General features: G+C 41.7%; 8 protein-coding genes across 13 annotated transcripts; 5 read left to right on the top strand and 3 right to left on the bottom strand.

Annotated features, from left to right (window-relative positions):
• Positions 1–36,156: 36,156 nt before the first annotated feature.
• anapc5 (anaphase promoting complex subunit 5) lies at positions 36,157–44,264 on the top strand. 2 transcript variants are annotated; one of them, XM_080048255.1, is made up of 17 exons: positions 36,157–36,641; positions 36,756–36,835; positions 37,078–37,187; positions 37,704–37,947; positions 38,510–38,585; positions 38,684–38,785; positions 38,885–39,075; positions 39,352–39,433; positions 39,556–39,648; positions 40,382–40,563; positions 41,372–41,507; positions 41,646–41,720; positions 42,490–42,611; positions 42,705–42,812; positions 43,099–43,246; positions 43,398–43,560; positions 43,664–44,264. In XM_080048255.1, exons 1-17 carry the CDS (start codon positions 36,444–36,446, stop codon positions 43,882–43,884), a joined length of 2,331 nt encoding a protein of 776 aa, XP_079904381.1. In that variant the 5' UTR covers positions 36,157–36,443; the 3' UTR covers positions 43,885–44,264. The 2 variants fall into 2 exon arrangements, with proteins under 2 accessions (XP_079904381.1, XP_079904380.1); XM_080048254.1 differs by having other exon boundaries at positions 38,684–39,075.
• A 4,387-nt stretch (positions 44,265–48,651) lies between these two features.
• Positions 48,652–53,306, bottom strand: ggt1a (gamma-glutamyltransferase 1a; the record flags this gene model as incomplete). The annotated part of the gene is made up of 12 exons (XM_080037677.1): positions 53,128–53,306; positions 52,894–53,024; positions 52,722–52,811; positions 52,381–52,573; positions 51,807–51,967; positions 51,496–51,645; positions 50,911–51,047; positions 50,490–50,677; positions 50,235–50,362; positions 49,684–49,796; positions 49,458–49,571; positions 48,652–48,798 (listed from the first exon to the last, which is right to left on the bottom strand). Exons 1-12 carry the CDS (start codon positions 53,298–53,300, stop codon positions 48,652–48,654), a joined length of 1,725 nt encoding a protein of 574 aa, XP_079893803.1. The 5' UTR covers positions 53,301–53,306.
• Positions 53,307–58,859: 5,553 nt separating this feature from the next.
• On the top strand, positions 58,860–82,432 carry lrrc75ba (leucine rich repeat containing 75Ba; the record flags this gene model as incomplete). The annotated part of the gene is made up of 4 exons (XM_080051001.1): positions 58,860–59,141; positions 62,257–62,385; positions 76,374–76,486; positions 81,835–82,432. 4 exons carry the CDS (start codon positions 58,860–58,862, stop codon positions 82,430–82,432), a joined length of 1,122 nt encoding a protein of 373 aa, XP_079907127.1.
• Positions 82,433–86,902: 4,470 nt separating this feature from the next.
• Positions 86,903–93,337, bottom strand: ggt5a (gamma-glutamyltransferase 5a; the record flags this gene model as incomplete). The annotated part of the gene is made up of 12 exons (XM_080051697.1): positions 86,903–87,052; positions 87,152–87,262; positions 87,436–87,542; positions 89,042–89,133; positions 89,418–89,602; positions 90,300–90,430; positions 90,649–90,795; positions 91,031–91,191; positions 91,297–91,483; positions 92,647–92,742; positions 92,833–92,960; positions 93,168–93,337. The coding sequence occupies 12 exons, from the start codon at positions 93,335–93,337 to the stop codon at positions 86,903–86,905; spliced, it is 1,665 nt and encodes a 554-aa protein (XP_079907823.1).
• A 2,263-nt stretch (positions 93,338–95,600) lies between these two features.
• Positions 95,601–101,246, top strand: asphd2 (aspartate beta-hydroxylase domain containing 2). The gene is made up of 4 exons (XM_080050192.1): positions 95,601–95,851; positions 97,052–98,249; positions 98,678–98,791; positions 98,986–101,246. Exons 2-4 carry the CDS (start codon positions 97,385–97,387, stop codon positions 99,114–99,116), a joined length of 1,110 nt encoding a protein of 369 aa, XP_079906318.1. The 5' UTR covers positions 95,601–95,851; positions 97,052–97,384; the 3' UTR covers positions 99,117–101,246.
• Positions 101,247–103,639: 2,393 nt separating this feature from the next.
• cabp1a (calcium binding protein 1a) lies at positions 103,640–110,938 on the top strand (the record flags this gene model as incomplete). Of its 2 annotated transcripts, XM_080046373.1 has the most annotated exons (8): positions 106,729–106,869; positions 107,804–107,989; positions 109,842–109,872; positions 110,092–110,235; positions 110,341–110,450; positions 110,556–110,630; positions 110,739–110,811; positions 110,913–110,938. In XM_080046373.1, 8 exons carry the CDS (start codon positions 106,729–106,731, stop codon positions 110,936–110,938), a joined length of 786 nt encoding a protein of 261 aa, XP_079902499.1. The 2 variants fall into 2 exon arrangements, with proteins under 2 accessions (XP_079902498.1, XP_079902499.1); XM_080046372.1 differs by lacking the exons at positions 106,729–106,869; positions 107,804–107,989 and adding an exon at positions 103,640–104,452.
• A 2,683-nt stretch (positions 110,939–113,621) lies between these two features.
• On the top strand, positions 113,622–118,029 carry mlec (malectin). Of its 2 annotated transcripts, none has more exons than XM_080039940.1 (6): positions 113,622–113,739; positions 114,405–114,625; positions 115,118–115,296; positions 115,534–115,710; positions 117,448–117,505; positions 117,728–118,029. In XM_080039940.1, exons 2-6 carry the CDS (start codon positions 114,424–114,426, stop codon positions 117,973–117,975), a joined length of 864 nt encoding a protein of 287 aa, XP_079896066.1. In that variant the 5' UTR covers positions 113,622–113,739; positions 114,405–114,423; the 3' UTR covers positions 117,976–118,029. The 2 variants fall into 2 exon arrangements, with proteins under 2 accessions (XP_079896066.1, XP_079896065.1); XM_080039939.1 differs by lacking the exon at positions 113,622–113,739 and adding an exon at positions 113,822–113,978.
• A 4,152-nt stretch (positions 118,030–122,181) lies between these two features.
• Positions 122,182–134,403, bottom strand: hps4 (HPS4 biogenesis of lysosomal organelles complex 3 subunit 2). 3 transcript variants are annotated; one of them, XR_013845162.1, is made up of 14 exons: positions 134,115–134,403; positions 133,564–133,654; positions 133,268–133,411; positions 133,080–133,187; positions 132,739–132,855; positions 130,651–130,745; positions 130,484–130,556; positions 129,622–129,746; positions 128,826–129,480; positions 128,182–128,308; positions 127,750–127,861; positions 126,842–126,998; positions 123,995–124,139; positions 122,182–122,308 (listed from the first exon to the last, which is right to left on the bottom strand). XR_013845162.1 is itself a non-coding variant. In XM_080039780.1 (12 exons), the coding sequence occupies exons 1-12, from the start codon at positions 134,147–134,149 to the stop codon at positions 126,827–126,829; spliced, it is 1,854 nt and encodes a 617-aa protein (XP_079895906.1). In that variant the 5' UTR covers positions 134,150–134,403; the 3' UTR covers positions 125,982–126,826. The 3 variants fall into 3 exon arrangements, 1 of the variants encoding a protein (XP_079895906.1); XR_013845163.1 differs by lacking the exon at positions 122,182–122,308 and having other exon boundaries at positions 123,998–124,139; positions 126,757–126,998; XM_080039780.1 differs by lacking the exons at positions 122,182–122,308; positions 123,995–124,139 and having other exon boundaries at positions 125,982–126,998.
• Between the last annotated feature and the right edge of the window lie 786 nt (positions 134,404–135,189).

The raw sequence follows: 135,189 nt of genomic DNA, 5'->3' as shown, positions 1-135,189 counted from the left end.
TCCTGGACACTAATAAATCAGAGTGTAAGGTGATGTAAGCAGCTCTGTCCTGCCCCTGTTCTGCTGATGGACTTGGGAGACTTAAACACAACACTAACCCCTGCCAAACTCATTAGCAGAGATAGCATTGTGTTGAGAGCAATCACAGGTAAATCCTCATCCAACAATCCCTTTCTGTTTTAATGCTAAAAGTGCATCCTATTCAGAAATGCAAACAATAAATCTATCTTCCCTGTCCAGCTGTAAGATGTTAGCTAAGCAGCCAAAAAGGGGTTATGTAGGGAGTAAAAAAAAACTTGATAATCAGCTGATGATGATGCTGACTTCTTGTCCGAGACATAGGCTACAACTTTAGCCCTAATCTCTATAGAGTGATGTACGCTATGTAGCCAACAAATTCATAGCTATTTCTCTTAGAAAGGCAACCATAGAATTGTATACCCCAGTCATGGAGCAAACTATTTTTCATGCTAGCATTTTTAAGCTGGGAAAATCAATAGTAACCGGCTATATATGTAATACTGTCTGAAGTCAAGGAACCATTCATTAACCATTTATGAAAAAGTTACAAAAAAAGTTGAGTAGTGAATTTTACCTCCTGAACTTTATAGAGCGGCGCAAAGATTTGGAGAACTTTTCTAATTGAAAAAAATAGTAACAATCACGTGACAACAAATACAATTGCTTTAGGATAATATTCATTTATAAAATATATATGTTTTAAATGTTTCTTGTATTTTCTTTGTTGGAGTGTTGGGTGGAATAGGAATGTACAATAGAGATGATTTTGAACACTGTTTCCATCTCCAGCCCTCCAGTTAACAGTCATCTGATTATTTAATATCATTTTAAAGCCAAAAAGAAGTCATCTTATATCATCATCCCAAATTAATGACTCATTGTGTATGACTGCACACTTAGCCTATGCCAGATTTTTTATGATGTCTCAATGACAGACATTTTGTTAATGCTCTGCCAGTTTTTTCCTCTATACAAAAGAGAAGGGGTGAAAAAAAGGGCAGCGCAGAAGATATACAGTATCTGCTTACGACAACACCTTCTGACACATGACAGATTCACGCCGCTGGACAATATACTGCTCTGTGGCCACGCACACAAAACAGTTTAACGACTCTGAAAGATTGCGTATGCTGCATTCACTTCAGGAGTCAAGAGAGGAGTGTTTGTTGAGAGAATCAGGGGCAAGGGGAAGAAGAGTGGCAAATAGCATTCAGACTTATGGTGTTCAGAAGCATTTCCATGCTAATGACTCGTGGTGCTTCAATCGATAACAACTTCTGGAGCCGGCACCGTCTCTACTACGACTTTCCCTACAAACTACAGGGGAAAATAATTATCACCCACCGCACGTTTTCAATCTCCTGTGTGACTCACATAAAACGCAAGAGAGGTACACGATATTCTTACATGCTGGCGGTCGCCTTGACTAGGAGTTTGGCTCCATGATTTCACGGGTCACAAGACAAATTTGGGATGCAGAAAAACTAATATTACTTCCAATTCCTAAAAGAAAAGATGCTGTCATCTGAAGCCTTGAGATGATTCAACCCACAGTAAGGAATTGGCTGAACAATTTTTTTTGCATGCACACTCATCACAGGGTTCACTGGGGGAAATCATTTTTTAAAAGGACTAGGTCCAAGCCTGCAAAGTTAACTCTGTGCTCCTAGTCCAGGGGGGGAATGTTATTTATATCCAAGTCTATCACAGGCTTAATTTTCAGAAAATAAAAATTGTCAAGGTATTGGCAAGAGATTTTTTTCTATTTCTTTTTTTGTTATTCCCTTGACATTTTATCTATCTGGACAACATATTGCTCTTTTTGACAATCCGTTGGCACTGTCTTGGAAAGCAGACACAAGCTATTTTCTCCCTCTTTCGGAGCTGTCAAAGTAAGCCAGACAATGTAACACTTTATATAATGTGGGCTCAAAATCCTCTCATCCCTCATTCTGTTCTATTGATTTCAGTCAGTGATCTTATTTCTGTGGGATTCGGGACACCATCGAGACGGCTCTCTACATTGTAGACTCATTAAAGGAAAATAAACTAAAGGGTGTAGGAAGTGCTATGATAGCTTTTTCATTTTTCATCTTACACTTACAACCTATGTGACTCAAACACAGTAACTCTGTACACTAGTTCAATTCATTTACCTAAAAGTCCAATAAAATCGAGCCAATATGTTTTTGCTCTCGGCAGAGTTTAACCTATGTTCCCCTCATGGACACAGAGCGGTTGGCATAAAAACAGAACAGGTTGGGGAATAGTAACCTCTTAAAAACTCTGAACAGATGTACGGCTCATCTCAGGCTCGCAGGGTTGGAAGCTTTGGAGGCTTTCATGTTCGGCTGCACTTTTGGGCAGGGGTGTGTATTTATCTGGAAACTTGCTGCTTTGTCTCACCCACATGTTCACGGAGTATTTGAAACACGATTTCGATTTGAGGTCAAGCTCAAGTCTGTCCTCGTCCTGCTCGCACGTCGGTTGCCCAGTGTCATTTTAGAGTTGTCTTGCTACTGCTGGCGGGCAAGGGCAGCTGTGAAAGCTCTTGATTTCCCCGGAGAGTTACACTGCCGCTATGCCCACACTGTGAGATTACCTGTACCATCTTGCAAGCTCGCCATGACACCGATGCTGCTGGTATACTTTTAAACTGTCTTCTTTAATCTCAAGGCAATCGACTGCTTTACTGATGCACTTCAGGGTCAAAGGTGTGAATGTGACTAATAGCGCTGTTTGACTATAGTTTTTTTGTCGCTTCAATCAGGGGAACGTGAAATGAAACATTTCTATGACTCCCACATTCATATTCAACTACATACAGTAATCCTCCATTATACAAATGAAAACATCTTAGAGTCGGCCATTATTTAGCAGCAGAAGGACACCTTCCCCTGTTTACCTAGCAATCTACATATTGGTCCCATTGTTTAGGGACTGAACAAAAAATAACTGGGTTGATGAGGGGGGCAGAGCAGTCTGTTTCACAACAAGGCCCTCCACAGTGTAAATCACATCTTGAATGAATATCCTCCCCACAACATGACATATAACAGTGCATTTAGTGTAATTAGTACAACTTGTGTAATCATGGACCCCAATTTGTAGTGTATCAGCAATTTGCACATTAATGGAACCTTGATACAGACTGAATGGTTGTCCTTTGTGGCAAAGTGCTCCTTTATCAACCAGGGCACAGGTGGAGGCTGTCTTTTTTCATCATGTATGGTACTGAGAAAAAAACTTAATGAAAGATTACCCCCTGAATAAATTGGATACAGTCCCCTACCCATTGTCATCCGGTTATGCAAAAACAAAATCCTAATAAAATAAGCACTTGAAATAAAAATAAGCAATTCACATGAGGATATTGGCATTATTGGATGACGGTTTATTATCTAAATCCGTTATGCGAAACAGGCTTTTCCTTGATTCCACAGATTTCCTGTACAGAATGGGGCTTCAACAGAACTCAATGGGGAAAAGACAAGTCGACACACTGAAATCAGGGCTAATGCAGGATGATGCTTGAGTGAGTGCTACATTTGGTAGCAGGGATGAAATGAAATACATGGCTTCCTTTGGAGATAAAGAAATGTGAGCAACCAATGAAAAATAAGGTTTAGGTTTAAAAATCTGGGTTTGCAGCCACTGCTGTTACAGCCACTGTCTCGGCTCTCGTCGCCGAGACCTAAAGGCCAGGATAATGCATTGTCAATAGCTGCTGTTTAAATAGCTTCCAGAATCCATCTCCCTCAGTGGCACATTCAGTGTTGAAAATACAAATCAATTATGGTAAATACAGCCACAGTTAAGCCGCTATTGTGCGGTATGGTTTGTATTAGATGCTGAATGCCTATCACTCTACCAGACACATGCTCGCTTCAGGATTATACTTGTAGATTGTGCTATATAATGTGAAAATTCCCCATTAAGCCCCATGCCATAAATGCAGTTAATCTAGTTTCACATTTAGCTGTAGTTTAGATGAAGGGCAAGTGAATGGGTTGCTTCAAGGAACTCTACCGAATACATTCCTGAACGGCAGTCGCCTCCATACCAGCTCACAGATACTTGTTCAAGAAAAGGTGTTAAATGACCTTGTTGAACTGGTAAATTAAGAAAAAATACATCATTTATTGCCCTGCAACCTTGTATTTATAAGCAACCATTATCTGCAGAAATCTTTCCTTTTTTCAGTTTTTGTTTTTGTGAAGACATGATGTGGGAGCAGCCTGTCACAACTGAAACAGTATTATATTTATCACAACACTGGGTTTTATTATTGACAGACGGGAGGAAGGCCTAGAGAACTCCGATAGCATTCAGTGGTAGCCTACATCTTATCTTAGCTATATATTAGCTGCTGTGGGTACCAATGGTCAAGCGGTGAAGAATCTGCACAGCCCTGGGGCTTATCAGCACTTCCACCGTAATGAGGTCCGACAAGTTTTTTTTCAAAAGTTTCGCTTGATTGTTAGTGCATCTGAAACTTGTCCCTGAACTGAATAGGTAGGATCACATCATCCAATTTAAAATGACGGGTTGTGTTCCCACTTCACACATCAATTATTTCTCAAAAAGCTACAAGAAAAGGAAAGCCATGTTCAGCACAACGACTAACTCTCATGGGTGCCGGACGAGTGAAAAGAATAACCGGAAGTCTCTTTCATAATTCAGCCCAAGCTTTTATGCTACTGGGAATGTCGTGGACACTCAACCATAGCTAGTACTGTATTTGTCTCTATGTATTTCTGTTGCTCCATTGTTTCTAAAGGTCTACATATCTAATTAGTCCCCCTTGCGGTGGTAATTATATTGGTCACCATGCCTGCTCAGTGCACAGATTGGTATTTGTACTGAGGAAAAAAGGTTGCTAGGCAATCCATTGAGATCTAAGGAAAAAGGTCTGCATGACATGTGAAGACAGAGCGCCATAGCAGTTGCTGGGTAAATTGCACATAGACAATCGAAGTCATATCACACGGAGCTGGGGGAGAGGAGAATGAGAGCTGAATGAAGCTGTTTATCTTCTGTCCTCGTACGCATGCAACAAGTGGTTGACATCAACAGGCGCCGCGTGAACAATTACATGCACTCCATAAAATAGTCAGTGATTGATTCTTTTATTTTTTATTTTGGGGGCTTGGGCATGACAGTCATCACACTCTATTCAGGATATTACACACTTATATCTGTGACTGACGCGGTTACAAAAATGAGGAGACGTGGCTTTGAGAGAACTGCTTTGATTTGGAGTGGGACAAGTCAAGGAGGTGGCATAATTGGGTTTTGCACTCTGTGGAGACCGAGTAGTGACTCCCAGCTCCCCCCACCTCTCTCCCTGGAAGGCTTGGGAGAAAAGAAAAAAAACACCCAGAATAAATAATGGGCTGTTGATGAAACAGCACAAATGTCTCACGCCCGACCAAGTTCGCCCCACTGACATGGGCACGACGGGGCAGATTGGATTTAACTGTCGTTCAACTTAATACACAGGTGTGGCTGTGTGTGCCCTGCATAGTGTGCGTGTGCGTGTGTGTGTGTGTGGGGGGGGGGGGGGGGGGAGGGGGGGGAGCAGGGTTATGGCTAGGAAGACTCTAGCTGTCATGTCCCTCCTGCAGCAGCAGCACCACTGCTCAGCATCTCTGCCAAGGCGCAGTTTACTCTGCCAGCGCTGCCCTTGCATCCCAATGAGCTGCATGCAGGAAATGCTACAGCCCTTCTTCTCCTGGTCGTGTATCCGGGGATAGAAGCTCAATTAACTCAACGTAAGCACTGTCAATGGGGATCGAAAAACAAATACGGGGCCCTCGTGTTCAGGTTGTGTCCATAATTACAGTTTATGTAAAAAAACTAAAGCGTTACAAAAAAGCAGTAGGCTATGGGATCAGAGTGATTAATAGCTTGGATGTTGAATTTCTCTGTGTCACACCTCTCGTTTTTTGGCCTGTCATCCATCTTTGGAGTGCCTGCATGTACCGGGCTGGGGCATCTGGGGGCGGGGGGTGATCTCGAGAGCCAGGAATAAAACCAGAGGATGCTCCATCAATTTTAGCTTGCTACAGTGATTTACATCTCGCCAGCAGAAGGCAATTCATGACTTGCGGAAATCCAGACGTTTTTTCCCCCTATTTTTCCACGTGGCTGGGGAATCTATCACGGCTGATCTAATCCAGAACGTCAAGGGACTACTGGAAGAATATCTCCTGATCAAACTTAATCAGTCAGCTTGTATGTTTTAGTCAGAAAATGAAATAGAACACGTAACCTGGTTAAGTAACTGGGTGATGTGTTGCTACCCAGGGGCGTCACTAGGTTTTAAGGACAGGGGGGGCTTAGCCCCAAGGAGATGCACAGAATGTGAGCGAACGTTTAATTTCACCAGAGCCGGCCCAAGCCTTCAGGGGTCCCGAAGCGAAATATGATTAGGGGGCCCCTCTCCAATTGTAGCGCTGCTGAAACTATAGATCTTTGTTAAATATCATTCACACACCCAGTGTTTTCCGCCAGTGCCTCCACTGTGCAGCTGTGTGAAAATAATAGCCAGCTGAGATCCTTACCCTCCTAGGGGGGTCCGGGGGTTTGCCCTCCCGGGAGATTTTTTTACCTTTTTTGAGTGAAATGCATGAATCTGGTGCACTTTGAGAGGAAAATTAAGAGGCTAAATCTGAGGAATTTTGTGTGAACAAATCATTTGGAGACACTGGGTCAGATGAATTAGAAGCTATTGAAGAAGGACACATAGATTTTCCATAAAATATTAATATAAAATAAAATATTATGCAGGGTCCTCTGGGTTGGGCTTGGAGCTCTTTTTCTTTTACGGAACATATTTCTCTGTAATATAATGAATGCATTTCATTTTCCTTTATTTATTCTCGAAAGATCAATTGAGGGTTACCCTCTTTTACAATGACGTCGAGACAATTACAGATACACAATATACAATGAGAATACACAACAAGCTTACAAAGAGACAACAACAATTAAAACATTCAGATCAATTGAATAAAACAGAACAATAGCCTAAATAAAACAGTTACAATTGGAGTGGGGCTGATTAAAAATAATAACTTTAAATTGGTTAACAGTTATGAGTGTATTTATTTTAATTTGATGTTGTAGGCTGTTCCAGGAGTCAGGGGCACTGTGGCTAAAAGCAGTTTTACCAAGGTCAGACCGGGCGTATGGAACATATAACATGAGCATTTCAGTTGAGCGGGTATGATAAAGCCCATCTGAAATATGCAGCATTGTTGTCAAATAGAGTGGTAGCTTTCTGGTCAGGGCTTTATATATAAAAATATGCCAATGTGCATCACGTCTCTCTTTAAGAGAAGACCACCCAACCTTTTCATATAAAAGACAATGGTGAGTGTCATAAGCATCTCCTGTAATGAACCTTAAGGCAGAGTGAAAAACGGAGTCTAGGAGTTTAAGACATGAATGAGATGCATGCCTATAAACCACATCGCCGTAATCAAGGACAGACATAAAAACTGCCTCAATAATCCTTTTCCTACAGAACAACGGGAAGGTGGCTTTGTTCCTATAAAAATATCCAATCTTTTGTCGCAGACGACAGACAAGATTTTTTATGTGAAATTTAAAAGATACTTTTTCATCTATCCAGATGCCGAGATACTTATATTCAGTGACTCTTTCAATTTGAGATCCATTATTTGTATGAATATTTAGATCATTAAAATGTATAGTGTTTGCTCTGGAGAAACACATATATTTTGTTTTGTCTGTATTAAGAACAAGCCTGAGGTCCACTAGACAGTCCTGCAGGGTGTTAAAAGAGCTCTGAAGGTTCTGAACAGATTGATGGACCGAATCAGAAATGCAATACAGTACAGTGTCGTCGGCATACAAATGGGCTTGACAGTTTTGTAGCGATGAAACAATGTTATTGATGTAAATTGTGAATAGGACTGGACCTAAAATTGAGCCTTGCGGAACACCATTTGTAACTGTTAAAAACTCAGTTTGGTGGCTTCCCAGTTTTACTGACTGCTGTCTATCAGAGAGATAGTCCCTAAACCAGCTACATGTAGAATAATCAAAACCAATTTCATGCAGCCTCTGTAAAAGCAAATTATGATCTAAAGTATCAAAGGCTTTTGACAGATCAACAAAAAGTGCTGCACAGTGCTTTTTTTTGTCGATAGCTGTAACAATATTGTCTAAGACCAAAGTGACAGCAGATACAGTACTGTGACCTGTCCTAAAACCAGATTGAAATGGGCTCAGAATGGAAGCACTGGATAAAAAGGTTTTCAACTGATTATTAATAACTGATTCTAGGATTTTTGCCAGGCATGGGAGTTTTGAAATTGGCCTGTAATTATTGAGATCACTTTTGTCACCCCCTTTATGCAATGGGATGACATGAGCTTTTTTCCAAACTTTAGGAACAATACCAGAGGTGATGGACAGATTAAAAATATGGGTTATTTGTTTTGATATTATATGTGTATACATTTAAATGCAGTGAGAGGAACGAAGCATAAGAACTCTTGTCCAGCTATCTTTTTTCCACAGACGAGGCTGAAGGCTATAGACTATACACAGTGCATGGGCAACTGAGGCAGTCCCATTTCCAATTGTTTTTAAATAAACTCAATACACACTGTGCATGGATGTGAACGTGACATGATCAGATAATTTCGGATTACCTCCCAGATGAACTGATTACATTTTTAGGCTATTAAATATCTAGACCAAAACATTTTATCCCTTATTTTGTATGATAACTTACATTTGCATAATATGATGTTAATATCAAACACACAAACTAAAAAAAAAAATATATATATATATATATATTTTTTTTGGAGGGGGCCCCCCTGGCAGCATTAACAACAACAACAAAAGAAAAAAATCCACAGCTCCGCTCCCGGTACACACACTGCAGGTACCCAGGTACCGAGTGCAACCTAGGTTGCAGGGAAAACGTGGACTGGATTTCAGTGTAGGCGTGCTCTATATGAACAAGTGGAATGGACTGGATAACGACGCACTGACTCTGACTCTCTACCGCTTCCACTATGAAGTGAAGAGAAACTAAGATTCATGATCACATTTAAGTTAATAATAGCTGGTTTATTTATTTAAACTCATAGTCTGGACACATTATATTGAATTTTTTATGTGTTATTATTATTTTTTTAATAAATAAACATTAAATTATTTAGGGGGGCTTAAGAATATTTTAGGGGGGCTTTAGCCCCCCTAAAATAGGCCTAATGACGCCACTGTTGCTACCAAAGCGGTTATGGATGAGGGTTAGGACAGCTTCAGCATGAAGGGCTCGTTGTAATAGAATGGCAGCCTTTCACTCATGCCTTATCATTTCAGGTTACACACACAAACACCTGGCAGGCGGGAAATCCATTAAGAGAGATCTTGGCTGTGTGCACATAGGCTATCTGTGATCAGTATTGTATTTAGCCGGTCCACATAATGCTTTTGTCCCTTTGAAAACAGATCCATTTTTAAGCTCTTTGTGTATTCATAACAGGTCCATGGACACAGTTCATAACTCATCGCGGAGTGAATAATGGATTTACAACTATTAGAGTAGTTTTGGTTGCAAATGTATTTTATTGGCACACGTTCACATTATCTAACTGGCTGCATAACAACGATCAGAATAAAGGCATCTGGAAATAAAGGAATTTTAAAATTGAAATGAAAATAAAATGTATGCATGTTCTATTCTATTTACATTGCAATTCTTGTAAGACAAATGTGTAATAAGTAGTTATTACCAATGTTCAATTGTAAATGTAACATCAGCCCTGCAATGAATATGTTAAAATATGTATGGCCAGAATCCCAATTATTTTCTATTGATTATTTAATTTGAGGATAAAGGGATGTGTTTTCCCGTATTCTCCTGTTCTTATTACATCTCCACACTAAATTAATCTAAAGCTAATCTCCTGCTTTTTTTTATTATGTTGACAAGAGTCGCACACTTAATTTAAAAGCATTTAAAAATGATATAAAAGGGATTGTTTGGGAGCAAATGCGGCTGGAAATTATCATTTTAATTGCTGTTAAGTCATGCCATTAAAGCTATTGCTGCATATTTTTTTCAGGATTGTCCCAGGAATACAAATGTTGTGATGTGCTGTGGAAATTAGCATCCCCTAATAGTAGTTTTCTCATCTGTCTTTGGGAGTCTTCAGATGCTGCTGGGGCATGCAGTTTGTTTGTGTGTAATGCTGAGGGCCATCGTGTGTACTGCAATGAACTGATTTATTAAATTGTTTGCCTCACAGCGGCCACAAATATCCTCCATATTACAGGGGAGCTGGAGACTGTTGACTGGTGCATCGTTGCCGCAAAATGATAAATTACATCAAGAGCTGCCAAGTGACATCCCTCACACACGTACACAGTTGTCCGACACAGGAACACAGACACTTAACGCCATCCACACATACAGGACTTTTTAAGCTCTGATATTATAGCAAACACACGGGCCGGTTACTGGATTAATGAGTACTTTTACTAAGGAAGTCCATTTAGCTTATCATTCTTACACACTTCTGAGTGACATTTTAAATGCAGGGCTTTATGAGGCTGCCTCCATCACTGCATAAAATAATAAATGGCAACAACAACAAAAACAGATAGGTACAGAAGATTTTAGCTGGTGACTTGATTAAAATGTGTCAGAGCCATATGTTGGTCCTAGTGAAAAATGAGACAACACATCTGTTGTACATAATCCCTCTTTCAGATGCTGTGCGGCTGAATGTAAAATGCATGAATATGGATGCTGCCGGTGTGTCCCAATTTCATTCTACATATAATTGTATACTGTAAACATCATTCTATGTTAGTGAGAGAAGAACCATCATAATCAGTGACTTTTGCTAATGAATGTTTTTCTACGTTTATGCAGGTAGTAAATAACTAATGTCGCAAGTTACCCTTGCTTTTGTGTACAGTATGTTATCATAAATCACTGTGGTGAGTGGACTCGTGGCCCCTTGAAGAACTGAGCAGTGGCATCCAGTCACCATGGCTGATCAGAGAACTAAAGAGCGGCATCTGCAGAAAGTCAACCTCGACGAGGGGATCTGTGGATGTGTGCGGCGCAGAACCACCACAGGAATCAGCATCAAAGATGTTGCTGAAACTCAAGGATTACCGCTGTGTGTCCGTACCAAACCCAATAACTGTGAAATGCTTTGATGTTTGCTCAGGTGGCTGTGGAAACAATGTGTTCCTCTTCTCCCTCCCATCGCTTGGTTTTCTCTGGGACCGAGTTGCTGAAAATTTAATTACACTACACTTCAGAAACGTTTTTCAAAAAGTATGAATACAAAACCCAACATTATATGATATTATATTATACACGCTTTATGCATGAGAGGATATACGGAGAAAACTGCTGCTTTTTATACAAACTGATATTAATAATGCAAGGTATGTTAACACAACAAACGCAAAATGTTCCCGTTTAGTCACATGCAGCAGTACACCAGTGGCTTGCAAGGATGACACACAGAGCACTAAGAAAAACATAATAGACTTTCACAGCTGTTAAGTTCATCGCCAAACCGCAAAGAGGCTTGAATGAAAAAAAAAAGGCATTCTTCCCTATCGGATGAAGAAAATTTAAATTGTTACATCTCTTAGTCTTGTATCTATTAAAAATGCTCCTCCATATGCTGCACAGAACCTGTAAACACCTGTCAGCTCCAGAGATCACCCACACAATCTATGCGATTGTCTGTGTGCCCTGAGTAACAGCTCATCAGCTATGGGGCTCTGTGGACAACTAGTACAGTTCTCTCACACACATCACACAGACACACACACAGACACACAGACACACAGACACAGACACACACACACACACACACGCACACACACAGATTCACCGCCTCCACTCATATGCATATCCGTCATAATTATGCACAGCAGGAATTCAAATTGCTCTTCGTACTTGAGAGCAAAGGAACATTGCACCAATTTCCCCTCCACATTATACAGCACAAACAAAACAAGGAACATAAAAAAAAATCTATTTTGGTTATTTTTTTGTTTCCTGACTATGACATCGCAGTACTTCAGTCAATTTCAGCAGCAATCTGAAAGAAAAATAAATCTACATATGCTTCCTGTTCCTTTATCCGCCCTTTTAGGCATCAAATGAAAAAGTTGCTGCACATAAAAACATTGGAATACCCAAAGGCTAAATTTGAGTTACTATGCAAACCCATCTTCATAACATAACCTGTGTGGGATATACACCTATTTTCTGTGACATTTTTCACTCGTCTAAAGAACAGCTCCCCAGCCAGCGTCCTTTCCACTTTCTCTATTGCATCTGCGACTGAGTTGACCTATGGGCAGCACACATAAATCTCCCCAGATGCCAGGCGGGCTCGTGTGGCCTCTCACAGGGTGTATGTTATAGGGGTAATAGGTAAAGACAAAGGACAGACAGGGGGGGGGGGGGGGGATAGAGCCGAAGAGGAGGAAATGGGGGGGGGGGATCAGCAGCAGCATTGCAGAGCAGGAAAAAAAGAGACTGTGCTGCTCTCTGTGCTGAAGCAAGTCTGTTTTTGTCGAACAATTTAATTTCTTTTATAATCCATTTACTTAATTATATCCCCTTGAAGTAATATCATTTGGAATGAGAATGAACAAATTATTCGATTTACAGGCTTCACAGACCACCATCGCCAGTTATTTAAGGACCTCTCCGGGTTTGTAGGTGGTTGTGTGTGTGTGTGTGTGTGTCCTCCATGTCTATGTGTGTTAAACATGGCCTTGAATATACAGCAGTGTTTAGTGCAAGAGATAACGGGATCACTTTAGTGTGTAGACTAAAACGCAGCTCCGTAAAATCAGATCAGCTTGAATTGTGCTGTTCATCTGTTTTGACAACCACAGTTTTGTCTTCAAGTCTTAGGGTGATGTATACAGTGAGGGCATCACATGAAGCACCCCAGTGGAGGAAAAAATATAGGATTATTTTAGAAAATGGGATTATATTTGATCTAACCACTGCTGCACGAGAGGCAATATTTGATCATCAAGAAGCTGTTTGTTGAGTGAAATGACCCTAGTGCCCAATCTTAATAATTGTATGTGATGAAGTGTCTTTATAAAGCATGTATGACAAGGACAATGGGAATAATGCGCGTGAAAAGTTATTTTTTATGACAATCGTGTTTTTTCATATACCTTTTATTATAATTATATTATATATTTTTTCGCAACATCTATATTTTCTTTTTTCAATTCATTTACTTTGCACTGTTATTTTTTTATGTTAACTTAACACAGGCCCCTGAAATTAAATAAAATGAAATAATTTACACCGATAAATTACTACCTCTATGAATCTATTTTGATTCTGATATGACAAACATTTTAATTGTGAAAAAAAGGTGATTGTTTCCATTAAGCCAGGTCTTTTGCTTCTACATTGCAGTTAGTCTATATGTGACAAAGGAAAGTATATTTTGGGACATGGAAGGAAAAAGAAGTAAGAAAAGATGAGAATCGTAAAAAAAAAAAAAAAAAAGAAAAGGCCACAAATCTTGGAGCTTCTTGAAGGTGGAAGGCTGGATGAAACTCGGGGGGGATTAAGTAAGATTAAAAATGCTTAATACCTGGCAGCTCATCATTGGGCAGCTTTCCACGAAGCAGTGACACCAGAGGTGACTTTGACACAAAGAGTAGAGCTGTGGATGACACTCTGTCATGTCAGAGCAGGATTTTTCTTTTTCCCCCTCCAATTTCAGTGCAACAACAGCTAATAACAAGATGCAACAGCTGTGGTCATTGGGCTGTTCCTATACAAAAACCTGGATCCCAAAATGATGAATTATTTCATTTATGAAAACTGCTGTGTACACAATCTTTGATGTAATTTCTCTGATTTGAAGGATGCTGTGCCCGGCTGGCGGCTGCTGTTATTAACGCCACAGGAAGTTTCACACAAAACATTGTATTCATTAAAGCAGCAATCATACTGTGTGAACCAAGTCGTAATGTCTTTTTTCCTCCTTTATAAATGAACAATAAAACATATAATAGCAGCTATAAGTTAAAGGTGTCACTGACCACGGTGGTTTGGAGAGCAATGCGAAACACAGCAAATGTTGGCTTTCTATCTTTGAAGTTTCATTGACTCGGGCACAGGCAGTCCATGTTCAATTTCCCCCCGCACAGTAATGTTCCCCCTGAATTAAATGGGTTTCTGAAATTGAGAATATAGGAAACCATTTTGGAAAGATAAAATTATTTTGGTACAGTCAGAGCAAAGTGTATATCCTCTCCTAAGTGATTTCAGGGGGCTGCAAAAAAAAAATCAATAGCTCTGTAGTTGCATTTCTGCCAAGTTGATGGAGGTGGGTGAGCACAGGTGCAAAGATACATCAAGTTGAAAATCAATCAAATCCAAAACATTCCAGTTGAAAGGCGAGAAATGTAGGGCACTGAAGTGAGCAGGAGTCAATTTGGGAACTCTAAAGGTTCAGTCATGCTTGGAAAAAGTGTATGCCACATTGTCTAGCACAGGGGTTCTCAACCTTCTGCAAGCTGGGCCCCCCCCCCCAAAGCTGGGTCATTGCAGTTGGGCCCCCCCACCGCCCCTGGCAACACCCCCCCGCCCCCCACCACCACCCTTCACAGATAGCTAGCTAGATAGATAGATAGATAGATAGATAGATAGATAGATAGATAGATAGATAGATAGATAGATAGATAGATAGATAGATAGATAGATAGATAGATAGATAGATAGATAGATAGATAGATAGATAGATAGATAGATAGATAGATAGATAGATAGATAGATAGATAGATAGATAGATAGATAGATAGATAGATAGATAGATAGATAGATGGATGGATGGATGGATGGATGGATGGATGGACGGACGGACGGACGGACGGACGGACGGACGGACAGACAGACAGACAGACAGACAGACAGACAGACAGACAGACAGACAGACAGACAGACAGACAGACAGATAGATAGATAGATAGATAGATAGATAGATAGATAGATAGATAGATAGATAGATAGATAGATAGATAGATAGATAGATAGATAGATAGATAGATAGATAGATAGATAGATAATCTATTATTGTTATTATCACAAGGGCTAGGCCAGTGGCGCACCTTTGAGTTGAACATTGGGTTTAGGGTTGGGGTCTGGAAATTTCTTATATTTTAACGTTAAATGCATCATTCTGGTGCACTTTAAAAGCTAATTATGAGATTGTATCAATGAGACACTGAGGAAATGTTTTTTTTAAATCTCCTTAGAAGAGAAGAAAATAGTAGCCTAAATAGAAACATTTTGAATAGATACAAATGTGTAATTAATTGCGACTTAACTATGACATTTATGTGATTAATCGCGATTAAATATTTTAATCGTTTGACAGCACTACTATTTATTTATTAATTTATCTGAGGAGCCGTCCCACTTCAACCCCTGGAATAGTAATCATCTGCATTTTGGACAGAAACTTGCAGGTAGGCAATTTTAATGTGAGATCTGAGCCTGCTTTGCCTTGCAAAGATCCTCAATTCTTGGCGCAATGTTTGATAAACATAGCCTCAAATCATCCTCGATTTGTGCACGATTGCGGTATTTTGTTTTGAGTGCAGTCATTTTTGAGAATCCTGCCTCACACAGATATGTCGACGCGAAAGGGAGGAGAATCTTCAAGGCTATGTCACCAAATAGAGGGTATTCCTGCATCAATGCTGCCCAGAATGACGAGAGAGGGCAGGAGGTAAAAAGTTCCTTCAGCCTACTGTCACTCTTCAGCTCAATAAGTTGCTCCTGCATATCAATCGACAGAGCTGTCGATTGATATGATACAAAAGGGATCTCGAACCCACACAAAAGAGCGATAATCCTCTTTGAAATAAACTGCAAATTGTTTTCTCATTTCTGACAAGTGCTCAGATGCTGATTGAAATAAAGAGGAGAAATCATGTGACGTGCCTGCATCAGCGATAAAGTCTGCAAGGCAGGGGAACATGTCGCAGTTCCCTCGACTGATGCGGCCATGCCAGAGGTCAAGTTTTTGTGTGAAACCGTCCACTCTGTCTGCGAGAAGCAAAATATGAGTTTCGCGGCCTTGCAAAAACAGGTTGAGGCCATTCAAGCGGTCAAATATATCCACCAATTAGGACAGAGACGCAAGCCACATAGTGTCATCCAGATGCTTCGCCAGGTCTGATTTGATTTCTTTTAAAAACAACTTCACCTCCTCTCGCAGCTCATACAACCGCAGTAACACGCGCCCCCTGGAGAGCCAGCGAACTTCAGAGTGGAGAAGCAGCAGTTCGTGACCTGACCCCATCTCCTGGCAAAGGACCCCAAACAAGCGAGAGTTTAGCGGCCTTGATTTATCATTTTCACTGATTGGTTCAGCACGGAGTCAAAGAGAACCGGCATTTTTTTACAAGCTAGTGCTTCGCGATGGACCATGCAATGTGTCCATTTTATAAGTGGAGCTACTTGCTGGACGCGAGCAGCTAGGCCACGCTCACGGCCCGTCATTGCCCGTGCACCATCTGTACATAGGCCAACGCATCGGTCCCAACTCCCAAGACAAACCATTTTCGTTGATAAAAGTATCAAGGACATTGAAGATGGCTTCTCCTGTAGTGTGCCACTTTTGTGGGAGTGAGTGAAGAAACAGGGTGGGAACAGCAGCGGCCATGTGCATGCGCAATTCATTTGCAGCCTGGACGCGGAGTAGGCTAGTGTGTATTTCCTCTCTGTTCTGAGACTGCTGCGGGAGGCTACTGAGAGACTAACCGCCTGTAAGTGCTCTTGGGGCTCACGGCAGCACCCGCTGCTCGTTGAGCACAGTACAGTGATGCGTGCTTTCAAGTCAGAGTCTCCAAACACCACAGAAGTTTACAATAACACCATTTAAAGTCTGTAGATCTGTCGCTAGTCGCTTTTGACAAAAAAAAAGTCGCCCGGAGGATTTGGAAAGTGGCCAGATTTAGCTCAAAATGCTACCTGCAATTAATGTGCTGTGCAGCCTGGACGCGGAGTTGTGTGTGTCTCCTCTCTGCTCTGACTGCAGGCTGAGACTGCTGCGGGAGGCTACTGAGAGACTAACCGCCTGTGAGTGCTCGTGAACGGGCAGCGGCTCACGGCAGCAGCCGCTGACAATTCTTTATTTAATTTTTTATTTAAGATTATTATTTATTTATTTTTTCATCCCGTAGCGTAGCCTCCTCGCGCCCCCCCCCCCCCCCCGGTAGAGTGTCCGCGCCACCCGGGGGCGCGCCCCACCGGTTGAGAACCACTGGTCTAGCAGGATATAGTGAGGCTCTAGTTCTAAAGTGTCACTGGTTAAATGACTTCAAACTTCAATTGTGTAACTCAGTTGCCTCCTATAGAACACAACAACATTGTGTTTTTTTCTAATCTTTGGATGACTTGCCACTAGCAGAAAACATGAAATTAAAACATTTCTACAACAATAAATATATCTTCCTTAATCTCTACTTAACTGGTGGGGTTTGTATAACAGCGTTAGGAGAGTATGTGATTTAACAACCTCTGCACTTAGACTGTCTCAAGAAGAAAAGGGAAGAGTCTTAAGTCTTTTTGTTATCACCGCCTGAAGTGACAAGACAAATTAGATTTTTATCCCTGTTTTGATGCATTCCAGCCGAGAATAATGGTTTACACTTTGCTGACTTCCTCTGTGGTTGGACGTGACCTTTTGGGGGCTTGGTTGAGAGAAAGATCAACCCCTTACCTGTGAAATGTCACAATACCAGCCTGGGTGTCTTTGTAATTGTGTTTTTTTGGACGCGGGAGAAAACCAACAAATAGTGTGGCGAGCACAGAGGTGGTAGCTGGCAGGGTTGCGGGAAGTCATCTGCTCTCATCTCTGAGTTTTCATGTGCAAACATTGACTTACAGCTCCCTCTCTGTACCAGACACTGGCTGTCATTGTTGAGACATATACTGTATATGTGAACACAGAGGAGAAGAGGCAAGATTTTAAACAATCTTCTTAAATTGGTTCTTTTGTAACATAAATGTCGCACAACGACTTATTAGATACCACATTTAAAGGGATACTGCCATGATTGCAGAGTGAAAAATCCAATGTGTAATAATTATAAATGTATAAAGGTTTGCTAAAGGGTAAAAACAAGAAGTTAATATACAGCTAAAAGTTTAGTTTACAACGTGTATTTAAATACATTTAAGTATGCATCATTTGCACAAAATTACTTTAAATACTGGAGGAAGTCTGGCAGGGTTGTGTGACTATACGCCTCCAGGTCTGTGCCAGATGTCAGGCTCCACCACTTAGCTTCCGTAGGTCAGAGAAATTGAGCAGTTATGTACATGACTGGTACGAATTGCTGTTTGTGTGAGTAGCCATAATTGCGCCGATAGGAACCATTACCTGTCCTTCCCAGGTGAGATTATCAAGTCAATGGTCTTGAACTAATGACCAGAACATTGAGCCCAGACCTCGGCGAGCTGCTCAGTGCCTGAGTGGCAGAGGATGGAGATCCGTCTGAGGTGAAGCACCTATCAGCCTCCTCTGCGGCTTCTGGTGGGAGAAGAAGGGTTGAAAGAGAAGAAATGTGACTCACACAAGAATAATGACTCACATTTCCAATATGAATCATCTCATTAAATAGTAATATTATCTTCTTAGATTTTCACTGACATTTTTGTGCTCTCTCAAGTGTAGGCATGAGGGATGTTACAAGCATCCCAAACAGTAAATTATGTTAACCATAGATTAAAAACATATATACTGTATGTGAAACGGCTCACTTTAAGTTATAAACCCACAGAGAATTATCACCCACTTTGCAGTTTCTCCTCAGCTCTATGATACATGTTATTGCCGTTCAGCTTATTTTTTTCGGTTATATAACATTACTATTTTTGTTCAGTCTCACAGCTCTCAGTTAACTGCGCCCTCCATTAGTTAAAATTCAAGATAACATATATAGGCCTACCCTCTTACATTTTAGGTATTACTATATGTTTTATATTAAAAGGTTAAAAAAAGGATTGTTTATATTGTTTATACATTTTTGTTGTACAGAATTTGTATTCAAATCCTGTCCAAATCTCCAATTTTTGGAAACACGGCAAAACAATGCAAAGATACACAACCTGGTGGTGGTACTGTTAGAGATAAAATATAAATGGGATTCAAGGATTTTCCACATTCACCAGTAACTATTTGATTTTTTTTTATCTATATGATAGTTTTAAGCACAAAGTTGAAATGGGGAGAGAGAGGGGGCTGCCCGGGCCAGAGTCGAACCCGGTTGCACTGCAGGACTTTTGCCTTATTGGTGAGCCACCAGAGTGCCCCGAGTAAACTCACTTTAAAGCACATTTGTAGCTTTTTGCAGAAACACAGTCTGCTTAGTGTTAAGGCTTCTTATAGGCCATTAGTCAAACTAGTATTTTACTGAATTGACATCATATTGAAATTTGAGTGATTCCCCTCCTTCAGGAGCAGTCTTCAAGACGCCTCTTGAGAATGTCCCTATACGCCATCTGACCCGTGAGTAGTAACTTATTAAGATCGGTCTCAACGTCCTCCCAGCTGCCTGATTTAATGTTGGAGTCCTTGACTAGATTAGTTGGATGATAAGAATGATACAAAAGAGCGGCTTTTGTATCCAGTAAGGTTTTAATAGCACCACATCTGCTCACCTCAAATAAGAGCCAACCATAATCTCACACCTGCTGTTGGCTTTCTCGCTCAGCTGCACCGGCAGATAAATCTCATCGACTTGCACGTGAATGCATGTGAATGCACGGGTACGCACACACACACACACACAAACACACAAACTGTCAATGTGAATCCAAACATCTGGAACTAATGTTCAAGGAGAGTGTCTCTGATTTTATTGAATTATTCTCCTCTATTTGAAGAACTATATTTGGACACTTCAGTAAGGGGGGAAATCTACAAATCTGTAGTGCATCTCCCTGAAGCAGCCATACATGAAATGTAGCTGTCCTGATTTGGAGGACTCAAATTAATAGTGTGTTTCCAAGGCAATCCTGTCAGCAGTCAGCACTGTATAATCCGACTCAGTTTGGCAGACTTGTAGACTGGTCTCAGAGCAGTTTGAGGATTACCCAGCTAGAGTCTAATACACAGCAGACTTGCTGGTTGCTATGCATTGGCCATGGCCACGGATTGCATTCAGGACAAAATATGTAAATCTCCATGACAAAGCAAAACAACTGTGGTCAATGACATTCTCAAATTGAAATCTCTTGGGTTCTCACCACACACAACGAGGGCTGATATGTTGGAAGAATGAAGAAGAATAAACAGCGACTGAGGACTCAATACAGCACACGCAGCATGTGTCATCCAATCGTTTGTTAACACTCTGGGGCCCTCGCAGTCTCACATGGCTTCCAAAGGCTGACAGTGCTTGATATTTACCAGCATATCTACATCTGTTCCTCTTGTCTGTGCGGGTATTAGAAGTTTTGGTGCAGCAGTTGGAGTTGCACTTTTCATTTACTCTGCTTTGCCAGCATGTTTCTTTCTGTGTAGTCCCTTCACTAGCCCAGAGGGGGAACAGCAGGTCTCTCAAGACAACACTGTATTTCATGTCCGAGAGGCTTAGCTCAACACAAAATGAAATAAAAAGTTGGTCTTCCGGCACTGTCTAACATTGCGACTTTAGGTTAGGACATTATAGGTAAAAACGGAGCGGATAAATTACTTTTTCTCTCGTCCACTTACACAGCATTCATTGGAGTGTGGAATACATTAAAACTAATTGAGCATCTTTGTCATTTGGGCTGTATTAATTGAAAAGCCATCACTGCCAGCCATGCACCAAATGACCACATTAACTGTCAACATTATGTTTGACATCCTACCAGATGAAGTAGTGCTTGGGGAGCTCTCGGTGAGCTCTTAGAAACACTAGACGAGCGAGAGAGAGGAGCCGAGCTCAGTGTAGTGTGTAGGTGGTCAGGCCTAAAGTCAAAGAACAAATTGCCTTCTCTTTGCGTCACTGGTGCTAATCACCGATGGATAGATTTGCCCTGTCATCCAGGATTTGTGTCTCCCCCATGAAACAGAACAAACTATCACGGTTGGTTTGTAGGTTCAAACGGAAAGAGAAAATAGGAAAAAGGAGCCCTGCAGTCTATTTGGAGACAATCCACTTTGCTCTATTTGCACCTATCATGTCATATCTCCTGCCTGCGAGACATTTTCACCCTGGTTGCTCCGTAGGTCGAAACCCTGTTTGAATGTCTGGTGCTTGTGTTTCAGAGTGGGAACAGCCTAGGGAATAAAATGCAGATTCCTGTCTCCTTTGGTATACACTCACTACACTGCACTCAGTCCTGTGCAGCGCTGTGCACTGTGTTGCTTGTAACATGACAGCAGTGCTTCATTTTAACATAAAAAGGTAAATGACTGATTGCTCTGGATATTGTCTGACTTGTGTATTTGACCGAGTGGCGTAGTGCTATGTAGACTGAACTGCAGGCAAGAAAAAAATAGCTGCAACATTCAAATTGCTCAGCCTTTTTTTTTAATACAGTACAGTATATTCAATAAACAAATCAAGATGAATAAGCCTCCCAAATAAGACTTAACTGGCATAGACAGACGAGCAAATAAAGCTTTCAGGATGAAATCAGTGAAACTACACACAATAGTTACATACAGGATTATAAACATACTGTATAACCCAACATTTATTATTATTTTAATATACTATTGTGCAGTTTCAGCATTTGGCCGCATTTCCATTTCTGTGGTGTGTTACTTTTTATGTTGGTTTCTGTAAGAATATAGAGTTGCTTGCTACAACAGTGTGATGCATTTGAATATAATATATCGAATGATGGATTGTTGTGAGTTAGTGTTATATTCATACCACAGTATTGGAATGTGTCTCTGGGGGAGAATTTTTTATTTTTTTCTTAATCCCACCTTGAGGACATTCCTGAAGCTGCCAAATGTCTCAGGGGATACCTTCATCTGAATATGCCTCCGAGACATGTTCCTGCTTCACTGCTAATGGTGAATAGGCTGAATAGCAATGAGTGGAGAGAGAGAGAGAGTGCTGATCTGGTGAATCAAGGCGCGGGCGTATAGTGGACTGTGTGTGCACTGGTAGGAACATTTTTGGATGGAGGCCAGGACACACATGGAAACAGGCTGAGATTATTAGAAGAATTAATTATCAGAAATTATCAGTGGGTAAGTGAGGGGCCGGGAAAAGAAAATATGGGCCCATCCTCTCATCCCCTTTTCAAAGCTGCGCGTATCCCACCAGAGGAATCTCTCAAGAGGACACTCGGTTGAATGCCTAAAAACAGAATTTTATCTGGAAAGATTATAAGTCCTACATTCACCATGTCTCCATTTGTAGTTTTTAATTACACTATACTGCCATACATTTAAAAATACGCCTAAGGGGGTGAATTCTTTTGTAGGTTTTCAACATTTGTATATCAACATAGGATCAAATTGACTAATGGGAAGGGGGTTGCAAATGAGAAGTATCACCCAGCCCTCTAATTCATTGCAGTAGTCTCGATCATTTAGTGTTGTTTTTACTTTTGGCTTCATGGCCTGCAACTTTACCATAGTGGTTTGATATAATTAGCCTGGTAGATAAACAATGCAGCACCAAGCTGCAGTCACATAAAGTTAGCAACTAGTTGGTAAACAATAGCCTTTGGCAGCAAAGAGCCTAAAACTGTAGACGTTTATGCAATGCCTTGACTTCAAATGAACATTATATATAGGGGAGAGTGGCCTAAGTTGTGCCGGTGGGGAAGTTGTGCCACCCCTTGTTTCTAGAAAACCGTGGAAGAAATTGAAAATGCGACCACATATTTAAGAAGAGCCATCCATTTGACTCATCCTGTTAAGAAGGGAGACACAAGGAATAAGATTAAAGCACATTTAAGCTAAAAAAAAACTTTTTTGCCTTTCAAAGTAAAATTTCGATGATCAAGATTTTTTGATTATTGTGTCCGAACAATTATAGACAAGTTTGAAAACATTTGACACATGTTTTAGTGCTTTAGTATGCTACACTTTGAGTCTATACAGTTAGCACGATGTCAGCCCTAAACTGCTGCATCATGCCTATTATCCAAAATTCTGGGGTTGGGGTGAATTGTGCCAAAGGGCCTAGGTGAGTTATAAGTAAGTAAGTAAGTAAAATGTATTTATAAAAGCATATTTATGATAGTTTGCACTGTCCAAAGTGCTGTACATAGTGCATTCAGTAGGTAAACAATGAAGGTAAAATAACAATAACAAAAATTAAAGACATAAAGCCCATACATCCACAAATATAAACAAAGATAGTAGTGCAGCGGTAAGATAGTTAATGGGGAGGAAAAACCAGGGTGTACATATGGGTTTTGAGCCTTGATTTAAAGGCAGAAATGGAGAGGGAATCACATTTGTCAGGTGGCAGACACAAGCACGGAGCAACTAGTGCAAAGTACATTTCTGAGAGTTGTGCCAGTGGCATGGCTGTATACGCTGGTCACCAAAAATAAAGTGATTGTCTACAGTAGCTCAGAAGAGACATCTCCATTCCACTTAACGACACCACTGATGAGAGTTCAGATGGCCAGAAAGATGATAATGGTGACTTTGTCATTGTGAGCTTTGCAGGCAAAACCACCTAGATCTGCTGGGCCTTGTTTAAGAAAATTGACCTTCAATCTTTGCCAAATATTTACTTTATTTACTTTAAATAAACCTTAAATAAGTAATTGTCTTATGGATTTGTCTTGCATTACAGTTTATGAGATATATATCAATGGCACAATTTACCCCATGGTATTCTCTCTTGTGGCACAATTTACACCACACCGGGGGCAAGTTGTGCCACAAGGCAACTTTTTTTTCCGAAGGCTATATTTCTTAAACAGTTTATTCCAGATCCAAAGTTTGTATTGCCAGGGATGCACAACATCCTGAAATATATGTACATATTTGAGTTGGAGACATAACTGTCAAGGCCTCACTTTAAAATCACTTTGAGTAAAAAGTGGCACAATTTAGGCCACTCTCCCCTATTGGATCATCTGACCTTCAAAGTAAATTGCACTTATCCTCAAAAAAGTTATCTTCCTTTACACAATACCTTAAATGCCAGATGAAGCCGTGAAATTAAAAACACGATGACACCATCATGGGATAATAGACCGGCTCAAACCTTGAGAAACACAGAGGTCCACAGACAATTTTCCAACAGAAAACCAGATTGTAATCCTATTATATCAGGCACTCTGATCAGACAAATGAAATCATCTGCTGCCACTGGAAAGAAGCCAAGTTGACATAAATAAATTAAGAAACAGATTCACTTCCACCCCCTTCAGTGATTGCACCTGGATTCCCTAAATAGAAAAACAGCATAATTTAACTGATAAGGGCCTCTAAATAAATTGCACTCAGATTTTATTTGATTCAGATGGGTTTTTCTGGGCTCTTTATCATTTGTAATGTTAGGGTCATCGTATGCAGACTTTTTAATTCCTTCAAAGTAAATACAGGGAAAGTGGAACCAATCCTGTTCAAGCCTAATCTACTGTAAATCTTTATATTGAGTGCAAATTACTCCCATTGAGGGACTAGAACGAGGCCCTTCACATAGTTTAAAACAGTGATTCCACAGCAGGGGTGCTTGTGCCTGAGGGGGTTCCCCTGTACTTGCCAGGGGGCACATGGAGGGATGTTGGAGAAGCTCAACTAAATTGGAAGAACAGAAACATTCCACCTGAGTCAGCTGTAACACCTGGACACTGAGTGATGCCATTATGCAAACATGATAACTAGTTAGCAAGCAGGCAGGGAAGTCTATACAGTTGGCATAAGCTACAAGTAATGAACAAATAAAAAGCTAAAAGTGGATAAACAGTCCAAATAGCTAAAAGGAAGGCAATTGAAATAGATAGCTAAGGATAAGGATAAGTGGTTGACATTTTAAGCTTAAAGCAGGGAATAAATGGTAAGCGTTAGCTAAGTAATTGATATTGGTTGAGCTAAAATTAATTGATAAATGGCTGACAGAGAACTCCACTCCAAATGGTAGGAAGTGCAAAGGTTAACTTAACTGACTTGAGTTTGACAGTTCAACTGTTTTGATAAACAGTCAAATACTGTATAGTATTTTCACAATATCCACTTTTACCAAATAAAAGCATCACGTTTAAAAAACTATTCAAAAGAACAAGATTGGTGGCATCAATAAAGGTGTCCTTGAAGTCAGCTGACAGGGCTATAATTGGACAAAAAAAACATGGTGATAGCAAGGTAATAATACGTGCACACACCTACACACGCACACTTGCAAGGTATCAAAGAGGGTAGTACATAACTATGTCTGAAAGAGTTAATGAGCTTGAGCTTCAAGGTAGCGGGCGGTTACAGCAGGGAGCTGCAGGAGCTGTGACTCTTAAAGCGTGGATGGATGGGGCTGTTTGATCGCTTGTTATCCAGGTGAACTGCTCCAAGGTTGCTGTGTTATTGCATCTCGCCCAATTATATAAAGTCAATACCAAAGTGTTTTCACATCTGAATTCATTATGCCTGGCAAGGACCCTTCCCCGCTGCCACAATCTCTAATGCTACCCGGGAAATATGGTAAATCTAGGGACTTTATTACAACCAGGATCCCTGTACTCTGGCTGAGCTTTGTATAAAAGAAGACCTTGTAAGTCAGTGAGTGTCCCATAATGGCAGAGTATCGGGGCACTTTTGTTGTTTCTTTTTGTTGAGACTGAACTTTTTTTTTCAAGTAGAAAACCAGACTGAGGCCATATTACATTAATTTGTCTGTGTCTGTGTGTACGTGTGCAGGGGGGTAAGTAGGTGTGTAATGATGGCCTCTGTCTCCTAACATAGTCGGTTTCGGTTTAATTTCCTAGAATCAGCTAAGACAGATGAATGCAATATTAATTTCATATCCATATAAGGGGGGGGGGGTATAGAACCAAACATTTCATTATCTCGGGGCCTCGTGAAAATATATGATGAATTAAAAACAGGAATTGGAATGAGGACTTCACTGACACAGGGAGAATTCCCATTAGTGGCCCAAGAAAATGAAAGATCTTTCATCAAAGCCTAAGATGACAGCACTATATCATGCCCTTCCAGCAGCCTGGATGGGCCCTTTTTTCCGGCACAAACCTCAAATGAATACTTATCTGCAATTCCACAACGTAATACTTGAGTTCTCCTCCTCTATTTAATCTGATTATTTCGTGAACCCGTAGAGAACAATTTTCAACTATGAAGAAAAAAAACACACCTCCCTCAGAGTCACTTATTCCACTGAGAGATAGTTGAAATCATTTGAAAAGTGGATCTCAGCACAAGACTTAAGCACTTGTTATTCATTCGTTGTCCTGCAACACACAACTTTATCAAATGTGAAGTAATGGTCTCAAGTGTATTACATTTTAATGGTGTTATTACAGCATACGATTACAATTAGTCCATCAGCCGAAAGAGGGGATCATTTCCAGTGGCTCGGCTCCATTTAATGGCAGTCCCAAGGATGCTGGCACAGCAGAAACAGAGCCCTGAACCAGACGACTGCAACGCTGGATGACATTTAGAACCATAAACAGCTTCTCATAAGTTGTGATGGTCTAGGCAATTTACCTTAAGAGCGACTGTTCTCACTTGAAATGAGCGTGAGAAAACACTTACATAAAAGGCCATGAGTGGCTTTATTATTTAAAGAAAAATGTTAATATGCCACGCAAAAAGAATCACTCTTGGATATAATGCATATTTAACGGCATAATGTACGATCGCAGGCTTGGTTCAGATGCCGCTGCTTTATCATATCCTGTAATGCACTATCATAAAAAAGGTAAGTTGGTAGAGATGATGTATAGCTCCAGTAACACCCGTCCCATGACATCAATTATTGGTTGACAGTTTCACGGTTGTCGGGCCCCCCATAATGATATCCGATGGGTCAACTTGAAATTGGACAGGTGCGACGGTATGTCACCCTGACATAAGGACAATGGGAGCAGCGTGAGCAATGGTGGCTAGAAAATCTGATTTAATGGCATTTTTGACAACATTTCTAGCAGGCGTGAAGATCATCCCTACATAATTCAGCCGAAGGGTTATTAAGGGAACATGATGGATTTGTATACAACAAGCTCAGGGAGATTGTATCGTCTGTTTTTTGTTTTTTTGGCATCTCAGATACTTTTTACAACTATTGGAGAAAGGTGTTGGTTTGGTAAAGTGTTTGTATAGCAGAAGAATAATCATGTTTAAATATAAAACGGTACAAAAGATAATAATAATAATAATAATAATAATAATAATAATAATAATAATAATAATAATAATAATAATAATAATAATAATAATAATAATAATAATAATAATAATAATAATAATAATGATAATAATACATTTAATTTATATAGCGCTTTTCTTGCCCTCAAAGCACTTTACAAAGGAAAAGATATGATATGAATGTGCTACTGTCAGTTCAGTCCAAGATAGAGACGGAGCAAACATCTAACTGTGAGGAGCTTGACAAAGCCTCAGCCGCACATGTTCCTGAAATGGATTACCGTCAGTGCCTGAGTTGCCATGGCTGCATAGCGAGAATCACTGATGTTTGTTTCCCCCACTGCTTTTAAGAAACGCCAAGACAGGAGGACACTAATCAGATACCATTATGTTCTTTGGTTACCTCAAAGAATCATGTAGCCTTCGCCACTGCATGCTCTTGTCACTCCTTAAAACTGATAAATGATTTTGCATTGTATTAAATAAATTACCCTGAGCATCGCAGTACAAGGAGGCTGCAGACCTGTGGGTGGGCACTGATAAACGTGTCCTTGAGAAATGTTCATGCAAGAGAAAGTCGCAGCAGCTCGAGAAACGTTTGCAAATAGCTTGGTTTTTTTTCCGGAGCTGAAAAGGCTTCTTGTGATTTTCCTGCAGTTAACTCAGTTCCAGTTACTTTCGCAGATACAGCGCTGTATCTAACGCTTCCCCACAATCTACTGCAAACACACAGTTAGTGTTCATCTAGCCTACCTAGATTGGGTAACACTTTACATTAAGGTACACAAAAAAGAGTAGTTACCCTTTTAAAAAGAGTAGTTAACCTTCCAAAAAAGAGTAGTTACCCTTTTTACTCTTTTTAAAAGGTTAACTAATCTTTTTGGAAGAGTAACTACTCTTTTTTGGAAGGTTAACTACTCTTTTTTGGAAGAGTAACTACTCTTTTTTGTGTACCTTATTGTAAAGTGTTACCCTAGATGGGATTGTAAGCAAAAGAGGATTCCATTGTTACAGTTTAAATAGGCAAATATCCTTCACCCACTTGTAACTCTTTCTCAGGCATTTCTTTCATGGCTTTAAAAGTTCCTAACAATGTCTTGATGGAAACATCACGGGTTGGGTTATTGTACAACGGAGATTTCTGTATTTAAAAAAAAAAAAAATCTTCTGTGAACCTCGCTGGTTTGGGGCTCACTCGGGAAAGGGTGATGTAAGGTATAGCCTCCATGTGTGCATCAACTGTCAGTCAAACCTGATCTACCCACACCCACAGATTCACTGACTTTTTGTAGCTCATTTAGTCATGGATCTTAATGCTACAAAGTAACATTTTAAGCTAAGGTTTCAGGGCCTTTCAGCATGTGACTACAAAAACACTACTACAGTTCTATTTTCCCTATATAAAAGTTCTGGAAATGTAGTGTAGTTGTACTTCTCGTCATGTCATGTGCTGATAAAACTTAAACTTAACTTATGCATTTTAAGACATTATGTAATACGGCGTACCAAACTGACCGGGCAAACTTTTTCCTCTGCTTGCCAGATAGCTATAATCTCAACAGGGAGTGTTGAAAACTTTCTTAAGTATATTGTAAGTAGGCTTTTTGGTGTATGGCTCCACCAGGAACGGCAGCAACAGTTTCAGGATGTCTTTGTTGTATAAAAATGCCCACTCACTCACACACACACATACGTACGTAGCACGCCCACGCACACATGCACAGATCCACAAACAAGCACAAATAAAACCGGCTCAACAAACCAAACACATCTCCCAGAGAAGAAAATCTGCAAGCACACACAAACAACTGACATGTTCCTCTCTCTCTCTGTGGATCCGTCTGATGTGATGAAACAGACTTCACTCCTCCGCTTTTCATGCCTGTGCTATACCATTTAAATTGTGTTTTAAGACCCATTCAAAAGGGACTGAATTCTCTGCAATGAGGCTGAAATAACCGGCACTGGATAAAGGGAGAGGTACGTATGTGCCACTAACGGTCCAACGAGCTGTGTGTCTTCTCTCGCCAAAGGTCAATAAGCCTCTGGTCAATTCTGTGTCTCTTCCCAAATCCATTAAGTCCTCAAGATGGTCCCTGTTTTCTTTTTCTTATACCTAACAGGTTTTGTTTTTTTTGGTTGAGTGGGCACAGTCCAACATGATGCAAAACCTGCCAAGAATTTCAATGTTCCCAAGAGCAATGAAAAAAGAAGTTCATAAAGGTAGGATTTGTCTTAATTTTCTCTACCCCACATTTGCTGTCAATTGCAGTTATAAAGCATAATATCCACTCTGGAGTTTGTGGAATATATTTCCGTTCACCATCCTCCATGTGTTATTAATGTACGAATGAAATGGCCCAGTGGAATCACAGAGGGCATGACCATATTTTAGATGAGAGACGGGAAGGGAGAGAAAGTAGCAATAAAAAAACTAAGTAAATCCCTTTGATACTGTTTGGCAGACGATTTCTTGATATACCTCAGGCTGGATATTAAAAAATCTCCGATGGGCTGTCCAACTGACAACTTAATCCATTTAGAGACAGTGGGTAAGCAGCATGAAGCTGATCTGAGGTCAGTGTACACAGAGGTCTGTCAATTCTCACACGAGGCACAATAAATGTATTGCTAATCTATTCCACCAGCTGAAGAGTCACACACAAACAGCAGAGAGGCATGCAGGAGGGGGGGGGGGGGGGGGGGCTACTATCTTGTTGCGGTATCAGGATGATTAAAAGGTGTTGAAACATGACAGCCCACTCAGGGGCTGTTTATACGACAACACGAAACGGTGCATATGCGAAAATATTTTCGCGGATGCACTATATCATTTACATGAAAACAGCAAACGCAGGCATGAAACCGCAAGTTTTTGAGATCAACTCCCAGGGAGGATTTTTTTGAAAACACAACAGTTTTTGGTTTCTTGTAAACACCGAAACCATTTTCCCTGGTAACGCTGACGTCACGGCTCCACTTCACGTATGCGTAGTCTATAACATTTTCTGTCAAAATACCCACACGCAAGTTATAAAGTTAGAAGACAACATAACATGCAAGGTGTCTCCGCGGCACCATCACTGTGATCAGCGGAGAGTGTCGTGCAGGGCTCAAATATAACACTCGCCAATTTAGTCTAAGCGATTAGTAAGTTATTGAGACCACCCGCCACTTTGTCTGGGGAAAGATTTGTGCTCTGCCGGTTTTTCTAGCAAAATGAACGTGTGTAACTTCTATATGCCAGGGACACGGCTCTCTCTACATTAAAAAACACTATCCATAGTTCAGCGCGCAGCGGTTAAGTTACTGTTCAACTGACTGAGCTGACACAAGTACTCCAAAAAAGAAGAAAGTGCATAGTAAATGTTCTGCCATTTTCTAACAAAAAAAATACAAAGAAGAACAAGAACAGGCTGTAAGGACGTCACTGACTTGATTTGAGAAAATGTAATGCAAAATCCTTTGATTGTCAAGGGTGGGCACATAAAATGACCTTTTGAAAACACAGCAGTTCAATATGTTAATTAATAAGGCTGTGTTCCAAGGTGAGGCGTGATTGTCTGGGGGTGACTTTCCTATTAACAATCCCAGGAGAATAGAGGAAGAAATGGGATACAGTGCGGAGGCTGCCTTTTCTCTCTCTCTCTCTCTCTCTCTCTCTCTCTCTCTCTCTCTCTCTCTCTCTCTCTCTCTCTCTCTCTCTCTCTCTCTCTCTCTCTCTCTCTCTCTCTCTCTCTCTCTCTCTCTCTATATATATATATATATATATATATATATATATATATATATATATATATATATATAACATAAAGACATCAAGAGTCAAATCTATTGCTGACAGAAACCAAAAGGAAGAATTAATGAAGAGAAGAAACGCTGGGCAGAGGGCTGGGGACAGGCACGCTTATGTAACATCCAAGAAATTACTGAGTTTCACAAGAAAAGTTGCAGCCATTAGAGCAAATATAAAAAGTACCTGTATCCTCACAATTTCTCTGTAGAAAATCTATAGAGACATATAATCTGAGGTCAGCAGGGTTGCCTGTTGATGAATCTGGAGAACATGGCGTAGGCAGCAATTGGTATCTTGGAATCCACCTAAAATGTTTAAGGTGATACTGTAGGATACTAATGAGCTTTTCTGTAAAACTGATAGTTATGTATTTACACTGTAAATATGAATGCCTTCCTGTTATATGAGCTTCAATAAACATTCTTGACACTCCTGCACATACAACCTCTAGTGAATGCACTTTCTTGCAGAGAGTCAGATGAGAAAATAGATACCAGTCTTGCGTGTCTGTACACTGGCTTAACGCTGTACTAAGTAACTTGTCCTTCAGATCCTTTCAAAACTTAACTCCCCTGTAAAGCAACAGGGAATAGGAACAGGTCTCCCTTGAAAAATAGTCTCTGATCTCAATGGGATTTACCTGTATAAATAAAGGTTAAAAATAAATTAATAACAAAAAACAGCCCCAAAATAAATCCACCATGGCTTGAGCTGTGAGAATATTTTTAAAATTTATCCAAACAGGTTTTTATTTGGTCATACAGTTCAGATTTCACGTCACTTCCTGAGTGAATAGGGGGCAGACCGTAGCTACTAATAAAGAGTATTTATAGAATAAGTCACAAAACAAATGTGATGTTATTGTGGACAATAATCAAGTGAAAAAATATATATAAAAAACTACTTTTTCTATTGAAAATTACAAAGTAGGCCAACAGCTTTCAATATGTTACTAGAGCCAGTAGCTGGTTAGCTTAGCTTTGTTTAGTTTAGCCTTGCCTTTGACCAAAGGTAAACCAATGAGATAAAGGGTCTTAGTGAGCTTAAGCTTTATGTTGGTAGACAGATTTGATTTACCCTTGTTTGTTTAACCTAGTCTTTATGCTAAGCTAGGCTAACAACTGGCTGTTGGTGGTCGCATCATGTTTATCGTACAGACATGAGAACGCTTGTCAATCTTTTCATCTGACTCTCTGAAGGAAAAAAGCTCTCTTTCTCAAAATGTCAGACTGTAAAGACAATCCTCAGAACCCACTCATGCAAAGTATTTGTGACTGATGGTGTGTCAGCTGCTAATCAAAGCAATTACTACCTTACCTATTTTTTTCTAAATGATTTTTGTCACATTGTCCCAATTTTTTTTAAAAGAGCTGATACAAACTATATCCTCCATTTAGGAACTGACACCTACTGAAATGATAGCGGTTGATGAAAAAAAAAATTTGGGGGGGGGTTGGGGCTTCAAACCATTGCACTGTGGGTAAAATGGATTTTTTTTTTCCTGTGATGGTTAGTAAAATTTCCATATGACATATTCAGCCATAGCTTCTTGTTGTTGAGAGAAAAATGACTGTGCATAATGTTGCAAACTAGATTTTGGTTGCCATTTTCTTTAATATTCAAACCATGCGAGTAGTTCAAGGGTTTAGTTGCATCAGATGCCTTGAAACATTGGAAAGAATCAAAACCAAAAACCAAAGCAAACTGGGATGAGACAGACAGACAGACAGACAGACAGACAGACAGATAGACAGACAGACAGACAGACAGACAGACAGACAGACAGATAGACAGATAGACAGATAGACAGATAGACAGATAGACAGATAGACAGATAGACAGATAGATAGATAGATAGATAGATAGATAGATAGATAGATAGATAGATAGATAGATAGATAGATAGATAGATAGATAGATAGATAGATAGATAGATAGATAGATAGATAGATAGAGAAGATAGTGGATGGATAGTGTCAAAGAAGAACTCTTGAAGTTTTTCATCGTTTCTCAGGTGGATGAGAAAGTTTGTTTGTGCTGATCCTTTGAATATCATAATCTTTGTGGATAGATATCAATATCCACGAACTGTGCACGCATACAGCTGGTAATGTTAGCCTACAGTGACTCATCTATTGACAGAGGCATTTGCAGTCAAACCCTTCAAGCTTTTTTTTTTCTTCTTTTTTTAAACATCCACTCTGTCAGGTGTCATTGTGCACCTCAACAGGAGTGACAGACAGAGGGGGGGGGGGGGTGATGGAGGAGGTGGAGGGGGCCACATTGTTTGTACTGTCCCTTGTCCATCTCAGGCCGGTTACTGATGAGATCAAATGTTTGCATCTCACGGCATGAGCTGCTGATTCAATACTGCCATCTTCTGGATAAAGTTGCCCAATTATAGTTGCGTTTTTTACATTTCATCTTTATTCTTGCATCACGTTCAAATTGACTTTCCCCACACAACCTGTTCAACATTCCCAGATCTACCAATAAGGATGTTTACTTCCCCATGCCTTAAACACAACACACACACACACACACACACACACACACACACACACACACACACACACACACACACACACACACATTATTGATACAGACAATTAAAATGTACAAAAAGGATTCTGCAAAAGTTTGGTGAGTGGGGAATTTAAATGTATGGTGAAAAGTGGTCTGAATATCTAACTTCTGGGATAACCTGCCATTGCAAAACGGTACAGTTGAACTGATTTAAAACAGTTGAATACATTTTTTGTGCTACATTGTGTTTTACTTTTTCTTTGTACAGAGGGTTGTGGAACACCCTACATAAATAATTCATATTAGCAGCTGCAAAAAGCTTTGTAAATGAAAAGATTTATGGAGGATTTGGAATAAGTAAGGAGAACCAGAAAATGCTGTGACACATACTAGTGCATAATGAACGGTTTCCACTTCAAATTAGGAGCTGCAAAACGTTTTGTGAATGACTTTTTAATAATTAACTTCGACATATTTTATCTGTAAAAGGGAAGGGAGAACTTAAAAAGTCTTGATTCATATTTGCAGACATGAAGATTACACTTGAGTTTAGCAACTGCAACTCATAGTGAGTCAAAGTAATATTAATATTGGTGTTTTGAATAGTTATAAAAGATCATGTTTAAATTCCAGTGTAATACACTGTTCGCACAAGACATTGTTTACCATAGATGTCTTGAAATCTGTCTACAGATCACGTCACACATTTGAAGAATATTCCTGTTTCACATAAATGATCTTGGAATGATCACACTCTTTTGGTGCTGTAAGCTTATTAGTAGTCTGTGATAAGTGTCTGTGTCTGCTTCCTGTCTGATTTTTTTCTGGGCATCTGAGGGCATTGACTTTTTGTGTGTGGGCCTGCAGCAAAAGTTGAAGTACTTACTTTTTCCAAACAATAAAACCAACTGATAGACATGATCATAACATGAACTAAAAATGTCTTAACGTAGACCTGCTATTATTCTCTTTCGTAGTAAATAAGCCAAAAGAGTTTTTGATACAACATGGCCTTGATGTTATTGATACAGAACAACTATGACACATTATGGTGACATGCACTGCAGATACACAAAGCAGTAGTTGTGGTGTTTACAGTGGAGGCAGCAGCAGCATGCACAGAGCTGAACATTCCCCTTTGAATTATTAGGCTATAGTAGTGCGAATAGTCTCCTGAAATCCCATTAATTCCCAGCTAATGCTAAAAACATGAACACTGGAAGCAAACTCTGGGATTTAAGCCTGTACATTTGGCCCTTTAACATTATTGGTGCATCTTTAACCCAGTAAAAGCTGATCTGTGAAAGGAAAGAGATTTACATTTTAAGTACTAAAAATATTTAAAGACAAACCAAAAAAGTCAATCTTTGCTGATTTAGCAAGAAATTAGAATAGAAGAAATAAAGCAAAAACTGTTTAGCATACATTGCACTGATAGACGGTCACAAGCCTGCTGAATTTTGATTATTTGTTCAAATGTAAAATTATTGTTATATTCAATTAATCTGACATTTTAAACGTATTGTTTTGAAATTGTATACCGGAAGTTAAGCGTACCGTTGCGTCTGCCTTGATGCTTGGTCTAGCTGTGTGATTGCCTTGAGAGCGCATAGATCTTTATCGTACACTGCTGCCCTCCTATGGCTACAGTGTGTAACTACACTTCTGGTTATTTTTAAATAGTCATACATTTCTAACTTTTTTCGTCTACCTTGAGGCCGTCTGAGTTGGCAGTTGGTATGTTTGCATATTTTCTTTAAATAATACGCTAATAAATACATAAAAACTTCCCTTTCGACTCAATATCATAGTTTTAGTTTTATACAATACGAAAGTGTAGTTACTTATTTTGTCCACCGGAGGGCTCTATGTATACCCATGTTTAAAAAGTAATGCCCTTCTGGGCAACCATTGAAAACATTATGTGGACAAACAGCAACTATGAAGTGTCAAAGCACACACCGAAACTTTCAAACTAGGTTAGTGGATTCCAGTAAGCGCTTTCGTTGAACATAGTAGAAAAAAAAGTGTTCTCATGATAACCATCAACACTTGTCTCCCACAGCCTACAGCTCGTAGTATCAACCCCATATCAACCAACCATACACACACTTAAAAAAAAAGATTAAAAAAAAAACTAGCATACAAGTACAACCACTTCCGGCGAGGACCGTCAAACTAAAGGTCTACAGACTGTGACCAGAGGATTAATATGCATAAATCAGACTAGTCCACTCACATTGGGTCTCACATTTGTGCCAACTGAACGCAGAAAATCGTCACCTTAAAACGTGTTTTGTCCTTTTTTATATAAATGTGTTGTTTTCCTCGAAGCTTTGTTCGAAAGTTACGGTAAAGTTTGAATAAAGAAAAAAAACACTGTATGACGTCTCTCTATGACGTATTTATAGGGGGACAGAAGGAGGGCGGTTTGAAAACAAAGAGGCAACTTCTGACAACCTGTTTAAAATAAACCAAATTAGCTTAAAGGACCTTCGTTAGTGTTCACAGTCAGTCAAATACCTCAGTAGCAGGTTGGTTGAGACCGTTGTGTTGTGTTGTTGTCTTCCTCACAGAAATGAGCGCGCGGGCTAGCTGCTGCTGCTAGTGGTGCCCATTGCATGTACTGACTGTCTTTAAGTTAATTTCCGCCAAATGTTGACCCAGTGAACAACAAAGTCGGACTCTTTCTTCACCGTAGTCTTGACACGACCTGTTAAAAAATGGCGAGCGTGCACGAGAGCCTGTATTTCAACCCTATGATGACGAACGGAGTGGTACATGCTAACGTGTTCGGCATCAAAGACTGGGTTACTCCCTATAAGATCTCCGTACTGGCGCTGCTCTACGATATGACTGCGTCCAAAATCAATCTGCCTGAGAGACGGCGACTCAACAAACTCATCCTTCCCCTGCAGCAGGTTGGTGTTGTTGTCTCTGTATTACCAGCGTGGCTAATATTCTGCACGTCACCGTGTTAAGGAGCAGGATGTTTCATTCATGGTTGTGTCTTTGATTTCATGTGGGACTACCAGGGGCCAGACCTGTCTCTTGACCAGTTCTTGAAGACTGTGGAGGACTGCTGCCCTCAGACTGCGTATGCTGTCAAACTCAGGTGTGCTGCTTCAGTTTGACACTCAGTGACTTTAATTTCATTGCTCAGTCAGTAGCGTGTTAAGTGACAGCTAGAAAAGAAATCAATAAGGCTAGCCTACTGCTGGCGGCGGAAATTGTACCACATAATCATAATGTAGTATTTTCACTGATTGGCAGTTCCCCCAGACCATACGCAGACAACACTAATGATCTCAAGACATTGACTGGGGCCATTGTTTTTTTTTTTTGTCTACTTCAAAGGCTGCATGAAATGGTAGATGGAGAGCTGAAAGACATGGAGTACTTCTTCTCCACCCTTCCCACACCGTTCACTGCTTTTGATACAGAGGCTTATAAAACCAGCGTTGTGGGTGAGTCGTACACATGATTTGGGTAGTCTGTAGAAAAATGTAATCTAATTGGTATTTCTTCTCCTCTGCCTGCTCATCTACTTTTTGTTATTAAGTTATTACTATTATTAGTATGGCTATTTTCCCCTCTCCCTTTTCTCCTTTTGTTCATCCTTGTTTACTTTTAGTTATTTGTTATTGTGCTTAAAACCCAATCCCTCAATTACTTGTCAGCACACACACACACACACACACACACACACACACACACACACACACACACACACACACACACACACACACACACACACACACACACTCGCAAACTAAAAGACCCTCACAACAAACTGCAACACACCTTCCCTAATACGCCAACCCATATCATAAGTCCAGACTGTCTGCTGTTACCGTTTCCTGTCATATCACAAAACGCATTATGTTCAGTCTTGTCCCACCTGTCTTGTCTATTTTCACTTAATAAATAAATAATTTTAAAAAAGACATGTCTCACCTGCCTGTCTTTGTGTGTTTTTTTAGGTCTTTTTATGAGACACATGCTTCTGGCCTACAACAAGCTGTCTTTCAGTCAGGTGTACAAGCTGTACAAGTCCCTGCAGCAGTACTACTACATCCACTACGTGAAGCTCAGAGACGGAGAGGTGAGTGTGCCAGCGCTGGCCGCTGACGACTCGGACATGGACCTGACCAGCACTGAGGACACTGTGGGGGACCGGATGGACAAAGAGGAGATGGACACCCCACTGCTTGAGGCCGAGCTCATGTTAGTGAAGCTCTTTTCATCTACAACTTTGTGGACTTCATTTGGCCAAAGTCCTTTAACCCACTACAGCTTAGTCAATTCAAAGAGTTTTGTTTCAAAGGTATCACAACCAGGACCATTGTTAATGACAGATTATCCTGTGTCGTTTTCATCTCTGATCTAGAAATGACAATGCTCCCAGCTAGGGATGGCCATTTAGAATTTTTTCTTTAACCGGTTACATACAAGAATTAACGGTTATTACCCGGTTAACCGTTAAGATTTAATGTAGCCTATTTATAGTGAAATACATGAAGCACCATAGCAGGGCTCCCAACCTTTTTTGTTCCAAAGACCGGCATATTCATTTATAAACAATTCAGGGACCAGTAACCACTATTATAAAGTTGAGCGTAGCCTACACTACTCGTTTCATTCTTTTCCGACAGTTCGCATTCTTACATCCAGTTTAGCAATATATAAATAAGAGTCTGGATTGAAGAGAAATTAAGATGATTTAATTTATTTTTTTAAACTGTTTAACCTTTAGTAGCCGGTTAAAGATCTTCTTAACGGTTAACAGGTTAACCACGGACCTCCCTACTCCCAGCAGAGGTCCCCTGTCACAGAAACAAGCTGAGTACTTTCTTGCGAGACAGGTGAGTGTTTAAATCGAGGCTGAAATTAACTTAGCTTTACCGCCGCCATCTTTGTTCAGATTTGTTTTAAAGCGACAACGACAACAACCTCTCTGTAGGCATACCTTCTGAAGAACGACGAGAACAAAGCCTTGAAGCCCGCCGCGCTTCAGGAAGAGCTCAACAATATGTTGAAGTTTAACCCGGATTTTGCTGAAGCGGTGAGGTCCATCATCCACCTCACACTGTATGAACAAGTACACCAGCAAGGGAAAATGTTTTTCATCAGCTCTGTGATTGATCTTTTACTCTGTCCTCAGCATTACCTGAACTACCTGAACAGCATGCGAGTGCAGGACATCTTCCTCTCCGCCCACAGCCTGCTACATTACTTCGACCGTCTCATCTTGTCTGGAAACGAGGGAAAGAGCAACGGGGACGAGGGCTACGGTCGAAGTCTCCGCTACGCGGCCCTCAACCTGGCGAGCCTGCACTGCCGCTTCGGCCACTAGTGAGTACAGCGCTTTACACCTGACGCGTTTGGTTAGATTCAAATGTTGGTTTGTTTCCCACATTTGCTGCGGTTTGCGCAACTGAGAATGTTGACAGACCGCCCTTGTTAAAGAGGTGCTCTGGAACCTGGTGAAAAACGAAACAACGGATCATTCTAGCATCTGTTGCGAACCAAGGAAGTGATCTAGAAGTGAACAATCAGGTGTGAAACCACTCTGAGTATCTTTGTACAGCATGGCTTATACAACTGATTCCCCTTTCTCTCCCACCTCAGTCAGCAGGCTGATCTGGCTCTACAGGAGGCCATCCGCATTGCCCAGGAGTCCAACGATCACGTGTGCTTGCAGCACTGTCTGGTAAAACATATTTTTTATTTAGTTCGCCTTTATGTCACTGTTTTACCATGGTTAATGGTCCATTACGTCTGAAATTTAATATGAGCTATGTTTTTTTTGTCCCTGTCTCTTTGCCACATCAGAGTTGGCTCTACACGCTGGAACAGATGAGGGGATCAGACAGCACCGTGTTAACTGAGGATTCAGTAAAAATGGCTGCCCATTTCTGCCTGCCAGTGAGTGCAGCATGAGTTTTTAATTAAGAATGCCGCCTGTATTAAAGTGGCTGTGGCTGTTTGCTAGGTATTTTTCAATGGCTTTGGCCCACTTCAGGATTTCAGTTTTGTAAAACTCCATAAAATCTGTTATGCTAATTTTGCCCATAAATATCACAGCAAAACAAAGTGACAACAGCTGTATCAAATAGGTCGTAAGTTAACCAGAGCATCACAACATTTTATGTCCATTGTTTAATTATACTATATTATTTCAAATATAATTGCATTTACCGTTTCTGTTTGTGTTTATTCAAAGCACCGAATCTTAAAATTGTAATTCATGCTAGGTTTAATGAACCATACAGGGTGTTTGTTATGCTATTATAAAGGAAGCACACTTGTGACATGTTAGCTGTTAGCAGTACTTTAGAACCACTTAATAGAAGTTATGGCTTTTATTTAATAGTTGTGTGTACTGACCTGAATTGTTTTCTTTAGGTCAGAATTCCTTCATAGAATAACACAGAAAGCTTAAAATATGAAGGAAGATGGCACGGCAAAACATGGCTTGCCAGACAAGCTTAAAAACAGCAGAGAATGCACCGGTCATTATATATATACAGTATACTGTATATGGCTAAACCTGATCTTTGCATGTCTTATCTGTTTTCTCAAAGCGTTGGATAATTACCTGTAATAATGTTTCAATAAACCAATCAATTAAATGTATTTTTTCTAATCCCTGCTCTAGTACTTGGCGTCTCTTGGCATTCAGTCTTTGGTCCAGCAGGGCACGACACAGGGTAAGATGGCCCACAAACTGATGGACGCACTAAAAGACACGGACATCCTGCACTGGAAGCACAGTCTGTCGGAGCTGATCGAGATCAGCCTGGCGCAGACTACGTCCATATGGAGGATGTACGGCAAGAGGTCAGGCTTCATCACTTTGCCCCCCGACCACACACTGCTGTCTTCTCTGCTCACTGTTTCTGACAGTTTGGGCCGCATGATAGCACACACACAACCTCCTCCACACACTTGCATGAGATCAGCTCTGTGAAAGACAGTTAAAATGTCTTGTTTGTATGGTTTGATTAACATTTTAGTTTAGACATTCAATGTACAAGACGAAACTCACCGTGAGCAAACAAAGTTATATGTTGGATCAAGACAGTCTGAATCTTTATTTCATTTTTACAACATATTAGTGTCCAAAGTTTTTACAGAACAGAGTTTTAAATTTTATAAATCAGGAAAATGACAGGTCTTAAAAATGCAGTTTTCTACATGTTTTCTAAGAACAAAAAGCCTCATTAATCAGACAGTGAACAATATATGAACAAATCATTCTGTATTAACCTTCAGAATAGTGCCAAGAATGATTGTGTAAAGTTTAGTTGATGTAAGTGCTTTGCAGCATTGAAAAAAACTAATGTTGAGATATTGTCCATTAAAGATGGTTTTATAGGAGAATTATACGGACAAGGTGGAGTAAAATAAACACCTTAATGTACATTTTTTTATTTTTTTATTAACACTAGTATGAAAGAAAACATATTGTGGAAGCAGAATAAACCAAAATCTCAAAATGTAACAGTGCTTGATAAAACAATGTTTTTTCGCATGCTGTGTCTGGCCTTAAAAAAAGCACAAGTTTAGGTGTAAAAAATACATGACTGAAAGAAGTGTGTATGCATGAGCGTCCCTTTACATCCACGCTCCTGTGTGTGTATTGCAGCACCATGGCTCTGCAGCAGGCCCAGCTGCTCCTCAACATGAGCAGTCTGGAGCCAGTCAACTTCGGGGTGCAGCAGAACAACACGGAGGCGTTCGCCGTGGCTCTGTGCCACCTAGCTGAGCTGCACGCTGAGCAGGTAACGCCTTACAATTGATCTCACACGCATTTGTACAGCCATTAGCCAGTTAGCCTAAGTATTAGCCGGGTGTAGATAAATAGTGTATTAACCACTGAACTCTTTGTCCCATGTACTTTTTTTCTTCTCCTGCTGCAGGGCCTGTACAGTGCGGTCTCCGATATTCTCCTGCATCTGAAAGAACAGTTTCCTCCTCACACACAGCACGCCAAGGTGCGTTCTCCCCACCAGGCTGTATTCATTCAGTGCTGCCCCCCACCAGGCTGTATTCATTCAGTGCTGCCCCCCACCAGGCTGTATTCATTCAGTGCTGCCCTTTAATGGCAGAGAGCAAGAACTGCAGAAAGGGTGAAGTTGAGAGTTTAGTTTTTCAGGCTTTTTCAGCAAAGGGGGAAAATGCAAGATTTCTCATTCAATTTGGTTATAGTCCATAGGGATTAAATGTATTTATTTTTGCTAGGTGTCTGTCAGTCTACAATCAATATTTATATTAAAATCGCTGTGGTGAATCAATTGTAAAACTCAGTACATCTAAATATATTCTTTAAAGGCAGCCAAACCACACTTATATCGTATAAGTCCTACTCAAGTGGTGCAATACACAGGTATATTTATGTCAAATTATAAACTGTAATTTTATCAAAATGGGTTTTTTTCCATAACCGATAGGAGCTAGGGAAATGTGATGTCTAACCTTAGCTTTAGCTGGGTCTTCCTGTGTCTAGTGCCCCATTTTATTTTTCTCTTGATGTAGCTCCTTTGCTTTAGCCACTTCTTTGCTGTCTCTGGAGAGGAGTTACTGCAGCCTGGGCAGTAGTTTTTCTTAATTCCACATGCTTGTGCATGTATTTGAGATAATGTAATATTTGACATTTTCATTTTGGCTTTGTAGCACAGAGTGGGAAATGTACTTTATTCTGTGTTGCATAATTCATGAGAGGAAATGTACAAAATAATGTTTATTGTCTTTTGTTTACCTCAGCTCTGGATGCTGTGTGATCTAAAAATCCAGTTTGATAGACACATGAACGAAGGGAAATACCATTTGGCGGAACCGCTAGTCACGGCGATATCTGCCTTAAATAGAACTCAAGGCCTCTGCAGGTAAGGAATAGGCACAGTTCTGCTAATCTTAACAGTGGCCGTCTTGTATGTGTGTAATGTGTGCTGAAGCTGTAACAATGTGTTCGCTGGCAGGAAAGCTCAAGTTCTGAAGGCTCTCAACCGGAGCACAGAGGCGTACAGCGTCTTACAGCGGCTGCAGGTGCACTGTGAGAAGACGAAATGTACAGAGGTGGTCATCAGGTACATAGACACATTTACATTTTCTGTTTTCTTAGAGTGTATGGGTGGGTTAACTTGGTCTAACTTTAGATTTGAAATTTTAGAGTTGAATTAACCCACCTTTTTAGGGCCATAAACATGTTGACATTATGCATCACCTTTTGGAAGCACATACTGCTTTTAAAAATGACAAGGAAACAAACCTGAATGCTTTTCCAAAGACATATTTCTAAGCATGCAAGCTTTTCTTCGCGTGTCTCTAAGCCACATTTTCCCTGGTCTACATGACTGAATCTGTCTCGTACAGAGTGATGCTCTCCACCGCTGAGCTCCACTGGGAGTCGTCTGGCTTCTCCACGGCTCTCCCTCTCCTGCTGCAGGCCTTGGCTCTGGCTAGACAGCACCACCTACAGTCACTGGCCTCAGAGGCCATCCTGCACTTGGCCTTCACTCAGGTCAGACACAAGCAAACACTGTCACAGCTACCTTTTTATATGCAAATCACCAAAGCAACCTTTATATGCTTAGTTTCCATAAAATGCAAATCAGCGCAGCGCAGCACGCATGGTGTATTTATTGTCCTTGTTTGTTCTCCCTTTCTTGCAGCTGATGCTGGGGGTTCCTGAGCAGGCTCTGAGCGTTCTGCATGAAGCCATTGAGCCCGTTCTGGCCCACGGAGGAGTCATGGACAAAGGTCGAGCCCTGCTGCTGACGGCCCGCTGTCAGATGGCTGTTGCTGGGTTCAGGCCAAACGGACAAGGGCAAGCAGGTAACAGGCAGGACCCCCCCCCCCCCCATGCTCTGTACTGATCCCTTATCTCATCCAGTCTTTAGTCACACACTGCTGCTTGTTGTCTCCCCCCCCCCTGCAGATTTGCATTTGGCGGTCTTGGCTGTCGACACCCTAAATGAGTCCGCAGCCTATTTCTCCAAGCTGAGCTGTAAGGAGCGGCTGCGGGATGTCCACTACCTGCAGGCTCAGCTCCACCGCTCCCTGGGACAGACCTCGCAGTGCAACAAAAGTGCCATGCTCTTCAGACTGCTGGACCAGGAGCTGCAAACACCAGCACCCCCCGTCTCCATGTGGCTGTAACTTGACCCCATCAAACAGCAAAGTAAGCCAGGTGAAAAGGACACAACACCTCCTCTTAACTGCTGAGCTGAGTCACTGCTACTCACCACTAGATGGTGGTGACGATCTGTCCTGCTCTTCCAGCACTAAAGCATTTAATGTTTGAAGACTTTGAACTAGAGGCAATTGTGGAGCCCTTTGCAAAATGTCAGAATGATACTTTGAGAGGACAATGTCAGCAGCAGTCATAAATAAGGCTGCGTTTCCCTGAGTCAAGACGAGGTCATTTGTCTCTTCACTCGTGGTCAGACGTGGATTTGAATGCTGGCCTGAAGATATACAGTATCTCACAAAAGTGAGTACACCCCTCACATTTCTTCACATTTTTCTTTATATCTTTTCATGGGACAACACTGAATAAATGACACTTTGATACAATGTAAAGTAGTCAGTGTACAGCTTGTATAACAGTGTAAATTTACTGTCCCCTCAAAATAACTCGACACACAGCCATTAATGTCTAAACTGCTGGCAACAAAAGTGAGTACACCCCTTAGAAAAAATTTACAAATTGGGCCCAAAGTGTAAATATTTTGTGTGGCCACCATTATTTTCCAGCACTGCCTTAACCCTCTTGTGCATGTAGTTCACTAGAGCTTCACAGGTTGCAACTGGAACCCTCTTCCACCCATTTATGACAGCATCACAGAGCTGGTGGATATTAAAGACCTTGCGCTCCTCCACCTTCCGTTTGAGGATGCCCCAAAGATGCTCAATAGGGTTTAGGTCTGGAGACAGGCTTGGCCAGGCCATAACCTTTACCCTCAGCTTTTTTAGCAAGCCACTGGTCGTCTTGGAGGTGTGTTTGGGGTCGTTATCATGTTGCAATACCACCCTGCGGCCCAGTTTACGAAGGTTGAGTGCACGTGGTCAGCGTCGTACACAGAGGTTGGCTTTGGAAAATAGACGTATGAGTGCTGCCAGCATTGCTGAAGGGCTTGAAGGGGTGGGGGGTCAACCTGTCAGTGCTCAGACCATACGCCGCACTCTGCATTATACTGGTCTGCATGGCTGTCATCCCAGAAGGAAGCCTATTCTAAAGATGATGCACAAGAAACCCCACAAAAAGTTTGCTGAAGACAAACAGACTACGGACATGGATTACTGCAACCATGTCCTGTGGTCTGATGAGACCAAAATACATTTATTTGGTTCAGATGGCGTTAAGAGTGTGGAGCGGCAACCAGGTGAGGAGTACAAAGACAAGTGTGTCTTGCCTAGAGTCAAGCATGGTGGTTGGAGTGTCATGGTCTGGGGCTGCATGAGTGCTGCCAGCACTGGGGATCTACAGTTCATTGAATTCTAACATGTACTGTGACATACTGAAGCAGAGCATGATCCCCTCCCTTCATAAACTGGGCCGCAGGGCAGTACTGCAACATGATAACGACCCCAAACACCCCTCCGAACGACTACTGGCTTGCTAAAGAAGCTGAGGGTAAAGGTTATGGACTGGCCAAGCATGTCTCCAGTCTTAAACCCTATTGAGCATCTTTGGGGCATCCTCAAACGGGAGATGGAGGAGCGCAAGGACTCTAATATCCACCAGCTCCTTGATGTCGTCATGAATGGGTAGAAGAGGGTTCCAGTTGCAACCTGTGAAGCTCTAGTGAACTACATGCCCAAGAGGGTTAAGGCAGTGCTGGGAAATAATGATGACAACACAAAATATTGACTTTGGGCCCAATTTGGAAATTTTTTCTTAGGGGTGTACTCACTTTTGTTGCCAACAGTTTAGACATTAATGGCTGTGTGTCGAGTTATTTTGAGGGGACAGTAAATTTACACTGTTATACAAGCTGTACACTGACTACTTGACATTGTATCAAAGTGTCATTTATTCAGTGTTGTCGCATGGAAAGATATAATGAAATATTTGAAGAAATGTTAGGGGTGTACTCACTTTTGTGAGATACTGTATGTGTGGTTTCACAACAGTCCAGCCCTGTCAGGTAGATATAAACACGGCAGCCGTCGGCGCGGTATAAAAACATGGACAGTTTATCAGGAGCTGACACGGCCGCGCTGATTTACCCACCACCTTTTTGATGAATGAGGGTAATATTACACTTAGCTACAAGATGAATGTGTTTCAGTGGCCTGGGTGATTCTCATTTCGCCAGAAGAATACAGATGAAGCTGAAATCCAGAGGTGGAAATCGTGATCACATTTACAATGTAATAGACCCGCGATAACATGACACCAGATACTGTATCTGTATTCCACTTGTGTGCAACATGACTTGTGGGATATCGTTTGGATGATAACGTTACATTTAGGTCTCCTAAAGTCCATTACTTAAGGCACTTCTTCCAACAAAATAAACAACATGTTTTGCCTAATTTAGTCAGTTATTTTTTTCAGTTAATTTGACGCAAGAAAATGATTAATTGTAAGGGGAATATATATCTCCATTCTCCAGTGGGAACATTGCAGTGGTACAGTTTAGTTATACTTTCATATATCTGTAACTAAGCTTCCTATCATTTAAGAAGATGAATAGAAACACCTGAAGTGGTGAATGGGATTTAATCCCCCAGAGCCTGTTGAGAGGATGTGTGTCTCTCTCTCTCTCTCCTTTACTATCCGTGCCAGTCACCTAATGGTTTCTGTTGACTTAGATAAAGGAACCTGTTTGGTTTCACTGCATAGTAAAAGCAGGCCTGTTTTCTATGGAAATATTTACACAAGTCGTGTAATTCTTCCTGTGCAGTCAAACTGTTTGGCACTGAGCCATTTAGTGCTTGTTTATACATGTTTGTCATCATTACGACCAGCCTTGAGTAAGGTTCACAGGGTCAGTTTAGGATAGGCTTATGCGCTTCAGAAAACACAGAGGTGTGTGTGTGTGTGTGTGTGTGTGTGTGTGTGTGTGTGTGTGTGTGTGTGTGTGTGTGTGTGTGTGTGTGTGTGTGTGTGTGTGTGTGTGTGTGTGTGTGTGTGTGTGTGTGTGTGTGTGTGTGTGTGTGTGTGTGTGTGTGTGTGTGTGTGTGTGTGTGTGTGTGTGTGTGTGTGTGTGTGTGTGTGTGTGTGTGTGTGTGTATAAACATAGGGTATAGTTGAGCGTCTGGCGATGCTTTTAAACAAAGTGTCTTTATGTTGAAGGTTTGATTGGCTGCAGTTACATTCAATAAAATAAGAACCCGAACCATTTATGGCCGAAAGCTCCCTCTTTCAATGTGACACAGCTGGTGCTATTAATGCCGCAGATTAATTTACATGAGTTGAGGAATATTCTATCATCTAAGCCAGATAAAACTCTTTTAATTACTGAGCAGAAAAAGGATATTTTAAAATATATGAACAACAAAACATTGACTCTTTTACCCAAAAGCAACAAAGTACTCATTGTTCTGGGTAGTTGGTTTTTCATTTGCTCTAACAACACACAAGTGCTGATTGAAAATCACTGGACAGTGGAAGTTAAACAGTGTCAGCCCACTCATGGGTCCTGAGCCCTGCGCTGGTTTTGTTTACCTCCCTTGACTGCTATTGAGATTTATGACAGTTTTTAAATTATCAATGTAATAAACTAAACCAATAATTAATCAAATAAAGTGTTGATTGTAGCTCGAGTAAACATATTAACTGTACCGTGCTAAAGCTTTGGATTACTCTGATACTGTATATACCCTGGATTCAACTCATCTACCACAATACATGAGGTGCAGTAAGAACATTGAAGTCTGAATGGCCACACACTCAAAGCATACACCTGTGGCTAATATTCCAGTAGAGAAACGGCATAGAAATACCCAGAGGGTCCATATGGTAAAATATATCATCTTTGTTCAAAATGTTTAATAACAAGCATGGCAACAAACATGGCATAAGAACAATGCATGTTTAGAAAAATATATCTGCGAATGTATTTTTCATAATACACTACACATTCACCTAACCTCTACTCGATATTAAACATTTACAATTTAAAAGTAATAGTTTCAATATAGAGTCACGGTAGAAAAAAACATGGTCAGTTTCCTCTTAAGTAATGTTTGCGTCAGGAATGGATCAACTTAAAGATGTAGGCTGACATTTAGGCAAAACAGGCAAACAACCTGAGGTGTGCTTATATTAATTGATATAACTGCTTGCAGTTCTAGATTTGTATTGTTTTATTTTTTTATACCAGTTTAACATGAAAACGAACCGCCCCTTTGGAGACAAATTGTCAATAGTTTTTCTTCCTTACATGATAAAAGAAATAGTAAAAAAAAAACTACATAGACAACCTACAACCACTCAGATTCTTACCTATAACATTGATGAAACCTTAGAACATTTCCTATCATTTGCCTAATTGTTGGTACTTATTTGAATGATTTTATTATATTAAATAATGTGCATAAAATAGGTTTATTATGTAAAGCAGATTTGTTTTAGGCTTCCCCAAAACGTCACCCTTCTAACAAGTGTCCAGTGGGGATGAGACAGGAGTCAAACCTCTCATTTTACTTCAGAACTCAAAAAGGATGCCAAAACAATAAGTAAAAGCTGATTAATTGAGTTTTAGTAAAAATGTAAAAAATGGGTTTTGGAAACAAAGTCATTTTCCACGTTTGAGTAAAAGACATTTGTCTCATAGAAGGGAGCGGTGGCTGTGTCTCCGTAGCTTAAACACTGCTGTAGGCGTCAGTGCAGACACCTTTTTGTATTGTGGCTTTTCTGAAAGTGTCTGTGGAGACTGTCCAGACTGAGCCGCAGAGAGGGAGCTGACGTCAAGCTCAGTATCCTGCTGGGTAGCCTCCTTTCCTGGGGTCAGACTCGGCACACAGACGATCTCCCTGCCGCACCACAGCTTGAACCACTGAGTCTGGAGTCCCAAGCAGCTGTGTGACGTGGTTCTTCTGCACCAGACCCTCCAGGACACTCTGCCATTGGTATTATCATCACACACACACAGACACCAAAATAAAGGCATGTTAGAGTTGTCAGGGGCAATAAGGTAAAAGACAATTAAAGGAACATATTTCTGTTATTGTAGCCATTAGCCCATATGCATTGGGCTAATAGTTTTCTAATTGTATTCCACAAGTCTGTGACAATCATCTTGCATGAATCTTAATTTTGGTTTAAAATGGGTAATATTTCAATTATTTTAGCCATTCAAGCAGCATAACTAATATGATACATATGTGCCCAGAAGACAAGTCCTAGCTCCACCGTAAAATAGACCTTTTGTTTTCCTCAGCATGTGCATAGAAACTGTAAAAGGGGGGTTGGGTTTGGTTTTAAAAGTTTTTTATTATCATTAATCATTTATACATGCGATCTCAGAGATTAAAGGCAAATAAGTAGCCTACCTACTGAATGTGTTGTTATGCCAAGTTTTACTTCCTAGCAAGTTGATTTTCATATTGACACACGTTGAAATGAATGGTTGCCTGTGGGCTACGATAAGGAATTCTGTAGTCAAATGAGTATGTAATGATTAATGCCTCTTCAATCCGCAACATGTGAAGCTGTTCAGCAATATATTTCATATATTCCAGCTGTTGTTTTGCCTCATAAGTCTCCGTGTGCGACTCACCTTTTCAAAGCCCTGCTCCACGACTGTCATATTTGGATTTAGCTGATTGTGAACCCGTGGCTCTGTTACGGCTTTCTTTAGATCATAATTGAAGAACAAGGAGTTCAGGATGACCTGTGTTAGACATACAAATAGGAAAGGTGTCATGTTTCAAATCGCTCACTGTGTGTCTGCAGGAACAACACATGGATGGAGATGCATGATGCATGCAATGAATCAGACTTACTAAGGCAGTGGCTGTGGTGATTTTTGTTCCCCCAGACGCGCCGACAACCATTTTTACTCTGTTTTCTTTGTCAAAGATGATAGTAGGACACATGGAAGAAAGTGGTCTCTTTCCTGTAAGAGATAAGCAGTATGTAGCTATGACTGCTGAATGGATACATGTTTATATTTTACCTGTAAGGGCCCTTGTGCAGCATTTTAAAAGCTAAAAAAACATCTGCATTCATTTGACACCTTTTTAAAATGACTGTAAACAAACCAATTATATCAGCACGGAGAGACCGTGTGTGGTTGAAAATGAACTTATTGGTTTAAAATGGAGGCAGAGGATGCTGTTTGTGAACTATATCAGTTCCTGACAATGGCAAATGCAGGAACAACTGAAAGGCTGCTGAAACCATAACCTCTGCATTACCTTTTGTAGAGAAACGTGGTAGTGATTTTGGAAACAATGGGTTTAATTTAGCAAAACCCTACTATCCATCAACAAAGACAGGGTCCCAAAGTCTTAAACTAGCAGCAATACAGGTTTGACAAGTCATCCAGCCCCACCTGGTTGAATGAAATTGTTTGGTGAAGGAGGGATTCCAAACCCGTTGGTCATGTGAGGGGAGCTGAAGTCATCCATTTCATCGTTGAAAATGATTCCAGTAGATCGAGACATAACTTTGGAACCAAAGCTGGGGGAAATAAAACGGCTCGTTAACAAGCGATTAACACAGAGTCACAGATAATAACCAGCAAAACAGGCAGGTTGAGGAAATGCTTATGTTTTATTCTGATGGAAAGACTTGTGACTTCTCTTACTATAAATTAATGGTGCTGGTGGCCGCCACAGCACTCCCGTCCTCGGCTATGACCGACAGGTGAGCCGTTCCGTGGTTGTCGGGGACAAAATAGTCCGGTTCGTAGTAGTTGTCTGGATGGGTGGTGTCATCTGTAATTTTACTCCTTATGCCATCAGCAAAGTAGTCTGAGGTCATGTTTTGAATGAGCTAAGGAGAGCAAAACAAGTCGGTCACAGAGCAGACGTTCCGTACAGTTTGTCCTGACAGAAAATCATAAATGGTAAACAACAGCAGCAGAGCACGATGTCATTATACAGAAAAATGACAGCGTGTTAGATGAACACGCTGCCCTTGAGTAGGCATCATTTTAAACCCAAAATGCCTCTATAGACCTGCAAAGAAGCAAGCTGATAGATATTATACATATCATGAAGGCTTACATCAGTAATATTGAGATAACGTGGGTCCCCGAGTCTGCTCCTCTTGGCATAAGCAAAACGAAAAGCCTCTACGATGCGATGGTACGTCAGAGTCTTTTTCTCTGCTGTAGAGACACTTGTGTCTGTGAAGTTGTACCCTGCAAAAAATAGCCACAGAAAAATGCATATCTGGAGTAAATGAACAATCACATTTCCTTGGCCTAATTAGTCTTCTCCATCACTGTGCTAAACGCCCAGTTCAACCAGCGGCAGCTCATTAAACAATAAAATCTCAATTCAAATAACATTAACCCTTCCAGGAGTATAAAACCAGGGCAGTCTTCCTCCAGATTCATAAAAACACATTAAATCATATCTTATTTGAAATTAACGATGCCACTTCTTATTTGATGCAGGACCAAACATTCACTGCCTGAACAGATTGTGTGCCGATGGTGAATTCAACTTGGCAAGCAGGACTGGGTCTCAGCTCTGTTTTCTGCTTCCAAAACAGGCAGGCGTAGAAAAAATTCCGGGGACGACCTGGGGAAAACCTGACATCCTTTTGTATGCATTGTTGCACAAGCACTTGGCCCAGTCACTCACCTTCCACTATGTTGAGTATGAGTGCCAGCACAGGGCCACTGGAGGGGGCGTCTGGGACATGCATAGTGTATTCCCCAACCTCCAGCCTCAAAGGGCTCTCATTCAGCACAGCCTGGTACTCCAATAAATCATCCAGGTTGATAATGCCGCCTGGAACAAGCACAGAAGTGTCGCAGTGAATTTAAAATGAGGAATTATAACTCAAATTAATGATTGCAATTAATTGGTCTGTACTGTGTGGTCTGGTTCGAAGCGTATTCACAATCGACTAATTCTAATATCACTAAAGAAAGGAGAAAATAACACAAGACCTGCCGCCTGGATGTCCTCGACAATGCTCTGTGCCATTGATCCGTTATAGAACACATCAGGACCCTCTTCTGCTATTCTCTGGTACGTTTCGGCCAGCCTTGGAAATCTAATAATGTCATTTTCCTTCAGAATGTTTCTTTGAGAGTCACAAAACACTTCACTGGAAGAGAAAGACAAGAAAGAAAAAGGATTACATCAGTTACACTGTAAAAGTGTTTTAAATGTAGAAAAAATGTAATCCACTACGGAACAATTAGAAAATCTATGGCGTTGGCGCCCCCAGTGGTTGTGTTTGTGTATGTGATACTGTTTCCAGTGTTGTGTCTAAGCTAAGCTAACCATTTCCTGATTGGAGCTCCATATGTATATAATTTATTGACATAAGAATGGTATCAATCTTCTCATCCAAGCCTCGGCTACAAAAAATTACATTTCACAAATCAGCAGACAATTCCTTTTTAAGTTGTCAGCACGGATTATTAGACGGATGATTGCACCATATACAAGTCCTCAACTTAGAAAGAAAGATCCCGTTGCTGCCTCTCAACTTAGTCTTTGATTCTTAATCCTCACCACATGTTGGGGTCTCTTTGAATGGAATCTCTGCTCTTGAAGATGGCATGAGCCAAAGCTTTTCCTATTGGAAAACCATCTCGAGCCAAGGCAATGCTGGGCTCAAACAGGTCTTTCCATGGCAGCCAGCCATGCCTCTTGTGTGCCATCTCGTAACCGCGGATCTCCCCGGGAATGGCTATGGACAATCCACCTGTCATGTAGAAACAGCAGTACAACTATATTCATTTTGACAAGCTTTTTCTTTCTCTCCACTGTTAGACCATACAGTCAGGTCTGCATTGATTGAATCTCTATCCACCCTGTGCCTGGGAAATACTCCAACAGCTCGTGGCTAGTACCTGTACGAGAGAGCTTAGTGTTGTTGCCAAACATGTCTTCAGAGGCGTTCATTGGTGCAGTCTCCCTCGCATCAATAGTTTCCACCCTCCCTGTCAAGCAGAAAATGAGGAAAGATAGATGATGGCATTTTGCTCGGATCTTGAGAAGTTGTAAATAATCAAACGCCCTCACCTGTGGAGGCATTATAGATGACGAAGAAGAGGCCTCCTCCGATGCCCATGCTGTGAGCGTTCAAAAGACCGACACATAGCAAAGCAGCGATGGAAGCATCCACGGCTGAACCGTTTTTCTTCAGAATGTCCCTTAAAACACAGGAATAAAAGTTGGCACATACAGGAACAGAGCACGCCACACCACTGTGTAAGATGCATTTGAAAAACCAAATGATCAGTATCTTCTACTTACCGCCCCACTTCTGAGCATGTTCCAGCATCAGCAGCCACAGCAGCCTTAGAGTAGAAGTAGTCCGTTGGGGCAGGTGTATTTTTCTTCCCCAAGCCCATAAACAGCCCCAGGAACAGGCTCACTGTGGCCACCAGAAGGACCACCAGACCAGCAATCAGGGACTTCCCAACCATTTTCCTGCCCGGGACAATCAATACACCTCACAGTTAGAGAGGTACTTTACATCAGGAACAAGGGTCTTGTCCTCTGCACATCAACTTTTACTTTCAGAGTGGTAGCCAAACCTTTTCATGAATAACAATACAATGTGTGTCAGCAGCAGTAATGACAAGGTGTTATTACTGCTGCTGTATAACCAGCTTCAGTCATTTGTGGTGGACGATGATGCCTGTCTTTGGTTTGTAGGTGTGACCGAGCAGCGGTTCCAGGATAATAAGCATGTGCTACATTTTTACTTGTTAAAGTGTGTAACTTTTTCATGTAAATTAATTTAGCTAACATTCAAGCCATCGCCAAACAAGTTGACACAAAGTTGATTTAGCATCCTATCAGCTCCCCAAAATGCTCTCTTTATTTCTCAGTATGGCAGCGTTTACAAACTGTTTTCTACCCCAGACACTGGTGCAGGAAATCAGAAAAATCCCTAGAAGCACCCACAAAATGTTTCAGTTGTTGATTGTACTGCGAAGAATACACCTGAATGTACAGAAAAATCTATAAAATCCATGTGTGCTCACCGAAGGTTTACCTCATGTAGATTTGCCGAAAGTGTTGTTGTAATTAGTTAGAATTCCTCATGGGGGCAACAGAAGTTACTCACTATAGCTTTAATGAAAGGTGCAGGAGAGAAATAGACACATAAATAGAGAGGTACATAGAGGAAGACTGTGGAGGGAGGGCAAAGGTCATCAAAGCTTTCCTCTGTAATTCCTGTATATTTGAGTAATAAAGTTATTATTATTATTATTATTATTATTATTATTATAGTAATGTGGTCTGACATTCTGAAAAAATAAACATTAATTAATTAACAGAAATCCAAATTTGTTATGGTTTCAATCCATCATTTTTCAAGGTCACATTTTCAAGCAATGGCTGAACTTTCCTTACTTTCAGAGTGTGTATGTTTTAAAGCCCTGTATAACATTGCATTTCACTCTGATATTATTCTTACATGCTTGTGTCAGTGTGAAGGAGAGAGTGAACTGTTTACAGATGCAGACAGCACCCGGCCCCTGACTCCGGGCTCTGCTTGATTGGCTGAGCCGGCAGCGTTGCCATGCTCAGTAGCCGTGTCACAGTCTATTTGGCTTATTCTGCAGGCATCCCCAGACCGATTGAGATGCCTGAGCCTTACACAGCTGCACTGGTCCGAGCTGCAGGATCAGTGACAGGGACTTCTCAACAGAAAATACCCTTCTTTGGTACCTTAGCTAATCCAGCATGCATTTGTTTTTCTGGGCCACACTGATAAAGCACTGTCAAAGCAGCCTGTAGGCTGCTCCTGCTATGATTGTGTATAAATCTAATCACTGCTATCCTGTTTTGGATCTCCCAGGTTCAGAGTCGCCCCAAGGAGGGGAGTTTATTTAATGGACAGAGCTGATTTACAGGGGAAGAGCAAGATTACATATTTGTTTGTTGCCGATCACAAAAGCTGTCTTTCACCCTGTAGCCCACTTTGCTGTCACTGTCACTGGAAGGGGGTTGTTTTATGAAATATCAGCTGGATCTTATTCATATTTAATCCCATAGCTAGAGGCTTATAGGTTTCATTTTGACTTTTCTTGGAGGGATACACTTTTGTCCACCAGGTTTCCGTCCAATTGCTTTCACACAATGAAGGGGAAGGCTTGTCTCTGCCTATATACTCAGCAGCAAATCAAATCACACACTGCTGTTGAACCTCAGTGACGGGTGAAACGCAGCCTGCAGAAATACTTACAGCAGAGATGACCACAATGAAAAAGCAAGTGATGTCATGTGTTTTTTTTAGAACTGGCTGCAGTCCTTTGATGATAGGTTTCTGCAGATAGACTGATGTGTGTGATGCAACTAAAAGTTGTAAACTCAGCCTATTTCTTGTGACAGACAATTGTGTTTTATTAGGTAGGCGAAGCTTCCCTGTGATGGTGAATCACTGCAGGCGATCAGGACTACACAGATATTTTCAATTAAAGCTCCCATATTATACACTTTTCGGTTCTATTATACACCATATTATATGGTCTTAGTTTTTCTTTAATTGTTTGCTGAAAAAAACTTTCAGATAATTTATTGTACTATGCTGATGTTCAGCTAATCTCACAATGGCCTATTTTTTAAAAAGAGCTGCAGCTCCCCTCGTAAATATACAATCTTTGAGCTCCCCCCGCCCCCTGTCCGGAAGCAAAGCCAGATACGCCTCGCCCTCTGTCTGTCAGGGCCATGGACCAATAAGAAATAGGGGTGTGGGCTGCACAGTGGAAGCTTCTGGCTTTCCAGTTTTTGAGGTCAGAAACGAGGAGAATTCTGACTGGAGTATATTGGAGGGGAGGGGTGGGGGTTTCAGAAAGGGGGAGAGTGAGAAAAGGAGATATTGTTATTTTTTAAAATATTTTGGCAGTCTCTAGGCACACCGTGGACCCATGGATATGTTAGAACACATTTAAAAAGTGCATTCAGCATAATATGTGACCTTTAAAATACTTTTATTTCTACCACCTACGCAGCATTCTTTCTGCCCAACTGTCTGATGAATGAGTGGTTTAAAAATGAACATGACAAGCAATCATTAATAACTGAATAACAAAAAAAATCCACCTCCACTGACAGATAAAATTGTTACCGGTGGCGCCCCTATCTGCCTAGCTACATGTTATGCATGCAACAAGCAAACCTACGATGTGACTGTTCCACACTAATGTCATAGTAGGATTACAAACCAACACAGACCAAAATTAACTACAATGCCACAGAGTTACACTGAAAACAAACGACTCACAGTGATACAGTGAGCTGTTGATATGTAGCCATTCAGTGAGCAAAACATGATATGAGCTCCATTAGTTTAGCTACCACGAACTGAGCTAAAAGATTAAAACTAGCCACTATATGGCCAAGTTTCAGTGGACACCCTTGCTATATGGCAAAGATTCAGGACACCATACTAATTATTGAATCAGATGTTTTAGCGAGACCCATTTCTAACAGGTACATAAGAGGAATAAATATTTTTTGCCACAAGTCAGTTTGTGAGATTTCTGCCAAAGTACATCCGCTCCAGTCAACTGTAAGTGCTATTACTGTGAAGCGGAAGTGCTTGGGGGCAAACACAGCTCAGCTACAAAGTTGCATCTCACTCACTTGCACTTCACACAAGATGACATTTGGAATAGAGGTTTATAAATCTGTAATGTACAAAAGACATTACAGACATAAACATATACACCACTAGAGAGATCCTTTATTTCAGCTGGGAATCTTGACCTCAGCAAATCTCAATTTGCTGGGGGAGATGTTGATGACCTTTCCTACCAGCAACTGTAGACTTAGGGTCCATGATCAAGACAACCTCTCCCTTGCCTGTACAGCTTATGTCAGGTCTGAAGACTGTAAAGGTAGAACTGGAGGTTTTACCAAAAATGGTCAGTAAGGAGATGACTATGACCCCAGCAATATCTGTCCTGAGGCTACAGTTTAGGATACGACACATGTGGGACAGATGCATCGAAATTTGTACAAATAGCAATGAGTTTGTGGTAATAGGATCAGCTTCACTGATATTAGACTTTGTGTAGCCTCAAGGTTTGGAGATGAAGATCCCTTTGATGTTGAGTGTTAGATCAGTGTTGAGCAGTTTTGCTGCCCAAGCTCAGGTCAAACCAGCGCAAAGCTTCAGATATCTGATGGATTGTTGCATCTTTGGAGCCACTCTTGACCGTGCAGTGAAGAGTGCCACTCCAACCTCATCCTTTGGAATCTCTATTCTTGTATGCATGCTCTGAGGCATCACAAATAGATGGACTTTATGTCAGCTGGTGGAAGATTCAGATTCAGGGTTGGTATAGAACTTTAGAAGAGTTATGCTTTGCAAGTGAGACAGCTTGTCCTCCCACTCCTTCCAAGCATGCAACTGCATCAGGCGCCAGTTTGCCAATGTAGCCAGTTTATTCTAACCTATAACTTCACAAGGAAGGCTTTGTCTAGCTCTGGGGCTTGGATGGCCGTTTTTGGTGTATGTAGTTGAGCAAATTTCTAAAAACAGAGAAGAGGATTGTGATAGTGGTAGATGCCATCTCCACCTGCCTGGTCTTTGCATCAAGCAGATTATGTTCTCTTGTACTTTGCTATAGGATACTGTATTTAAAACTGTATGGTTCCCAACCTGCCCTGGCTCCAGTGGAGTCATTAGGTAAGAACCAAGAGGTTTGAAGATGTTTGCCTCTGAATCTCAGAAAAGTAGGACAAGCTATCTATGAGGCTTTGGGGTTCCAGCTGCTTGGCCACTGAATGGAGAAGCAAGGTATGAACCGTCATCCAGACCAATATTCACATGTTTATGAGTTTGGCCTCTGTTCCCAAGCACCAATTTGCTAATATTTCTTGAGGATGCAGTGTCCCTGGGGAGGTTCTATACATTCTACTGATGTATAAAACCTCTTCTGAGGGGGTGTGATTGACTGGGCCTGATACTGCTTGCATAAGCTTATGGTTATACCATTAACAGCTTTTCCTGAGGTTTTCACAACATTAGTGTGTAAAGCAAGGAGGTGTTGATTATCACAAGTTTTGCAGCATATTTTCAGGTCACACACTATTTTCACGCATTTTCTAAGGTGCAGTAATGTAGGGAGCTGTGAGCTGTCCTTTGTGCAGCATGATGCAACCCTGGGTCCCTGGACCAAGACACTGATTAATATGACTGAATGACAACTGGGACATGGGATTTATTTAGTGAATGACAATGATTCAGTGCTGTGACATTATGCAAACACAGTTTGACAGCTCATGCAATTGCCAAGTAACAACATTACCATAAGACAAATTCATTTTTGAATGGGGCCAAAGGCAAAACATTTCAGTAGGCTACATGTGAAGGATGTATTTGTTAATACCATTCAAGACACTCCCACCCCAAACAAACTGATTTCCTAAATGTCATTGGGAGGACTTCCACATCATTTATCAGACTGTGCATTGGTCACATGGTTGCCTAAATATAAAAAAAAAAAAAAAAAAAAAAAAACAGTGACACCCTCTATTCTTTTATTCTCCCTTGTGGCTGCACACATTTGGAGCCTGGGAGGAGAGATGCGTAGCGTGCAGCAGAGAAGCTGGGATTGGTCGGACGCTCCACGTTGCACAAATCTAAACAGCAGCGTAAAGGATAGACTGACGAGGGATGAAGCTGTCTGAGCATCCTCATCTTCATCAGAGCAAGGCGCACTTAGCCCGCGGTGGGGAGGAAAACAACACAGCAATGTGTGACGACTGCACGAGAGAATGGTGATAAATTAGACTGTGGAGGGATATTTGTGAGATTCTACACCGGATCTCCAGTCTGCTGACAGCAGACAGCCAGGCAGCAACGCAGCGGCAGACTGTACGGCGCTGTTTCTACAATCCACTGAGGAGCATATCTGATGACAGAAAAACGAGCGCTCATAATGGGTTTGTCCTCTTAGTAACATTGCCTGAGCTTGGGACAAAAACGCCGCCTGCATCTTTAGAAAAAAACAAAAAATATCATCATGGGTTCCAGACTGAGCAGACAGAGCAGCCTGGACAATGAGAATTTCTCCAAAAAGCGACGCAAGCTTCTAGATAACGGTGGAGAGAACGACAGGGGCAGCCGGAGCGGCGGGGACTTTCTCTATGCACTGATGCTGAAATCAGACAAACTGCCCGGGATGCTGCGCAGGTCCAACCACAGCCCGTACATGAGGCGAGTGGCCTGGATCAAAGAGATACAGAAGCTGCTCCGAGACCGCAGGATCGAGCAGGCGACCGACGTGCTCAAATTACTGAGGAAGGTATGGAGAAACTGCATAGGGCAAAGTCAGACCTGTTTACACTATTTGCATTGCTGCGCTGCATGCAGCCATACATCCTCCCAGTATAACAAAGCAACAGATGTAGAACATGCACGAGCTTTTTCTCTGTGTGTGTGTGTGTGTGTGTGTGTGTGTGTGTGTGTGTGTGTGTGTGTGTGTGTGTGTGTGTGTGTGTGTGTGTGTGTGTGTGTGTGTGTGTGTGTGTGTGTGTGTGTGTGTGTGTGTGTGTGTGTGTGTGTGTGTGTGCGTGCGTGCGTGTGTACTGCATATGTTCTGCAGGGCCACAGGGGAATGAAAGCCCCTGACCCTGGCCTTTGACCCCAAAGCATGCCCCTCTGTTTCCATGCCTTGAGGTGACTCTGCATGCATGGCCTTTCTTCTCCAGAAGCGTTTGTTTTTGTAGTAAGTAGGCCACTCAGCAGAGCTTTGTAACAGTGACACATAGCTTCTCTGGCAGAAAGGACTTGTGACTCACCACAGTGCGCTCGTGTTCAGTGTTCACACTTGATTTTAAAGGATATCCTCAGCTCTAAACGAGGAAATGGGCAAACTGCGTACTGTGTGTCATTGTATTTCCACAAATGTTATTGTATTAGGCCTGCTGCACACAGGGCTCACATAGAGCCACATCGCCACTTCGCTGTCCCCTCTACATCTGTCTTTGTTTCCTCCACTATAGCCAGAGTGTCATCTCACCTCCCCTTGCTTTATTCTGTTCTAAGACTCCAATTAGCAACCAGCCCCCTCCATGCCCATCCACTTCCAATGTCTCTATCTATCTATCTATCTATCTATCTATCTATCTATCTATCTATCTATCTATCTATCTATCTATCTATCTATCTATCTATCTATCTATCTATCTATCTGTCTATCTGTCTATCTGTCTGTCTGTCTGTCTGTCTCTGGATAGGTGACTTTAAATGGGCTTTATTTGCATGAAAGTTTAAAAAAAAAACAATATTGCCAAAGCAAAGCATCAATATCATCTCTCTCTCTCTCTCTCTCTCTCTCTCTCTCTCTCTCTCTCTCTCTCTCTCGCTCTCTCGCTCTCTCTGTAATCTTGGCAGCAACAGTGACATTGCCAGCAGCAATAATGTAAGCCCTGGAGTCCTGTGTACCACAACACAAAATATTATTTTTCTCCAAAAGGTTTTATTAAGTCTACCGTCTCGATATCAGGTCACAGAAATGAAAATCCAGACTGCTGTCATCATATTATGTTGCGCACATTGCGGTATTCTTTTGAATTTTCAATTTTTGCTGCCTTAATAGAGGAATTACTTATATTTCAATGAGTTTGGATTATATATTTTCTTTTACCTTTTTTGCTGATGAAAATCCACTGGATCATATTAAAAATGCAATGTAATAAGGCCAAAAGCACTGCTGTTTTCACTGCTTTTTTGAAAAAGATTTTGCTTCAGTATATTTGATGAAGTATTCACTTGACAATGACAAAGTGACAAGCAGGTATTGTTGTCCTGACCTAGAATATGTTACACAGGTCTGGCTCCACAAAACTCTTGTAAATGATGTTGGATCTGAATGCTGTGTTTGCATTCAAAGCCTTTTGTCACCTAGTCAACCTAAGATATGTCACATTAAAACACGTGCAATAAAATATGTTAGTGCATTGAAGATGTGACAGCCGCCTTGGTGATCTCATTTGTTTGCTTGCCCTCAGGCCCTCTGTCTTTTCGCTGGTGGCCAATCCAGCATTAATTACTCTGAAGTCCTGACACAGGATGGAGTGGGAGCTCCTTAATCAAGCTGAAGAGATAAACTGGCGAGCCTTGGCTCCATGACAGCCACATCACCGGGGACATGGGGGCGCGCTTCCTCTAAATGAGCTCCACTTTCAAGAAATAAGCCTTACTCTGTCTTTAATGGCAGCATTGCAAGCAGCCAGCCATCTGAGAGATCCAATTATCTCTGTTGGTGGCAGAGTTAATTGGTGTGCAACAGGGAGCCCTGCTCCAGATATGAAAAAGATCTGCGCTTTTGCCGCAGATATATGGGAAGGATTCGTGACTTTCGTGTCGCGAAACTCAGATGGGAGTTATTTTTATACCTTGTTCCAAAGGCACATGCAGCCTCTCCCCCGCCCTGGGTTCAGTCTGTGTTTACTGTTATAACGGGATCCAGTAATGTGGAGCTGTCAACCTCCCACTCAAACTGTCTATGACAATCAATGACGGTTGTGTTGGCTAGAAAAATGTGTGTGCGTGCAGGTGTGCGCATACTGTACAGTATGTGCATGTCTCATAGCCTTGCTTCTTTCATTAAAGTTTCACAGGCTTGCAGCCGTAGTTTGCCTCTTTAGGACATTGAGGATGGATGTGTTGAAGATTGTACAGTTCAGTACACACAGCTGTGCTGCTGCTGTTGCGTGTCTCACCACACTCAAAAGGTTGTCTGAAATGTCCTGTTTTTAGTTGGTTTGATTTGCTCTTTTGGGCTTTGTCACATTTAAGAGTAAGCTCACATCGAATCTGTTAGTTCTGGCCTATTTGCAGTTGTATTTATGTGTTGCACAAACTTTAAAACTAGGTTTACTCAAGTGTTTACTCGAGTGTTGTGAAAGATTAAGGGTTATATAGAGAATATTTTCTTCTCATATAGTGCATGCATAGTCCTTGCAGTATGGGAAAATCCCCTTAACATACTACCCAAAGTGCAATCTTCACGTTTTTCACATCAGGTCAGATGGGAACCAGCAGTTGCCTCATTCGTGTGGACAGTATGCAGCGGGGCATGTTGGGATATGCACCGTGACTCTGTGCTATGGAAGTGTGATATAAAACACAGCGTTCCCTGCGACTCCCCCAAGATTTCACTTTCCTTCTGTAGATGAAAAACGCTCTCCTTTAATGAATATTTAAAACAAAACATTTCTTTTATCTTTTTTTTCCATCTGGAGTCACGTTGCCCCATGACACAGAAGCGCCTCCCTTACCATCACTAATGCATATTTATTTCCTCCCTAGGTCCGAAGTCACACTGTTAGGCACTTGATTGCAATTATTGCAGTATGTTTGTTACAATCCCGTTTTGCTCATGATGCCCCTGATCTTCTGTTTTTTTTTGGCAGGATCTTGGTTTGGAAGGCACCTCGCTCAACGACATCTTGTACAAAAACGCTGCCTTCCTCAACCTGGTGGACCCCATCTCGCACGAGCTTCTGCTCAGCCTGGCCCGAGAGATGCAGTGTCCCAAGAAGGTCGGTTTATTTTTATACTCCCTTCTGTAACACTCGCAGAGCATCCACAAAGATCAAGTTTGATGGTGTACTCAGTGGCGAACTTAGCCATTTTGGGGCTCCAGGCGAACAGTAATTTGGGGGCCCTTGCATCTAATGCCTCATTTCCACCGAGTAGAGCGGGTCGGATCGGAGCGGCTCAGAGCGGGACAGCTCACTTTTAAGAATCTCTGTGTTGTTTCCACCGCGGACCCTACCTTTACTGGTAGGGCGGGGTTTATGACCCTACCCTTACTGGTAGGGCGGGGTTTAGGCTGGACTGCGATATCCGCCGCCAGAATATGGGTCAAACTATAGGGTTGTGGAACAACTGTGGTCAAGCCAGCGGTCTTTCGTTTTTGCTTGGTCAAACCAGCCGCTTCTTTATTTATTCCCCCCGTGTTGTTGTGAGCACAGAGACTGCTCGGTGCAACTGATAGACAGTGAGCGAACAGCGCTGGCTACGTGACATCGTAGCAGTGGGACACAGTGTAGCCAACTGATTATTTTAATGACGAGGAAAAACACCATACAATAAACAGTGCCGCGCTCACATTTTCGCCAAAACAAGACTCTCTTCACTCTAGCCGAGGTGACTACACACGGCGGAAATGATTCTTTCGACCAACTGTGGTCAAGCCAGCGGTCTCTCGTTTTTGCTTGGTCAAACCAGCCGCTTTCTTTATTTATTCCCCCCGTGTTGTGAGCGTGTATTTAGCCTAAAACTATCTAGGCTATGGCGTAAACACAGAGACGGCTCGGTGCAACTCAGTGAGCAAACAGTGCTGGCTGCGGCAGCTACGTAGCAGTGGGACATGTAACTAAACCAACTGATTATTAATGACGAGGAAAAACACCAAACAATAAACAGTGCTGTGCTCACATTTTCACCAAAACACAGACTCTCTTCACTCTTGCCTAGATGAATACACATGGCGGAAATGATTCTTTCGACCAACCAATGAAATGACGGCAGCGTGTAGCTCCGCATTTTCGGTCCGCTTTCAGGCGGCTAGTACCCCTACGGAGGAGTACTGAGATCTGGAGCGGCTCAGAGCGGTTAGGTGCGCTTAAACCGTACCCTACCCAACTTTTTACAAATGAAAAGCCAAACTACCCGGACCGAACCGCTCCGATCCGACCCGCTCTACTCCATACAAGGGATGAACAAAAGTCACTAGCTTTTTTTCATTTTGGATGAGACTACTCAGGTACGTGTCAGAGGCTTTCTTAGCTTGGATTGGTCTAAGAGGATCCCACATCCAGTGGCGGACTCAGGGGGGGGGGGGGGGGCAGGGGGGGCGACCGCCCCCCCTCGTGGCTCAATGGTTGAAAAAGCGCACTAAAGTGCCCTCAAGAGTGGTGAAAACGAGAGGAAATGCCTTATTGGCTGCCCTTTTCACGTGCAAAACATGATTGGGTGCCCTCTAGGATGCCCTTTCATACAATAAATGATGATGATGTGCCCTCTAGAACAAGAAAATTCGATGACGTGCCTTAATGAGTGCCCTTATAGTCCCCTTCTGCCCGTCTGGTGCCCTTCTAGTGCCCTGATAGTGCCCTTCTGCCCGTCTGGTCCTTCTAGTGCCCTGATAGTGCCCTTCTGGTCCTTCTAGTGCCCTTCTGGTGCCCTTCTGCCCGTCTGGTCCTTCTAGTGTCCTTCTCCCCATCTGGTGCCCCCATGGTTGAAAAAGTGTGCTAAAGTGCCCTCCATGGTGGTGAAAATGAGAGAAAGTGCCTTATTGGCTGCCCTTTACATGTGAACAAAAATTATTGAGTGCCCTAGGTTGCGCCTCGATACAATAGGCCTAAATGATGATGATGAGCCCTCTGGAGCAAGAATACGGCAAACCGAAAAGATATGTTGCGGTACTCTAATGAGGTGCAGACGTTCCTCTCTTTGGTAGCCGACGAACGGGGAATGCGAAAGAGGCGTTGCTTTCATGTAGCGTCGCTATGACAAACAGCTACATCGAGTGGTATTTAAATCTCTACTGGATAACAAAGCAAAAAGCGGATTAAGAGTATGTCCGTCCGTACCCATAGTGGAAAAGCGCAATTAGATGCCAAGTTAGAAAAACTTAATATTTTCAGTTTGCATAATCCATTTAAAATGTATATACATTTTTTGAATGTCAAGATCCGGTCCTCATTCAAGTGTAGGTCATTTCATGCAAGAGAGACGATAATAGTCAGCTATCACCTCAACATGAAGGAAAACTTCCTTCAATATTTCCGTAGCTGGCTGTCAGCGGTCAAAGACTGTATGGTAGTGGCACATTGATTTTTCTCCTGTCTAATTTACTTAAATGTTAGTAAAGATGAAAGCAGCAAGGCATCCTCCCTTCTTAGGCTAAAATGTGAAAGTGCACAATGATGTGAACAACTCATTTTAGTGTTTATAAAGTCGCTATAATTAGGGGAAACAGTGTCTTTGAAGCACATTTTTTTCTGGGGGGGACCTCCAGACCCCCCCGTTTAATTGTATGAGCCCAACAGTTTTTTTTTAACATCTACAAACACAGTGTTTGGTGTTTCGTTACATTACATTCTATTTAGCTGACGCTTTTATCCAAAGCAACTTCCTTTAAGTGCATTGAACAATGAGGGTACAAACTCAGAACAACAAGAATCACGTCAGTACTATAGCTGCAAATAAACCAAACTACAATGCGCCACTGTGTGTCCACATGGTGCCCTTTTTATTTTTTCGCCCCTGCCCTTCAAACAGTCTGAGTCCGCCACTGCCCACATCACAGGGTCAAACTGAGCCATTAACTGAACCTGACCCATGACATGTCCATTGCATAGTCCTAGTTCATTAAGTGTGTCAGGTCAGAGGGGCCACGCAGAGGAAGCTTTCTCTCTGACAGGAAGTTGATGATTGCCACTAACATGGATAAAATTCTAGAGACCAATATGACTTTGCTTTCAATTAAATGTGTTGTTTTATTTTTTAAATACACAGTGAATTACAAAATAGCCTGTGTCTGTCCACAGAGTCTAGGCCTATTTGAAATGAAATCTTCAAATATAAAAAAAAAAATTAGGTTATAACCCTGCCTTCTTTAAGCATGGATAGTAGTGACTGAGTGTGCAGGGGAGAGAGAAATATACACAGATAGAGGGAGGAAGAGATAGCTTTATTTTGCTTTTTTACTTAAATTGATCATTGATGGCTTTAGACTGACTCCTGCTGTCTCAAGCCTATCAGCTGTTGTTCTGAACAGCTGTTACACACGGAGGTGAATACGAAATTGAAACTTAACTATCGCCTGGCTGGGCTGACTTAAAGTGGAGCAGCCAAATATAGCCTAAACTAATAGGCCTAAATATTGTTACAAAAATACAGGCAATGTGTTGTGTGATTTTTGTCAGTAGCCTACAGTAGACCTAGAGGCTGGCCCCGATCGCCACTAACTGTTCTGTAATACACGATCGCCGATCACGTGAACACACAGGCCTGCGTCTTTTTTTTGGCATATGCATCCAATCCGCGGTTCACGTGGGTCCCAAACCGTGAGGGTTGGTCCGAATGGACCACGGATCAACCGTGATCCGTTGCACCATTAATTATCTCCATCAGTTTGTTGACACACATTCACGTCATTAGCATAGCTGCTGGCTGAGCCAGAGCCACTGGATTGACAGTAGGAGCTGGAACGTTACCGGTTAATGATGTAGACAGCTGTTCTTCCGTCTAAGGTCCCGCTGCCACCGCGCTGGGTGCTGTAAAAAAGCTTAATAGCTTCGGCAGCTTTGAAGTCCTGACTTTGGTCCTTCTTCTGTTTGTTTTGTGACCCTCTCTCGTATGTTCGCTTCATTTTGGTATAGGTAGGTTAGGTTTATCTCGTCTCTCTCTTCTCCCGCTATTTAGCCTACTTTTTTGGATTTACGTGTGAACGTGCAGCGTCATCCAATAGTATCCAGCTGCAGCCCCGGAGACAAACACCCTGGCGTGACGGAAGTAACTGGTGTGACGGACGTTACCTGTAGATTTTATTTTTGCAACGTCATAAACTTCTAAGTTGTAAACAACGTCAAACGATAACAAGACCGCAGACCGATACTAATAGACTAGCAGGAGGGGCCCTCAGATTTCCAGGTACCCCTACCCGAGGTAGAACAAACCTCAACAATGATTTTTTTTATCTTTAGAATGTCCTGTTCATGAAATTGATTCTTGAGCACTTTTATCTTTGGGCGAAATATGTTTTTTTGGTTATTCTTTAGAACTACCCCAGTCCCTCAAAAAGAGCCAAATTAGGCCATTCCGAATAGGGGATATGTGACAAAAAAGCCCATAACTTGGGAATGCTCACTCTTTTCTTCATCAGATTTGCTGAGGTACTAACCAGGTGTCTGTCCCACATCACCAACAAGTTAGAATGTAATTTACCAAAACATTTATTGAAATAGAGTCCTGTATACAGAGCTTTAGTTTAGGCGGAAATGGTACTTTTGTGGTGATAGGAAAAGAGGGTTCCTTTACTTTTCTCTCAAATATCACCAAAACATAAATCCCTGCCAAATATACCATTTATGTATTGTCTAGGATGCTATTGAACAATAACCAGTGGTTGTATGAAGATATATATTACAGTTCAATTTCTAATGAGATTTTTCTAGAAGTACTCCTCCACTGAAATAGCCATATTAGGACATTCCGAATAGCCTATAGTCCAGCAGATATGTGAATGCATTGTGCTTTTTATGATACAAACATGAGCTTTAGCACACTGTTAGAGCATGCCCTAAGGAAGATTTCTGGCTATAGGGCCATCGCCAATTTTTCCTATGGCCCCCACGGCGGCCATTTAAAAAAATGTACTTATAGTACCAGTAGCTTGGGTTGTAGAGCACCTAGGATCTTGATTAGGGTGTCTAATCCTACATTTTCAAGGATGGACAAGGCAATGGTGCTATTTAAAACATGCTAGAAAGTACCCAACTTCATATATCTGGCATTCAAGGAACACAATTGTGGTAAAACCTTCAAATATTAGCGGAGTTATGCATATTTTCATGAATTACATAATCAGTTCATGAGTTGTATGCTGACCTTATATTGTAAGCATACAACATACAACTAAAGTAAATATATTTTTCAAAGCCTGAACAATACATCAGTTTAGCCTGTTTGATAGGTTGCTATTTTATCCGTGTAACCCTCTCTGAGTAAGTCAACATTGCTCTAGGTTCCAAAGGAGCTAAGTGATATAAACAGTTACCACAATGAAAGTGCCAGGCAAGGTAAGTTGCAAGCAGTAACTTTTACTCACATAAAGTTGTAGGTCACACCCAAAACACATATGCATATACTGTTCATTATTTGAAAATAAAAACATGGGCCATTTAAAATAAACAAGTGTTGTCAATAGTCCTTTTAGTCTGTATGTTTTGTGATCACTTCCGGTTAATCAATCACTGTCAGTGGTTCTCTGTTAAACTGTCTGTAACTGGTCCTGTGACAGTTCTTAGAAAGGATGTGTGCAGCAGTCCAATGGATGTGTGAATCCTGGCGACTGGTGTGGCCCTACCACATGTGGAGTATTTCATGGGTCGGTTCCTCGTCCTGGAAGGATCACACTGGGAGGCTCGCCATGAATGGAGAGGGATCTTCACAGTGGATCTCACTCTGTGTAAATGTTATACAATAATCATAGTGAAGCGTAACAACATTGTTAACACCAAGAATTACACAATGTAGCGTATACTTCCCTTTTTCTATGACCAAGCCAAAACCGTTCGCCATGATTCACCATTCTATGAATGTGGTGAAGAAGGCAGTGGAGATTCTGAATCCTGCTCAGGTACCAATCATCACTCTGGATCAACCTCTGTATGCAGTGGCAAAACAAATCCAGTGGACTTGGCCTTCAGCTCATGGTGAAGATAACTTTATTGTGATGTTTGGTGGGTTCCACATTGAGATGGCAGCAGTCAAGGTACTTGGCGTCATCTTGGAAGGTAGCGTGTGGACAGGAGCACTTGTGCAAGCTGGAGTTGCTACAACAGGGACAGCAGATTACTTTCTGAAATCCTGTCAATCCTGCCAATCAAAGAACACATCAAAAGGAACAGCCTCCCTTTATTCAGCCGGCCTCCAGTCCGAGAGAAGTCCAGGACCTTACAACAGCTCTCATCCCTGAAGAGTGACTGCTCCCTGTTCTCTAGGCTTTATATTGTATCCCAGATATGTGATGGAAGTCTGGATGAGTTTCTTTTAGCTCGAAAAACCAGGCATGTCCACTGGCATTGTCACAAATGGGCAAGCTAAGAACTGGAACCAAGTCAGACTTGGTGGGCTGTTTGGCAAACCTGATTTCATCACAAGAGAACAAATCCAACCCCATTGTACAGGTCAACATACTTGATGGGGCTCGTAAACATGCTACGACTTGGTGCTGCTGAGACCTTTTCTAAATATTCACAGAAGGTGTTCTCACCATACATCCTGTCTAAGCTGGAGCATATCAGCAGAGTAGATGTTGTATGGGATCAATATTTTCCTGACAGTTTAAAGGCGGAAACAAGCAGCAAGATAGATGCCAGGAAGGAGAACAGTTCAGCCTTATTGTTGTCAATGCGCAAAAACTCTGGCCATTTTCGAGGAATGGCACTTGACGGCTCAACTCTTCTACGAACTCCCTGAAGGGCCTGACAGACCTCAACACTGAAAAACAAGTTATTAGCAACCATTATGCTGAAGTCCTCTGCACTCAGCCTCGAGATGTAGAAGTTCTTGCACTATGCACACATGAGAAGGCAGATACCCACATACTACTGCACCTTGGAGATGCTGTGAAGGAAGGGTATAACAGTGTATCAATATGCACAGTTGACACAGATGTGTTAGTACTGGTAGTGACTGCAGCCCACTCTCTCAACATCAATGAGCTGTGGGTTGCCTTTGGAGCTGGAAAGAGTTTTCGGCATGTAGCAGCACACAAGATGGCAACGGCACTAGGTCCAGAACGATGTATCGCCTTACCGGGGTTCCATGCCTTTACTGGATGTGACACAGTGTCATCTTTTGGTGGCAGGGGTAAGAAAAATGTGTGGGATACATGGAGGAGCTTTGAAGAAGCCTTCTGTGCATTTGCTGCCACACCTGACTCCATAGACAACTGGATGGAGCCTCTGGAGTGATTTGTTGTATTGCTATATGGCCACACCAGCAGCCAGTAATCTGTCTATCAGGCAAGAAAGCAGCTCTTCACCCAGAAAGGGATATCAATTGAGGGACTTCCAACACAAGCAGCACTGATGCAACACAAAAAGAGGGCTGCCTACTAAGCTGTTCACTGTTGGGGACATATGATGGTTTCAGCCCCTCAACTCCCATCACCAATGGGGGTGGAAGTGGAAGGCCACAGGCAGATGGGAATTTCACTGGGCCGCACTACCAGGATCGATACAGGCCTGTTGTAAACTCCTCCGCTGTGGATGCAAAAAGGGGTGCAGTGGACATTGCAAATGTGTCAAGGCAGCACTTCCGTGCACTTTGCCCCTGTGGTGGACTGTGTTTTCAGAAATAATTATAAATGTGTTGATGGTTTTATTGTTATTTAATTCCCTGAATGCCAGATGTGTGCGTATGTAGTTTAGCATGTTGTAAATAGTACCACTGCATTCCTCATTCTTGTACAAGTAGAATTAGGCCAATTTTGTATGTTCAAATGATTTATATGCATATGTGTTTTGGGTGTGACCTACAACTTTATGTGAGTAAAAGTTACTGCTTGCAACTTACCTTGCCTGGCACTTTCATTGTGGTAACTGTTTATATCACTTAGCTCCTTCGGAACCTAGAGCAATGTTGACTTACTCAGAGAGGGTTACACGGATAAAATAGCAACCTATCAAACAGGCTAAACTGATGTATTGTTCAGGCTTTGAAAAAGATATTTACTTTAGTTGTATGTTGTATGCTTACAATATAAGGTCAGCATACAACTCATGAACTGATTATGTAATTCATGAAAATATGCATAACTCCGCTAATATTTGAAGGTTTTACCACAATTGTGTTCCCTGAATGCCAGATATATGAAGTTGGGTACTTTCTAGCATGTTTTAAATAGCACCACTGCCTTGTCCATCCTTGAAAATGTGGGATTAGACACCATAATCAAGATCCTAGGTGCTCTACAACCCAAGCTACTGGTACTATAAGTACATTTTTTTAAATGGCCGCCGTGGGGGCCATAGGAAAAATTGGCGATGGCCCTATAGCCAGAAATCTTCCTTAGGGCATGCTCTAACAGTGTGCTAAAGCTCATGTTTGTATCATAAAAAGCACAATGCATTCACATATCTGCTGGACTATAGGCTATTCGGAATGTCCTAATATGGCTATTTCAGTGGAGGAGTACTTCTAGAAAAATCTCATTAGAAATTGAACTGTAATATATATCTTCATACAACCACTGGTTATTGTTCAATAGCATCCTAGACAATACATAAATGGTATATTTGGCAGGGATTTATGTTTTGGTGATATTTGAGAGAAAAGTAAAGGAACCCTCTTTTCCTATCACCACAAAAGTACCATTTCCGCCTAAACTAAAGCTCTGTATACAGGACTCTATTTCAATAAATGTTTTGGTAAATTACATTCTAACTTGTTGGTGATGTGGGACAGACACCTGGTTAGTACCTCAGCAAATCTGATGAAGAAGAGAGTGAGCATTCCCAAGTTATGGGCTTTTTTGTCACATATCCCCTATTCGGAATGGCCTAATTTGGCTCTTTTTGAGGGACTGGGGTAGTTCTAAAGAATAACCAAAAAAACATATTTCGCCCAAAGATAAAAGTGCTCAAGAATCAATTTCATGAACAGGACATTCTAAAGATAAAAAAAATCATTGTTGAGGTTTGTTCTACCTCGGGTAGGGGTATCTCGAAAACTAAAGCCTTTTTTGAGCACTTGCTGCTAGACTATAAGTTTGTGTTATTTATATTGTTTTGGCGATTAGGTTCAGGCATCACAGCTGGGTGATTAGGGCAAGGGGACAGGGAGATGCTCGGCAAAAGAGGCTTTCCCCTCAGGATGGAAGACATCCAGCACCTCGCATTCCAGTTTGCCCAAAAGAAAATGATAAAGGGCTTCTCTGAAACCAAGAAAAAAGCTGGCTACTGCTGGTTTCAAGGCTTCTTGAAGAGAAATCCTACCCTAAGTATAAGAAAGCCCGAAGGTATTTCTGCCGCAAGAGCAGCTGGCTTCAACCGGCCAGTAGTAATGAAGTGGTTCAGCGAGTTGGAGGACATTATCAAGTCCCTCGGCCTCGAAAACGCACCAGACCACATCTGGAATTGTGACGAGACTGGCCTGCAGGATCACTTTCTCTCCACCAGGGTGGTTGCTGAGGTCAGGGGATCATGCTTCGAGGTAACGGCAGGTGAAAAGGGAGTGACAACCACCTGCCTTGCCAGTTTAAATGCTGCCGGTGGGTACGGCACCACCATGATAATATTTAAAGGGAAACGGCTGAGGGCAGAGTGGCTCCTGGGCTGTCCACCAAACACCGTGGTAAGGATGTCGGATAACGGTTGGATAAACAGCCAGCTGTTTTTTGAGTGGGGGAGGCAATTCGTGTTACAATGCCTCCAAAGAGACGATCCACGTCCACATGTTCTGCTCCCCAGATGGACACAGCTCCCACGTCTACAACATGGACTTCCTCAACCTCATGAAGGAAAACAATGTGCATGTTGTTGGATTGCCTGCCCACACAACCCACTACCTGCAGCCGGCAGACAGGGCTTTTTTTAAAAGCCTTAAAGGCCTACTTCACCGGTTTGAATATGAAGGTGTATTGAATTCTGAGATCCTATGTAGTATAAATGTGCAAAAAAAATTGAAATTGGTTCATCCTAGCCTGAGAAAAGGCAGAAAGAGTGGTTTTTTTAACCCTATATTAATCTTACTGTGACATCACAGTAAGATAAACATAGGGTTAAAAAAAAACCTTACTTTGTAAATATTACTGTGATTTCTCCTACTGTGACATCACAGTAATATTTACAAAGTAATTTTTTTTTTAACCCTACATTTATCTTACTGTGATGTCACAGTAAGATTAATATAGGGTTAAAAAAAACACTCTTTCTGCCTTTTCTCAGGCTAGGATGAACCGATTTTTTTTTTTTTTGCACATTTATACTACATAGGATCTCAGAATTCAATACACCTTCATATTCCCACCGGTGAAGTAGGCCTTTAAGCACCACTGGAGGCTGGAAGGGAGGGCTGTCACCAGGGAGAGTGGGGGGAAGAGGCTTGACAGAACATTGTTTTTGCCTGTGTTTTCCAAGGCCTGGAGCAAGGCAGCGACCCCTTCAAATGCCATATGGCTTCCGGGGCAGTGGGATCTATCCATTAAATCCAGCCCACATTGATGAGGCCCTCTTTGTGCCAAGTGAAACAACAGAGAGACATCTACCACACCTCCATCCTGAGGCCCATCTCCATCCTCACCTCCATCCTGAGGCCCATCCTCTGCATGGTCCTGTGATAGAAGCCACTCTCCCTCAATACCTCCACCCTGAGGCCCATCCTCTGCATGGTCCTGTGATAGAAGCCACTCTCCCTCAATACCTCCACCCTGAGGCCCATCTCCATCCTCACCTCCATTCTGAGGCCCATCTCCCTCCATACCTCCACCCTGAGGCCTATCTCCTGCAGGACCCTCTTATGCCCAATGATGCTATACCTGTGGCACATGAGGTTGAGGTCGAGATTGTGCAGGCGGCAGTGTCCTTCAAGGACCTTGTAAATGTTCCCTTCAGAGAGAGGCCAACAGCAGTCCGGAAGAGATCAAAACCACCTTCCATTAACCTGACAAGTGAGCAGCATTTCGAATACGTCCAGGGGAAGGGAAAGGCGAAACAGCAACAGCCAAAGCCAAAACCGAAGCCAAAGCCAAAGCCAACACAAACGACAAATGATAAGGAGCCATGTGTAAAATGCAACCATGCATATGGGGACAGAGGTGACCCAAAAGCAACAGAAGGGTGGCTGTCCTGTGCTGTCTGCAGCCAATGGTACCATGAGACATGTGCGGAGGAAAATGGTGTGCTCGATGACGATGGTTCTTTTATTTGCAAGGACTGCTTCTTCCTTATTTAAAGTTTGAAGTTAGAAAGCTTCCTGAAAAGTTACTGTTTCACTGTTGTTGTTTACAGCAGCAGGGCCCACGTTTCTGTTTACAAATGCATTTTAGACTTTTGTTTAGTTCCAGGTTCCTTACAATTATTTTGGTTTGGTTTATGATATAACAATTCTTAGAATTACATAGACAGTAAATATGTTTTGTAAATTTACTGCAGGCTCTGTGAATGTTAACAAATCCCCTCCTCTGAAACTGCATAGTGCACATTTAAAGGAATGATGAATGTTAGGGATTTAAATTGGATTAGTTATAGTAAATTAATAAGGCTTATTGTTTCTAGCTTTTTCTTGAATATTAATTAATTTTTTTCAAATGTGTTTCCTACAATGTTTTATATTTTACACCGTAAAACACAACACATGAATTTAGATAACATACATTTTAGTGATTTATGGTCGATTTAAAGTGGATTAGATAACACCTTGTAAAAAGTAATATTTATTGTTCTATGAATACACATTTTCATAATGAGCTACTTGTCTTTGTCATTTTTTCACAATGCTTTTAAACAAATTGGTGATATTAAGCCTGACACACATAAAGTAAGGTGATTGAGGCTCTTTTTTTTAGGATAATATAAGTGTCCCAGATTACCAAGTGACCTGTCCCACATTATCAAATTCAAGCCGAAAATTTATTTTGGCACACATTACACTAAAACGTGTGGCATTTCTCTGCTGGGCACTATATCTACATTATTTATTCTGTTCTTGTGAGAAAACATCTTGGGGTTTTCAGAAATGTATAATATGTTGAGATTATGTGTTAGATAGATGTCGCAAAAGGTCGCTGAAGTCAAAATTGCGAAAAGTGTCCCACATTACCCAAATTCACCCTAGAACATTGACGGAACACCGCGGCGGCCATCTTGAGTACGTGACGTCACATGGAACAATAAAAAAGACCGCAGACCGATAGGCTACTAAGTTTGTGTTATTTATATTGTTTTGAGGATTAGGTTCAGGCATCATAGCTGGGTGGTTAGGGTTAGGGCAAATGAGTGACGTAGCAGACATGTCATGGAAGCTAAATAGTCAAAAATCACGTCCGTCACACCACAGTTGCTTCCGTCACGCCTGGGTGTTGTTGTCACGCCAGGGTGTTTGTCTCCGGGGCTGCAGCTGGACTCTACTCGCGTCATGAGCGTAATGTGTAATGGAATAGCCCATGTAGTGCAGACTGAAGGGGGGTGCACGGTTGGCAGAAAGGCCGTCAAAACGCGAGTAATTAGACATCCCGATGATACTATTGTGAAGAGATTTTTTATAAAAAACAATAGATATGGGGCAAAATATAAAGAGGGCATTTTGGGGGCCCCAAAGGGGCCGGGGCTCCAGGCAATTGCCTGGTTTGCCTCAATGGACGGCCCGCCCCTGGGTGTACTCAGCGTAAGATAGTATTCTCCTAAAGACAGTCAAACTAAAAAAAAACCTGCAGGCTTCCTTTTCTTAAAGGTCCCATATTATGCTAAATGCACTTTTTAAATTTGTTCCAACATATCCATGCGTCCACGGTGTGCCTAGAGACTGCCAAAATATCCAAAAAATAACAATCTCTCCTTTTCTCACTCTCCCCTTTTCTGAAACCCCCACCCCTCCCCCTCAATATACTCCAGTCAGAATTCTCCCAGTTTCTGACCTCACAAACGGGAAAGCCAGAAGCTTCCACTGTGCAGCCCACACCCCTATTTCTTATTGGTCCACGGCCCTGACAGACAGAGGGCGAGGCGTATCTGGCTTCGCTTCCGGACAGGGGGCGGGGGCAGCTCAAAGATTGTATATTTACGAGGGGAGCTGCAGCTCTTTTTAAAAAATAGGCCATTGTGAGATTAGCTGAACATCAGCATAGTACAATAAATTATCTGAAAGTTTTTTTCAGCAAACAATTAAAGAAAAACCAAGACCATATAATATGGTGTATAATAGAACCGAAAAGTGTATAATATGGGAGCTTTAACTTATGAGTTCTCCAGATCAATGGCAATCCCATCTGAGTGTGATATCGACCTACATTTCTACAGACGGATGGTTGAAATACATTCTGCAGGCACGTTACTTATAAGCAGCTGAAAATACAGTAGTCATTGCTGTTTAGTCCCGGATATTTATAGTTTTTAATTTTCTTTCTAACATTTTTTTCAATGCCGTTTGCAAAATTCATGGAACCATGCTTTTCTCAATCTTGAGATCTCACGCCTGAAGAACTCCTTAAACTGGAGTGACATGTGCACATTTGTACAATTACAGGCGACAACCCTCAAGGAACAAAGCAGCCTAGCACATTAAAATAGAACAGAAAGAAAATCCCACATCACTTTCAATTGTGTATATTGAAATATTTTTGATGTAGGCAATGGCCACCAGCAAAAACAACGTGGTTAATGAACTGAAATGACCAATGTTGGTGGCTGTGTTGACTCTCCCCCACTCCTCTGTACTTCCTGTGTTTTCCCCACCGACGCTGCACACTGCATGCGATTAGATTTTCTTGCTCCAGCACGGCGGCTAAATTGTGTTCTGCTCAGGAGTGTAGCTCAAGGCGTCATGAATAATAACTAACAAAGCTTTCTTTTCTGTTGATGCGGAAGAACTTATGGTCGCAGGTTGATAAAGTTTAGAAAATGGAGGAAACTTTGCAGCATTGATTTGTTAAGATATTTGCAAACAAAGACAGAACAAGACTAAGTCATCAGAAAAGCAGAACATCTCCCATTGAAAGCTGCTGCTTCACCCCTATTAGTCTCTCTGGTCTGTGTGTCATAACAAACACTCTTTTTGCTCTTTTTTTCCACAGGATGCTGACACCATAAAGTCTTCGGATAAAATCTGCAGACAGCTGATCTACCACCTGACCCCGCACTCCAAGTGGCTGAGGCAGAGCATGTCCAGACGGAAATCCCAGGCCTGGTAAGCTCTCCTGTCCAGACAGCCAGCCTGTAATAAATCTGCTGCTCCGCACAGCAAAGAACAGGGCTCGGCTCTATGTCACACACACTCTGTACACATTTCCATCTTTGTAGCTGACATTGAAATGGGACAGAGCTGGCCATGGGCTGACCTGACAGGATCGTCATGGTCACCACAGCTGTCAATCATCTTTCTTTTTCAAGTGCTCAGGCCAGTGGATGTGTGTTGCCACTGGCCCCTCTCTCTTAAAAATGAACACAGCAACACATGTTCCCCTCCTTTAGCTCAAGGAAAGCTGTGAGGGTGTCATGTTAAAATGTAATTACATGTGTCCTTAAGGAACATTAAATTGCTTTGAATGTGAAAGTTTTTGCATACGATTTTGCACTATACACACATGGACACAAGGTAAGGCCAGTGCAGCGTCTTCCAAGGCCCTATTTTTCGCTGCACTGTGTAGGCTACTTAGATCTCTCTTTGTCAAGGCTACTAAGATATCTCTTTGTCAAATAAAAATATAGAAAAATTCATCCATACACCTTAGTTAATTAAGGTTTTGCCAACTGATAGAAATGTGTGAATGTTAGTTGTTTGTCCGATGATTAGGGAATTATCCTATTCGTGTGCCTAGGTGTTGCTCAGTAAACCTATTCATGACCACAAACAGGCTATCATAATTCTCTCTGGTGTAATTGCTTATTCCGCACCGGGCTGCAAATGATGCATTCATTTTCTGTGGGTGAAAATAAATTCAGGATAGAGAGGGACACAATGTGAACACAGGAACATGAGACGGATTCATTCAGAGTCATTATGAGGTGTCAACACGCAGAATAAGAGGTAATTGGGAGCCGTATTCTCAGGGAGTCAGACACAGGCAGGTCTTTGTTTTGCGCGTGTGGCTTTTTGAATCAACCCAGGAGGAAAAAGACACAAGGTTTAACCAACGCCGACAGTGTGCAGATACATACGATTGCTGAATTCTTAGCTGAAGGGGCTTTTTTTTTCACTTAGTCATGTTGTTGGCTTCATCATCCCACAGGGAGAGAGACGGGTCTGACACTGCCTGAGACAGCAGGAGCAACATGAATCATTAAAACAAAAATCCACCCTAAATCAGAATAATAATACAGTGGAGGCTGCGAGCACTGACAGCTTCGCCTGCCGTTTGTGTTCATGAACAAATACCTGTCAAAGCTACAAAGAGACAAGACGGGGGCCCCTCTGCTGCGCGCTATGAATAGAAAATTCATCTCACAAACTCAATTTCTGGAGAAATTCTTTTCTGGGTCAGCGCTTCTATAAAAGCAGTTATGTTAATATTTCAATTCTGACACAAATATTCCATGGGTAAACATATTAATCAATTGTTTTCGAAGAAAGACCGTGTTGGACCTGGCTAAATGTGAAGCTGCAGCCAGCAGATGGTATACTCAGCTTTGCATGAAGGCTTTAAATAAGGAAACAGCTTGCTTCTTGACAGAAAGTAACAAAACCGCCCACCACCACCTGTAAAGCTCCACATGTAACGCATTATATATCTTTGTTTTAAATCTCGTTTTGTGCTAGATGGTTGCTTGGCCTGTTAAACCACAACTTGATGTTGTTACACCTAAGGAATAAACAAAAGATATGTAACATGTACAAAGCTTTAGAGGAGTTGGGAGGCAGACTTTCTACTTTTAGACAGAGCTAGGCTAGCTGCTTCCCCCTGATTCCAGTCATTATGCTATGCTAAGATAACCATCTAGCTTCATACTCCACAGACATAAAAGGGGTGTTAAAGTCATTTCCCCCCAAAATATTAGACTATACCTTCCATCATCATATAAGGACATGACTCTCCACAGTAACAGAAAAATCCTGTCATTTATATAATGTTATGGTGGATTTTACCTTCCTACAACTACCATCTTTGTTAAGCTGTTGGCAAACTTCCCTCATCATTGCAAAAATGCCACAATCCGTCCTATGTGAGGGTTTCTCTGCACTCAGAAACAGCTCAGTCCATTTTAATGCCACCGGATTGTTCATCCCTTCATTATCCAGCATTAGCACTGCACACCAGCCGCTCTAAATACTGTACACGCATTTTTGCACAAAATGCTATCCTGAATTAATGCCTGCATCTCGCTAATCCTGTTAATCTAACTAGTTTATTTGGTTTTAGCTAGAAATGTGTTGTTGTATTTTTTTCTCATGTAATGAAAGAGCTTGACAATAAGCGCGACAGAAGCAGTGATCCAGAAATGTTGCCGAGGCGATTCCACCTTTAAGGGTAATTGCGTTTGGGAACAGAAAAATCTCTAACACTTTTGTGACCTTTTATCTATTCATCTTTCACAGCACTATCAGTCGTATTTGACCTCATATATACCTTGTTCTTTTGTCCCCCAAACACTCAGTGACAAAATAATAAAACCTACCATTTAGTGGCCGCTGCCATTTTAGTTTCCACCTAACTTATCTTACAGTAATTAGCATTGTCAAGTCCTGTTTTTAATGGCATTGCAGCAGCACGTGCAAATGAAAGCTCCCCCTGGAACCCATCAGTCATTTCTACTGATTGTCTCTTGCTTAAGTCTTCCTCTTATGCCAGGACAAAACCGAATCAGTACACTGCTCACAGTTAGGACACAGTGTTCAGACCAACTCCTCAGGTCGTGTTTTCCCATCTGAACGTCCATTCAAGCAAAAATAAAAATGGAGGTGATATTTGTGTGCAGGAACTGTCTTTATTGATATGGACTGTGAGGTTGCATCGCTGCACCATGAAGGGCTATGCAGTGGTGTGTGTGGGTGTGGGTGTGTGCGTGTGTGCGTTTGTGTGTCATTTCTATCTATGTATTATGTATATACTACAGCCAAAAATTGAAATGAGAACAGCTGTGATTAGACGGCTTATCTCGTGTCTCTCTTGCGCTGTCTGGCTCCTCTGGCCATCAGAGGGCTGAAAGGAATGAAAGAGCGAAGCTTGGCCCCTAAATGACTCTGCAAAAAAAACTAAACCGTGTGGGCAATGCAATAATATCCCAGGGGAGAGCAAGGGGCAAATGAGCTCCTGCAAAATACAAATCTAATGTTGAAATAAAACAGATTCTTAAGACAGCTGTTACTTTTCACCCACGCAGGTTATTTCCAGAAGCATGCATTTTTACTCATTTTTGAGAATAGCATTTCATCACAATTTGCATCAGCCAGACATGAATATATCAATACATCATAAGATTTGATGGATGCTGACTGAATTCAAATGCTGCCTCATTATATGAAATCAATGGCACACTGAAGGATGAGCCTTACGTTGAGACAAGAGACACACACTGCTTACTCACTGTGGGAATACTTAATAGGACAGGTTCATTATGTAATGTAAATTCAATTGATTACTTAATTATGAAATGGTTATTTATTAGATTACTTGTTGCATGTTGATTGGTGAGCATCCACTATTGCTAAAATGTTGATAGCATTTGAGTGATTGCTGGCTTTAGTTCAGCAGTTAAGGTGGTGCACTGGGGGATTATTTTCTCCCTTGCCTATTGCTTAGGACAGCTATTTAGCAACATACTATTAAATGGGATTTGGTTCGTAGTCAAGAACACCACACCTCTGAGTAATTTCTTTTTAATCCCCTTTCACTAGTCGACCTGTACACTATGTTTTAATCTGACACCTGTTGTCAGTGTCTTTATGGATGCCTGGCTGCGCTAAATTATCAGTGACACCTGTGTTTTCTGGTATCGGATTAACCTGGAGGAAGGATGAGACATGCCTCAGAAATCCATTTGTCGTGCTTCACAAAGTAGATAGAATGAGACTGCCAGAAATAGACAGACAATGAAGGAGTTGTGTGATCAAAACCCCATTCACACCTGCAGGAAAGCCTCTGCCGGGTTACGGCCATTAGGACCTTTGTGCCTCTGGAGAAGATGAGGTTTCTGCTGTGTGAAAAGCTTTGGCTACCAGACAATGTAAGGGGGAACAGCAGCCTGGCTTCATTAGTGGCTTTTATACTCCTTTTATTTGTATTTTGCAATTAATACAAATGCTCTAAGGCGTACAATTTCTGCTCATCAACCTATCATCTGCTTCTGTAATAAAACATTCAGTGCTGCGCAGGACACGACACATCCTTTTTCGATGCAACTCTTTAAAGTGACTGGTACGGCAGTGAATGTCATAGTAAGTCAGCGAGTGCTGGAGGATGTTATAATTCACTATGACACAGAGTTAGCGTTACAGTCAGGTTTAGATGAGCAAGTATGAGGGGGAGTGTGTAATGACATACTGTATATTCTCAGTAACGGCTAATTCTTCAGAAAATTATCACTCATGTTCAGACTCCGCTTCAAATCCAGCTGTTTATGTGACACAATACCCTGAGGGGATTTAAGGTTTTCAAAGGCTGTGAGTCCATGTACCAAAACAGACAGGATACTCCGTATGTACGCGTTAAATAAAGTTATGAGGTCAAACAAAGACATCATAAACATGCAGCACTTTTTTTCAATAAAGTCAGTGCAGTAGTTGATAATGAAAATAGTGAACATTTTCAAAATCACTGGATCATTTCCACATGAAAACTACTCAATCTTCCTTTGTCCAACATTTGATCCAATATCACCTATTATTGTTATCTGGTTTAGAAGACATCTTGCTAACTTGAAAAGAAAATATGACAGAAAGCATCAATTCCTTGATTCTGGAGATAATAAAATCAAAAAACCAGAGCATTAAAAACACATTCCACTCTTTCCTTTCCCTGTCATATAAATCTTTTCCTAAAACCCATCGTAGTTTCCTTTGAAACTCTTTTGGCCCTCAGCTATAAGGAGCTCTTTGCTCCCGGCTGTCAGAGCTTTTAGCTCAAGCTGCTGGCTCGTTCGGATGTTTTGGCTCCTCTGTTTACACTGGTAAATCCCAATGCTGGAGTCTCTGTGTCAGCCTTCCGCTCCATGCCTGGCCCAGATACCCCCTCCTTATACAACACATGAAACACAACAGAAAACCAGGGCCTTGTTTCCAAGTCACAGAGTACCTTGGGCCAAAAAAGGGACTTATAAAAACTCTTATAAGAACCCACTGCAATATGCACTTTAATGAGGCCAAATATACACTTCTCTTTCAATGCAGCATTCTATGTGCATCTTGTGATCTTTTTATGTTGTTTGAGCCACAAACTGAACGGCAATTGTCTGTCGCTATGTGATAGACAATAAAGTTTTTTGAATTTTGAAATAATTCAAACATCACTTCACCCTCCAGCGAAAACCTATACTGTTATGTGTCTTTTCTTAAGAAAGAGTCATCTAACTCTCTTTCTCTTCATCCCCCCCCCCCAACAGTCTGAAGACAACCCTACAGAAGAAGCTATCCAGTGAATCTGTCGACCTTTCTGGCATACCCCTGTCCAGCCGCGACGTCCGTCAGGTGGCCTTCTACCTCCAGAACAACAGAGACAGTGTGATGTCTGTGGACGTCAGCTTCACCGATCTCCAGGACGAGAGCCTGAAGCTCCTCCTGCCCCTCCTGGCCTCCATGCCCAAGCTCAGCACCCTGGCTCTCAACGGCAACCGCCTGACCCTGGCCATACTCAAAGACCTGGCCGAGATGCTCAAAGACCCCAAGATGTTCTCCAACCTGTCCTGGATCGACCTGGGCAACAACGTGGACATTTTCACCATGCCTCAGCCGCTGCTGGTCGCGTTGCGTCGGCGCTGTAGCCTGAAGAGCAGTCTACCGACGATATACGAGTACACGGAGGGTCAACCCTACAGCTACCACCTGGAGACCTCCATCGAGGAGCCCAGCCACTACGAGGAGGAAGAGGAGGAGGAAGAGGAGGTGGAGGATGACATGGGGAACAAATTCCAGGTAGAGCCGTGGGCTTTGGGGGAGAAACAGCTCTCCAAAGACTTCACCCTTCACTACTGTGAGAGGTGATGGGGCTTTCCCTCTATGAGGCTCCTTCAACTGTGGTTGACGCGTCGTCCCACAGCACCCTGTTAACTTCCTTCGCCCTTTCGCCCTCACAACATGAGCCACCCCTCAAAGGCACAGGGAAGACCAATGCCCACATTGTGAGCTTCTTGTCGTCTTTACACGGCTACCAAAGCCATTCCTAACCATCTCTCTCTCTCTGAGTTAACCCACACAAGATGACGGTGAAGCGACGAAACGGCAGACTTACTGTGTTGGTGGATGGTGCTCTTGGGAACAAGGTGCGGTTTCATTGGCTGGAAGAGTTAACGAACCGGTGGTCTCTCTTTCTCTCTCTCTATCTCCCTCTCTTTCTATCTTTCTCTCTCTCTCCGATAGTGGCAGCTCAAGAGCCAATCCCAAGGAGATTCGGATCAGTTTGTTGGATGGAGGAGCAGCATCCCGGCAGTGGCTGAAGTGGAACCACGAGCTAGTTTGGAAAACAGAGAGGGTCCCACTGGGTTCTCTACCAGGACTGAGACTATCCCTGGCAGGCAGGGCCTAGCTCCACATTGTGTGTACTCTGTTAATCTCTCAACAAAAGCTATGACACAAGTTCAACAGACTATACAGCCGACGACCTGTCACGTGACGCCCGGCAAAACTGCTAGGTCAAGACTTTTCGCGTTTTTCCCCCCCTTTCCAAATGTCCAATTGTGAATACCTGCGCATCCCTTGTGTAGAAATGAGGACACAAAAACACAGCTCTGTTGTGTTTTCCATGGGCTATTTTTGTGCACTTTTGGTGGAACAAAGCAATCTTAGAAGGCAACAGGTAGGACTCAACAATGGTCATCTGTCACTGATTGTTTTTGTACTACTACTGCAGCCTAAATGCTGATATTATTTGTAATTATTGAGCTGCTGTTACATCACCACAGTGTTTCAGTGTATTTATTTGTATTTACTCTACAGTCAACTGTTAATATGAGCCACTGAATCTGAGTAGTGCCCAACCTGCCCGTCCTACTGCCGTTTGTCCATACAAATATGTTGTCTATTCCATTTATTAATGTACTTCAGTAGGGCTGTGTTTGTGTTTAGACACAGCCAGGACTGTTATCTACTAGTTTTAGTCTGTCTACAGTAGCACATAATGATTAAGTTAGATGGACTGAAACACTGCTGTGCACTTTAAGGCGACTCTTTTTTTATTTTATTATTTTTATTTTTTATTTTCTCTATATCATATACTCTGTGTGCATTGTTTATAACTATTACAAAGCTGAAGTTGAACGCAAACCGTATTAAGGTAAAGTGAAGACCAAAAAAGTCATGATTGTTTGAAGGATAATAAAAATAAAAAAATAAACCTGCATCGCCACATATATAATAATTGTTTAAGTGTGTGATATATGTAACAGTAAAATGTCTGATTACTGCTGTAATGATTTTTGTTATTGTTTTGGTGTCGCGTCCTATGTCCAACTCAGTTATTATAATAATGACTATGAAACTGAGCGATGTGACCTCCTCCTGAATGGTAAACAAAAGGGGACGTGGATGATGGATTACACAATAAAGCAGAAAATAGCTGAGTAAATGTAAATTACAGTCAGAGTGGACATCTTTCACGTTGAATGTTTAATCTGAATGCTGGAGACAACGGCCAATCTGTTCCTAGTTTCTATTTTGTGTCTCAATGTCTAGCTCTTCCTTATAGCCTGTGTGTACTTGTCTCTCTGTCAACACTGACTGCCAATAAAAGAACCCAGCCCAACCTAGAAGTGATGTCTGCTTTTTATTTTATATTGAAGATCTCCATAACAAAGAGTGCCTTGACTGGCTTAAACATTTGGGTCACTAGCCGAATCCGCAAACAAAAAGAGGATTGATTTATGCAGATTAGTCTGCAAATAGGGTAATAAAAGCAATCAGCTCGGACCATGCTTTTTGGGATTGGTTGCTGGAGTGCTGCACTTGTTTCTGAGCCAGCTGATCTTCTGCACCCAGGGAAGCGCCTAAGCTGCCATTGTTTGCGTGGGCAAGGCAGGGTGCTCATCGAATGGGGTCCAACCTGTGATCCTCCACTGGCAACTTGTTTTTGTCTTCCAGCTGCCAGACATGGTAATGTGGCATTTGCAACAGGTGGCTCCTATAAGGTCAGTGCACAGTGTGAGTGTCACACCCCCCGAGGTCCAAATACCATATGACAGGGCAACAGAGCCCACCTCGGACATCACCACCATCTTATCTGACCTTTTCCCTTCAGGATTGATTCATTTCCCCTCAATTTTTGAGTGGAATGACAAAACAAAACTCTGTTCATTCGACGTACTTGTGTGAATTGAAAACATTTCCCATGCAGGCCTTTGAGCAGTGACATAAAGTGTGTTATATTTCCCCAGATATTTTCTCTCAGGAAGCTGCTCTCCTGTCTGTATGTGTCACTATTTGATTTGATTGTCTAGCTACAGCTGCTGCATGCTCTGGCTCAAAAATGAAAGATTATTCATGAAAAATGGCCCAGAGAAGTCACACAGACTTCACAGTTTACAGAATACATTATGGCACAGAGGGGTGGATTTACAGATCCTAGTCAAGCTTAACTTTGGTGCATTTGGCTTAGATTGCGACCAGGATTATTTATTTTTGTCCTTTTTATTCTATTTTTGTCCCCTAAGATTCGTTAAAGCTATGTATGTATGTAACTCTTTATTTGTTTTGCAGCTTCTCTATGTGACTAAACAAACGTACTGTCCATTTTAAGGACGTTTCTCAGACAGCATATTGATGTCGCTGGGCAAATTAAAAAGATAGATCGGTATTTCCATTTTTTAACACAATATTCACTTCAGTGTAAAAAGAGAACGTGTTTTATTTGAATATTACAAACAATTTCTATATTTCATTCACTGTATATTCAATAAATGGAGACAGTTTATGTACCAAAGGTAAAAAGAACACCAGATAACACCAGATAAGAACAAGTTATTAATTGACACATATTTAACTTATTAGTTTAATGAGACCGACTAACATAGCCCGCTAAGAATTATATGTCTTCCATTTTAATATGAATGTAGCCTAATATCAAGTCACTTGTATGAAACGAAAATGGGTTTTACAATTTAAAAAAAAGCAAAAAATGCTGAAAATGTGCTTGACGGAAGAGTCACAGGAGGTCAGATAGAGTTGTTTCTTCTCGCACAGTACAATCCGTTGATTTTTAAATTTGCAGATGACACCGTAATTGTGAGCCTTCTTAATAAGAATATGGACTCTCTTTCGTACCATAACGAGATTGACATTTTTATTAAGTGGTGTGACGAAAATTGTTTGTTTTTAAATCTGACAAAAACACAAGAAATGGTTTTCGACCCGAGGCAAGTGAAGACACACGAACCAGTCATCATTAAAACACAAAAGATCAATCAAGTCACAACATACAAATACCTTGGCGTCCATATTGATAATATACTCTGCTGGAAGTCACACATTGATAAACTGTGCACTAAATTGCAACAAAGATTGTACTTTTTAAGACGCCTGAGACTGTATGGGGTTAGTAGTGAGATCATGTTAATCTTCTATAGAGCTATATTGGAGAGCCTAATCAGATATGGAATCACAGCCTGGTATGGCAACCTAACAGTGCAACTGAAAAACAGACTTAGGAGCATGCACAAAACAGCCATGAAGATCATAGGAATAAAACAATATGAGTCCATAGAGGAACTGTATAACCAGTCAGTTATTACTCAAGCAATAAAAATCTCCTCAGACTCCACTCATCCACTATCCTCTGAATATGAGCTTCTTCCATCAGGAAGAAGGTTTCGTATGTCAAGATGGAAAACGAACCGTTTTAAATTATCGTTTGTACCAGCGTCTATTAAGCTTCTGAACAATCATAAAAACTAGTGCAATAGCCCATAGGGCAATGGACACAAGCACTCAGCACTTTACTGTACAGCATTTTAAATGCATTAATGTCCATAGGCCTGGTTAACTAGTGCAATAGACCACGTGCAATAGAGCAGTGTGCAATAAACTCAGGCACTTTTTCTCGCACTTTCCTCGCACTTTAAATTGTCCGAATGTTTTTATGTCCTAGAATTACCGTGTGATGTTCTTGTTGTTTTAGCTTTGTCCAATGTGTAGGTTTTACTGTGTTTTTACTGTGTCATATTGTTGTTGTCTACTGGTTAAGCAAAATGTAGCACAATGCCCAAGACAAATTTCCTTAACAGGACAATAAAGTTTACCCTGACCCCCCCTATGTCACTGTCCGTTCTGTACAGAGGTCACATGTTCCACTGCTACATGTTTTTCTGTGATTGTTCTGCTGAAGAGGCCTATATCTTTCACTGCCTCCTTCAGCAATTTGTCCAGTAGGAAAAACACCATCTGCTGCCACTTTTGTGGGTTTTGTAGCAGCAGGAAGGTCCCTGTAACCTTCAGGCCCTCTTCCTTTCATAACCAAAGTCTCTCTCAGTAACCGGCTGCTTTGCCCTGTTTCCTAGCATCTGACACAGCAGTGATACAGCCTTCCTCCTTCTCCACAGCATTGACCACGTTGTAGAAATTTCTGCCTGCCGCTCCATATGTGTGTCCCATTGCCTTCAGGGCCTCCATTACATCCTGAAAAGGTAAAAAGCTGAGTGTAGGCTCACATGGAACAAATACGTGTATGTGTTACTTTAGCTAATGAATGTATTAGGAATTTAGGATTCATAATACCTTATCAAATTTGGATTCAAATATAACTGAATTTTCAGAGTCCACAAAAAGAACCGGAGTAGCGATGGCTTCCTTCAGGCTCTTTCCGAACCAAAGGTAGTTCATGAGTGCCTGCAAGATAGACAGAACAACACGTTGTAATCTGCCTGATGGGAAAGTGATGATTACAGAATGGATTACGGACACACTCGTGAAGACGGCACTTGCTATGACAACAGTGAGAGGGCATTAGTCGGCAGCAATTTATCTCGATGGCACTCAGCGTGATTGCCCTGGATACGTACCGAGGCCATCCCTGTGGTGATCATGCTCCCGCCAGTCCCTCCAATCACAAGAGTCTTGGACGGAGACTTCAGCACAGCTGGGGACATGGAGGAGGGAGGCTGCTCACCTGCGAAACACAACAAAAGCCTTGACTGACAGGCCAGATGGCTACAGTTCAGACTCGTCAATGGGAGAAGAACATTCTTAAAAATGCAATCAGTGGAGTGCCTCTGAAAGACACAAATCCCAGGCGTTTCAGAGACTGAAGGGCATTTATTTAAGCCTGCAGAGCAGTGGCAGTGCACTTTAAACAACATGGGTGTGTCATCCTCCTCATAAAAATCACCAGTTACTTTTAAAAATAGTAAATCAAATTTCTTAAAACAAGGTCCCAATAAAAAATTATAATGTAGACTACATCTCTTGTAAAAATTGGGCTTCCAAAGTTAAGCATAATTAATGCCGAATTTTGGAAAGATTCTGTTCTCAACATCAAAGAATTTACCTCAAAGCCATGTTGGATCTGTGCACCTGCACTTTGTTACAGCAATGCTTCGAGCTAATTGCTTAGGCCAGCATGCTGACATGCTCACAATGACAAATGACAACATGCTGATGTTTTGCAAGTATACCGTTAATTTACCTAGTTTTGCATTTTTGCATGCTAACATTTGCTCATCAGCACCAAACCCCAAGTACAGCTGAGGCTGGTTAGAATGGCATTAGCTTTGCAGATATTTGGTCATAAACCAATGTACTGGGCTAATTGAAATGCTGACCTAATGATAGCAATTTATCCTTAGATAGACATGAATTCTATGGCAATCCTTCCAGCATTTCTAAAAACACATAATAGAAAAAACAAAAATATCCTCTTTAAGATGGCACTGGAGGAAAACTGACAACAAAGTCATTAGGATTCACCCTTAGGATATCTGTACCAAATATGATGGGATTCTAACAGTCTGGATCTAGGTGGTGAACCATTCTAGGCAGTGCCACTAGCATGGCTTAAAAGAGATTGGAAGCCTTAAGCCATAAAAAGTTACGATAATATACAACAATATTTCGTGGCTATTGAACACCACCAAAAATCAAAAATTTCAGATCTGAGGTAGCAACAGTAAACAGTATATTTCAGGTACTCTCTCCACTTCTGCAGTACATACATACTATTAAAGTAACTTTGTACATGGTATTTATCTGTGTGAAAGACATGTACACTGTGTGCAACCCTCCCTTACTGCAGTGACTCTTTTCTGGCCAATAATGCATATTTAAATGAATGTGAATCCATGTGAATGTGAATGGAGTCAGCGATTCTGGAGAATGCTTGTTGTCAAAATCACATTTTGTCGAGATCAATGATATATCTCTTCCCAATCCACTACCTGTCTTTACTGCCTGTGCGCTATGAGAAATCACGTGGTAATACACAGCCTAGCCTCTGTAAACTGGTATGTAAAAAAGGGGTATGTCAACAAAGGGGGCCACCGTCGCTAGCAACAATGCCTATTTACAGAGCAGTGATAATAAAAAAAAATGCACCTGTACCTGTTTCACTTGTACTTCACAAGTATTAAATGAAAATGGGAAAAATACTGTGTGCGACGCTGATCTAATTACCAGGAAAGATTTGCTCGACTCTTCCACAGAAGTCAGACAGCTGGTTGTTAAGGATGACACCGGTGCTCGGAGAGAAGACCTTTGAGCCATATCTGTGAGAGAAAAAAATGCATCGAAATAGTTTGTTCTGTTCTGGTGTGCTTTTAAAGGAGCAATAAAACATAATGATGTATACTCCAAACTAATAGTGTTGTTGTAGAAAGCCTTTGGACTGTGATCACTGGAGTCTTGAGATTTCCTTTTAAATTCCTTTTCCCCAAACATTTGCTCCATAATCTCATTAGCCATTTAAATCCTCTATACTTTAAGACAAACAATAATAACAATGTTTAATGGACGATTGCCCCCCCTCCCCCCAAACCCTTCAGATACTGACATGTGGTTGATGGTGCTGGTGACAGACACGGCAGATCCATCCTCAGCCAGCACGGACACATGCGTTGTGCCCATGGTGTCCAGGTGCGGGGTGATGTTGTAATACTGGGAATCGTGACTCCCGTCGTTGCTGATCAAGCTCCGTATGCGCTCTGCAAAGCTGTCCTCTGTGAGTTTCTTGGCCATCTGTGAGCCGTACAGAGAATTTTTTGATTTTTTTTATAAAGCAAAAGCAAACATACATTTTAAAGCTAAAGTTATGATTGTTTCTCAGGCTCGGAGCCACTTTGCAGAAAGAACAAGCAAAAACTGAAATTGGAACTCAATTTGAAGCCCATTTTGAAATCTTAAGCCTTGCACTGCTTATGTGTATCTGCCTCTGAAACTCTCTTGTTTCAAACAGTGCACCCACTGTATGCTTTTTCCAGGAAAATAAGGCTAAATATTTTTTGACTGATTATACATGTCGCATTACGGTTTGCCTAATATCATCTATTAAAGAGAATATCATGAACACATATAATATCATGTATTTATTATAGATTATAAAACCTCCTATATAAAGTAGGGGAAATGAGCTCCAGCTTGATCATCTTAAGCGTTTCTATATCATAAGAACTGATTCTGAAGTAATTTAGTTTTTATAGAACTTTTTAATGTGATATTACTTTTTTAGTTTGACTAGTAACATACCATTGTAACGTGCTGTATGACTGTGTAACGGTTACACTGTGGCACTGCTTTTATCATATCATGAGCACATTTCAATGAATGAATTGTTCATTCTTTGAACCTCTGATTCATTAAGTGTCTCCTATTGAAACACTATAAACAGCGATACTGGTTGACACAACTTTTCACTGAATCATTATTGAAAACTTACGTCTCCTGAGCTGAACCTTGGATCACGGATGTGTTTCTTGAGTCCATTGGCAAATTTGAAAGCTTCAACATAGTGGTGATAGGCCAGTGTCTTTTGTTCCCCTATCAGAGCGGCTGAATTCAAGTCATATCCTGTCATTTAAAAAAATATTGTTTAGATTTTACATTTTACAAGCTTAGCATCAACACAGACATTTGTATTCACGCCATAAATTAGGTAAACAGCTCATTTAAAGACACCAATAAAAGCCTATACTTGGTATAGCTCTGTGCTGGACATGAACACAGCTAACAAGCTTTATTATGTGATCTGAGTGTGGACTGCTCTGCAGTCTTTGTACAGCGTGAACCTTTCATGATGTTCAGGATGAGGCTGAGGGAGATGCCTCCTGCAGGGGGTGGGGGTATGTACATCTGGTACTCTCCCAAAGGAACAGCCCACGCATCAGTCACTGTAACTTCATACGCAGCCAAGTCCTGCGCCGTGAGTGTTCCTCCTGTTCAAAAGCAATGAAAGAAATGGCTCTGCTAAGCAAAACTGAACCCAATGCATCTCAGCTCCACATAATGAGGATTTGTAATGGATCCAGGCAGCTCAGACTGGAGACTGTGAGGGCTCACTGCAGTGCTCTACAGACACAATTGATTTGTTCATTTGTAATTAGATCATCGTGCCAGGCAGAGATAGAAAATGGTTGAAAAGACAGCATGATGAAACACGTCTGACAATACCTGCCTCCTTTATGTCACGGATTAAATCCTCTGCTATTCTTCCAGTGTAAAAAGCTTCCGCCCCGTGATTTGCAATCCATTCCAAAGTGTCTGCCAGTTTCTCAAACTTGATAAGATCACCAGTCTTCAGCAAGTTCCCATTGTTATCTGAGAATAAGTTTCTACAGGAAAAATGTGAAAGAAACAACAACATACCACTTTAATGTTTTCATACATGTTATTGCTTATCATAATGTGTTGGTCAACTATGGGTGTATCATTCATACCGCAGTTGCTGGGTCTCGTTGGAATCAAGGTATGGGATGTATCGACCTTGGATTGGAGGGATAGGAAAACCTTCTCTTGCCAGTTGGATGGTAGGCTGAAAGAGGGCAGCCCATGGCAATTTCCCATAAAGCTTGTGTGCCTGTTCATAACCCCGAATTTCTCCTGGTACCCCAATCCAGGGGGCACCTGCATGGATGCATGAATAGTTAGGGAGGTAGGTAGGACAAAGTACAATTATGAGGAACAAATACTTAAACTATTTTAAATTTCATGTAACTACGTTCATTTGAACCCTGAAGTTACTAGTTACATTACAGATCATCCCATATTTTACAAAAAAAATATTATTATTTTTGTAACGAGTAGAGGACCTGGACGCTAAACTAAAACATTTGAAAAGTTTAGTTAAAAAATACTTGTGGCTCCACCCTCAACTAGCTACAACAATACAATTATTTATGAAAAATGAATGCATCAGAATTAACAAACAAACAAAGTCATATAATATAGCAGTCGCCCAGGACCCTTTCATATGTTTTCTCTACTATTACTTTTTAAATGCAGGTAATGAACTGTACTGATATATATATTATTTACTGAAGTAAAGAACTCATTTGTATTCTTCTTCTAGCCCAAAGGACATGAAGGTATAGTAGGTAGATGAAAAGATAATATCATTACCATTTTTTAAATTTAAAACACAAACTTAATTGTGGACTTTTTTCCATACCGATATCTTTTTATCCATCTTTCACAACAGAATTTTGTAAAACTTTAATCTTCTTTTATTAGTCTGATATTGCACGCTAAACCAATGATGTTATCCCTGGCTCAGTTAAAGATCCTATACCTTGCTTTATTATTACATAATATTATTCTTAGGAGTACAACAAGATTAATAGCTGGTTTAGGATTCCTGTTCCACTTGGTGTGTGGTCTTGGCTGAGGGCTGAGCTTGTAGCCAGTCCCTATATTAGGACTGTTGGGCCCCCAGAGTATACAATCAGTCCCTATAAATCAGACTCCACTGCATGAGCATAAGAAGAGGAAAACAAGGCATTTGCATTTCCACGAAAAGGAGTGGCAATATCGTCAGCCAGCCTTAGACCTGACATATGCCCTTATGTGGTAAATAATGTTGTGCAGATGTGAACTAATGGCCTACTGAATTCCTCAAAAGGAATGAGTCTGATAAAAGGCTAAATATTTAGGCTTAACCCTTCCTGCTCCAGCATGATAGTATAGCCTAATAATACACTACTGCCTACCTAACACAGTAGAGCAAGAAGAAATCACTCCCTACAAAAGAATCAGGGAAAGATTAAAGATGTCATATGCCATTGCAGTACCTGGCATCATCTTGAAGGTTTTGGGACATGACATCAGCAGGTCAGATTTAATCTTTGAGGGTGCCGTCTCTCTGGAGTTGATGATTTTTGCTTTACCTTTGAAAAGACGAGCTAGTATCAATTGACTTTGTCTCCACAGCATGACACTGTTGTATTAGAGGACCGAGGAACTGATTTTTCTGTTACCAGAGCTGTCCATCACTGTGAATATGGACCCCCCTCCGAGGCCCATGCTCTGAGGGTTCATGACGGAGGTGCACAGCAGCGCAGCAATGGCGCCATCTACCGCTGAGCCCCCTCTCTGCAGGATATCCCTGAAAGATTTCACACTCATCGCTATTCATATCAAGGTGATAACCCCTTATTAAGTTAAGATAATAAGGGGTCAACATAACTTAAGGTTAGCTGTAGTTAATTCCGAAGTTATATCCTAAAAAATGGGGTAGTAGACTATGCGTAATATGAATAGCCTATGCGTAAATCTTTGAGTAGCCACAACAACAGTGTAAAATGCCACTCACCGTCCAATCTCTGAACATGTCGCAGAGTCAGCGGCCACTGCAGCACTTGGGAAAGTGTCCTCTAGACACTTGCGCCTCACACCAAGCAAAGAAATACACACAATTATAGCAACCACGCAGAGCAGCATACAGGCGCAACAAGCATACACCCTCGCCTTTGACCTCGCCATGGCTGATATTATCCAATTACTCCGCGGGGATCATTAAAGTGCCATCTGACCCTTACAGGTGATCTCTTCTGAAATATTCCAACTTCACTGACTGACCTGGAGCTCAGTTGCCTAATCATAAGGGGCGTGCGCCGGACAGTATGGCTCCACCCTCCGCCTGGAGCGCAAGAGGGGGGGGGGGGGGTTGTGGTCGAACTGTTGAGTCATGCCTGAGGGGGATTCCCTTCTGTACAAACTCTATAGGCCGACATGCACACATAACCTGACCTGAACTCAAAGGACACAATGAGACAAAAGAGTATCCCATCACCGTTACTTAGTGGTAGAGATTTGAATCTATGGACAACCTTACAAACAAGAAGTCATTCGTATGTCCATGGGTTCAGAAATGTTCTGAATAGTCAATGTAACCTAAACCTGGTTTAGAGAAATAGTATTTTCACATTAAGATTTGAGGGTAGCCTATAATCTGCAATTTAATCCTCATTTTTCTGGGTGGCTCCGCGGACACAGCTTGATGGAAAGCTAAATGATGTAAGCCTAAACTACATTAAACTTGTGTGGGTGGGGGGGGGGGGGTGTGCTGTTTGAATAACTGCAAAACAGATAACCACCTAAGGCTTGTCAGACTGATAATCACCATGAAACCACAGATATCACTGCTATTGTTCATTTAGGCCTAATGTTGCTGTAGGATGTGTTCTATGGGTATTTAAGGACTGAAAGAATGGAGGAGTGTAAAGTTGGACCCGTCTAGGAAAAGTTGTTGACCCTGCTGAGGTATTTTGTCCCCTACTACTGTCACAATCAAACTGCTGTTGTGTGGCTGCCTGCTGTGAGCGCAATCTATGCAAGTTGAAGTGCATCTTGGGAAATGCTGTCTGCAGTCATGTCAAACCAAACAGTAGTGGTCGATGGGCGAGCCACGAGACATACGGAAGAGGGAGGCTCTCATCTGAGACAAGTTCACCAGAGCAATACCGGAAATAATGCAAGTATGCCTTCAAAGTAAAAAAAATAAGTGGCCATGGTAAACTTGGAAAACAAGCAGGGCTTTACGTAGGCTAGTGCTGCAACTAACGAATGTTTTCATTGTCAGTTAATCCATCCTTTTTTCTTATTTATCGTTTTGTTGGTTTGTCTATGAATTTTTAGATTATAGGGGCAAGACCCAGTTTATGCCTACCAGTAATTACTGCATGAATGATCAACTATTAAATTAGTTGCAGATTTATTCGCTGTTAAAGCTGGGGTATATGATTTCTGATTGGTCAAAATTAACATGAGCTGTACACTTTGACCAATCAGAGCGAGGCTCCGATTATCTGTTCTTATTGGCTGTTGGGACTGTCCATTCACTTTGGCACGACTTTGTTAGTGTTTAGAGTGTGTCAGGGAGGGACCATAGGGGAGGGACCAAAGAGAACAAGTGGAGCGGTTGAGGTATTTGAATTCGAATCTCTATCCCAACTACCATTTTCTCCCCAAATCCTCCACCCCAGCTTTAATTGATTGATCAAGCAAGCTCAAATTGGGGAAGCTATTGAGGGGAAGTTTAGTTTAAAAAAAAATTATTCTGGAATCAGTAGGCTATAGGTCATTATAGGCAGCAAGACCATTAATGCTAAATGCCTATCTCAAGCTGTAAGTCACTTTGGATAAAAGTGTCTGCTAAATGACATATCGGGACTAATAACATGTAAAAGCATTAACATCAACACTTTGATGTGTTATTAAACTGTTCTGCTGATGCATCCCATGTTTAACAGGGATATTGGTTATAACGTATAGGCCTATGCCTAAAGAACTTCACCAATTGTACACATGAAGGTCAGTTTGCTGGAGATAACAGTTGTGTAAGTTTAATGTCCTCTGTGGCTCTACAGTAAGTCTAACAAATAATTTTGAGTTATGATGAGAACTAAAATAAAAATACCTGTAGGCTACTTGACACTAAACATGTGTTATAGGCTACACTACAAAGATGCTAGGCTACTGTGTTTCCATGTGGGAATTTAGGGATTCTGCATTTTTGTAGATTGAGCCATATTTAGCCGACTAGGTCTACCAGCTAACTACTCTTTTATAATCTGCCTCCAGTGCCTTGCATGGATTTGGGAGAAGTGTTCCGGTTCCAGGGCTGATTTCAACACGCTGCGACCTTTATTTTGAAAGATGAGACCGGAGATGTTGTTGCCCTTGGTTACTTGACATTGGGTGTCTTCCCTAGTGGAGCTTCAGTATTTACAACAACATTATCAGAAGCCTGTCCGGCGCTGCTGTCCATCAAGAGAGGCAGGGAGTCAACCCGGCGGTGGCTCAGCCGTATTGTGTTTTTATCCATTATTCGATGTCTGTCGGTATCAGTTAGGACTTCTTTTGAGCATTTTGGAGATATTTCCTATAATGTTGGCGAGTGACATCCGTCTACCTTGTGCACTGCAGTGGTGCGCAGCTTCGCCTGGAGAAACACCTGTGCGCCTCTCCTCTCCACCGGTCATGAACGTTGAGTAGGTATGGATGCAACAATGTGCACGAACCCACGCATCGATCATCCACGTAGCTTCTAGACTTAGGAGACATGAACTCGGTTACTGGGATCTGCTTGTTTACCGTGGCTTATTGAGCGGTAGGCTACACAATGTGTTGGCCATCAGTTTGTATGGCAGCTTGGCCCTGGTGCCAGCAGCAGTTGTTAGGGGCGAGATTACATGGACAGAGTGGGGTATTTGGACGAACGAGGCGGGCTTTTAGGGGGTTTCATGGTTGGGTTTAATGGCCAGTCGGTTCTACAGGCAGCGGGAGTGTGGGGGATGTGGAGGCGTCTGGATGCTGTCAGACAGGATGTAGGGGGGGATCTATTGGAGCACGATTACCCGACCATTTTTGGTGAGGGAGCAACCATGGAGTTAGGCTACTGATCACCGTTGACGCATTGCACTCTTCGCGTTTTGGCTTCTGGTCCCCTTTCATTATATAATCATACCCATGCAATCCAGCCTTCTTTTTTCTTTTTTACTTAAGCAGTATGCAATTTCAAAGACCACAGCTCGCCCCCTCCCTCCCTCCCCCCGAGGTTCCATCTATGCAGCTCCTGCTGAGCAACCTATGAATGCCAATTATACATGTGGGTGGATTAACAACACTGTTTAAGTTTATATAATTCACTGCTTAGAGCGCGGGTGCGAGTGTGTGTGCGTGGTGCGCAAAACACATATAATCGAGACAGATTTGTGTTAAATGCAGCAATGTACCCATGACTCATGGCTTTGTACAGTGCACTACAGGGATGTGTGTGTGTGTGTGTGTGTGTGTGTGTGTGTGTGTGTGTGTGTGTGTGTGTGTGTGTGTGTGTGTGTGTGTGTGTGTGTGTGTGTGCGTGCGTGCGTGCGTGCGTGCGTGCGTGCGTGCGTGCGTGCGTGCGTGCGTGCGTGCGTGCGTGCGTGCGTGCGTGCGTGTGTGTGTGTGCATGGGTCCACAGTGTGTGTGGGTGAGTTTCAGTAGGTGTGTTTTTTTTACATGAGGTGCATACAGGATGGGAAATTTCTGTCAGACTCTGAAGAGAAAGATATTTTTTGCTGACACAAAACAAACACTTAACAGCAAATGGAGTTTAGAGCTTGAACATCGATCGCAGGAATCCCCCCTTATGTCCGTTAGAGTATCCTCCTCTCTCCTCATCCCTCTCTCTCTGCTTCTGTCTTTGTTTTACAGATAACAGGCCACCCTACGGCACAGTGTCTGTCTGCATTCGTCTGAAAGCACAAGCGAGGGAGCAGCGCAAACACCGCACAGCCAGACATCATGCAAAGAGAAAGCTTTCCTAGTTGCAGAGTGCTGAAATGTTAAGACTGAAGAGCAAGTGTGTCAGATCAAATCAGCAGACTGTTTGCGTTAGGGGGGGCGATAAGAGCTGCTTGACACTAGACTCACTAGCGCCCTGCGTGTGCTTTAAGGTCCTTTCCATCAAGAAAAGACGTATTAACTGATCTTTCATCAGCACTTTTTTCCCCCAATCAGAATCAGCAATCCGGGAAAGGAGCCGAGATGGAGTGGTCACTGGAGAATGTGAGGGAGATGGTGGCTGGAGGCATGCAGTCTATAAGGGAGTGTGAGATCTGTGCTTTGGCCATAGCCATGTGTGTGCTGCTGCTCTTTATGTGGTACTGTTACAGGGTGGGCAGGGAGCACGGCCCCACCCCTCTGCGTGGGCGCTATTTGTCGGGGCCTGGCAGGATTGGAGGGGTGGTGGGGGGCTTCATGAGCTCAGAGTGCCGTGCCCGGGGGAAAGGGAAGCAGGGATCCATGCTGGAGGAGCAGAACGGCTTTGCTTTCTGCCAGTCACCAGAGTGCTTCCGTTGTACCAGCGCAGGAGAGAGCCTGAACCAGAGGCTCTACCACAGCCTGCAGGACTACGCCAAGCGCTACACCTGGTCTGGTATGGGCAGGGTGCACAAAGGAGTCCGTGACCAAGGCCGATATCTGAACAGCCGACCCACCATCCAGCGGCCGGAGGTCTTCTTCCTGCCAGACCTCCCGTCGGCCCCGTTCTTCTCCAGAGAGATACAGAGACACGATGTGGAGCTGCTGGAGCAGAGCTTCCCCGCCCTTCTGGCTGAGTTCGAGAGCATCTACCACCAGCCTCCAGCCCGCAGCGGCTCAGCCCTGCCACCAGGGTGGAAGGTCAACAGCACCCCTCGAGGGCAGTGGTGGACCTACTACCTGGTCAACCAAGGCACCCCTCTGGTTCTCAATGTCAGGAGGTGCCCGCGCGCCTGGAGGGTGCTGGGCCAGCTGCGCACCTTCATCGCCAACAACGTGTTTGGAAATGCCTGCTTCTCTGTGCTGACTCCCGGAGCGCTGATCAGTGAGCACTACGGTCCCACAAATGTCAGGCTGCGCTGCCACCTGGGTAAGAGAGAGCACTGTTCTGTGAGCTGGAAGTGATCCAGCTATGTAATGTCTGAGGCTCAGTGTGTGTTCAACAGCATATGATTTCAATAAAAAAAAGCATATTTAACCAGCGAGCCTAGTGAATCAGCTGGGGTAGTGTTTAGACTGTGAATCTACATCCTCTTGGGTCATGACGGCACATGGCTTAAATTATTGTCTACAATTATGTATTGTTCTCACTCTAACTGAGCTTTGATTCAATTTCCAGCTGCACTCAGTGATGTGGCTATAAATAGTCATGTGTATTGTCATGTAGGCAGGCTCTTTTGTAAGATGCTTTCAAACAACATACAGTGATAATAAGGCATATGTCACCTGGGAGGTTGCCTAGCAACAGAAACACTCCCATAATGACACAGTAATGGACATGTTATTTTTCTCTGGCAGGTCTCAGAGTGCCCCCTTCCTGTGAGCTAGTGGTCGGTGGGGAGCCACAGTGCTGGTCTGAGGGCAGCTGTCTGCTTTTTGATGATTCCTTCCTCCACAGAGCCTTCCACGAGGGTAAGCGGATATTGGATTGTAGTCTTTTATTGCACTCTGTCCCTTTTTATTTATGCCTTGAAGGAACACTGACATAAACATGGTGGAATCCAATATTGCTGAAGTAGACTGCCTTTTTAATTATGAATCTAGTAAGGGTTTCAGGTCAATATATTGACACAATGGGGCTCTTGTGTTTCTCTGTGTGTGTGCAGGCGGTGCAGAGGACGGCCCCAGGGTGGTTTTCATGGTGGACCTCTGGCACCCCAATGTGGCCGCTGCTGAGAGACAAGCCTTGGACTACATTTTTACTCCAGGCCGCTTAGAGGACAAGGAAGGGAAATAGGTGTGAGTGAGAAAAACCAAGTACAACCACGAGACAGGGGAAGTCCATAGTACCCTGGAGCACATCTTTTTCTGCCTCCAGACCTGCTCTCACACTCACTGTGTACATATTCTCCATGTCATACAGTATTTCTCATAACTATCATTAGCAGATGACCAAACATTGGGCCTCTTTTATCAATCGTGTTCATGTTTTAAAAGTAAAGCACAGCCACACTTGAAAGTCCTTGCTTACATTTTGTAAAGCTTAGTAGCTGCTTGATTGTTTGCGCAGCCATTTTGTTCATGTGTGTTAATACCATTGCAAGGACATTTGTCATTGTTATATCGTTTTAAATTATTGACAATCAATTCATTTGCATTCAGATGTAGGAAGTGACTGGACAGTAAACATTGTTCCACAAATTATAGCTTTTCCCAAATTCATATCCCCGAGACGTTAGGCCAATACTGGAGCATGATCATTTCTATGTAGGATTCTGTGTACATATCAGTTTTGCTTTGGTTGGTGCTCGAAGCAGTTCAATAATAATGTGTCACTTTCTTGCTGCATGCTTTATGCTGCACACATAGTATGTGGGTCTATAGGAAAAACGTATTTAATAAGACACATTGAATTGGAGTCGTTGAGTGAATATTTATAGGCGCCAAACTGTTCCCTGGAACTCCCTAGAGACACAACATCACAACTTTTTGCATAAAGTCTTGGTAGAACATTTTACATGTGACACTACTGGTACTACTTTTACGTCACTACTTATTCTAGCACCCTCATATATTTCCGCAAAGGGCTAAGAAATGTTATCATTCAACTTTTCATGTTACTCAACATATCCAGTCAGACATTTGTCCGATTTGCACTTGTCAGTGGGTTTGCACATTTTTCATTTCCAAGACACCCACTTTTTAGATATGGGACAGACGTTTCGACTGTTTAAAGAGTGGGAAAGCTCTTGCTTGGTTACATATGTTCTGTGTCATGCTTATTTACATCAAGTAACTGCTACAGTAAAGTTAAAGCTTAGGGATCATTGCTACAGTGGTGGTCGGCATACAGTTCAGAAAAATGTAATGGTTTAGGATTTAATTACAGCAAGCCAGATAATAACAGAATTGCGTATGTGCATACAGTGGTGCATTAGTACTCACTTATTTAGGGTTGATAAGTAAAAGCAAGGGCATTCTGTACATCTAATTATAGTTAACAATTACTTTTTGAATAAATTACTTAATACATTTACATAACAATTTGATAGTATCCACTAGTATACAGAAATTGTTCATTAATCCACCATTATCCAAGCACCTAATGCACAGATTCATCCGGACATGTGTTGATAAACGAGGTCCAATGTTGATCGTGACATGAATGTTTACAGACTCAGCCAATGTCTCCGTTATGACTCCTGCTGGTGTGGTAGTATATTGTGCTCCCCTTTTTGAAAAAATCAATCCTGCTTTCACAAGACATTGTTAGAAAAGCACATTTCTAGGTCAAATTGTGCTGTAACGCTGGAGATGATGCGTTTTTGGTAAATTTACTAAGCTCTTGTAATTTGGTTGTATTTGATATCAGGTTTGTATTTCTGTAAATAGGGTAAAGGTAGAACAAGAAAGAAAACGGTCTGGGACATTTTTAAATGATTGTCCTCAATGCTATAACTATTGTGTTGTCTTGATTTGCTGCTGAATCGACTGCATTTCATGAAGAAGAAAAAAACCCAACCGTGAAATCATTTCTGATAGATTACAGTTGTAGATTCTGTAAAATGTTTATGAAGTACTATCTCTGTTGTTCTGTGATGTATTTCTTTCTGATCTCTCTGGAATTCTGCCGCGCCCCCCCATGGTGTCCATTATTAAAGCCATGCTCTATCAATTCTTCAACAGCACTTCATGGATAAATCTTCAGCAGCTTTACCGGTCCATCGCAAGCTAAGATACTCATCTATTCCGTTTGAATGTTTACAAAAGACTGATTATTTACAAGCTGTTTACAACACTGACACTCACATTGAGCTGTCCATGATTAGGTTCAAAATCAAGAGTGCTGTTAATTCACTTTAATGTATGAAAAACTTGTCAGTTCCAAAGCATTTGCTTCACATACACAGTGTATGAGGGAGCAACCATTTTGTTTACATTTGATGAAGGATTAGTCCTTTAATGCGTTCTTGTGTGGATTTTGAACAGTATTTCTGTACATTTAATAAATGGTGGAGAATCTTATGTAACCAGCTGTTGTCAGATGTGTAACTTTCGCACCGATGTCACGGAAACACTGACACAAGAGGCGGTCCTCACACTGCTTGTGTGTTCTTCAGTCCATTCTGCTGAATAAGCGCTTATAATTAATTAAACGGCTGCGTCTCACACAGCTGACCTCAGCGACTCTAACCCTCAAACACTGATTAAACAAGCATTCTGCAGGAGGACAAAACAGTCCACCACAATATAATGCCACTCTGGTATCGATAATACACTCTATAACATAAAGCAAAGGGGACTAAACTGATTGTGCTGCCTCTTTGCAGCCAGATGCAGTTTTACATTGGTGTCACAGGGAGGCGTAGGCATGCACTGATGTTCTCTCTGCAGTTATTTCTCTCTCAGATCTGCACTGCCTCTGAAGGATAAGTAGCACTAAAATGCTGGGGTAAGATAAGTGTTCATGGGGTCATAAAGAAGATACATTCAGTATATATACACTTCAGTTAAATATTTGGCCCTAAATCTGTGTCGACAGAAAAGGATTCAAACTCAGAACAGCATCCTTCACTGGGAAAAGCTTTGCATATTCTAATCACATTTGAGTTTCTCTGAAGGTGCAGTTGTGTCTGTCTACATCTGGAGGCATCTTGGTGAATGGCTGATACCAATTATCACCAATAATAACACATAACTACTACGGTATAGTTCATTTACTAATACCCTAGTGATTAATTTTATGAGCTATAAGTTTAATGGGCACAAATGTGGTTTTTTTTCATTGTCACAGCCCTTGTATGATTGTAATAAATGTTAGCATACTGCTAAGTACACTAATGACAGTAGGCATGAGAGCTCTATGTGTGTTTGAGGGAGAGCATAATACTGTAACATGGTGGAAGCGAGAAAAGGTTTAAAGCTCATACAAGCATATATGTGTGTGCACCAGGACTAGCCCATCTTTTGAGCAATAATGCATTGACGTCACTAGCCCATGTAATCGGACATAATAAAAGGTAATAAAAGCTCTCATAAGCCAGTGGGGTGATGAGCTGCAGTGGGCTACTGTAGGGCCCGACAAAGAGAATAATTGTTTCATTCCATTATTTTATCAAGATGCAAACGAGCAGTACAGCCAGAGAATGGGCAGAGACAACAGCATGAACACCTGTGAAATGTCATCAAATACTACAGCGATGCAACAAATGTTAAAGTATAATCCTCAGCTAACATGGAGTTGATTAATGAACACATTTGTGTTTCTTTTTTGTTCAATTGACTTGTAGCTGTTTGTTATTATGGTGAAATTTAACAGTGAAAAAGTAGCAACTGCCCTGGGGTTGCAGACCATTAATGTGGTAATAAGGGTATACTTTGTGAGATCATTTGATCACTTTGCTGATTACTGTGTGCAGGCCCAACCAAAAATAACTGAAATGTTATGGTCTTCAGGTGGTTCTTGCATTTGTGAGGCCCTATCTTATAGTGTTCCAAAGTCTAAATTCCCCTACGTTCATATTTCTTTCGATATATTCTTGCATGGTGCATAGCCAAATCTGTATGATCAAATAATCACAATCTGACTCACATACAGCAAACTTGGTGCATGAGTGCAGCATTTCAATGTAGAATTATCGGCTGGTTTGTGGGACTCAGGGCAAAAAAGGGAACAGGTGTGTGTGTGTGTTTTGGGGGGGGGGGCTCAATGGGTCATTCTTGCCCTGTGGACGAATAGCAGGTCAATCTGGCCCTGGATAAAGTAATATGCATAGAGCATAATGTAGTGTCTGAAGACTTTTTTCCTAGCCTATATTCCACTATTTTTATGGATGTTTTGTCTAAACCTAGAAGGGGTTTATTTTCTGTCTGTTACATATTTCGCATATTGGACCACCATCTCTGTTCTGTAGCCAAATGATTGTAACAGTTGCTTATGGGGGAATTTTTCATTTAGGCCTATAAGGGGGTCCGTGATGCCTTAGGCTATCTATTTGATCTGTCTATGTCATGGAAAAGTTTGCCGACTGGTATCCTTACTACCTTCCTCACCCACGTCATTGCCAGATGAGACAAGCTTTCACATCAATGAAAAGGTGACGCGCTCTGCAGCGACGTGTGTGCAACTCTGTTCCGTTGTCTGCGCGCGTTGCCGCACCAACATCAGTCATATGGGGGAAATGTAGCCGAACTTAACGCGGACTGGACAGACGGGCTCTGATTTATGCTAATATGGGTTTACAATGGAGAGTAAACCTTGTGCGATGTGGATGATCAACCCACCACCACCGACACAAACTAGACTATAGATCCGCAGCAATGAGCTCCTCCTTGCCAAAATCTGAATCCACGACCTCCTTACTGAAATCATCCTCTTCGGCGGCTGCGAGGAGACCAACGGTGCACCCGGAACGCACGGCAGAGAGCCGAAGAAGTCAGCATCAGCATCAGCATCAGCACCAGCACCAGCATCAGCATCACCACCGTCCCGCCGCGCTCCACAACAACAGCCAAGCCGATGAGTCTTTCTGGTCGGCCGAGTGCGACATCAGTGCGCGGAGACCCCTGTGCCATCCGTCCCTCGTCGGCAGCCCGGACAGCAGTAGTAGAAACAATGCAGCCATCTCTCGGGACAAGTGTAAGTCACATGCGCCTCACAGCAGCCAAGTTCCCAACCCGCCGGAGACAACAAACGGCGAGGCGGGCCGAGGTGTGAGGGAGCGCTGCAGGTCATCCAAACAACCCACACACCGGCACCACCACCGCAGGAAACACGCCCGCGATGACCGTCCACCGCCGGGAGCAGCAGCGGCAGCATCAGGACCACCACTGCCTGAACCTGAGCACCCCCCCCGCCGCTGCCACGCCACGCACGCCCGCCCGGTCCCCAGGGTGCCCTCCCTGTCGGACAGCAACGACGACAGGGCTCCTCTCTGTGAGCCGAGGGAACACAAAGGGGCCCGTTTGGCTTTAAAGAAAAGCGGCGCTCAGGTCAGCAGCAGTCCATCCCCATCCTCATGCTCACATGTCCCGCTGTCCAGCAGGTCCTCTCGCCGCTCCCGGAGGTCCAGCGCTGCCTCCTCCGCATCCGATATCAATTTACGCACTATTATTAATTCACTGTTTGGGCAGGTAAGGCCTTCTGACATAATGGAAATTATTGTATCAAGTGTGTTGCTGTTGTTGTCTGAATTAAATCACTTCCACAGTTCAATTAGTTATGTGCATATGATGAGTGTGTGAGGTGCATGCTTCTGGAAATATTGGACCACTGACAAGCTGTGACACCCCAAACCTAAATCCCATTTTATGTCTTAAAATACACCTGTGCTGTGGGTTGTTGGACTAATAGAAGGCTTGCCAAAATATTTTTGATTTTACAAACCAATTTGAATGGGTGACACCGCATTATATCTCTGCAGGCTTCAAATATATGAAATACCTTAAATTGACTTATAGGCTTTTCTTTGCAGAAAATATTGTTTAGTTGTTGGGAATGTTCTACAAATTTGTACACATACTGTGTATGATGCAGTTAACTGTGGCCACTAGCTCCACGGAAGTCCTGTTTACAATCAATATACTATAATGTGCTCTGCGATGCAGTCTGGCAACACTGTCGTTTCTGTGCAGGCTATATAGAAATAATAACTTCCTCTCCATTCATGTCTTATGTAATTTGTAAAAATCCATTTCTACCTCCTACAGACCTTCTCAATAGTGCAGTCCTTTCTTCTTGAAGTGGATGTGCCAGGCCGGATGAAATGTTCCGCCACAGAGAGGTGGAGATCTCTGATGTGCTAATGTATTTTTAGTCAAAGACAACTATAAATATATATTCATGTTCCTGCATCGTGTTTCATTTGAAGGAAATCCCTGTTATGATGGTGGGTGATGGAAGGTCTAGTTTGAGCTACTTGCACACAAAAAAAAACTCAGCTAAATGTGCTTGGGTTCTTACCAGGGATGTGATCTTGCATAACTTTAGCTCGATGAGCTAAAGTCTGTGTAAACGACCAGTTTCCGTTTTACATTGCAAATCCCCAGCTCCACGTTGCTCGCTCAACTCCTGATAATTTTTTATTTACTGGGGGCATTTTACTAGTCTCTTCCTCAGAAGTGTAGCGTATACTTCAGAGTTTAGTTTTTTCCATGTAGGGTGCTTGGGTTGTTTGCTGATCATTAATCGGGGGATGATTTACATATGCGATGGTGATCATCCATTGTGTCTTCAAGAGAAAACTAAATATTCTGGTACTTATAGTATGAAATCCTGTTCTACAAATAACCCATGAGTCAGTCTGCGAGCAGCTCTGCAAAAACATTAGTGTGACCTGTAAAGGGTCTTTGATGAGAAAGCTAGATGGAGAGGAGTTTGATTGCAGGCAGAAATGTAACACATGGCTGGAGAGATACAAGCACTGCCTTTGGCATTTTGTCTGAAAAATGTAATCAGATTGATATGGATTTTTTACAGCTCTAGCTGAAAGAAATGTTTCTAAATACACGTGAACAGATGGTGATCAGGTCCCTGGGGATGAGAATTGCTTGAGTCCTGTCATGAAGGGAACTGTAAACTAATTGTTTAGGCAGAAAAAAAGATTATCTTAGGAGAAACATGAAATTATATTTTTTAATATTCTTCTTTCAGCAGATATACAGCGTCATGCACATATAAAATGTCACCGTAACAGATGGGCTATACAGCAAGTGCATTCTTTACACAGTCATTGTCTTTAAGTGGTTCCTTATCTTTGTTGCCATGTGGCGGCTCTTGGTCAGAGTGACCTTGTCTTTTCCTGCAGAGGGCAGAGGATGACGTGTGGGGGTGTGAGGCAAGAAGAACAATGGCGTGTGCAGAAATGTCACGTGCATAACGCAAATTCAAATGCAATCTCAGTGTTGCCAATTGGCAAATAAGTCTTGCACTTGAGAGATTGCAGGTGAGGAGGACAGCAAAGACTGGAAATAGGTCGTCACACAGTGTTCTAGAAAATAGCAAACACTTTGCAATATGTGTGTGGGACCCTGAAGCAGAGGTTATTCGTCAAGTGCAGTAATACTGTGTTTTCCTGCAGGAAAGCTGGCAATCCCTCTACCATTACTCTTGTCGATCCCTGTGTTTAGTGCATTTGCATATGTTTGTTTTGTTCACAGAATAGATATAACAGTCTGGTCAGTGTGACAGTTGGGTAAAATATCTCACAGACAGTGGACCCTCCCCTCTTTTCCTTTAATAGGCATGATACCTTCCTTGGCCCACTTCCCTCTCTGATTTAGTTTCTCTTACACACTCTCATCTCTCAGTCAGTGGCACTCTCTTACTGTTGCTACATTCATTTACTCCAGATAGAGCAGTATAGTGCAGTTTACTTCTTTTCTACCAGCTGTAGGTTAGCACCTTCTTCATGGGTCTTGCTGAAACCAGAGTTTGCGCACCTCTCAAAATCGAGACCGCAAACTTACCGGAGAGAAAGTCCCCATGGTCCTTTTTAGTGCCTCTGTTCTCCTTTGGTATGGGAAACTGCGTAGACTGGCCCCTGAAAACGGTAGGGTTTTTTACAGTGTTATGCAATATTACTCCCAGTCTATCTTGATTTTGTTTGCAGTGCATTTGAAATTTAAAATTTTTATCGGAATCTCGCCTAGTTTTTTTGCACTTGGGCTTCATCTTTTTAATGGAACTCCTGCATGGATCTTGACGAAGCCTCTGATGATATCATCGCCACAAGTTTTAGAAGTGTTTTTTACCTTTTTTTTCATGATTATCCATAAACAGTGTTTCTTGTGTGACATGCCTTTATAGAAACATTCAAAATCTCTATGTGACACGATTATAGCAGACTAGGTTTTACTCACATACACACTGTTTAATGTTGATGGCTTTCACAATGGAAATTCCTTAATGAATTGAAACTGATTCTGTGCTGCTTGTAGTTGGCTCTATGATGCGCTTTGTTTATCATGTCACAGTACTGGCTTCAGTATTTGGCAGAACCTTGCTGTGTAACAGGATTTTTTTTTTCTTAAAGGTGCTAAATGCCTCAGAAGAAATCATGTCCTAGTGGTTTCAAGAGCATAAGGTCTTTTTGTGATCACAACACATATGGCTTTTCGCTGGTGCTTTAGTTCAGGTTTTTTTCGCTGCTTCAGAGTATGTTTACTGTCCCTGTGACAGTGTATAGGAGTTAGGTGCCAATCCCTAAAACGCGGCAAGTAAACTGTTATGAGCCATGAGTGGAAAGTTGGCAGCAGGCTGTTTCATCAATGCAATTACATTTCTGTCTTGTTTTGATGTTTCTGACATTGTTCCTCGCCCATACACAGTTGCGAAACACACAACACTTTTACAGAGAAGTGCAGTTCTTTCTAAGCATTTAATGGATACCCTATTTTCATAATTCTCTCAACTTGTATCTTTATTCCATTGTACACCAAAGCTGCTACAGATCTCTAACTTTGTCTCTGCACCCCTCTGGAAAGACGCTCCAGGATGCTGACAGGAGATTCAGAGGGGTGCTGTCCTGTGAGGAGATTGGCCAGGCAGGGTATCTCTGGCCTTATCAGGAGTCCATTGTTTCCGTGTCAGAAAACTGCATTCTCGTGAGCAACATACAGGGGCAAACCTGTGTCTTCCTGAGTAAAGGCATGGCCACATGCAGGCAGGCTGTACGTAAGTCTTGTCAAACATCCATTGTTTATATAAATATATACATATGTCTGTATTTATATCATTATCATTACCAAACAATCTGCTGCAACAACTATCACTGCTATGTTGTTGAGACAGTCTCAATTATTTCCTTCATAATATTTTACCATTTCCTCTCCTGCTGCTTTTGACTGGTAACTTGCCAGCTGTCATAGGGAACACACAGGTTTGGTAAATGGCTGAGCCTGGAAGCTCACCATTCACTTAAAGAGTTTTTAGGTGCATCGATAATAGTAATAGCTAAATACACTTCTCATCTACATTAGTTGAGCATTCTTCAACTTTTTAGTTGTAAACAGTTGCGCCCATGCAGATGCACCTTTGTTTTGTCCCCACCGGCTGCCTCTCATAGATTGGTTAATCTGTATGTTGTATAGTGAAAGAACAACAATCTTAAAAAAATATTTTTGACATTTTGGGATAGACTCTTATGTTTGTTCTTGCCATGAGTTCGATGAGACAATTGATATCAGTTATGCTTTACGTACGTTTGTCGGTTAAATATATAGCTGCAGCCAACAACTGGTTTGGTAAGGTAAACTTAGCTTAGTTTAGCTTTGCATCAAAACTAGAAACAGGGAAAATCAGCTATGCTGTGCATGTCCAAAGTCACAAAGTCTGCCTACCATCACCTTCTAAGCTTCCTAGTTAACAGGTGACATTTTGTTTGTTTATTCCATACAAAAACCAAAGTGCTAAAACATGTTGTGGTTTAGAGGATGTTAATTGCTGGACTATTTTGTTTGCCAGGCCTTGTTAATACTGTTCCTCCTTTTTGTCCACTCTTTGTGCTAAGCTAAACTAACTGGGCATATAGGCTGTAATTTCATATTCACCTTGCAGACATGATATTGGTATCCATGTTCTGATGTAACTCTGGGTAAGAAAGTGAATAAGCATGCTTTCCTGAATGTCAAGGTATTTATTTGAGAACCGCTGCCTATTCCTCTGTTATAGCCACACCAGTACAATCCACCGCTCATATGTCTCCTTGTCTACACCATTGTATGATTTCTGAACAATCAAGCGCAGTGATTGCAAGTGGATTGCATAAGAAAGTGAGCAGCCTTATATTGTCTCACTTTAGCGATGGGGGGTTTGGCAGAGTGATATGAGTAAATTGATCAGGCCTGGGGCATCAGTGTAAGTGATGATAGTTGATGCACTGACAGTTATGGATTGACAGACTCACAGGCAAATGCAGATGCTGCATGAATATGGATGGTTTGGCGGGCTTTGCTTCCCGTGGGCTCATGTGCCTCCTGTGTTTTATGATGTCAGTGGTTCCGGTTAGACAGCTCTGTGGGCCTGACGTCAACACTCGCTGTTGTGTTTAGACTTCTCACTGCTCCTGCTGTTAACCCCTGATGGTTCTGGGATATGTCTGCCTCTCTCTCTGCCCTTTAAAGGTTGCATTGTATTCTAAGCAAGCGCTGGAAAAAAAATAGGAACATTCACATTCTTCCCCGAACTTGAGGTTTATGGTTCCCGGTCATGCTTCATAGCGATCATCAGCCTATTAATATGTGGAGCCTTCGTCATCAAGATGTGGAATAGCTTCGGTGTTAACATATTTTAGCGTGAGGTGTCCTTAAGTTGAGGATCACAACAAGGCTGAGGATTGTAATGGAGAAGATGGTCGATTAAGGTTTGGGAATCATTCGAGTCACAGCGCTGTCAGCGGTATGTTTACATGTAGCTCATACACAGAAGAACGTGTTTGTTATGATGTGTGAACCTGACTGCTTTGTTCATGTGTTGTGAATTGGGTGATGTACTGACCTATGAATGAACTGTATTTATTTGTAGGACAGAGAGCTGCGGCCAGAGGAAATGGATGGTATGTTTCTCCTTCTTTGCTGTATAATTTTTTTTTTCATAATGATCAAACACCACAGTGTTGTCATGGTAGGCTATACTTTAAAGAACAACCATATAATGATAAGATGAAAAGAACAACGTTTTTAGTGCTGCCAAAATGTATATATTTTTTTAAAGACATGGATGTGAAACTAAATTAAATTAAGTTACCAATTATACTTCTTTTCTTGCACAACAGAGTTGCGGGATGCTTTCAAAGAGTTTGATAAGGACAAGGACGGTTTCATCAGCTGTAAGGACCTTGGAAACTGTATGCGAACCATGGGATACATGCCAACTGAAATGGAGCTGATTGAGCTGAGCCAACAGATTAACATGAACTGTAAGTACTCAACTGTCTTATGTATTTATATGTTGAGCAAAAAACAATAATAATAAAAATGCATATTGTGGTTTTAAACTGTGCAAAAATCTCTTTTTTCCAAAGTAGGAGGTCATGTTGATTTTGAGGATTTTGTAGAGTTGATGGGCCCAAAACTGCTCGCCGAAACTGCAGACATGATTGGGATAAAAGAGTTAAAAGACGCCTTTAGAGAGGTAAGAGTCTCTGGATCGAATCATTGGGTTCTGTAGCTCTGGTCATGTTGTGAGATTTACAATTTAATTGTGCAGTTTTAATGTTGTTCTGCTTTCTGTTTGCAGTTTGACACTAATGGAGATGGTGCCATAAGCGTATCCGAGCTCAGAGATGCAATGAGGAAGTTGCTGGGACATCAAGTGAGTTTTTTTTTTTTATCTCATAGCCTATATAACAGAGAATATCTCAACTATTCTTGAATGAATGTATAGTAGTCCATTTACTATCAGGCAAATTTTTTTTTCCAGGTGGGTCTAAAGGAGGTAGAAGATATTCTGAGGGAAGTTGACTTGAACGGTGACGGGCTAGTTGACTTTGAAGGTAAAGTAACCCTTTGACAAACTTCTGATTTCAGGTAGGCCTCTACTGTGGAGTTTAGAGCAACTTCTGCATTGAGTCATTCTCCTCCTCTCTTTTCGCAGAGTTTGTACGAATGATGTCTCGCTAAGATCATAAAATGATCGGTCCTGAATGTGAAGCTGTGTCCATACTTGACCGAGTATGACGAGGACATGCTACGATCTCTGAGACACCCCAATCTGAATGACACTGGAATTAAAACTCCGTGAATGTTATAGAGCGAGGAGGAGTGACCTCACACTTTCAGTCAATAAGTGTTCTTCCTGAAAAGTCTCCAGTTCAACCGAGGCAGAATTTTCTGTAGCCATAGCTGATGAATGTCCAACTTTTATTGTTTGCACTTTAACTCTCACACTAAAATAACTCCCGGAGTGTGTGGATAGATTGCTGGTGTTTTGTCTCAACCTCAATGTGGTAAAACGTTAAGTGTCCTGCATGTTGTCGCCTTTGATGTACAACTAAGTCAGGATGAGAGAGTGAACATCCGTAGAGAAGATGTGAAAGATCAGTGCACTGTTGAACATTTCGGTACGTTTTCACACAGTATATGAGTTATCTTAGAAATTGTGCGTCCTTTGTGTGACATTGGTGCTCCACCCAGGAACCCATGTGGCAATATAACACCTGTATTGTAACTGTGTGACCATCTGTGATATTTCACTGTGCCAGTCCAGTCTTATAAGGGCATCACTGTCCAACAAATATGTGCAACAAAGAAGCAGATCTCTGATATTTATGAGAAACAGAACTCTGAAATACATTGTATGTGTTATCTGCTATTGTCTTAGATTCCGGGCAGTGGAAACACTATTTGTGTAATGTATGTGTGTAGTGTAAATGGTGACAAATTGGAGTTCCAAGTGTGTTCCGAGTGTTCAACCTAGAACTGGGAACATGTCATGTGTGTTTGTTTGTTTGTTTGTTTGTTTGTTTGTTTGTTTGTTTGTTTGTTTTAATTGCCCTGTCTGAGATCACACAGTAGGAATGACATAGGCTATGTCAAGTGTATTAACAGTAGATGTGATTATGTTGTACCTGTACTGTGTGTCATGTCAATATGATTGTAGTTGTGGTAATGTTCCACACATCAATGTTGTCGAAGCGATTTTTATGCATGCCAAAGAGAGAAATGTAATCAATTCAGTATGCACATTTGCATTTTTGTCCAAGAGAGTAAACAAAATATTTCGCCAAGATAACTGTAGAAAATTAAAGGTGTTTACATTTGAAACTTCTGTGGTGATGTTGCTAGATGTAAATTCATGCATTGGCTTTTACTTATCCCTGCAGGGTCACAGGGGGCTTAAGCCACACTGGGAAAAAGGCGGGCAACACTGCACACAGAGACAGGCAACCATTTACGCTCACATTCACATCATTTTTTGAGGTCACCAATAAACCCATGCATGCAGGCACAGGGAGAACATGCGAAATCGACACAAAAGGGCCCAGGTTTGAACACAGATATTTCTCGCTGTTAGACCACAATAAATGTTGCCCACAATATTGAAGAAAATGGTTTCAAAGCCCTCGAAAGAAGAGGAGATTGTTGCAGGCTAAACAACACCCACATGAAAGTGCAATGTTTTACTACTGCCTCTGGGCCACTTGGAGAAACATTGTTGAAAGCAGCAGCAACAAGCTGACAGCAACAAATGTTTGCACATATGATTGAACAGAGTAGGCTGCTTTAGCCTATAGATTGTAGCCTACAAAACAGTAGGCCTATGAATTTGTAGGATTTTGTAACCCTATTTGAAGGACTAAATGTGGCCTATTGCAAATCTACAGCTCAAGCTGTATTTATAAAAGGCTGTTTGTTTGCTTTAATGATCAAGTAGCCTATAGCCTAGTTCAGTGTTAGGTAAAATAATAGCCTATATAAAATAAAAAAGCAAACACCTGTCATACGTATTGCTGTTGCCATAGCAACTATCTTCATTCATTCCTTTCTGTCCCACTCTCGAGCGCACCGAGAGCGCGCTGCGTTGGACTCCCCTGATTGGATAAGACTCGGACCATACCATCGTGAAAGGAAGGGGTGGTAACGATTTCTTAAAGAACACGTGTAATAGGCCTAATGCTATTAATAGTCTATAGATCAGTTTTTATTTAAAAAAAAAGTATAATAATTCAAGTCCCTTGAGTAGGCAAATAACTTATGAAATATAATAGGATGTAATAGGCTACCTTTAGTTTGTAGTGTGAGTAGAAGAGGCAACTGACAGGACCCTAGTTAGGCCTATTACAAATTGAAATGATCATACCGGTTTTGTGATTTATGATTATAGCCTGCTGGAAAGGCTACTTTATCAAAACATAGGGCAACCATAAGTAATGGAAGTTAATTGTACATCAATTAACACTGTTAAGTCCTGCCCGTTTTTTTTTTTATACATGGGTAGTTTTCTTGAAGTTCAGAAAGTTATTCAGACATGTTAACCTTTGTGCTTAACTTGAAACTGAACAAACTCCACAATTTAATTAGTAACCCTAATTTTAGATGACTTGCCCAAGGTCTAGCATGCTGTCTAAGTGAGGGGGTCTATTCACAAACCTTATAATAGGTCCATGATGGCACACACCCGGACCGCTGCCTGTGAGGCTGAACTCGGGGCATACCACACTCAAGAACATCACTTGACGTGGAATAAAGATACAGGTTTTCAGACTGTCCCTTTCTGTCAGTCAAGGTCAGAATATGTTTATAAACTGCCCTTATTAGTAGGCCTAATAACTTAAGGTGGGCTTATGCTATTCTAGTCATTTTTCGATGTTGTAAAAAAAAAGTAAGAGCAGGAAAAGTGAAATGAAATGCTGTTCAGGAAACCGCAGCAGAAGGATGTGATTTGACCGAGTGTCTGTCAGTCATTGGACGGGAAATCTAAGGTTAGGCAGCACTGTTCCGCCCCCTGCACACTGGCAGCGGATGGAGCTCAGAGCAAATGTTAGAGTGGGTGCACACATTGAATGAAAGTCAGTGCAGCAGGCTGTGGCCACCAGCGAGGGAGAATATCTGCATCAGTAAAGTTATCTTACAGTGTTTAGGCACTTGGTGACACTGTATCCGCGGAGATAAGATTACAAATTGGCAGAGGAGGGGTTGGAGATATTTGTGGAAGGGAGAGGTAAGAAATATTTTGCCTCAACGTTAGCTCTATCAGACCAAGTATTTCTGGTTAGACAGGTAGGTTAGCTAGCTAGCCCAACTGACCAACATTACTCGCTGCTTATTTCACGTATTTAAGTGTCATATTTTAGTGTTTGCCTTGTCATGGATGTATTAACGCTGAACTATGGCACTTGTTTATAATTTCACTGTCATTTTTTTAGTATGTGCTTTTGTGCAAATTGCTACTGCCGGTGTATTGGTGCTGTTAGCATACTGGCTAGCTTACAGATATCATGTTGCATGTCACCAAGCTGGCTAGCTCCTTGCGCTAGCTAACCTTATGTGGTTAATGTTACATGTGAAAGGGTTGCTTCTGTACATCAGCCGAGACTGTGCTTCAAGAAGGCGGGTGTTGACTCTGTCTGTCTGTCTGTGTGTCCAGGACCGGGCTGTGTGTGGCAATGCAGCGGGTCACGGCGCGGCTCGTAGTCGGGCTGGTCGCAGCGGTGCTGTCGCTGCTGGCAGAGCAGTGTTGGTCGGATGGCGGGGGCCCGAGCCTCGCCGAACGGGTTATCTGGGCTGTAAACGCCGGGGGTGAATCGCATGTGGACGTGCACGGTATTCACTTCAAAAAGGACCCATTGGAAGGGAAGCTAGGCAAAGGTGAGTCGATGTCACAAACAGATTTTAACTGCACCTGTGAGTCTTGTTGAGCTTCACCTGTAAGGTGTTGCAGATAGTGACTCTGAAGGTAGAAGCATAGTAACACACATTTCCAGCAAAACCTCTGCAAGCTCTGGCTTCCGCAAGTAACCACAGACTAATGACTAGTCAGCATAGAGGACCAGAGCTCCGCCCCCCTCACATGTAGAGGAAGCAGGTATGATATGATCAGATTGACTCGCTGTACACAGCCATTCTTGGCTCCAGCTAAGAGGCAGAGTTACTGCAATTGCAAATTGGAGGGAGCACAGTGTGGTAACTTACCATTTCAGACAGAAGGGCAGTGTATTTCATTGAGTGCAGTAAAAGGTCAGGTATGGCGCAATGTGGAGCTTTGCTTGATTCAAACATGATCATTTTTGCAGTAATGAAACTCTTAATATGGTCTCGTGAGCAAAGTGCACACTGACTGAACCTCTTTCTGTTTTGTAGCATCTGATTATGGGTTGCGTCTGCCTATACTGCGCTCCAATCCAGACGACCAGGTTCTGTATCAGACAGAGCGCTACAATGAGGACACTTTTGGATATGAAGTTCCCATTCGGGAAGAAGGAGACTATATACTAGTTATGAAGTATGCAGAAGTTTACTTCGCCCAGTCACAGCAAAAGGTATGGCAATTAGTTAAACCGTTAGTGTGTGTGTGTGTGTGTGTGTGTGTGTGTGTGTGTGTGTGTGTGTGTGTGTGTGTGTGTGTGTGTGTGTGTGTGTGTGTGTGTGTGTGTGTGTGTGTGTGTGTGTGTGTGTGTGTGTGTGTGTGTGTGTGTGTGTGTGTGTGTGTGTGTGTGTGTGTGTGTGTGTGTGTGTGCGCTATTAATTATTACTCATTCGAGAACATGTTTTTCTAGGTGTTTGACGTCCGTCTAAACGGCCATGTGGTGGTGAAGGACCTGGACATCTTTGATCGAGTGGGTCACAGCACTGCTCATGACGAGATAGTCGCCTTCTCTATTAGACGTGGCAAGCTGAGCGTGCAAACAGAGGTGTCTACTTTCAACGGCAAGCTCACTGTGGAGTTTGTAAAGGTGAGCTTTTATATTGGAATTACCCGAGTCATTTTGTCAGAGGGGAGTGCGAACGTTTTTACCAGGACACTTTTAAATGTGTTCACTGCACTGTCAGTGTCTTCCCTGATTGGTTGATCCTGTTCAACAGGAAATACTATAGTATTGCAATAGAATTTACAGGGGGATTGTCCTTTGGTGGATTTTCGGGTTATGTCAGCCTACAGGTACCCCGTGAGTCGCAATTAAAGATGCACTGTATTTCAAAAGAGAGGAATGGGTGCAATTTTGAGTTGTATTTTTTTGTTTTTGTGTTATCAAAAAAAAAAAATTATATATGGAGGTCAATTTGTTGTAAATAATAACATTTTCCCAAAATTATGAGAGAGGTTCCTTTGAAATATGACGGCATTTCTTTCAGGCTTGAGCTGTGGTAAATCACCATCATTTGTATAGCGAAGACACTCAAACACAAGGCGGAAATGTAATATTAACAGCACATTTACATAATGGACTCACTGCCAGTTGGGAGTGTGTGGGCCAAATAAACTACAGACAACAGTCCCACATCTGCTTGGCCTTTATCATATTTACTTGCTTTGTAGTGCAGCTATTCACATTTACCTCACAACTTGTCACCAAGCTTCTACTTTCTGGGAATTTGATTTCAATGTATCCCATATTAACCCCATCTTCCATTTCTAATAGATATGATTGAAAGAACAAAGATATTATCAGAATATGTTGTTGTTGACACACTAGTTGGTTGTTAAGGTTGAATAACTATGTGGAGTCAGTATCTCTAAATAAGCTCTAAGGGGCTATGAATCTGTCACTTAAAACCAATGGCCTCTTATCTGTTGCTATTTTTGTGATGAGGTTATTCTCTTCCTTCACATTATCCGACATCAACGTTCTGCTTTTTAAACACTCCCTATAACCTTATGTGTATTACATTTCCTCCTTTGTCCTCCCTGAAATCAATACGGCACCATTTGATACTGTACTTCTGTTATTATTGGACAGACTTTTTATGGACTGATGGGCAAATAAGGGGATGCATGTCAGAAATGGTGGATGACTTTGTAACAGTTTATGTTTAATTGAATCTCCTGTTTCCAAACTTGACAAAAATGCTTATGACTATATTAGGAGTCCTTGATAAAAACTAAGATGTGTTGTAATTGCCATTATAAATACTTTCAGTAACAATTATTTTGATAACATTTGTTTGACAAATACTTATTTGCATAATTGCACCATCCCATGTGCTTGAGGCCATAGGAGTTGACTGTTACGTGTTCACCTTATTTTCCGGGTTCTAACAAAGGAGAGATTTTGCCAGTGGGTTTGTAGAACGTGGCTGTAGGTTGAATTTGTAGGGTGGCAAACTTACCTTAATATGTTTCTCTGCAGTGACCTCTTTTTTTTTTCTTTTTCTCTCTTTAGGAAGATCCAAGTGGGACGTACTGTTCCTTCTATTTGCAAATGTTAAAACTATTCTAACAATGTAATGAGCTAATCTTCTAAGCACAAGTGTTTTTGCACTCTCTACTTGTCCCGTTGAAATCCATCATCTTTTTTCACTGTGTGATAAATATAGAATCAAAACAAAAAAGGAAGGTATTTTTAATGACTGAGCATCACACTAAGATACTGTAAAGGGAATTTACTTAAAAACAAGGTTTATACATTTTCCTTTGCTTACCTTTTAGAAAATGTGTCTGTGCTCTTTAACTGATTTGTTCTGTGTTTCAGGGTTATTACGACAACCCAAAGGTCTGCGCTCTCTATGTAATGAAGGGGACATTAGAAGGTGAGTCCTGAGACAGCAAACATATCCTTTAGTAGTTGGCATAAAACGTTTTACTAGCATTTTGCTCAACCATGTGTAGGCAATACCATACATCAGCTGCAGATTTAGTCAAAATAGTGTTACAAAACAACTTTAATACATCAAAGTATCCTTGAACCAATTTCATTCCGTGTGATCTGGACTGACCTCGGCCATCCTCCCTTACGCCTTTTCACTTGACAGACGTGCCAAAGCTCCAGCCTCATCCCGGCTTGGAGAAGCTGGAGGAAGAGCCGGAGGAAGAGGAGGAGGACAGCGAGGGAGGCGAGGAAGGTGGGAAGAAAAAGCTGCCAGTAGGTGTCAAATCCAGGGTCCAGTCAGGCCCGCGGACACCCAACCCATACGCAGCCGACAACAGCAGCCTAATGTTCCCCATCCTGGTGGCGTTTGGGGTCTTCATCCCCACACTGTTCTGCCTCTGTCGGCTGTGAGCCACTAGCAGCCAGCTAGGAGACGTCCGGCAGAGCAGACGGACATGAGACTATGGAGAGAGAGAGAGAGGGAGAGGGGAGGGGAGGGAAGGGGGGAGAGGGGTTCAAAGTGACAAACAGCAGCACAGGTAAAAGCAGACACACAGGACAGAGCTCGGAGAGAAAATCATAACGACGGAGGACAAAAACAGACAATAATAACTTTTCTTAAAAGCCACTGACAGATGACGCAAACACTGCTGTCAAATTCTACGGTTGAAAGGAAGATCGAACGAGGTGTAGGAAGTGTATGAAGCGTGCTTCTTTGTGAATGTGTTTTTTCGCATCCACCTCTGCTGACCCTTTTTGAACAATGTTAGGCATTTCAACTCAAGAGATTGGGCAGGAATTACAGTCGCCAGTCAGTCACGGTTTGTAACCACATTTCAGCAGCTAAGGGATGCTCAGGAGCGATTGATCTGGGCCCGTTTTATAAACTCAAAAGTTTTGTACTGGGTGTAGCAAAATGAGCACACTCTGTTTAACACTCCGGCTCAGCATCAGACATGTTACCTTCAAATTGGAATTGGTGCTGCTCCGAAATTGGTTTAGTAGAATAGAAACTATGAGTCAAAGGGTTAGTTGAAAATACAGTTGCTATTTGAGAGGCTAGCATCTTTCTCAACTTCAGTTGCATTTTTACAACTTTCCACTCGGATATATTTAGTCCTTTGTTGACGTGCCATCATCTACTTGCCATAAATTGTGGAAAGAAGGAAGAAAAGAATGTTGAACATACTCTGTAGCTGGAGGGATTATTTGCTGTCTAAGTCGGCCTTTACATAAATACAGGTTGGGTTTCGCAAATCTATTTTATGGTAATGCTTCGGCATTGGTCCACCATTTGTTTTAGAAATTCCCACATTACAACGGGACAGTGTCGAGCCTTTAACCGTTTCTTTCAGTAAGCGACCACACAAGTGATTGCATTTAGTGAGAGGCAAAGTTTATGCTGTGAAATGCCCAAGTGAGTTAAGATCTTAACGTCACTGTATTATTGTGATCTTTGCCTTTTTCTATTCATTCATTTTGCATGCCTGCCTTTTTTTCACCAAAGAATGTCTTTTTTTTTTTTTTGCTAAAAAGAAAACTTTGTGGCCTGTTTGATTTTTAACAATAGTTTAAAAAATAACATTTTGGGGGCAAGACGTTGAAATGGGGTGTATTTGGACAAAGTACCCTCGCTCATCACAGCTGCATAGTGAATTGACATGGATGAAAAGCGTTTGCCACTTTTCAGTCAGTGGCTGTTCCATCCTAAGATTATTTTTTTTTATATATAAATGTGTGTTTTTGAATTCAAACAATGCTGTGTGCACTCTGATGGGCCATGCACTTAAGTCCTCTGTGTTATTTGAAAGTGAGATTTCTGGCTCCCGCGGCTCTATTAATATAATAAATAGTCACAACCTGTGCCAGTCATTGCACTTGTTTAGTAAATCCCCCTAGTTGCTCTTTGTGTACCAAATGTTCATCCAACTGCAGTTAAGAGATGAGAAAGCACAACGTCAGTGTACGTGGAAAATCCAATGTTTACTGGACGTTAAAAATTAACATTTTCCACATTCTTTACTCTGCCTGTTCAAATCTGTTGTCTTAAATTTTTTGATGTGGACTTTTGTTGAATTATCGTGAAGTTTCAGTTCAATTAAGCTACTACCTGTTCTGTTCTGGTTCCTGAATTGATTGAGCAACCTTGGGACTTAAGTTTATCATTGAGCCTTTTTATTTTTTCAACATGGTCACATTATCACCCACTTTGACTTTTGGACAATGCTGTGCTTTTTTTTTTTGCTTTCTGGGCTGTCGTTGTTCTTCATTTCACACAGAGTTGTGTGGTGAACCTTCCTGTATTTGTATCTAGTTACCTCCCTTAAGTGCTTAGCTCTACTCCAAGGACGAGTTTGTAACTTTGCCTGTTTCACTAATGCGTCTTAAATGTCCCCCTGACCCCTCCCCACCAGTACTGCTATAGCCATATGCAGTACTTGGGGAAAAAACGGTTAATAATTCAGGTGTTGTGGAGCATTCCTCACTACTTAATGGTGGACGAGAAGCTAGTGCCAGAAAATATTCGGTCAGTTGATTTTGTTCCTCTTCTTAATTAGTTTTTTTCTAAAGCTGTAAACTCAACCCCTAAGACGTATAAGCACCTTTTTTTTTCTCCCTTTGAAAAGATGCAAAAAGTTCATTCAATTGCAGCACCAAAGTCACCGTGTTCTGTTCCTCTGCTAGTCTACACAGTTGCGTGTGTATATAAGGTACAAGATCACACTTTTTATCGTGTGACAGCCATTTTGTTGTCCTCACTTTTGTGTTGCAGCTGAGGTGTAAGGGTTCTTTTTTATTTCTCCTGAGGAAGACTTTGTGGCCTTTCTTCTGGGGTGGAGCGGTTGTTGGTACAGAGTATTAAAAAAATAAATAAACTGAAAATATAACTGGCGGCCGGATGAACTGACTGTCAGAAAAGTAAAATAAATGAGATGATATCTGGAAATGTGGGCTCTTCCATTCTCTTATATGTAATTTAAATCAGAGTGGGGCTGATCTGGAGATATTTTATAATTACGCTTGGATTTGTATGTTTGAATTTTTTTCCTCAGGATCTGTTTTTTTTGTTTTGAGTTTTTCAAACGTGATATTTTATTGGTGTGACATTTTGCACTGCCTCCTGTATTTTAAAATCATGTCATTTTTTTGTGTGTTTGTCTTTGTTGCCTTGAATTAATGAATACATTGTGCTTTACCATCATTCGCCTTGAGGTTGCTCTTTTGTTGGCTATATCAAATTAGCCTTTTTTTCTCTCCCTTTTGTTACACACTTTCCATGGCTAGATTTTCATTCTACACAAACAGCCCACTTGTCCCGAGTTAGAATTTATATAATATAATCCCTAATAAAGCACATCAACCTCAACTTTTCTAAAAGCAAAGCAATTCAAAAACCAACAGAAGGTATTTAAGATAAATGTGTGAAAAGTCTCACCAGCCTTTTTCAGACTTGCTATTGTCGCTATCACACAACCTAGTGAACTGGAATAAAGATCTGCTCTGTTTACCTTCTACTTTCACATAAGAACCAAAGAATTGCCGTCACCTCATCTTAATTCTTAAATATGGTGTCCCAACGTGAAATTAAAGGTTAATTTCTTATTTTCTTTTCTGGTCTGGTAAAGCAGTGAATAAACCAGGGAAACAAACAAGTCACATCTTGTCATCAGCGTTTTGGGACTACTGATTAGCCCCCTGCCATGACGACCAATCTTCATCCCAAAGGAGTCATTTCAATCGCCCTGTAATTAATGTAAATTAATTTTGAGATGGCTGCTTCCAGCTTATTACTGATTTTCCTCAGGAGTATTAACAGTCGTGTGTCAAATTTGATTAGGTATATCACAAGTCTGTGATTCTGCAGCATTCAAAGTGTTTTGGAGAATTAAAACTTACAGAGCCACTATGATAAGTGTAAGAACACATCCTGACTATTTCAGCGGGGTCACAGCACATGTACAGGCCCTTTGCTTGTCCAGGTGTTGTTCTTTTCTACCATTTCCCACCAACTGTGAAAACTTCTTTAAATAGAACCGCGTATCTCAAAAGGGACCAGAATATCCAAGAGAAGAGAAGCAGCTGAACAAAGAAAAACTGAACCACGTCCTTTGACAGAGATGGCAACACATGAATGTCATGATGAGCCATTGTTATATTGAACTTTAATAACCAAATAATGAAGCCATAAAATGATGGTATATCATATTCACTATTTACATATGTGTGTGTATATTTATATATATATATATTTTGTACAAAACTTAACATTCATATATTAATTGATTTGACATTGAAGTGCATCATTATTTTTCCTTGTATGGCCGTATCATTCAACAGATGCAATGTTTCCACACAGAGCACAGTCCACAGGTCTCGGTTTAGAGTTCATCTGTAGTAAAGACCAATGAAAGGGGTATGTAAGAGGTGGACACTGCCACTTGCACAGGACACCACTGATCCAGCCTGACTGCAACCCAGGAACAGGCCCAGTTCCAGGGAGGGCAGGGGCGTGTTGGCTACCCCATCCCCCCACACGTCCCTCCCCACAGTGTCCTGCAGGGCCCCCATTGTGGACTTTTCTCCTGGTCGATGATCCCTGTTGGATGAAAACACCCCCCGCCGTATGTTCACCAAGCTGGGGCCCCGTCCTCCGGCACCGCCTGCCGCCTCCTGCAGACCCTGGAACAGGAACAGCATATCTACTCTGAGCTCCAGCGTGTTGCCCCGTGTCCACAAACTGTACCTTAGAAAGGAAAAGAGAAGAAGGTTACAGCCAGGCCTGAAACTCCCAGAGGCCATCAGTCCGCTTAGAAGGCTTTAAAGCTATAGTGTGTAAAACTCTCTCTCTCTCTCTCTATTTCTCAGTAGGGGAGAACGGGGTAATGTGAGGCACTTTTACATTTGCTTCCCTCTAAGGGAGCTAAAATGTATCAGTCAAATTTACACATTTCCCATTAATTCAGGATGTTTCCTAGAAAAGGGCATTAGCAGATATTGTTCATGACAAAGGGCAGTGAAAATATGATTGATCAAAAAAAAGTTGTCTTGTCCCCACAGCTGGGGTAAACTGAGACAGACCAGAGAAATCAAGGGGGTAAACTGATCCACTTACTTTTTCCACTCTGAAACTACCATAACAACAAATGTTGTAACAGTTACAATCCTGACAGCTAGCTTGAAAACCAAATATTCCAAAACTAATGTCGGACTAGTAACAGAATCATGGGGTTTGGTCAATTAAGAAAAACATTTTATTAACAATTGAAAGTAACTCTGATCAAATACAACATATAATTCATATTCAATAATAAACATTCAAATGACAGATAGAACCAGTTAGATTAAAACACAGTCTGGGGGTCAGAACACAGGACCCTTAGAGCCAGCTAGTTTCTGGGGGTCTGAGCAAAGAACAATCAGAACCAGCTAGAACAGCCTGGGACTCAGAACACAGGACTAGACCCAACTGTCATTTTCCATCTTTTGAGTCTTTGATTAATATTTGTCTGCATTTGTTTTATTGGGATCATTCATTGAATAAAGACATATTACTTAGAGTCTATTGGTGTTAAAGGTCACTCTCCTGTCCCCCACATACATACGTGCCAAACCATACCCTTGCTGACACCCTGACACCCCTTCAACCATCAACCCCCACCTCCAGCCCACATTGTCTTTTGTCTTATTCAAACTAGTCTCCTTGCTACCTCAAATATAATGGATTCATTAAAAGAGGGCACAGACACTGTCTCACTTTTCCCCACAGCATTTGTATCAATTTGAGAAAAAACTACCTCTCTCAGCAAATCAGGCTAATCTTCAGTTATCATCATCACATGGTTTCATATGTTGGTAGTTCATCAACGTGTATGATATAAGTTTTTCTACCTGAATCAATTTGCTTTGGCACAACAATCGATTAAGTTGACGGCAAGAAAATTTACTTTTACATGCAAAACAGAATTTTTTGTGCAAAAACATGCTTACAACATCACTATGAGGTGATGTTGTAAGCATGATCTTTCATGGCCGAGGGGAAATGAGAGGGGCTTGAAAACATATATCTCATATGACGAAAAATGTGTTCCATTGCCTAGATACAGGGGGTGTCTCACATTACCCGATGGCTCACATTCCCCCGTTCTCCCCTAACTGGTATCACCCCCTGACTCTAGCTCAGGAGCTCCGAAGAAAATCCCAAGAGGCGACCAAAAAATTGTTCAGTTGTTGATACTACTGCTGAGAAGAAAAACCTGGACGTACAACAGAAGGTATAAAATCCATGCACAATCACCGAAGGCTTACCTATTAGGTGCGCTGTCAGTGTTGTTGTATTTACTCAGAATATATGCACTGTAGCATTAAAACTGATTACTGAAATGCTGAAAATGAACCAAAGTAAATATAATTTTGAGACTAGAGCTTTTACCTTGTTGGAAGGCCCTGCTTTGCCATAGATGAAAGCACAGGATGGATATCCAGATTGTGTGGGTTGGTAAACTGGATGTGGAGCTCGGCTCGTGTGACTGTCAGCGATGAAATCTCCCTGGTGAGAAGGAACTCCACGTCTGTATCTGAGGAGAAGGAGAGGAGGCAATCAAGAGTCTATCACAGTCAGAGTTAAAAACATGAGCATGCCAAGTCACAGAGCAACCCATCAACTTGTAGAGCTCCAGTTTGATAAATGCTAGGGATCACTATAGGCTCTTCACCACTGATGTGATATTTTCACTCCTAATACCTTGTTAATCTGTCAGCAGGATATCTCAGCACTTCATGGAGGGGGCATTAAGCCAGCTAAGACTCATTTGTATGCAGATAACATTGTCCTCTATACAGCTGCGCCAATCAAGCCATGAATGTCCTCCAAAGTGCTTCTCAGGCACAGCTTTCACTACTACCCAACACTGCATGAGATTCCTGCACACAACATATGTTTGCATGAGGCCGCTTGTACTCCATATTTTTCTGTTGTCTCTTTAACTTTTTTTTTACTGTTGCCTTGTTTGTAGCCAATCTTCCACGTCGTAGACAATTAAGTCTTTAACTTGCTCAAGAGATAAATTAAATCTAGTTAATGGTAATAATGTGTGTTGATGCATTTGGAGGTTTTCCCCCCTACTAGATTTGTGCCCTCAAAGCCCTCTTTGTAGCTGAAATGTATAAGCGTATCGTCCACTTATGAGACACCAACTCCTGTGGTTACAACTGCGTGCTGGAAAATCAACCCGGGTGATCTCCCTTGATGTGGTTGAGCCCTGCAGCCCCTCAGGAGCATGTGCGTCTTTTTGTAAATCCTCGTGCCCCAGAACCAAGCCAATACAGCAAACTATTTTCAGTTCTGGAGTGTATGCATTTTTAATTGGAAGGCATGTGTGTTTAAGCTGGATATACTTTGTCTTACGTCCTCTCATGCGGCCCTGTATTCCTTTTACACTCCTGCAGTCTAGTCCTTCTTGACAGCAGTGGTAAACCCGTCGGACGAAGCTGAAAAGGGATTTTCCGGGGAACACCGGGCCACGGGAGGCTCCCGGGGAAAAGGGACGGACACGGAGCTGAAACTTGGTGACATCATCCTCGGGAGCTTGCTGGAGGTTTTCCAGCCATGGGGCAGCCGGCTCCGTGCACCGCTCCCGGTGTGTCTCCGCGCTCCCGCGTCTCAACACGTCCGTGCGTAAAGTCCCTCCGGTGGATTCATCTGCAGTTTTCGGCAAATGTGAAATAAATCCCAGTGTGTCTACAGCGCGACCAAATACTCCAATGTCACTTGTCATCGCCGAGAGAAGAAGTAGAACAATCCAAATGCAGTGCGTGCAGGCCATGGTGAAATTTTTAAATCCTGGCCTTCGGATCTTCAGTGATGAATACGAGTCAGCTTCTCCGTTGTGCCAACTCTCCAACTGGCTGCCTGCTATATACCCCAATGACAATGGAAACATCTAACCACTTAGAATTTGAATCCTGACACTCCTCATAGACCCTGCCCCTCTTTTTGTTCGTGCCCTTAACCACCCATTGAACCCCCACTGCTTTCTTTTAATGCGCGTGCATAATGAGGCGCCCCGAAGGGCGCCGAGCCCATCCATTCAAATTCAGCTACTTAGCTAATGACTCTATTGACTACAAACTTGGATCATCAGGAGCGATCTTATTTACAACACATATAGCTCCAAAACATTCGGTCAAAACATAAATAATAACATGTTTATGAGCCTGTGTTTGGTCTTTCAAATGGCCTTGCGCACCTCATTCTCCAGGGCAGGCAAGTTGCAACTTTTGAAACAAGGCGTTAAGCCCGAGGCCCAAAACAATGGGTCCAGATTGAAGGGTCACATGCAGGCTGCTGATGGCCTTAATAATGCCGTGTAACTCCCGTGGTTTTATACAAGTGTTTACAAAAGTAGCTCACACACATACTCAACACTGAAAGGATCATGTATTCATTTAATTTTCACTAATAATGCACTACCGTTTGTCACAGTGAATATCTTCTCAGAAAACCTTTAAATACAGACTTTATTTAACAGGTGACACATTCAGTAAAATGTAATTGTATTAGAAGAATTGTTAAATAACATTTTTTTGTTACCAAAGAGAGGATTCGAAATAAATACATTTATTTTTATAAAAACAATTTAAGAATATTTTAGAAATGTTTGTAATATATCGATAGTTTTGCAGTATTATATGCAGCAAAGCAAAACGTAATTTTGTACAAAAGCAGAAGTAGAAAAGATCTCATCTTGCTTAACTCCTAAACATTTCCTATTAAATGAAAAAGAAATACAAGAGGAATGCTTTAGCTGCGTTGGGGATGTGACTGAACAGAACATTTCTGGAAAGGAAAAAGGTTTCAACATGTGAGCAGTGTGTGAATAGGAGCTTTAACAAGGCCCCATTGTAGTTCTTAAAATAAAAGCTAATGTGCTTTAGCAGAACAGAAATAACTTGTGGACCAATTTTGCTCAAGGAAGCATGGAAATAACTGAAGCTATGACTTTAAAACCTCACTGTGAACATAGTTTACTCTACCAACCCCCTTTTTCTGTTGTAGTCAATAAAAAAAAAGGCAAAGTCTAGCTCAGGAAATGATTGCCATAATGTTTCATAGCAGAGCATATGCTAATATCATACAATCTGTGGTTGGAACATAAAAGTCATATTTCAACTGTTGGTTTAAAGGCTACTCACAGGACAGTCCTTCATATTCTAACAAAACACCGCTCCTGTTGATGAACACTGAGGTCACTATGCCATGCCGTCAGAGCAGGTTTACCCCATGTTTCAGCAGTCTGTGGCGGGCCTTGCTGGGCAGAGAGAAAGCACTGTCCTGGTGGTTAGGGATGCCCGAGTTCCTCAGAGATCCCCCGTGCTGCTGGAAGTAAGTCTCCTGGGCCACGGTGCGGGTCCCATACACGGCAGCACCAGCACTCCTGCAGGGAAGATGTCCCACGCATTTACATTTCAAGCACGTGGAATAATGACACGCAACAGCAAAGAGCAGAGTGGCATGATAAAGAAATTAAACAATGGAAAAGTTTTTTTTCCCCTCTTCTGTAAATGTGAGCTGTAAAGGGATGTCCCCCAACTAAGAATTGACATAGTGTAATCTGATTGGTCGAATCTTGCCTCTAGTCGACTAATAGTTGATTTTTTTGTGTGACATTGGCTTCTATTTTTTCACATCATTACAGTTTGTCTTCTTGACTTGGCATAACAACATATTTTATTGTGACTTAATCTACCATGTGCTCGATTTATTCACACACACACTAAGGAGATTGATTTAAAGCTCATGAGTTGTTTTATTTTTATTTACAGTATAATAGACTGATATTCATACCACGATAGGCCATATATCATGATGTATTGGGAGAAACCAAGCAATTCCATGTTAAATCAGACATCCAGCACCTGCATAAAGCCAGAATGGAATGATCCTTGTTTAATTAGCAACATTTAGCTACTTTTTTCTATTCTGGGTAACCCTTAGCTAGTTGTAGGAGTGTGATATATGGAGGTATAGGAAGAACATTTTGGCACTGGAGGAATTTGATGATCAATACGATTGGACTGACAGATCCAAGCCCAAGCCCAACCCCCAACATCTACTTGAAAAGCAATGAAAGGCCTGAGAAAACCCCCCAACCACCAACCCCGCCACCACGTCACTGCAATACTGACCTGATAATAGCCTCCTGCAGAGTTTCAGTGTTACAGAAATGCGAGTGAAGCAGCGATGTGGCTCTGACAAAGGGACGCTCCGGGGCTCCCCCTGGTCGACCAGACAGGTTGGCTGCAGGGACACACAATAACAGGAGAGTCACATTAACCTGGACAGGCATGAGCAGGCTGCACAAAGGAATGCTGATCAGTGTCCTACCAATTAGCAGTTAGATCATGCAAAGACAAACATAAACTACCAACCCCTTCCCCCCACTTACATAGGGTTGAAGATGATGGGGCAGTAGAGCTTATATACTCACTCTAGAAGAAAAGTGAAAATTTGGAAGCTGGAAGAGATAGGATTATCAGAGATATAAGAAATACAAAAGGTTGAGTAAAGTTGAACAGGAGGAGTGAATAAAGAGAGGAGGAGTATTTCAGGAGGCTCACAGGTAAGCGTGCTCTGAATGCAGTCGAAATGGGCAAAGATGTAGGGTGCAGGAGGGCCGAGTGTGCCCGGAGAGATGGTTCTCAAGTGGGCCTCCAGTCCATTGAGCGAGGCCAGGCTGCTGTGATACTGCATACACAAACAGAAAGGAAGAGCTGAGTGGCCAACAAAAGCAAAGTAGTTCACTCGTGTACAGCTGGTGGAGTGTTTTAATTGATCATATCCACTGTGTAGCATCCACCAATAATGTAAACATTTCCCAATAATGTAATAAAATGTCCTGACTGATATTGTAAATCATTTTTTCTGGATAATGTAATAGCATAATGCATTATTGAACACTTTATACATGATTCACTAACACTGGGCCAAGTACGGTAAACGTGTGTTGATGTACTGTAAGCCATCAATGGTTTGAGGTATCTTGATGTTTACAGGCGATAAAACACAAAATGTAGGAAATAAACATATTATTACAATATCGTTCAAAATTATTTCATCATCAATTTGGAAAAAATGGTCAACCTGAGAATGTAATGAACTACCAATAACGTAATAAGGTTTTACATTATTATAAGTTTTGTGCTCAAGATCTCTCTGAATATAATATGTTGTATAATCTCTTATAGTAGCCGTTGTGTCTCACCACTTCCTCCATAGAAGCCGTGTCACTCAAGAAGTGTGGCTCCACCAGCAGAGCCAACACCAATCCTTTGACCCGGTGCAGGTACAGCGTCATGGGAACCAGTGGACTCTCCTCTGATTGGTCAAAGGCAACAGACAAAGGAGGGGGGACACCATTCTCCGCCTTAGGGCCTGGGGCACTCCCACACCAGCCTCTGCTGGCATCTTCAGAAACCTTATCTTCACGGCCATTCCCACACTCAGCAGCCCCTCTGAAGTCTGACACAGACCCACAGGCTGTGTCTCCTCTACCTCCTCCTCCGTTTACGTGGGAGCTTTCTTCAAACACTGAGCTGTCTCCCTCGTCATGCATCAGGCTGCCGCCGTTGCTGTGAAAACTGTGATAGCGTGTCTCGTCCAGCCCGTCCTCCTCGGCATCATGGGAGTTTTTTCCGTTTGAGAGAGGAGTCTCGGGCTTGAGCGGGACAGCGGTGCTCTGCGATGGAGACGGGCTGAACACGGGGTTGTCTGGCATGCGAGGGCTGCAGGACACCTGGCGGGCAGGCTGGTGGCAACCCGGGTCAGATGTCTCAGACTCTGAGGAGGGCGTGTCAGATAACGTTCTTGACAGGCGGGTCCTTGTCGGTAGTTTTTCTTTGTGTGGAGTAGAATGGGAACTGGAGGGAGGAAAAACAGTTTGAGATGCTTAGAAATATCCAATACATTTTAAGACAAGCATCCTGTTTTTAAAGGAACCTGTGTAAGGCAGATACCTCATGTAAGCAGGGTAACTGGGTGACAGCGAGTGAGTATGTCACCTGATATCTTTGTCGATAGGAGCGGATTGCAGGTACTGAAGCTCGAACATGGTCAGGAACACTGTGGTGGAGCTGACGGCCCCTCCTGAAGGGCTAGAAGTGCTCGCTCCATTGGACCTGTGGGCCTGGATTAAAAATTTAAACACTGGTTTAAGATTTTTTTTTATTTAAAGGATAAGTTCAACATTTTGGAAGATATGCTTATTGGCTTTTTTCGCCAAGAGTGAGTTGAGAAGACACGACCAGTGAACATGTAGGTGCCAGCAGCTAGTTAGCATAGCCTGAAAAGAGAGGATAAATCTGGCTATAAGTCGAACATTTGGCTAGCATCAACTCCAAAGAAGTAGTCCAGCACATGACCCCCTTAAAAAAGGACCGTTTGTTATGACACTTTGGTTTTTGTACAAATGTGAAAATGAATGCGCTTCAGAGGGGTTTGTCACTTCCCCTCGTTTACAGTCGTTATGCTAAGCTAAGCGGCTACTTGAGAGTGCAGACATGAGAATGGTGTCAATTCTCTAAACTACCTCCAAGCAAAAAAACAACTAAGTGTGGCCTTTTGAAATGAAAAGTTATGATACCTGATTTAATTCAATTAACGTGAGTGCAAAGATTGTAATAAAAAAAGAAAGAAAGAAAAGAAATTCTACTTTTTATGCTCATACTTTCAAATGTTTTATGCACCACTATACTGTGAAGGAATATTTGATTCAATTGAGCGGCTGTCCTGTTCTCCTAGATCTAACTTAAATGAAGTCTCCCGAATAATGTTCAAGGCCAGCATATACTAATGTTGATCGGTTTGGTGGCCCTTGGTGTGAAAACTTTATAGACAGCACTTGGTCCTACAATCATGTCCTACCTTGGTGTACGTTTCACTCTCATGGACCATAACTTTCATTGTGAGCTCTGGAGACATCTGTGTGCTTACAACTCTGTGGGGAAAAAGTAAACATGTCACCTCACAAAACCTATTTGCAGATACTACACAAATGGCAGCAGGCGGATTTTGCCAAGATGTCAGCTCACCTTCCTCTGAAAAGAATACAGCCTGCTAACACTAGAGGGCAGCGCTGACAGGCCTGAAGGATGAGGGCGGCTTTGAGCAGGAGAAGTGGGTCAACCTGAGGAGGAGAATTCACTTATTGTTACCTTTCAGCAGTTATGGAGCGAGTATTCAACCTGAACATGATTATGTGATTTCTGCTGAATGCAGAAAAGTGGCCCATGGGACTGTTATATTATTATATCATGATAGTGTTAGTACTCGTGCATTTAATTCAGTGATTCTTGAGAAGTGGGACAAAACAGGGTGCAATGTTGAAAAAATACAAACCCTATGTTTAGGCAAATTACATGTATGTATCCAACATATACTAAGCTACTGAGCTAAGCTTTGACACAACCTCCCAGCTTTTGTCCTTTTTATCAAAATGGGCTTTTTACCTTGCCATTCCTTATCAAAATGGGATATTTAGCCTGACATACCTTATTTTGTGTCAACACCGTCAGACACCAAAAACACAAATTAATTTTCCCTCAATTTATGCTAGACCCATGAGATGTATAGTGATCACTGATATTCACCAAGACTGACAGAGGCCACAAAAAATATTTTCAAAATGTATATGAATATAATTTTTTTTGACATCTGACGGTGTTGACATATTTAACGTTTCTTTAACAGAAAAAATTGAGTTTTTCTAGTAGCAGTTTGGTTTTTCTGTTGATGATAGGTGCTAGTATGAACTGCTTCAGGAAAATAAAATGATCAAAACATTTCAAATAACTTCTTGAGAAATTGTAAGTCGTTGTTGACGTATCATGGTTGTGACGCTGGACTTTCAAGATTTGGAATGTAAAATATTTTAAAACTACAACACTTATCAGAGCCTGTCTGACTCTAATGTACTCTGCAGAGGTAGAATGTGACAAGAGGTCCTTCATAGTGACAGCTGCCCCTTATTTTGGCAGATTTTATTACATTTTAATGGATTTAATGGACGGTGGTGACAAAAAGTGTCCCACCACTTTGAAACCATATAAAACATGAATGTGTTTAAGAAAAACAGTTTTAATTGATATGAGAGATTATTTAGTGTCGCTTTTGATGAAAAAAAGCATGTTTTTAATCATTAAAAGTACTTTTTCAATAGGTTTTAATGCATGTGAAAGATTGAAACCCTCTCTGTGGACACACTATTTTGGACGTCGTGAGAAGATAACAAGTGTCAAATATTTGACATAATAATGATAAAATTAAATTTAATGGGATAATTGTGCTCCAGACATTCTATTCTTAATCCCTAATAACATCTACAATTTTATTTTATTTTTATTTTTAAAGATAACAGCAGGTACATATGGAAGACGGCCTTTTGTCCCGGTTCTCAAGAATCACTGAATTAATCATATGACAAATAATTGCAAAGTAATTTTCAAATAATCAACAAGCAGTAATCATTTCAGCTCCACTTGAACTGTAGTTTAATTAATAACAAAACATCATAGTTTATGAACCCTTTGTGTGTTTTGTTTGCAAACATCTTAATCTATAATGTAAGTAGTAACTGTCAGATAAATGTACCGCAGGGGAATGTATAAAACTTCCCCCTAAATTTTGTGGAATGAAAGTTCAATATGGCATGACGAGTTATGTCAAGAACCTCCACCTGTACAGTACAACACTGAAGAAAATGTACTTATTAGCTACATTCCACCGCTGCCTTTTAGCTCACGTCAAAGCACATAAACTGAAAGATAATAAACATACAATTTATACATTTAATAAATGTCTTGGTTCAATTGTGAAACCAAGACACATTTGTGAATGTTGTAATATAATGTTTGTAAGATGTTATGTCATACATTATATAGTATCATGTGATAGATTTGCCACATCTCATTAAGTATTTTGCAAAAGCTGAATGATTGCACCAACAATAGCGTGTTCTGTATGTCGTGATTAAACACAACATTTGGCTGACCATTTGTCAAGACACATTGAGCACTTACACAACACAACGCCATGACAGGACATTGTGACACACTCATATCCTGCCTGAAAACAGCCACTGCACGCTAGCTGAAGAACTCTGACAAACATTGTGTACGCACATTAGTTGAGTCGAGGGTCCTCAAGCAGCTGAAGATGTGATGAAGCTCGGAGGATCCAGACTGCAGGTGTGAGAGGTACTGTGCCCATCGGACAGCCAAGCTCTCCTGACTGTGAAGCTACAGTGAAAAACAAACACAGTTCAAATTCAAATGTGCAACTTGTCCAATATACACTAGTTTAAATGACTCATTAGTTTATCTTTAATGTGACTGACTGTCTTGACAAGCTTTTGTAGATTGCTCTGTTATGATTGACTGCAACTTGTGTGACAAAGCAGACTGACAAACACAAGTCTGCTACAGTACTATAATAGACAAGTGAGTGAGTAGTACTACTGCACCTGGTAACTTTGTCGGACAGGGCCATTGTAGAAACAAAAGAGGTTTATTAGCTGATCTAGAAGCTGGCAGACGCTGATGGTGGGGACCTCTGCTGCACAGCCCAGGGCCTGAGAGAAGAAAGAAGAATACAGTCAGAAACGTCTTGAAAAGTTGCAACTGGACCACCTGTGTGTGCTCACTCACTCACCCAGAAGAAGTCATCTTTCATGCGGATGGCAAACTTGTTGCGGCGCAGCTTCAGTATCCGCACAGGAGAGAAGGACAGTTCGGAGACGCAGCGGCACGCGCCTGCAAGCTGGCCACAGAGCAGCTCCTGCCTGTCTAGAGGGGTCTGACACACACACACAGACACACAGACAAACACACAGACAGACACACACACACACACACAAACACACAATATATAATACAATGCAAACGCACAAACAAACATTGTGGTACTCAACATGATTTGACCTACAAACAATTTCAAGAGGGCCAAACCTCTTCAGGGTAGAAGTAGCAGATTCCCTCTCTTGTAGCATCACCCTCTCCTCTGACCTTGGATCCGTCATAGAGGAAGAAATAAGTACACCTGCAAAACAAACACACGTAAAAAAGTGTCTCAGATTTTCAAAGCAGTGTGTATGGTTTCCCTATCAGAGACTGGTGAATTAAAACGGCATGCTATTGTTTTAAGTAGTCCATCAGTTTGTCGACAAGAGCCCAATCTTTCCTGCAGCTGCTTCTGAGATGCCCCAGAACCGTTGTCCATCTTCCAGGTGTGACCGAAAAATGTGCAGCCAGGCTAGACTGAGCCCATTCAAACTACTGCAATGTCAGGTTGGAATGACACGACAGCAACAGGCTATATGCTGTAGGCCTATGATTGATTTAAAGTTAATAGAAATGATAATTTTCAGCTATTTGGTAGCTTGGGGGGTTGACAGAGGACGCACAAAGAATCCGAGTGGTTGTTTAATTTCCCCACCCACAGACAGACATTAGGATGCAGCTCAGCTTGTCTGCAATTCAAAACTGGAAACAGTTCTTACCGCCTTGAGTCTGGCGGCATCATAAGCTCAGCCATCACCGACACGAAGCCCAGAGAAGGAAAGACGCTCCTCAGGCATCAGTTATCTTTCCCCCCATACGTATGTCCAAGCCAGCAGGCGGAAGATGCACTCTGACAACAACAAAGTAAAAGTGATTGTTTCAGCGGAGGCTCCGACCCAGGTGTTACGAACTCACCGAAACACAGAACAGCTGTTCGCTACAGTTAAGAAAATAAATGTCAACGATGGACAGTGTTTCCAGGCACTGTTAATATTCTCTTCGTCCCTAAAGTGAGTCAGTAGACTCACGGACTGTTGCTACTTGAGGAATGCGGGTCAGTCACACGCAGGGAAAGTCATGTGAATGTACGGCAAGCGTACAGGGACAAACTATAGTGCGTCATTCAGAACGGCTAAGCAAACTTGGTGCCTTGGAGTAAGCAGAGCAGTTGGCCGAAATTAACTTTATTCTATGTAAAACAATAGGCTATATGTGTTGCATTAGTCTCAATTATATGAAGTAATTCTGCTTCCAGTTGCCTATAATTGTGTCCAGAACGTATAGTTGTAGAGAGTAGCCTAATTGTATAATGTATGGCACTCTATTGAAGTAGTAGTGCAGGCTATAGGCCTACACGTTTTAATTGTAGTCTACACAATTATTCTACTTAAGGCACCACTGATAGCCTATTAACACAGTAGACAAAGAGTAGTTGGCATATCCTAAATTTCACTATTATCTTTACAATAAGGCCTAGGATAGGCTTACACTTACAGTGAAGACTCACAGCAAAAGGTTAAGTGCAGTGTCATTGGCACTGAGAGGTTTTATCTTATAGGCCAACTACAGTTTGTATGGGCTTCTGCAGATCCTTCATAGACACTTTATTTCATCATAAACACACTGATTCAAAACAATTTCTCTGGAGGTGGATATACAATTTTCTACAAGCAGGAGGGATTTGTATGTGACCAAATATTAAATATGACTTTAGGAAAGTACAGACATTTTGTAATGCCGGTTACATCACTGCAACTGCGAGGCTCCACCTGAATAATTCATTCAAAAGGGGTA

This window comes from Ammodytes marinus, assembly GCF_949987685.1.
Source record: "Ammodytes marinus genome assembly, chromosome: 2".
NCBI lineage: Eukaryota > Metazoa > Chordata > Actinopteri > Uranoscopiformes > Ammodytidae > Ammodytes > Ammodytes marinus.
This window is presented reverse-complemented; position numbering and strand designations above follow the sequence as displayed.

Excerpts from the sequence above, each read along its gene's own strand:
- anapc5 (XM_080048254.1), top strand. The coding sequence starts at position 36,444 with ATGGCGAGCGTGCACGAGAGCCTGTATTTCAACCCTATGATGACGAAC. Across the intron at positions 39,434-39,555 it reads TGTGCTTGCAGCACTGTCTG|AGTTGGCTCTACACGCTGGA; the intron begins GTAAAACATATT and ends TTGCCACATCAG. Across the intron at positions 40,564-41,371 it reads TGGAGGATGTACGGCAAGAG|CACCATGGCTCTGCAGCAGG; the intron begins GTCAGGCTTCAT and ends TGTGTATTGCAG.
- asphd2 (XM_080050192.1), top strand. The coding sequence starts at position 97,385 with ATGGAGTGGTCACTGGAGAATGTGAGGGAGATGGTGGCTGGAGGCATG. Across the intron at positions 98,250-98,677 it reads CAGGCTGCGCTGCCACCTGG|GTCTCAGAGTGCCCCCTTCC; the intron begins GTAAGAGAGAGC and ends TTTCTCTGGCAG. Across the intron at positions 98,792-98,985 it reads CCACAGAGCCTTCCACGAGG|GCGGTGCAGAGGACGGCCCC; the intron begins GTAAGCGGATAT and ends GTGTGTGTGCAG.
- mlec (XM_080039940.1), top strand. The coding sequence starts at position 114,424 with ATGCAGCGGGTCACGGCGCGGCTCGTAGTCGGGCTGGTCGCAGCGGTG. Across the intron at positions 115,297-115,533 it reads TCGCCCAGTCACAGCAAAAG|GTGTTTGACGTCCGTCTAAA; the intron begins GTATGGCAATTA and ends ATGTTTTTCTAG. Across the intron at positions 115,711-117,447 it reads TCACTGTGGAGTTTGTAAAG|GGTTATTACGACAACCCAAA; the intron begins GTGAGCTTTTAT and ends TCTGTGTTTCAG.
- hps4 (XM_080039780.1), bottom strand. The coding sequence starts at position 134,149 with ATGGCTGAGCTTATGATGCCGCCAGACTCAAGGCG. Across the intron at positions 130,746-132,738 it reads GGACCCTCGACTCAACTAAT|GTTGACCCACTTCTCCTGCT; the intron begins GTGCGTACACAA and ends TCTCCTCCTCAG. Across the intron at positions 128,309-128,825 it reads CGGCTTCTATGGAGGAAGTG|TATCACAGCAGCCTGGCCTC; the intron begins GTGAGACACAAC and ends TTGTGTATGCAG.